Source organism: Ahaetulla prasina, chromosome 8 (genome assembly GCF_028640845.1).
Source record: "Ahaetulla prasina isolate Xishuangbanna chromosome 8, ASM2864084v1, whole genome shotgun sequence".
Classification (NCBI taxonomy): Eukaryota; Metazoa; Chordata; class Lepidosauria; order Squamata; family Colubridae; genus Ahaetulla; species Ahaetulla prasina.
This window is the reverse complement of record NC_080546.1, coordinates 81,278,484-81,406,256: the sequence shown is the minus strand read 5'-3', so window position 1 is coordinate 81,406,256 and position 127,773 is coordinate 81,278,484. Positions and strand designations below refer to the sequence as shown.

General features: G+C 42.3%; 2 protein-coding genes across 2 annotated transcripts; one reads left to right on the top strand and one right to left on the bottom strand.

Moving 5' to 3' along the window:
* Positions 1–513: 513 nt before the first annotated feature.
* CCKAR (cholecystokinin A receptor) lies at positions 514–25,803 on the top strand. The gene is made up of 5 exons (XM_058193370.1): positions 514–634; positions 4,503–4,754; positions 18,909–19,167; positions 23,940–24,067; positions 25,256–25,803. Exons 1-5 carry the CDS (start codon positions 514–516, stop codon positions 25,801–25,803), a joined length of 1,308 nt encoding a protein of 435 aa, XP_058049353.1.
* Positions 25,804–56,245: 30,442 nt separating this feature from the next.
* RBPJ (recombination signal binding protein for immunoglobulin kappa J region) lies at positions 56,246–104,787 on the bottom strand. The gene is made up of 11 exons (XM_058192751.1): positions 104,693–104,787; positions 82,707–82,745; positions 79,674–79,769; positions 77,447–77,612; positions 70,776–70,950; positions 68,594–68,731; positions 68,343–68,455; positions 63,948–64,088; positions 62,060–62,215; positions 59,813–59,916; positions 56,246–57,725 (listed from the first exon to the last, which is right to left on the bottom strand). Exons 1-11 carry the CDS (start codon positions 104,710–104,712, stop codon positions 57,410–57,412), a joined length of 1,464 nt encoding a protein of 487 aa, XP_058048734.1. The 5' UTR covers positions 104,713–104,787; the 3' UTR covers positions 56,246–57,409.
* Positions 104,788–127,773: the final 22,986 nt, after the last annotated feature.

The window sequence follows — 127,773 nt, the reverse complement described above, 5'->3', positions numbered from 1 at the left end:
CTCAAGTAACACAACTGCCTCAAAGCTGTCGTATTTCTGCAACTCCAGGGAGTACTTCTGATGAGACCCATCTTGAAAGGCTGTCAAAAAATCTGATCCGTGATAGTTCCATCTGAAATTGACGGATTGCCTCGGACAATGGAAGAGGCCGCTTGAGAAAATGCAAACCTAGTGGAAGGGGTTAATTGTGTAATCATTCTCCAGGATGGTTGTGATCCCTACAGTGGCCACAGTCAATTACAGAGAAGGGGTGTGTCTAGCAGAGAGAGGTGGGGGGAAATGACTCGTGCTGTGGACAACTCTTTCTGCAGTATCCAGCTTTCTCATGCCTCGCTAGGAACCATGCTGCTTAGACTACTATGGACTTATCATTCCGTAGAGGCGGCTGTAGGACGGCTCTCTGGGATAACTGACAGTCTGTTTGCCAAGACTCGCTTCCCTTTATCCAAGAATGGATACTTAGTGGGGAAATTATGCAGCTTGTCATAGAACCTCACTCCGGGAGAATAAAGGATGGATATCTTTAATGACAGTCTGATTGAGCTCAGCGCCAATATCTCTGCCCTCCTCTGCGAACTCGACTTGGAAAATTACACCATTTTCTGCTTGAACCACTCTCCCCGGACTTTTAAAGGTGAGTGTTATTCGAAAAATAAAAAGGAATCTACTGGAATTATTTTTTTTACTAGGAATACTCACAGGCAATCATGACCCCCCCACCCAGCAAAAAAATTGCAATATCTAACATTACATATTATAACTGCAGCTAGAATAGTGGACGCCCAAAACTGGCAGAATAATATTATACCACCAGAGCTAAATGTGATGAGAAAAATTCTAGAGATGGACAGATTTTCAACAGAAATAAAAGATAAAGGAGAAACAGAGTATTAGATGGTATGGAATGAATGTAAATAGTTAGAGGATAGATGTAAAAGTTAAGAAAAGATCAAACGAAGAAGAGTTAGGAGTTAGAAATCAGTAATAAATCTGTACAAATAGGTACGACGCAAAATGAATGATTACAATCTAGTATGTTAATATGTTAATATGTATAAAAGATAATGAAACCACATGTATAGATAAAGGAAAATTGATGTAGGGGTGGGGAGATATAGAATGATGTATACCGAAGCAGAAATGCTGTAAAGAAGAAAACTGTCAAAACATTTTAAAAACGGTTTAATAAAAATTATTTTTAAAAAAAGAAGGAGGAGGAGGAATCTACCGGTAGCTAATCTAAAGTAAACAATTTGTGAAGGTTTTCAAGTCACACCGTGTGAAAAATGACATTTGTGGATCAGGGAAAGAGGAAAAGTAGAAACAAAGTCCGTTAATGTTCAGCTTAAACTACCGGAAATATTAAAAGTTGCAAGGCAGGATCAAAAAGATCTAAGAGAATTAAGTTAAAATATTCAAATGAAAATACTCTAAAAGGTAAGTGGGGGGGAATTAACCACTCCTGTTAAAACGTGCAATTATGTATTAGTCTCCTGCTAACAGAATCATAGAAAAATGGCAAAACTTTAAAGTTTAGCTGCATCGTGGTGCAATAAGTAGAAATAACATTTTCCAAGCCTAGCAAATCAACCCCTTAAAAAAACATAGAGCGTGTTACAAAAATAACACGACAAGCAATCAAAGGAGCACATAGGCTGATAAACTATATTTACCCTCATTACCCTCTAAAATACAGAGGGTATTTTAGAGGGTAATGAAAGCAACCAGAGATAGTCTGGAGGTTGCACCGGACTCTGTATAACAGAATAACAGAGTTGGAAGGGAGCTTAGAGGTCTTCTAGTCCAACCCCCTACTCAAGCAGGAGACCCTACACCACTTCAGACAAATGGTTGTCCAATCTCTTCTTAAAAATCTCCAGCGTTGGAGCATTCACAACTTCTGAAGGCAAGCTGTTCCACTGATCGATTGTTCTAACTGTCAGGAAATTTCTTCTTAGTTGCTTCTGTCCTTGATGAGTTTCCACCCGTTGCTTCTTGTCCTGCCCTCAGGTGCTTTGGAGAATAGTTTGACTCCCTCTTCTTTGTGGTAGTCCCTTGTATAAGATTACTGCCCCTTCTTTTGTTAACTTCTGGTTCGGTTCTGCAACCCAACAAGAAAAACACAGACTTCAGAAGATAATTAGAACTGCAGAAAAAATAATTGCTACCAACCTGCCTTCCATTGAGGACCTGTATACTGCATGAATCAAGAAGAGGGCCGTGAAAATATTTACAGACCCCTCGCATCCTGGACATAAACTGTTTCAACTCCTACCCTCAAAACGATGCTATAGAGCACTGCACACCAGAACAACTAGACACAAGAACAGTTTTTTCCCAAAGGCCATCACTCTGCTAAACAAATAATTCCATCAACACTGTCAAACTATTTACTGAATCTGCACTACTATTAATCGTTTCATAGTTCCCATCACCAATCTCTTTCCATTTATGACTCTATGACTATAACTTGTTGCAGGCAATCCTTATGATTTATATTGATATATTGACCATCAATTGTGTTGTAAATGTTGTACCTTGATGAACGTATCTTTTCTTTTATGTACACTGAGAGCATATGCACCAAGACAAATTCCTTGTGTGTCCAATCACACTTGGCCAATAAAAAATTCTATTCTATTCTATTCTATTCTATTCTATTCTATTCTATTCTATTCTATTCTATTCTATTCTATTCTATTCTTCACCAGTTCCACTAACTTAGAACGTCATTGTTTCTCAATTCTTTGGGGCAGAGACAGAAAGCTGAGAGCAAATATAAAATTTGCAATCAGGCAGGCAGGCAGGCAGGTAGGTAGGTAGGCAGGCAAGACTTAGAGAGAAGTTGTAGGAGAGCAGCATCAAGCGAGATACATGATTAGCCCTTTCCTCTATTTATCATGCTCCCCTCTTTTGAGCGAACTGGTGTTGCTCAGGATCTAACTGGAGAGAAATCACTTGGAGCACGTCTACTTCATCTTTCCACCTGCTTTTGATCTCTTCTTCTCTTCAAATGTCATCCGTCCCCTTCATATCGTTTTTATTTTGAACCACTGGCAAAGCTCACGCTTGGTACTCCGTAACTGCTAACGATGGTTTCCGGACATTGCGCGTGGGTTTTGGAGTGGAGAAGACCTCTAGCTGATGCACTGCGCTGGCAATAGAAAGAAACGACGGGTGGGAGCAAAGATGTGGAAAAGACCCTTTCCTTCAATTGTAGGAGCCCCACTCTTAAGGAGGATTCAGAGCAAGCTACTCGCGGTGGAGGCATTGCTTGCCTCACTGCTTCCTTTCTACAGTGGTGGGCAAAATGGTGGGAACCTTTTTGTGAAATTGTATTTTTGAAGTGTTGTGACTCCAGCCCCCGAACCTGGCCCCATGCCCGAAAGTGACTCCGAAAGTGAGGGGGAAGGGCCGGTAAGGCTTACCTCTGGAGCACCAATTCCTTTGGCTTGGCTCCAGGAGCCAGAACCAGACCAGTCAGAGGATGTAATGAGGCCGTCATCCCCTGATTCCTCCCTTCCCCAGGCTACGCCTTCAGACCCAGCTGATAATAATAATCAAGTTTGGTTTGACCCGCGCTTCAGAAGATTAGAGGCGGCGTCATCAAAAGGAAAAGTGGGGCAGGAGCCCCACCCCACAAGATATATAAGGAGCTTTGGGACGGCTCTCACTCCACGGGAAGCAAAGTTTAGCTGATCCGTTTCAAAAAGAGCTGAAAGTCTTGCTCCGTAAGTCATTTGTTTGAACTTTGGCAGGCAGCTGTATTTCTCTGTCAGGACTGATAAGAGCCGTGAATCCACTGGCTAAAGGCCAGCTCATGGGTCTGAAGTGGGGAAGGAGACAGAACATGAGGCTTGATGGCTAATAACACCACTTTTTTAGGGAGTTTCCAGATAATCGTATTCCACTGCTGAAGTGGCCTGGGAATAGCCCAGACCTTAACCCAATTGAAAATCTATGGTGACTCTGCTAGCAAAAACAGGGCACGGGGCCCCTCCACACCACATTTTCAGCCTAGATGGCCTCCTGCAGCATCCTGCCAGCCAAAACAGGGTAAGGGGCCACCCCGTTTTGGCCGGCAGGTTGCTGCAGGAGGCATTTCACCCCCTCCCCCCTCAGCTGACCCATGAAGGAGAACTACTGAAACACTGATCTGGCCCTCGAAGAAATCCAGAGGTGTCCCTGCTGAGGGGTGAAATCCAGCAGGTTCTGAGGAACTGGTAGCGGAAATTTTGAGCAGTTTGGAAAACCGGTAGTGGAAATTTTCAATAGTTTGGAGAACCGGCTAATACCACCTCTGGCTGGCCCCAGAGTGGGGTGGGAATGGGGATTTTTGCAGTATCCTTCCCCTGCCATACCCACCAAGCCACGCCCGCAGAACTGGTAGTAAAAAAATTTGGATTTTACCACTGGCTTCTATCCCTTAGTAGGACCTTAGCATGTGATTTTTCCACACGATGCTTCTTTCAATTCTGATGATTATTCACTTTACCTTGCAGAATTGGACCAGACGGTACGGATCTTCCTCTATTCCTTTATTTTTTTACTCAGCGTCCTGGGGAATACCTTGGTGATCACGGTGCTGATCAGAAACAAAAGGATAAGGACAGTCACCAACTTATTCCTGCTGTCGCTGGCCATCAGCGACCTCATGCTCTGCTTCTTCTGCATGCCTTTCACCTTGATCCCCAACCTCCTACAGGATTTCATTTTTGGGAGCCCCCTCTGCAAAATTACCAGCTATTTCATGGGTGAGTCTGCAGAATTGTCCTTGTTTTGCTAGGGGAGGGGTGTCAAACTCAAGGCCCGGGGGATGGATCCAGCCCGGGGGTTGCTTAGACCTGGCCTGACGGGTTACTGTTGTGGCTCCAGCCCCCGAACCTGGCTCCATGCCCAAAAGTGACTCTGAGAGTTTTTTTTTTTTTTACATTTATATCCCGCACTTCTCCGAAGACTCAGGGCAGCTTACATTGTGTAAGGCAATAGTCTCATTCTATTTGTATATTTATATACAAAGTCAACTTATTGCCCCCCCCCCCAACAATCTGGGTCCTCATTTTACCTACCTTATAAAGGATGGAAGGCTGAGTCAACCTTGGGCCTGGTGGGACTAGAACCTGCAGTAATTGCAGGCAGCTGTGTTTTAATAACAGGCTTCTTACAGCCTGAGCCACACCGCGGCCACACCGCGGAGTGAGGGGGAAGGGCCAGTAAGGCTTACTTCAGAAGCACCGATTCCTTTGGCCCGGCTCCAGGAGCCAGAACCAGGCCAGTTGGAGGACGTAATGAGGCCGACATCCCCTGATTCCTCCCTTCCTCAGTCTACACCTTCAGACGCAACTGATAATAATACTAATCAAGCCTGGATCGACCCGTGCTTCAGAAGATTAGAGAGGCTGCGTCATCAAAGGGATATATAAGGAGCTTTGGGACTGCTCTCAGTTCCATGGGAAGCAAATTAGCTGAAACGTGTCGAAGTGAGCTGAAGTCTTAATCTGTTTGAATTTTCTGGCAGGCAGCTCCGTTTTCTCAGCCAGGACTGATAGGAGCCGTGAACCCACTGGCTGTAGGCCAGCTCGTTACTCCAAAGTGAGGACAGAGACAGAACAGCTACCCTGGAAACAATGTAGGCTCACCACCACCACCCCGCCAGTGCAGGGGTGGGTTTCACTTACCTTTGCTACTGGTTCGCTTGCATGCGTGCCACTTCTGTGCATGCAGAACGTCGTATTTGATGACGTCCAGATGGGTGGGTGGAGCGTCCCGCCGCCACTGCTACAGGTTTGCCTGAACCGGGGCGAACCGGTAGCAACCCACCACTGTCCCAGTGCCTCTGCCAGCGAAAATTGAGCTAGGGAGGGCTGCATGCGGAGCTCTTGAGCTCCATTTTTGCTGGCAGGGGTTGAAGGAAGCCATCACAGCTGTAAACAGAGCTCAGGAGCCCATTTTCGCTGGCAGAGCGCTCAGGCCACCACAAGCACCCTGACACAAATGATGCCAAGTTGGCCATGCCCACCCTGGCCATGCCCCCGCCGCCCTCCCGCCCCAAGGTCAAACACAACCCTGATGCAGCCCTCAATGAAATCGAGTTTTGCACCCCTGAGCTACCGAGTTATTGTCAGCTCCATAATTGTCCATCTTGAGTTGTTGGCTAAATAAACATGGCATCTTCTAATGGATTACAGGTAGTCCACATCTTACGGCCACAACTGACCCCAAATTTTCCACTGCTAAGCAAGACAGTCGTTCAAGGGAGCATTGCCCCATTTTACGGCCTTTTTTTTTTTTTGACAGAGTTGTTCAGTGATTCACTGCAGTTATTAAGTTAGCGACACGATGGTTAAGTCAATCTGGCTTCCCCATTGACTTTGCTTGTTAACTGGTCGCCGAACGTGATCACTTGAACACCGGGACATTGCAACAGTCATAAATATAGGCCGATTGCAAGCATCTGAATTTTGATCATGTGACCATTGGGAGGCAACTGTGAAAAAGAGCCATAAATCATTTTTCCCTTGCTGTCCTAACTTCAGTCATTAAACAAATGGTTGTAAGTCAAGGAGGACCTGTACTTGCATGGCCAAGAAGGACTTATCAATTCTTTGTATAACTGTTGGGCTCTTCTAGCAAATCCAAAATGCACAGCTGCTTCTGACTTACCTCCAGAACGAATAGGAGAAACAGCTACTCGAAAGAGAAATTTGTGGTTAATGTGGAATCTCGAGGTATGGATCTCGTAACCTTCTCCAACCCAAAGACACCTTTCTATGCTTCCTATATAGTTACATAACTCAGGGGTGAAATGCTCCGGGTTTGGAGCACACCCACAGAACTGGTAGTAAAAAAAAAAAAATGGATTTCACCACTGATCCAACAGTATCTAATTTGGGCTGGGCTGTGGCAAAGGGTTTTTTAGCCAATATTTAGTTTGGAAGAAAAGTTTAGTTTGGAGAAAAACGGAAGTTTGAATGACGTTTGAAGTTTGAAGAAGTCTTAGTCGAGCCATGGAAGTTTTACCTAAACGAAACATCATTTTATTTCTTCCATGAACAAAATTTATGCAATTTAAAGTGCACTTTTCTCCTACTGGATTTAAGTTTATAGGATTGCAAGGATCGTCCTAGACTTACGTATGTTTAAATTTCATGCGATTGGGACATCAAAAACAACAGAGTTAATATAAATGACAAGAGATTTTTTTGTGTGCGTTTTAAGGTTTCTTGCAGGTCCAGGTAGTCCTTGACTTAACAATTGAGCCCAATGTTTCTGTTGTTAAGTGAGACATTTGTCGAGTGACTTTGGTCTCATTTTATGACCTTTTTTGTCACAGATGTACCTGCACTGTACAGGAGGATCATCCTATTTTCCTGGAAAAAAAAAAACCTGTAATAAAAACCCAAAGGCAAAGTCCTTTTTCAGGAAAAAGGGAAACACTTTTGATGAGACAATAAATAAAGACAGTAGGGTATAAAAGTAACAACTCAACAACTCAAAGGTAATTGCAGATCTAAAACCCTCAAAAGAAAAAAAGATTCCCCCCCCGGATATATAAGGAAATATATCAAATATGACATTTATAGCATCATCAACCTTTTGGAATATATAATATAGGAGAAGACACCATTTGCAAATGACTCGTTCGCTGCCTCAACACTTCGATGGTCGTTTAAATTTTATGTCTTCAAACGGCAGTACGTCGACGTTGAAAATTATACTTTCCCCCTCATCTATGTTTTCCAAACAAAACTGCTTTTCTTTCATTCATGACGCTGGAAAGCAAAGTGGCATCTCTTATAACAGTAAATGTCATAAACCGAATGTTTGTTGTTAATCAAAACATAAATTAGGAGGCGTTTCTATCAACTTTTTTTCCTCCTCACATTTGCATGTAAGAAAAATGGTTCAGGCGTCTGTCATTGGATCCTTGACATCTGGATTGTGTAATATTAGATTTGATTATGGCTGTCTAATTTTGCGAAGCTTTTAGATAAATATTAGTCTCCTTTTGCTGATTTATTTGCTAGATAACTCATTTTAGGAGATCCCTACCTAGACAAAAAATGTGATATTATACAGAGTTGTTTCTGTCGTCAAAGAGAAGGAAGTTTTTAATTTTTTTTTAAAGGTTCTGAAAGATACCAGTCTGTCACACAGTCATTTCAGGGATGATTGCTGGTTATAAACCTGGAACAATCCTAACGACTCTCTGCAAGATTCATTTTTTAAAGGACCACATTTCAGACATCAATACAATTGAACGTGTCCAGAAATATTTTACAAGCAGAGTTCTCCACTCCTCTGAATACAACAAAATACCTTATGCCACCAGACTTGAAATCCTGGGTTTAGAAAATTTAGAACTCCGCCGCCTTCGACAGGACCTGTGTTTAACTCATAGAATCATATATTGCAATTTCCTTCCTGTTAAAGACTACTTCAGCTTTAATTGCAATAATACAAGAGCAACCAATAGATTTAAACTTAATGTTAACCGCTTCAATCTTGATTGCAGAAAACATGACATCTGTAACAGAGTTGTTAATGCTTGGAACACACTACCTGACTCTGTGGTCTCTTCTCAAACTCCCCAAAGCTTTAACCAAAAACTCTCTACTATTGACCTCACCCCATTCCTAAGAGGTCCGTAAGGGGTGTGCATAAGAGCACAAACGTGCCTACCGTTCCTGTCCTTTTGTTTTCTTTCATATCCAATTAATATAGTTATTGCATGCTTATGCTTATATATATATGCTTATATATTATATAGTTACTTTCATGCTTATGCTTATATATAATGTTGTGACAAAATAAATAAATAAAATAAATAAATAAAATGATCTTCTAGATACAGAATTTTGCAAAAAAATAATGCATCAGAAGGTGACAGTGGGCAAGCACCTGTTACGAGCATCATCAGGCAGGGGAAGTGATGCCATGCTTATAATCATGTCAATACCACACCGTTTGTGTCATTTGCATGATGAATAATGGAGTAACAGATTTGGAAGGGACCTTGGAGGTCCTTCTGTCTCGTCCAAGCCTCTGCACAAGCAGCAGATTTATTTATTTATTTATTTATTTTATTTTGTCACAACAATATATGTAGGAATCATACAAAATATTATATAGTAAATAAACACATATATGAGTAAATATAAGGAGGTATAAGCATATATATAGGAAGAAGAAAAGAAAAACAATAGGACAGGAACGGTAGGCACGTTTGTGCGCTTATGCCCCCTTACAGACCTCTTAGGAATGGGGTGAGGTCTATAGTAGAAAGTTTTTGGTTAAAGCTTTTAGGATTATGGGAAGAGACCACAGAGTCAGGTAAAGTATTCCAAGCACTGATGATTCTGTTACAGAAGTCATATTTTCTGCAATCTAGATTAAAGCGGTTGACATTAAGTTTAAATCTATTAGATCTATTAGATCTAATATATAATATAATATAATATAGATCATTAAGTTTAAATCTATTAGATCCTATACTATTTTGGACAAAGGGCCCATCCGGTTATGCAAAACTTCATGAGGCACTTTTCTTTCTTATAAAATTCATTGAATGTGGAAGGTTATTTGCTAACTTTTCCGGAGCATTCGTATGAAAGAGAGTTTAACATTTTCTATATATTGTAAATCAGGAATGATGTCATCTTTATGAAGCAGGTGATCAGAAACTGGGAACACATTTGTTGTTTGCAGTTCTCTCTGTCTCTGTCTCTGTCTCTCTCTCTTTTTTTATTATTTATTTATTTATTTATTTAGTCACACAGTATATATAAGCGTAAGCATGAAATAACTATACAATATATAAGCATATATATAAGTATGGGTATGTAATAACTATATTAATTGGATATAACGAAAGGAAACAATAGGACAGGAACGGTAGGCACGTTTGTGCTCTTATGCCCCCCCCCTTACAGACCTCTTAGGAATGGGGTGAGGTCAATAGTAGACAGTTTTTGGTTGAAGCTTTGGGGATTTTGGGAAGAGACCACAGAGTCAGGTAGTGCATTCCAGGCATTAACAATTCTGTTACTAAAGTCATATTTTCTGCAATCAAGATTGGAACGGTTCACATTAAGCTTAAATCTATTGTGTGCTCGTGTATTGCTGCAACTGAACCTGAAGTAGTCTTTGACAGAAAGGACATTCTCTCTCTCTCTCTCTCTCTCCCTCTCCCTTTGACAGTTGACTTTGAGTTTGAAAAAGGACATTCTCAAAGTCAAAGTCCCTTTGACTTTGAGAATGTCCTTTGACAGGAAGGACATTCTCTCTCTCTCTCCCTCTCCCTCCCTCCCTCCCCGCTCCCTCCCTCTCTCTCTCACACACACACACATCTGCCTAAATCTATTTATCATCTACCAATCAGCCAATCCACTTATCCATTTTTTCAGCCATGCATCCAGCCAGCCAGCTAGCCAGCTTGCCAGCTATCTAAATGGATGGAGATATTGATGAATGGAAATATTTATTAATCTATCTATCTATCTATCTATCTATCTATCTATCTATCTATCCATCCATCCATCCATCCATCCATCCATCCATCCATCCATCCACCCATCTATCTATCTATCTATCTATCATCTATCTATCTATGTATGTATCATTTATCTATCTATCTATCTATCTATCGATCTATCTAATCGATCTAATCTATCTATCTCCTAACTGTCGGGGTCTATGCTTTCACAGTTCACTTTCTTTATTCCCACAAACTACATTTTCAAAATCCTGTAACAAGTCTTGTAACTTCAGCATTCTAAGCATACCTTCTTTACCCCCATGCAACAAGAGTTAAACAACAGTTCTTGATTGTCTGAATTGGCCACATCCACTAACATGTTCATTACAAAACATTCCAGGGATGCAATCAGAGAGAATAAAAGCAAATTCTTTGATCCCGCGTGATTAAAGCCCCACACCTTTTTAACAAGCATCACATTTACATAAAAAGGGGTGTGGCTTAGTTTGCTGACTTGCATCACTATCCTTCAACAGGGTCTATGACAATTCACCGTGGCCAAGTTGCCACGGCCAATTCGCTGCAGGATAAGAGTTACACAAATATCATGCTGTTGTGAGTTTGTAGTCCCTTTCCCTTAGTTTGTCCCAATGTTCTAATTCTATGCTGTGGCCAAAATTCCTTCCCCAACTAATCATTATTTCTTTTAGAAGAATAGAATAGAAGAATAGAATAGAATTTATTGGCCAAGTGTGATTGGACACACAAGGAATTTGTTTTGGTGCATATGCTCTCAGTGTACATAAAAGAAAAAAAAATCATCAAAGGTACAACATTTACAACACAAATGATGATCATAGGTTGCAATTTAACCCTTAATGATAGCAACAAAAAGTTACAGTCATACAGTCATAAATGGAAAGAGATTGGTGATGAAAACGATAAGAAGATTAATAGTAGTGTAGATTTAGTAAATAGTTTGACAGTGTTGAGGGAATTATTTGTTTAGCAGATTGATGGCCTTCGGGAAAAAACTGTTCTTGTGTCTAGTTGTTCTGGTGTGCAATGCTCTATACCGTCGTTTTGATGGTAGGAGTTGAAACAGTTTATGTCCAGGATGCGAGGGGTCTGTAAATATTTTCACGGCCCTCTTCTTGATTCGTGCAGTATACATGTCCTCAGTGGAAGGCAGGTTGGTAGCAATTATTTTTTCTACAGTTCTAATTATCCTCTGAAGTCTGTGTCTTTCTTGTTGGGTTGCAGAACCAAACCAGACAGTTATAGAGGTGCAAATGACAGACTCAATAATTCCTCTGTAGAACTGGGTCAGCAGCTCCTTGGGCAGTTTGAGCTTTCTGAGTTGGCGCAGAAAGAACAGTCTTTGTTGTCCTTTTTTTTTAAATTTGAATTTATATCCCGTCCTTCTCTGAAGACTCAGGGCGGCTTAAATTGTGTTAAACAATAGTCTTCATCCATTTTGTATATTATATACAAAGTCAACTTTTATTGCCCCCAACAATCTTGATGATGTTTTTGATGTTAATTGTCCATTTTAGATCTTGCGATATGATAGAACCTAGAAATTTGAAGGTTTCTACTGTTGATACAGTGTTGTCAGGTATTGTGAGAGAGAGACAACTTCTTCCTCCATTTTATATCTTAGTAAAGATTTGTATAATTTTGTAATCATTTTTCCTTCTGTTCCTAATAAAATTTTATCCAACTCCAATTGTTTTTCATATATGCTGAATTGTTCTTGATCGTTTTTTTAGTCTTGTTTTGATTTGTAGTTAGGGCCACCATTCTATCCCTCCCTTCCCACCATCTTTCCCATTATTTGAGGAGATTCCTATGCACAGGCATGAGTAAATAAATCAGTTTAATTGGACCTTCACACGTGGACCTCATCTTTTGTGCCTGAAAGATCTCAAGGAACTGAAATGATTTCTTTGTTCAATAAACTACTCATCAAATGATAGCTAGTTCCTGAAAACACACAGATGAAACTTAATAGGCTTGAAGTCATAGCTCTAGCTGACCCATCAGTCTGAGGGACGCATAATCAGTCATAATTTCGCAATGGCTTAATGTTCTTAACAGCACATTGTTGTTGTTGTTAGTTGCGAAGTCATGTCCAACCCATCGCAACCCCATGGACAACGTTCCTCCAGGCCTTCCTGTCCTCTACCATCCCCCAGAATCCATTTAAGCTCAAGCGTACTGCTTCAGTGACTCCATCCAGCCACCTCATTCTCTGTCGTCCCCTTCTTCTTTTGCCCTCAATCTTTCCCAACATTAGGCTCTTCTCCAGTGAGTCCTTCCTTCTCATTAAGTGGCCAAAGTATTTCAGTTTCATCTTCAGGATCTGACCTTCTAAAGAGCAGTCAGGGTTGATCTCTTCTAGGACTGACCGGTTTGATTGCCTTGCAGTCCAAGGGACTCACAGGAGTCTTCTCCAGCACCAGAGTTCAAAGGCCTCGATTCTTTGGCGTTCAGCCTTCCTTATGGTTCAACTTTCACAGCACATTATCTTCCTATAATCATATATTCAAAGTATTAGACCAAAATATTACATGGAAAATGGAGGGCGAAGCTGAATTCAAAACCTTGAATTGAAGGACTGGGTCTTCCTTTGTTCATCCGATTTTTCATCTGCCTATACAACATCTTAACACCTTAACTATTGTTGTCTATGACCCATAATTGCAGCCCTAAATTAATCTGGTCGATATGATCCAATTCAGAGGTAGGTTTCAGAAGATTCTGACCAGTTCTGGAGAACTGGTAGCGGAAATTTTGAGTAGTTCGGAGAACCGGTAGTAAAAATTCTGACTGGCCTCACCCATATCTATTCTCTGTCTCCAGAGTCCCAGCTGATTGGGAGGAAATTGAGATTTTGCAGTATCCTTCCTCTGGGGTGGGGTGGGAATGGAGATTTTACAGCATCCTTCCCCTGACACGCCCACTAAGGCACACCCACCAAGCCATGCTACGCCCACCAAGCCACACCCACAGAACCAGTAGTAAAAAATTTTGAAACCCACCACCGATCCAATTGACATCTTTCTGATTGATTTGGGGATAGTAAAACTGTACGTTATTCTGTTTCTCCTTTGAGGTGATACCACCTGAAAATAATAATTATTATTCCTTGTCATCATGAAATAAGAAACAAGATAAAACATCTAAGTGATACATCGATTTGATTGAGACAATAGTAAAATACATAGTCAGGTTTAGTCTGATTTAGTTTAGTTTAATCTTAGTTTCCTGTTTTAACTTGGAGCCTTCTTTCTTAACCTCCATTTCTGTAAGAATCTTTCCTGTTACGCAGGGAATGTAAGAATTGTAATTATTAAAAGAATTGTAAAAATGTAAGAATGTAATTATGTAAGAATGCATACCAAACATCTCATTAAGTAGCTTTTTCCCCCTCCTGCTCTTTGCTTATTTGTTTCAGGGAAAAGATTTGCTGGAATAGACTTTGCATTAACCTTTTACTTTCAAAAGACATTATTGCTTTCTTTGACTTTTGAATTACTTTCCACAAATTCTGGAAATGTAATTTGGTATTACTTGCCAAATAGCTGATCTGTCTTACTGGGAAAGATCTGGTGAAAATTCACACTCTGCTTGCCCAAAAGAACTTGGATCCGCATAAAATAGAATAGAATAGAATAGAATAGAATAGAATAGAATAGAATAGAATAGAATAGAATAGAATAGAATAGAATAGAATTTTTTATTGGCCAAGTGTGATTGGACACACAAGGAATTTGTCTTGGTGCATATGCTCTCAGTGTACCTTCATCAAGGTACAACATTTACAACACAAATGATGGTCAATATATCAGTATAAGTCATAAGGATTACCAGCAACAAAGTTACAGTCATACAGTACATAGAATCATAAGATACAACACTTAATGATAGTCATAGGGTACAAAGAAGCAATCAGGAAACAATCAATATCAATATAAATCATAAGGATACAAGCAACAAAGTTACAGTCATGCATTCATAAGTGGAAGGAGGTGGGTGATGGGAACGATGAGAAGATTAATAGTAGTCCAGATTTAGTAAATAGTTTGACAGTGTTGACAGTGTTGAGGGAATTATTTGTTTAGCAGAGTGATGGTGTTTAGGAAAAAACTGTCCTTGTGTCTCGTTGTTCTGGTGTGCAGTGCTCTGTAGCATCGTTTTGAAGGTAAGAGTTGAAACAGTTTATGTCCAGGATGTGAGAAGTCTCTAAACATTTTCACAGCCCTCTTTTTGACTCGTGCAGTATACAGGTCCTCAATGGAAGGCAGGTTGGTAGCCATTGTTTTTTCTGCAGTTCTAATTATCCCCTGAAGTCTCTGTCTGTCTTGTTGGGTTGCAGAACCAAACCAGACAGTTATAGAGGTGCAAATGACAGACTCAGTAATTCCTCTGTAGAATTGTATCAACAGCTCCTTGGGCAGTTTGAGCTTACTGAGTTGGCGCAGAAAGAACATTTTTTGTTGTCCTTTTTAATGGAAATTATTTAAGGAAATTAAATTTATAATTTAAGAAAATTATATTGCAATAGTGAAATGACTAATCTCCATTTTGTTTCAAACGTGTTTTCACCGGGCGGTTAAAAAAGTGTTACTTAATTTGGAGAGGGGGGAAAGGAATTGCATTCTGTTATAAATTGGATTCTGTTGTAAATTGGACGTTGTATCCAACCTGTCTTTCATTGGTTTTATGTGCCACGAAGTGCATAAAACACTGATGGGAGTTGTAATCTAAAACACCGAGTTTCCAATCTCTGTTTAAGCCCTTCCTTGTCAGGTGTGAAGACATGTCAGGACCACATGTTAAGTTCCATTTAAGATGATTTATTGCTCAAGCTATACATGAGAACCTAGTCAACTAAAGGGTCAGCATAAAATTAGCGCAAGGTAAGTTAATGAAATTCAAGAGGGGCTAGACCTGGATTGCTTATGGCAGGGGTGTGTCAAACTCAAGGCCCAGGGGGCCAAATCCAGCCCATGGGGTGCTTAGACCTCTTGGAAACAGCAAAGGACCGGCCCACCGTGCCTCTGCCAGCAAAAACGGAGCTCCGGAGGGTTGCATGCAGCCCCTCCTCGGACTTGGTTTTCGCTGGCAGAGGGCTATCGAAACAAACTAAAAACAAAACGAAAGGAGAAATGTTTCCCTTTTTGCATTTGAGCATGCAAGAAGGGACAGGAAAGGAGAAAGGGAAAGAGGAAAGAAAAATAAAAGAAAAAGATGGGAAGAGAGCAAGGAAGGAAAAAGAAGGAAAGAGCGGAAGGAAGAAGAAAGGAGAATGAAGAGGGAAGGAAAAAGAAGAGAAGGAAGGAAGGAAGGAAGGAAGGAAGGAAGGAAGGAAGGAAGGAAGGAAGGAAGGAAGGAAGGAAGGAAGGAAGATTATAATGAGAGTGAGGGAGGGTCTGAGGGAAGTCCTGCCACCTCAAGTGCCCCCAACATGAATGACGTTGAGCTAGCCACGCCCACGTTGGCCATGCCTACCCCGGCCATGCCCATCCCAGACCCCTAAGGTCAAACACAACCCTGATGTGGCCCTCAATGAAATTGAGTTTGACACGCCTGGCTTATGGGAACGTAATGACTCCAAGCTAATTCCTCTCTTGACTCCACACCCAGTCTCTGCCTTTTTTTCTAACATTCCTCCACCAAATAGGTTGCCTTTCCTACAATCAGTGGTGGGTTTCAAAAATTTTTACTACCGGTTCTGTGGCCGTGGCTTGGTGGGTGTGGCATAGTTTGGTGGGCGTGGCAGGGGAAGGATACTGTAAAATCTCCATTCCCACCCCACTCCAGGAGAAGGTTACTGCAAAATCCCCATTTCCTCCCGATCAGCTGGGACTCGGGACACAGAGAATAGATGGGGGCGGGGCCAGACAGAATTTTTACTACCAGTTCTCCGAACTACTCTAAATTTCCACTACCAGTTCTCCAGAACTGGTCAGAACCTGCTGAAACCCACCTCTGCCTCCAATGTATGAGAATCCAGCTTTCTTTGGAAGAATGCCTAATTTTAGATATAATTTCCTAATTTCACTTTCAAGTGTTTATGAAACTCCCAAATCTCACACAATGGACCGGCTGAAATTGTTTTGGGAAGGCCTTTTCGTTGGCAATTACAATTTCCAATTCTCTTTTGTGTCCTAAAAACTATTGGAAGTGTAAGCCGTTCACCTCTGATCTCCTTCACATCTATAACTAGTTGTGACCAAAGTTGGTAACAAAAATGTAATGCTTTGGCCAGCATGTTATATGAATAAGCATTATTGCTTTGCCTTATAGAGCAGTGGTAGTCAACCTGGTCCCTACCGCCCACTAGTGGGCGATCCAGCTTTCATGGTGGGCGGTAAGGGTTTTGTTCAATACTGAAGCACTTTCCTTTTTAAAAAAATTTAATTGACTTTTTAAAAAAATTTCATAGCATTATTTAAAAACATTTTCATTAGGTTTTCATAAAATTCCCCGGGACAATTTAAATTTCTGAAAATATACTATTTGTATCGCCCGCGCATAAGTTTAATTCACGTTACGTAAGTGAAACTAAATGGCGCTATAGTGCGACCGCAAACAAAAGAGCCTCGTCTCAGAATAGCTCGCGCATCTCCCCACACACCACCCAGCTGTAACAGACAAGCAGAGCTGGTAGACGGCGCCACCCTCCCCAAACCCAATCCACGATGCGCGAGAGGCATGCGCAGACGACGATACACGGCGCATTACTGTGGAACCGGTGGGTGGTTAGAAAATTTTACTACTAACAGAGATACAAAAGTGGTCGATAGGTATAAAAAGGTTGACTACCCTTGTTATAGAGAAATGTTTTTTGTAGGAAAAGGGCTGAAGTCGATAAAAAAATGAAGAATGAATAAGGCTTCCATTCTTAAAATAGATTCATGGTTCAGTTGATGTTGATCACAATTCATGAAATGAATGTTCAGGTGATCCATTAGTATCTCTGCAGACATCCAAATTTTCCATGATGAAGGTTTGCTTTTGATTAATCAGAAAATCTTTGGTGTCTCTAATTAGTTCCTTCGCTTTTTTTTTTTGCGCTATTTAAAAAGTACCAAGCTTCTTGACGATACTTCAAACTTTCTCCAAATGGAAAGAATGGTGGGGGATATAATTTGGCTTCCATAGATTTACAATTATAGAAAAAACTACCGTATTTTTCTGAGTATAAGACGCACCTTTTTTCCCACAAAAAGAGGGTGAAAATCTGGGTGTGTTTTATATTCCGAATGTAGCCCCACCCAGCTTCTCAAATGGAGGTTTCAGAAGCTGAAAAAAGCATCAGAAACGAAGCTTCAGAAAAGAAGCCCCCAAAAAGAGCTTCAGAAAAAAAGCCTCCAAACAAAATTTCAGAAAAGAAGCCCCCAAACAGAGCTTCAGAGGCTTTTTTTCTGAAGCTGTTTCAGAGGTTTTCAGAGGCATTAAAAAAAGTTTTTTCTGAAACAGAGTTTCAGAAGTTTCAGAGGCGGGAAAAAAAGCAAAAAAAAGCAAGACATAGAGCTCACAACCAAGGAACATGTTGCTAAAATTCACTTCTGGAACAGCTGACTGGGGGTATTCCCGGAGGCCGATTTACCTGCCAATCAGCTTTTTTTTTTTTAGCATTGAGGTGGCCTCAATCATTCTCTAAAGGTAAAGGTTCCTCTCGCACGTATGTGATAGTTGTTCCCAACTCTAGGGGGCGGTGCTCATCTCCGTTTCAAAGCCGAAGAGCCAGCGCTGTATGAAGACGTCTCCGTGGTCATATGGCCGGCATGACTAAATGCCAAAGGCGCATGGAACTCTTGTTACCTTCCCACCAAAGGTGGTCCCTATTTTTTCTACTTGCATTTTTTACATGCTTTCGAACTGCTAGGTTGGCAGAAGCTGGGAGAAGTCACGGGAGCTCACCCCGTTACGCAGCACTAGGGATTCGAACCGCTGACTGCCGACCTTTCGATCAACAAGCTCAGCATCTTAGCCAGCAGAGCCACCGCGTCCCCTTCAATGACTCTCTAAAAGAATGCAAACGACCAGCTGCCTGCAAGGGAGTATAAATCCTTCCGTTCCCCACCATCCAGTCAGAGCTGAAGAAGCTTCTTGAATGAAAAGCGAAACATCTTCAAAGAAAAACAAAGGAAGTCCAGTTGCCTCTTGAAAAAGCACCTTTGAGACAATCGCAACCTGGATGACTGAGAAGCTCCATAGATGTTGAGAACTGTAGCACAGCAGAACCTGCAGCTCCACCAGAAGTTCCCATCGGTGGTGTAAAACCGGAGTTAGAACTTAAATTGGCTGTTACTAGACACATCAGCTGCTCCATTGCCTTCTTCTGTCTTGGTTTTAAGATTGTAAACAATGAGGCCAGTAATTTTCTTCTTCTATTTCTGCTTTCCTTCCCACCTAGGTGTCTCAGTGAGCGTATCAACTTTTAGCCTGGTGGCCATCTCTCTTGAGAGGTATAGTGCCATATGCAAACCCCTACAGTCCCGTGTCTGGCAGACCAAATCCCACGCCTTGAAGGTAATTGCGGCCACATGGTGCCTGTCTTTCGTCATCATGACGCCATACCCAATTTACAGCACGCTAGTGCCGTCAGCGCTTCCTAACAGCACCGTATCCAAGTGTCGTATTAATTGGCCAAGCACAGTGATCGAGCAATCCTGGTAAGAGTGGGCCACATAGGTCCTTGGTTTTTTTGGAAGGCATTTGTCTTAATCTGTCAAATTGTGGAAAGCGCAATGATCTGTGATTTCGGTGGAACCAAAATACCATTGCAATAACAGTTGATGTCTCGATTACAACGTTAACTGTATAACTATAGCGCAATGTTGCACATAAGTAGTAATCAATTATTATTCTCTCTCTCTCTCTCTCTCCCCCTCCCTCTCTCTCTGTTACACACACACACACTCACTCATTACCATATTCCTTGTCAAATTAGACAGCCACGTAGACAAATTATTGGGTGCCGTAGCCTTCTTTTTCAGATAAATAAATAACACAGCTGTTTTGCAGTCATGAGTATCTTTCCAGATTTACAGCAAAGTTTAGAAGCTTACTCACTGAAATCTTCAACAAATAATTTTTTAAAAAAAATAGACCCATATTTCTTCAGCAGTTTTCTATAATAACAACTCAAATGATCATCTACCCTGTTTTGGATTTTGTGTGATATTAAATCAAACCTGCGGCACGAATATTAGTCAAAAATGTGTTTATTTGTTTGAGACAATATTACTTAGTGTTTAGGACTGGTGAGCTGGCCAAAGTTGCCAGACTAAAGGTAAAGGTAAAGGTTCCCCTTGCACATATGTGCTAATCGTTCCTGACTCTAGGGGGCAGTGCTCATCTCCATTTCAAAGCCGAAGAGCCAGCGCTGTACGAAGACGTCTCCGTGGTCATGTGGCTGGCATGACTAAATGCCAAAGGTAACAGCCAGAACGCTGTTACCTTCCCACCAAAGGTGGTCCCTATTTTTCTACTTGCATTTTTTACATGCTGTCGAACTGCTAGGTTGGCAGAAGCTGGGACAAGTAACGGGAGCTCACCCTGTTAAGCTGTACTAGGGATTCGAACCGCTGAACTGTCAACCTTTCTATCAACAAGCTCAGAGTCTTAGCCAACTGAGCCACCGCATCCCTTATTTAGGACTGGTGAGCTGGCCGAAGATGCCAGACTAATCAACTATAATTGTAACTGAAGCTCAAATGAGAGGTGTTTTCTGTAATATACCTTCTTCCTTCAGATGATATCCTGATTGTTAATCATGACAGTGCTGGAAAGAAAAACAATTATGTTAAAATTATTACTTCATATGCTCTACAATAATTTCATATTTCAAGTCAGAAATAGCCCCATAATAATAAACTTTCCAAAAATTCCTCTGCTGGTTTTATTTAGAAAAACAGACATAATTATAGCAAAGAAGGAGATATTTGTTCTGGGAAAAATGTTCATGGACTAAATCCTGAGGTTTTTTTTTTTGAGGGGGGGGGCTGTCCTGTTTTTAAAATAATAGGTGCTGACTGATCCATTTATTAATACAATTTACACAGAGGTGGGTTTCAGCAGGTTCTGACCAGTTCTGGAGAATCGGTAGCGGAAATTTTGAGTTCTTTCTTATCTAAAACAACTATCATTCCAGTCATTGACAAGTAAATGTAAAAAATGTATTTATGGCATCCTTGATGCTCTCTGAGCTTAGTTGCTTTCTTGCAGGCCAGATGGGGTTGTTCCAGGGGTGAAATCCAGCAGGTTCTGGAGAACCGGTAGCGGAAATTTTGAGTAGTTCAGAGAACTGGCAAATACCACCTCTGGCTGGCCCCAGAGTGGGGTGGGAATGGAGATTTTACAGTATCGTTTCCCTGGAGTGGGGTGGGAATGGGGATTTTGCAGTATCCTTCCCCCTGGAGTGGGATGGGAATGGAGATTTCGCAATATCCTTCCCACAGGAGTGGGGTGGGAATGGGGATTTTGCAGTATCTTTCCCCCTGGAGTGGGGTGGGAATGGAGATTTTGCAATATCCTTCCCACAGGAGTGGGGAAGGAATGGGGATTTTGCAGTATCCTTCCCCTGCCATGCCCACCAAGCCACACCATGCCCACCAAGCCACACCCACAGAACCAGTAGTAAAAAAATTTCACCACTGGTTAGTTATTATTATTATTTTGTCACAACAGTATATGTAAACATCGACATAAAACAACAACACATCATAAAAGAAAAATATATGTATAAGCAAAAGTATGCAACAACTATATTAATTTGATATAATGAAAGGGAACAATAGGACAGGAACGGTAGGCACTTTTGTGCTCTTATGCATGCCCCTTATATTCCTCTTAGGAATGGGGTGAGGTCAATAGTAGACAGTTTTTGGTTGAAGTTTTTGGGATTTTGAGTAGAGACCACAGAGTCAGGTAGTGTATTCCAAGCATTAACAACTCTGTTACAAAAGTCATATTTTCTGCAATCAAGTTTGAAGCGGTTGACATTAAGTTTGAATCGATTGTTTGCTCTTGTATTATTGCGATTGAAGCTGAAATAGTCTTTTACAGGAAGGATATTGCAATAGATGATTCTGTGTGTTAAACACAGGTCATGTCGGAGTCGGCAGAGTTCTAAGTTTTCTAATCCCAGGATTTCAAGTCTGGTGGTATAAGGTATTTTATTGTTTTCAGAGGAGCGGAGAACTCTTCTAGTAAAATATTTCTGGAGGCGTTCGATTGTATTAATGTCAGAGATGTGGTAAGGGTTCCAGACAGGTGAGCTGTATTCAAGAATAGGTCTGGCAAATGTTTTGTATGCTCTGGTTAGTACAATAGTTTGCTCTGTCAGTGTTTATGGAGAAGTTTTCTCTTGGGTAGTTCCTTATTGGCTCAAGGTTGACTCTGCCTTCTATCTTCCATGGTCGGTAAAATGAGGAGCCAGACTGTTGGGGGCAATATGCTGAGTCTGGAAACTGCTTAGAGAGGGCTATGAAGCAGTATATAAGGGCTATTGCTATTGATTGGGGTGTGGTTTGCCGATTGTTTGCCTGACTTGGCTCTCCAAGTAGCTTCTTCATCTGAGCAATTTGGTTAGAGCGAACCCGAGAGATGTCTCCAGGGTGGTTGCATTTCTCGCCTAATCTGAATATGCTTGTTAGGTGAGTAGGCGGAGGACTAAGAGTTGTTGCTTCTAAATCCTTTCTCCTAGGTGGGTCATTAAATTTGGCCTCCCTGGAGAACATGTGAAGTGGTGTTGATCTTCCTGGGCATTGAGCAAGAGCAGCATTTAAAAAGCAGGGGACAGGTTCTGTTTGAGGCCTCCCTCTCTATTCACTTAAAAGAAATTGGACATTCTTTTGAGGATCACAAAGTTCAGATTTTGGATAGAGTAGATAGATGGTCCAGGGGTGAAATCTAAAAATTTTCCCTACCGGTTCTGTGGGCGTGACTTAATTGGTGGGCGTGGCTTGGGGGTCAGGTGACTGAATGGGCATGGCCAATAATAATAAATAATAAAAATAATAAAGTATACAAAACTTGGGAGCGCACCTGTCTACCTTATTTAAAAATAGAGGCACCGGTCTGCTAATTGCCTTTTTTTGGGAGGCACTGGTCTACCTTCTTTAAAAATAGAGGCACCGGTCTACTAATTGCCTTTTTTTGGGAGGTACCGGTCTACCTTCTTTAAAAATAGAAGCACCGATCTACTACGCTGCCTACAGCACTGATCAGCTGTAGTGGGGCCCTTTGAAGTGCCGCGGCAGTCATTTAAGGCCGTTTGCAGCTATATCACCACCGAGCGCTTTACGGACAGAGAAGAGGAATAGCGAGGCATGGGTGGTGGCGGGGGGAGCAGGGATTTTTGCTACCGATTCTCCAAACTACCCACCCCATTGCTACCAGATCCTGCGATCCGGTCTGAACCGGGAGCATTTCACCCCTGAGATGGTCTGAGGGAGGAGTGAAGGAATCCATTTAAGATGGAAAAGCCTTCCCTCAGTGGTGGTAGATATATCTGGAGAACCTCTAGTCAACTGGCTAAGACCAAAGAAGCTACAGTAGTGGCCAAAATTGTGGAAACCTTTTGGGAAAAGTGTATTTTTGAAGTTTGATGGCTAATAACTACTTTTGGGGGGGGGGAGTTTCAAGATAATCCTATTCCAGTGCTGGAATGGCTTGGGATAGCCCAGACCTTAACCCAATTGAAAATCTATGGAGCCAAGGTAAAGAAACTTGTTAGTCAGAAGTGACCCAGTAATAAAACCCAGTTAATAGAAGCCATCATTCAATCTTGGTTTCACATTATAACAGCTGCAGAACTAAAAGACTTGGTTCACTCCATGGGAAGACGTCATAAGGCCGTAATTCATGCTAAAGGTTACCCAACTAAGTATTAACTGACATAGTGATAATTTTTGTATATCTTGTTTTTTCTACGTTTCACTTTTCTTCTTTATACTGTAACTGCTATTCTAATAGCAAATCCTTCATAAAAGTTATTGCATTACTTTCTTGATTAAATTATCTTTCCATTGATATATAATTTTATATTTATATATAAATTTATATTAGCTAGTTTTAGAAAATACACTTTTCCCAAAAGGTTTCCACAATTTTGGCCACTACTGTACTTGGATAAGCAGCAAAAACCTTTCAAACCAAAAAAGAAAAAAAATCATGTATTTATCATTAGTTTATAATCATTTTTAAAAATCACATGTGTTCTAGTATTCATTTGACTGCATTCTGATTTATTTCTCCCTAAAATTAAGTCCACAAAGACCGCCCATCTCAAAGGGAAATATCAGCTCCTAAAATTGCTACTCTCGTTTTTAAAACAAAGTCTAGGGGTGGTAGAAGCGTGTTGGGAATCGGGTTTGCTGAGAGGCAGGGTAGGAAAATGTGATTTTTCTGGTGATCTAAATTTTGCTTGTGGCTTTCCCAGGTATATTTTCCAACTCCTCATCCTTTTCCTTATCCCGGGGATCGTAATGATGATAGCGTATGGATTAATCTCCCTGGAGCTCTATAGAGGGATAAAATTTGATGCAAGCAACAGAAAATCTTCTCGAGGTAATCCTGATGACTGAATTGGTCCATTCGCTTGCTGTCTTAATAGCTTGTCATGTACAAGCACAAACAGTGATATGTCTATGTCTATGTATCTCTATGTATCCCCCCTCTCTCTCATCTATCTATCTATCTATCTATCTATCTATCTATCTATCTATCTATCTATCTATCTATCTATCTATCTATCTATCATCTATCTAATATCTGCTGTCTATCTACCTATCTATCTATCTGCTATCTATCTATCTATCTATCTATCTATCTATCTATCTATCTATCTATCTATCATCTATCTATCTATCTATCTTCTATCTTTATCTATCTTTATCTATGTATCATCTCTCTATCTATCATCTATCTCTCTATCTCTCTATCAGCTATCTAATATCTGCTTGCTAGCTAGCTATCTACCTATCTATCTATCTGCTATCTATCTATTTATCTATCAATCTATCTATCTGTCTATCTATCTATCTATCTATCTATCTATCTATCTATCTATCTATCTATCTATCTATCTATCTATCTATCTACCTACCTACCTATCAGCTCGCTCTCTCTCTGTCTCTCTCTGTCTATCTATCTATCCTCTATCTATCTATCTACTATCTGTCTAGCTGTTTATCTAGCTAGCTCTCTATCATCTGTCTATCTATCTATCTAGCTATCTTCTATCTTCTATCTATCTATGTATCATCTCTCTATGTATCATCTATATCTATCAGCTATATCTCTATCTCTCTACCTATACATCTCTCTCTCTCTCTCTCTCTCTCTCTCTGTCTGTCTGTGTGTGTGTGTGTGTGTGTGTGTGTGTGTGTGACTTTGGGCCAATCACCAGGAGACTGGGAGTTCTAGTCCAGCCTTAGGCATGAAAGCCAGCTGGGCCAGTCACTCACTCTCAGCCGAACCTCACAGGATTGTCGTGGTGGGAGAAAATAGGAGGAGGAAGGAATATTGTGTACCTTCGCCACCTTGAGTGATTTGTAAAAAATAATGAAGGTGGGATGCAAATAAGTCAAAATAAAATAAAGTTTAAGTTTACCCCAGGAGAACGACATTTTAAGGAAACCCCCCGACTGTGAAGGAATCAGGGGAGACGCTATGGGAAGGATTAGGGTTGGAAGCCAAGAGGCCAAATTGTTTTGAACGCTTAATGATCTCATTGATCCTGTTTTCCACCTGCAGAAAGGAAAGCTAGTGAGAGCAGCAGAGGCAGGTACGACGATGGGGATGGTTGCTATTTGAAGAAGAACAAGAAGCAGCAGCAGCAGCAGATCCCCCTTCGTCAACTTTCGTCCATCAGCTCCTGCAGCAACAACCAGAAGATTGACCGTCCGAGGAGCAGCTCTTCCTCAGCTAACCTGATGGCCAAGAAGCTAGTGATCCGGATGCTGATCGTGATTGTGATCTTATTCTTCATCTGTTGGACGCCCATCTTCAGCGTCAACACCTGGAGGGCCTTTGATTCCACTTCTGCTCAGCTCCTCCTCTCGGGAGCTCCCATCTCGTTCATCCATTTGCTCTCCTACACCTCCGCCTGCGTGAATCCCATCGTCTATTGCTTCATGAATAAGCGTTTCCGCCTGGGTTTTCTCGCCACCTTCACTTGCTGCGCCAAGCCACGCCTCCCAGCGGCCCGAGCGGAGATGGGAGAGGACGAGGAAGGAAAGACAACCAGAGCATCCCTTTCCAGATATTCTTACACCCACATGAACATGGCTGCCCCTCCATGATTGGAAGACCAGGAGAAGAACATTGTAAGCATCGCAACTCCTGCCTTCACCCGCGTGCATCAAGCCCTCCCATCATCTAAAAATAGTTTGGTACTTTAGGATTTCTTGCTTGAGCAGGGGGTTGGACTAGAAGACCTTTAAGGTCTCTTCCAACTCTGTTATTCTGTTATTACTGTGTTCCCCCGAAAATAAGACCCTGTCTTATATTTTTTTGAACCCCAAAATAAGCGCTTGGTCTTATTTTTGGGGAGATCTTATTATTTTGAGGCATGTAGAGCAAGACGGGGCTCCTCTTGCCATCTTACCTGATTTCCAGCTCTGTCTCCCTAACCCTAACCAGAGGAAATGGCAGGGACTGGCTGGACATGTGTTTAAATATTTTCAGGGAGGGCTTATTTTCAGGGGACGGCGTATTTTAGCACATGCACTCAAAAGCGCGATTGGGCTTATTATCAGGGGATGCCTTATTTTCAGGGAAACAGGGTATTTCAAAGACAATTGGGAAAGATAGGAGTGGGAGATGAATGGCATACTCATTGATCAAAGATCTCCTCCCCACCCCTCCCCGGTAGGATTCTTGAAAGGCCAGTTCAATAAATCCAGTGTCATAGTGCCATAATCTGTGGCAAAATACTCCATCAGAGGAAGGGTAAAATTCATTCATACTTTTCTTTCCTAATTCATTTTGCAGCTGGGCTTGAGTGCCTCCAAATTAACTGCCTGAAGATAATGGAACGACAGAGATTTTTTAAAAAATGCCATAGCTATTTGGGAAAGTAGAGAGTTTCATGTTTTGGGAATAAACAATGAAGTCCCCAAGTGCCTCACCATAGCTCCATTTTTGTCAGAGTTTCTTGCAAAAATCAAATCCAGAATGACTGATTCAAGCAGGATTCATTCAATAAGAAGCTTCTTTATATACAAGAATATATATACAAGACCAATTGCATTGAAGAAGAAGATTCTTCTTCAACGTAGTAGCAGTTACAGCACAAGGCAGGAAAGAACAGTTAGTTTCATTTCAGCAGAGCAGACAAGTTCACACTCTGTTTTCAGTTTCAATTCTCAGTACAGACTCAGAAGCTGCAGACTAAGACACGCCCTGGCTCCAATCTGTCTCAGCTCCCAATTGGCTGACTTAGTTGCTATGCCAATTCATTGGCTGACCTTGTTACCATGTCTCCATTCAGTCTCCATTGGCTGATCTATTCCAGGCCATGAAGATTCATACTCTGACAATTTTTCGATGACAATTTAATGTAGCTTCGATTCAGAGCAGGGGTGGAACAAGGAACTGGTTTGATTGTAATGTTTTTATTCTTCTCTAGCCAACACCACCACGCAAGATCTTCTAGATCAGTTCAAGAGAACCCACCATCAATACACAAGAATAACCCCCTCACCTTTGGTATTGATGCAGCAAGAACCAGTGTTCATACATACAGGTAGTCTTTGACTTACGACCATAATGGAGCCCAGCATTTCAGTTTTTTAGGTGAGACGTTTGTTAAGTGAGTTTTGCCTCATTTTATGACCTATCTTGCCACACTCGTTAAGTGAATCAATGCACTGGATAAGTTAGTAACCTGGTTGTTAAGTGAACTGGCTTCACCATTGACTTCGCTTGTCACAAGGTTGCACAAGGGGATCGCATGACCCCCCCCCCAAGACACAGCAACGGTCATAAATATGAACCAATTGCCAAGCATCTGAATTTTGATCACATGGCCATGGGGGATGCTGCTAAGGTTGTAACTGTGAAAAACGGTCACAAGTCACTTTTCCGGTAGCGTTGTAGCTTGGACAGTCACTAAACAAACCCATTGTAAATCAAGGACTACCTGTATTCCCTATTGATAGGAAAGCTTTATTAGCTAGCCTAGCTGAGAGCTGTTGATATTCCTTTCTTCTGATACATGGTAGATTGCAACTTTCATGGCTTTTCCGCCTACATCAGCGGTTCTCAACCTGTGGGTCGCGACCCCGTTGGGGGTCAAATGACAATTTGCCAGGGGTCGCCTAAGACCATCGGAAATATGGGAAGTATACTTGCGAGTCGAAGAATTGCGCTCCAATGGTTGACTCTATAAGCCAGCTGCAGGCTCTTCAAATCGCTAGCCGAATTCGGCTTCAGGCGCGATGAATTAAAAAAGAGAGAAATCTTTGCTCTGATGTCTCCCTCTCAAGCCAGCTGCAATCACTCCCAATCGCTAGCCTAATCTGGCTTCAGGCGCCATAAACTTAATAGGGGAGGAGTCTCCGCTTTAATGCCTCCGTCCTCAAGGCAATCGCAAGCAGTTCAGGTTGCTAGCCAAGACGGCTTCAGGCGCAATAAATTCAAAATGAAAATAATTTTACGGTTGGGGTCGCCACATCGTGGGGAATTGTATTAAAGGGGTCGCCACATCGTGGGGAATTGTATTAAAGGGGTCGCAGCACTATAAAGATTGAGAACCACTGGCCTACATGGAGGATGGAGAGAGAAACTAAACTTGCTTGATACCTACAGTTTTAGATTCCAGAATTGGGATCTTCTCAATCAGGTCTTTGTGAGATTCACTGGTGTTTTTATTCGCCCAAAAGTGTTTTTTTCCAACAAGCAACTGGACTTTCTTGGGTTTTTTTCCCTGGAAACATTTTGCTTCCTATCCAAGAAGTGTCTTCAAGTCCTGAAGAAGTGAAGAAGCTTCTTGGATAAGAAGTGAAACATTTTCAAGGAAACCCCCCCCCCAAAAAAAAACTCCAGTTCCCTTTTGGAAAAGCACCTTTGGGACAATCATGATTATCATGATTGATAATCTCCATAGACATAGAAGAATGAGGGGTGGCATGATAGCAGCATTTCAGTGTTTGAGGGGCTGCCCCAAAGAAGAGGGGGTCAACTTATTCTCCAAAGCACCAGAAGGAAGAACAAGAAACAAATGGATGGAAACTGATCAAAGAGAGAAGCAACCTGGAATTAAGGAGAAACTTCCTAACAGTGAGGACAATTAACCAGTGGAACAGCTCGCCTCTAGAAATCGTGGGAGCTCCATCACTGGAGGTTTTTAAGAAGAGACTGGACAGCCACTTGCCTGAGATTGTACAGATTCTCCTGCTTGAGTGGGGGGCTGGACTAGAAGACCTCCAAGGTCCCCTCCAGCTCTATTCTATTCTATCTAATATTCTTATCATTTATTGGTTTTATTGTCCAAGTTGTATTCTATTTTTTTTACCCTTGTGGAGACGTGTGCCTGTGATAATTATGGTTATTGTTTTATTTTTATTCCATAATTTATCTGGCAAAAAACTCATGATGGCAAGGAGGTAAATTGCTGGGAGGTAGAGGCCAAAGGATGAGGGCCGGCAGGTGGGTAGGGCTCCATTCAGTGTATTTCTCACCCTTTACTTCTGGGGATCAGATTGGCAACAGGGTAACATCATATTAAATGCAGAATTTAAAAAAAAACCAAGAGAGAAAGATGAGGAGGGGAATAATTATAGATGAGATGCCAGAGAAGGACATGTGAGAAATTTCAGGACCCAGCTGGCTGTTGAGGAGATCTGATGGGAACTGAGCAAATTCAGGCCATTATAAATTGAAGGCACGACTTAGGCAGTTGATGAAGGAAAAGAAGAATAATTAGGGGAGGGGGGGGGGAAGAATGGCAGTGGAGGGATATCTGAGAACATCTAACTTAGCTGGAGAAAATTATTCCCTCGGGGCTTTTGATGATTTGAGAATTCATTCCAGAAAAACATGAAACCCAGGCGAAAATTCATCTTGCTTCTTGAATTAAGGACAGGTGCTACAAAAAATCAATAAGAATCAAAGGTGGATTTTTTTTAAGTGCTTAAAAATAAACGACAGCCATTTTGGTTCCCTGAGCGGTGGGGGGGGGGGAATCTGTACCTTTATTAGCAATGTAAAGTATTCCATTGAGTTCGACCTTTGGCAAAGTGATCGATGTCTAATTAGAATGATGGAGAACATCTTTGTGAGATCTATCTCGCCTTCCCGGCTCATCAGATTTCCAACTCGTCTTTCATCTACGGATATACCAGGTCTGGCCCTGCTTACTTTGGATGTCTTCTAGGCTAACCCCCTGTTCAAGCAGGAGATCCTATACCATTTCAGACCAGTGACTGTCCACTCTCTTCTTAGAAACCTCTAGTGATGATGAGGCACCCACAATTTCTGGTGGCAGGCTGTTCCACTGGTTAACTGTCCTCGCTGATAGGAAGTTTCCTCTCACATCCAGGTTGCTTCTCTCCTTTCTTAGTTTCCATCCATTGTTTCTTGTCCTGCCTGTCGTGTCCCACTCCTCCGCTGACGGCCGGGTCAGGGAAATCCGAATCAGGCGTGCCTCTGCAGCTCTGCCAAAGTCCTAGCAAAGTCCTCAGGGCAGGCAGGAGACCAGAAAGTGACTTCAGCAAGATATGTTTAGACTTTGCCTGACTCAGGAATGCCAGAAAGCAGGTCCTTTATATAGGCCATGGGGTGCGGCTCCATGACTCAGCACTTATCCAGGCCTGCCCCTCCCTTCCTTCTGTTGCCTCCGTCTATCAAGTCTTCTGACGCGAGGGTCACTCCAGTCTGCAGCTGTTGGCAATTGACCTCCCTCAGGCTCACATGCTGTGGAGAAGGGGGAGGGGTCTAGTTGCTCCGTTTGCCTGGGCATGGAGCCAGAGCTGGGGGCTGGAGATACTTCCTCCTCTTCAGCCTGTCTGGGCATGGAGCCAGGGCTGGGGCCGGGAGGCATGCTAGGACATTCCTCCGTGTTCGGAAGCAGATAAGAAGGCCCCAGCTGTGGTGAGATCGGACAAGACACAACACTGCCCTCTGGTGCTTTGGAAAATAAGTTGAGCCCCTCCTCTTTACGTCAGTCCCTCAAATACTGGAATACTGCTATCATGTCCCCCATAGTCCTTCTTTTCTCTAGACTAGCCGTACCCAGTTCCTGCAACAAAAATAAAAGCATTAACTGAAATAGCCACTGTTAGCCATTCAGCAAATTGGTTCAGATAAGCCATAGCCCTAAGGTTTCTGGGAACATCTAAATCTAAAATGTTGGAAGGAAGGAAGGTATGCTAGGCCGCCGAGAGGTGAAGAAATAAGCTAGCTTCCTTAATTAGACCAAAGAAAACATACCGTATTTTTCAGAGTATAAGACGCACTTTTTCCCCCCTAAAAGAGGGTGCAAATTTGGGTGTGTCTTATACACCGAACGTAGCCCCACCCATCCACCGGCCCCCACCCTTTTTTAAAATTTGCATTTATATCCCGCCCTTCTCCGAAGACTCAGGGCGGCTTACACTATGTCAAGCAATAGTCTTCATCCATTTGTATATTATATACAAAGTCAACTTGTATTGCCCTCCCAACAATCTGGGTCCTCATTTTACCTACCTTATAAAGGATGGAAGGCTGAGTCAACCTTGGGCCTGGTGGGACTTGAACCTGCAGTAATTGCAAGCAGCTGCTGTTAATAACAGACTGTCTTACCAGTCTGAGCCACCAGAGGCCCTTTGCCTCCCAGCAATTTACCTCCTTGCAGCAAACAACACGTTTCAGCTTCAGCACAGCCTGATTAACACAAGCAGTTGATGGTCGGTTGGATCGGCCACCCGACCCTCCGTTGTTTCAGGCTGCGGGGATTGCCATTGCCTATTGCCGGGCGGGCTTCTGCTGTTTGCTGCAAGGAGGCAAATTGTTGGGAGGCAGATTGTTTTTCTTGTGCTAATCAGGCTGTGCTGAAAATGAAACTAAAGCAGGCTGTTTGCTGCAAGGAGGCAAATTGCTGGGAGGCAGAGGCAGATATTTTGTTTTCTTGATTCCCTCCCCAAAAAATGGTAGCTTATACCGAAAAATATGGTAGCTTAGATTATAGTCCGAAAAATATGGTAGCTTAGATTATGTGAAGGAACTCGAATAAGGGTTACACAACAGAGGCTGTGAAAAGTTGAAACTAAGATCTGGAAAGAAATGGATATCACGGAAATTTCAGGATAACCACTACTGAAGTTGATTGACGCATATCAATATGCATGTAAAGCAGACCATGTTTTCCATTCTCTTACATGATTATTTTCATTTATACTCCATCTCCAGTGCTGTCTCGGGACACTTAGATCATTTTCTTTCTTTTTGTGAGCAAGATGAAAAGGGCATTAAGTGATTTACACTAAATTTGTGTGTGCATTTGTCCTGTGTGTTTCTGCTATTGAACATCCCACGTATAACTGTATATTTTTAATGTGGACCTTTCATATGGTATGATATGCTACAACTACATTTATTAAAAAGATATTTTACCTCGCAGTCTTATCTCCTGTTTTCGGTATCGAAGCGGAAATCCTTGTCAATGTTTTTCATGACTATGTTAAAAAAAAAAAGGGGGGGTAAAGAGAGTAGGATCGGGCCTTCTTAAAAACCATTCACTTCCACTTCTCCTGCCCTTGAGATCATTCAAGGTGAAGTTTTATTCAGGATGAACTCAACTCTTGGTGATGTAACAGATGTATCACGCTTATACATCACGCCAGTGGCGAAATCTAAATTTCTTTCCTACCGGCTCCATGGGCGTGGCTTGGTGGGCGTGGCTTGGTGGGTGGGGTCATGTGACTGGGTGGGCGTGGCTATGTGACTGGGGGATCAAAAGACAGATACTCATTGACAATGTCCTGCTAGAGCAGGGTTGGATTAGATGACCTCAAGGCCCCTTCCAGCCCTGGATTATCCTCTGAAGGTTTGTAGTCCTTCCTTCCTCTCATTTTTCCTCCCTCCCTCCTTTCTTTCTTTCTTTCTTCCTTCCTTCCTTCCTTTCTTCCTTCCTTTCTCTCTCTCTCTCACAAACCCCCCACAACCCCATTTTTTGCCTAGCAGGTAAAAGCTTTTTTACCTTTTAAAAAATGTTTTTAAAAGTTAAAAAAAAAGCCTCTGACAATCAAGCACCCCAGCTGGGATTGTCAGAGCCTTTTTTTAACCCTTTAAAAGCATTTTTTTAGAATAGAATAGAATAGAATAGAATAGAATAGAATAGAATAGAATAGAATAGAATTTTTATCGGCCAAGTGTGATTGGACACACAAGGAATTTGTCTTGGTGAATATGCTCTCAGTGTACATAAAAGAAAAGATACGTTCATCAAGGTACAACATTTACAACACAATTGAAGGTCAATATATCAATATAAATCATAAGGATTGCCAGCAACAAGTTATAGTCATACAGTCATAAATGGAAAGAGATTGGTGATGGGAATGATGAGAAGATTAATAGTAGTGTAGATTTAGTCAATAGTTTGACAGTGTTGAGGGAATTATTTGTTTAGCAGAGTGATGGCCTTCGGGAAAAAACTGTTCTTGTGTCTAGTTGTTCTGTTGTGCAGTGCTCTATAGCGTCGTTTTGAGGGTAGGAGTTGAAACAGTTTATGTTCAGGATGCGAGGGGTCTGTAAACCTCTTCGGCCAAAAAGGTTGTTAAAAAATGCTTTTAAAAGTAAAAATAAATAAATAAAAGGCTCTGACGATCACGTGGCTCAGCTGGGCATGGGGGTGAGGGCAGGGATTTTTGCTACCGGTTCTCCAAACCACCCACCACCATTGCTACCGGATCAACCGATCCGGTCTGAACCTGGAGCATTTCACCCCTGCATCACACTTACCATTATTTCTTTGGGTGAGTTTTTCTAGTTCCTCAAGCTTTGGATGGGAAGTGAAACATCTTCAACAAAGGAAGTCCAGTTGCCTCTTGGAAAAGCTCCTTTGGGATTATCTAGTAGTTTCCCATTCAAGTATTAATCAGGCCTGAAGCTCCTTAGCTTTCAAGGAGCGTGAATGTCGGGTCAAGGGTAGCTACAATAACTAACAACCAAGCTACAATTTGGTACAACAACAGCTACAATTTATGAGGAGGAATATTGAATTTTACAATAATTGTGTTTACACGGGAAGCATAGTTAATACCAATCCTCCTCCTCCTCTTTTAACAACCCCATATTCCCTTGCCGGGTGGAATCTGGGCAACTGAATGGAGCTGAGTGTTTATTGGCCGGATGCCTTTCTTGTCGCCAATGCGGAGTTTTGTTCAGCAGATAAATCCTCATTGTGCCCAGAGAGAGAAATATCTGCCTCTACCTAGGATTGAACTCACAGCCTCCTGATTGTGAGGTGAGAGCTCTACCTCTAGGCCACCGCGCCACTCAAACTACCGGTAGATAATATCAATCCCAAAACAAGCTGACATTCAGTACACTCATTCCCTAGTCAACCAACCCAGTCAGAATACTCTGCTTACGGGAGCCTTATTTTCTGAACTAGGGTTCCTGAGACAGTTAAAAAGCACACAATTAGTCCCCAAAACCCTCTTTTTATTTCAACGGCTGTGAATTCTGTTCATTCACAGCCCGTAATGAGTCACAAATAGTTTGTAAAGAGTCCGACAGAAGTCGGCCACAGTCCTTTGGGATAAGGCTGATAAACACCCACCTTTATCTCCCTTGACACGCTGCCAAAGACCTAATTGGCAATTAGCTTTGCAAGGCCACATGGAGCACAGAGTCAAAGCGGAGCTTCAGAATTTAAACCAACCAGCACGAACAAAGTTGCTCCTCCTTTTTCTCTCATGGGAGGGGCCAATCATCTCCAAGCCTTACTCCGGAGTCGCCCTTTTTGTCTTAACTCTTTCTGTTGTCTGGAAGCTCTGTGCATGCACGCACTGGGAACAGGCTCACCCTGTTCCTCTGCCTCACTGACGTCAGACTCTGGAGGCTCCGGAGGCAGCCTCCAGAATCTCACCAGGCTGGCCACCGGCAAAGAGCCACGCGGCCGATGGCCACTCAATGCTCTGCACGCAGCATTGCCCAGCCGCTGGTGGGGACAGAGCATCCAGCCCAGGGGCAGGAATGATTCCCGTGGACCCCGCCGCTGCTTGAGAAGTGCGGCGCGTGCACTTCTGAGCTGGTAAGGAAGGTAAGTAGATTTCACCCCAGCTGTGAAGTGGTATATAAGTCTAAGTGCTATTGCTATCTTACCTAGTCGCGAGCTTAAAACGCACTTATTCATCTGCGCGGGACTGGATTAGATTTTAAAGTTATTGGTTTTAAGGGTTTTTTTATTATTTATATTGTTTTTAAATTCGGCAATAGAATAAGTTTTTTAATTGTTGTTTTTTAATTTGTATTTATATGTATTTTAACTGCCTGTGAACCGCCCTGAGTCCTTAGGGAGATAGGGCGGTATATAAATTTGAAAAATAAATAAATAAATAAATAAAATAAATAGTTTGAGTAATGAAAAGTCTGCAAGAGGACAACCAAGCTCAGAGAGCGCCAAGGACCCCTCATTTTCAACTCCGAGCTACAAATATTCTCCTTTATTGATACAACTATGAATAAATGACTTGAAGTTAGAAAACCAACCATAACCGTGCTTGCATTTAGACAGAACTCTTTGATCCATGCCAGGCAAGCTCCGCCAAGGCCCCCTTCAAGAATGTGGACTTCAGTTCCCAGAATTCCCCAGCCAACGAGGCATTTCAGAGAATTCTGGATGTTAAATACATCAGGGATTCAGGAAAATCATCTATGCAAAAACAGTCCGGTTCTGGCTGATTGACGAGTATAAGTGAAGCTATTTATCATGTTGTCTATAGACTCATTTTCGCAGGCTTGATATTTCCTTGATGTTTGCATAATTAGACAATGTTATTGTCAACTCGCAAAGCATCCTTGGGGGTCGTAAGGGTGAAAAACAGGTCCTAAGTCACATTTTTCAGTGCTGTTGTTGTTGTTTGGACAGTGACTAAATGAACTATTGTAAATCAAGGACTACCTGTAACTAATAAATTAAATAAACAGCTATCATCAGGAGTCCGAAATTAGAGTCTGCTACATGTGGAAAACTACCCTGGCCCTTATAAATACAAGAAAATGATGCCAGAAAGTGTAGACAGATCTAACAATATTCGTTTCTCCCACACGTCGATGCCAATTGCCTGCTTTCTTCCTACAATCTAATCAGTTACCTGCGCTTGGAAAGGTTGTGAAATAACCCCTTTATATCTCTTTGGAGAAACATAACAAGCTAAACTCAAAAAATACACGAATCGAGATTTAGCTGACTCTTTATGCAACCTGGAATCACCCTCCTCAACCACTCCCACCACCCTCCAAAAATACCCAACCCTGTCTCAAACAGAAAATGGTACTTGCCCTCTTCAGATAATAATGCCTTGCTCTCTTTCGCTCCAGTCTTTCATTCTAAGCCAAGAATTCGTAATGTTTGTTTTTAGTTGTCCTTGGCATCTGGCACTGGGGGAGGCTGCCTTTCAGTTTTATTCTCAGGAGATGTGAGATCTTTTCCACCTGGGCTTGCTTTAATCTTTTGATAGCGGCTGAAAAGTCCTTTGAAACGAGAAGGAGGACTGTCAAATCGATAATGCATTCCTTTAACTTTTGGATGGGCACGCACCTGTTTCCAAGCAATGCAATGATGAAACCAATATCTACTTTTGGTCTTGTTTCTTGCAAACATGGTTAGGGAATAAACCATTCTTAAAAGTTCCAGAGAATTCTTAGATACAGATTAACAGAATTGGAAGGAAGTTTGTAGATCATCTAGTCCAACCACCCACCCCCCGTCCAAGCAGACCCTACACCCAGGGGTGAAATGCTCCCGGTTCTGACCGGATCTGGCAATCCGTTAGCAGCCGTGGTCGGTAGTTTGGCGATCCGGTAGTGATGGTGGAGCGAAACTCCGCCCACCCACCCAGATGTGTTTTGTGCATGCACAGAAGGTCTGCGCATGCATGTGACACACCCACATGCATGTGCACTTTCAAACCAGTAAGGAAGGTAAGTAGATTTCACCCATGCTTACAACATTTCTGACAGATGGCAGTCCAGTCTCTTCTTGAAAACTCCCAGCGATGAAGCTCCCACAACTTCCGAAGGCAACTTCTGTTCCGTTGGTTGATTGCTCTCGCTGTCAGAAAATTTCTCCTTATTTCCAAGTTGAATCTCTCCTTGTTCAGTTTTCATATGGCCTTCAGGTGCCTTGGAAAATAGCTTGACCCCCTCCTCTCTGTGGCAACTCCTTAAATATTGGAAGACTGCTACCATGTCTCCCCTGGTCCTTCTCTTCAGTAGATTAGCCGTGCCCAGTTCCTGCAACCATTCATTGTATGTTTTAGCCTCCAGTCCCTTAATTGGTTGCTCTTCTCTGCACTCTTTCTAAAGTCTAAACATCTTTCTTATAGTATGGTGACCAAATTCCTAAGGATATCTCCCTGGCTTTTTCTTTACTTTTTCCATTTCATCTCCCCTTTTTTTTCTCTCCAAGTACAAATCAACTCTTTCTTAATAATGTAACGTAAGGAAGTTATAGAAAATACAGACAGCTGTTTATTGAAGGGCTAATTGTACTTAAAGCAGCAGTGATACTAAAGACTGTATAGATTTTCCAAGCATTTTTTTCTTCCTATACTGTATTGAAAATTCATCTCTCAAATGAGTTTGACCAGCCCTTGTGCATGAGATAAGTTTCATTGCACTGCGTTTTCTGTATTGTCGTGCCTCTGCGGCCTCTGACCCGGCGCAGATCCCAACCGGCTCCATGGTTCTCCGAGGAGCTGAGGGGGATGAAACGCCGGAGAAGACGCCTAGAGAGCTCCTGGAGGTCTAGCCATTTAGAGGCTGATCGGACACTAGTTAGGTCCTATACTAGGACCTACCTAGTGGCACTGAGGGAAGCGAGGCATTGCTACGCCTCCTCCCTCATTGCGTCGGCAGATAACCGCCCAGCCGCCCTGTTTCGGGTGACCCGTTCCCTCCTTCACCAGGGGGAGCGGGATGACCCGTTGCAGGGACGTGCTGAGGAGTTTAACGGTTATCTATACGATAAAATCGTTCAGCTTCGAGACGGTTTAGACCAAACTTGCGGTGATTCAGATGGGGCGTCTGAGGGTGGTCTTGGTGATATTTTTTGGGATGAGTTTGACCCTGTGGCTCCGAGGACATGGACAGGTTGTTGGGTAGGCTGAATGCCACCACGTGTTTATTGGACCCGTGCCCCTCCTGGCTGGTGCTGGCCACCAGGAGGTGACACGAGGCTGGCTCCAGGCGACACGAGTGCCTCCTTGTTGGGGGGAGTCTTTCCGGCCGCCTTGAAAGAGGCGGTGGTGAGGCCCCTCCTCAAGAAGCCCTCCCTGGACCCGGCTGTTTTAGGTAATTATTGTCCGGTCTCCAACTTCGCGGCGAAGGTTGTTGAGAGTATGGTGGCATATCAGGTTCCCCTACACCTGGATGAAACTGTCTATCTAGACCCGTTCCAGTCCGGTTTCCGGCCCGGTTACAGCACGGAGACGGCTTTGGTCGCGTTGGTGGATGATCTCTGGAGGGCCAGGGATAGGGGTTGCTCCTCTGTCCTGGTCCTATTAGACCTCTCAGCGGCTTTCGATACCATCGACCATGGTATCCTGCTGCGCCGGTTGGAGGGATTGGGAGTGGGAGGCACCGTTTATCGGTGGTTCTCCTCCTATCTCTCCGACCGGTCGCAGACGGTGTTGACAGGGGGGCAGAGGTCGGCCCCGAGGCGCCTCACTTGTGGGGTGCCGCAGGGGTCGATCCTCTCGCCCCTTCTGTTCAACATCTATATGAAGCCGCTGGGTGAGATCATCAGTGGCTTCGGTGTGAGGTACCAGCTGTACGCTGACGACACCCAGCTGTACTTTTCCACACCGGGCCACCCCAATGAAGCTATCGAAGTGCTGTCCCGGTGTTTGGAAGCCGTACGGGTCTGGATGGGGAGAAACAGGCTCAAGCTCAATCCCTCCAAGACAGAGTGGCTGTGGATGCTGGCATCCCGGTACAGTCAGCTGAGTCCTCGGCTGACTGTTGGGGGCGAGTCATTGGCCCCGATGGAGAGGGTGCGCAACTTGGGCGTTCTCCTGGATGAACGGCTGTCTTTTGAAGACCATTTGACGGCCGTCTCCAGGAGAGCTTTCCACCAGGTTCGCCTGGTGCGCCAGTTGCGCCCCTTTCTAGACCGGGATGCCTTATGCACGGTCACCACGCCTCGTGACGTCTCGCCTGGATTACTGCAATGCTCTCTACATGGGGCTCCCCTTGAGGGGCATCCGGAGGCTTCAGTTAGTCCAGAATGCGGCTGCGCGGGTGATAGAGGGAGCCCCTCGTGGCTCCCGTGTGACACCTATCCTGCGCAGACTGCACTGGCTACCTGTGGCCTTCCGGGTGCGCTTCAAGGTGCTGGTGACAATCTTTAAAGCGCTCCATGGCATAGGGCCGGGCTATTTACGGGACCGCCTACTGCTACCAAATACCTCTCACCGACCCGTGCGCTCTCACAGGGAGGGACTCCTCAGGGTGCCGTCAGCTAGGCAGTGCCGTCTGGCGACACCCAGGGGAAGGGCCTTCTGTGGGGCTCCCACCTCTGAACGAACTCCTCCAGGACTCCGTCAACTTCCGGACCTCCGAACCTTTCGACGCAAGCTTAAAACACACCTATTCATCTGCGCGGGACTGGATTAGATTTTTAAAAAATTGGTTTTAAGGGGTTTTTATTATTTATATTGTTTTAAAAATTAGGCTATAGAATAAGTTTTTTAATTGTTGTTTTTAATCTGTATTTTTATGTGTTTTAACTGCCTGTGAACTGCCCTGAGTCCTTAGGGAGATAGGGCGGTATATAAATATAAATAAATAAATAAATAAATAAATAAATTTGCATTTAGATCTGTTTTTCACAGATGCAAAATACAACCTGTTTGCTATTTGGATATTTAACTAGAAATTGGGGGACAAAAAGTGAAAAATGAAAAGACAGATTATTGTCTGGAAGCTGAAGTTACAGCAATCCTTCGGAAAGGTCACCCTTAAATTTATACACCCTTAAATGTATCAGTATTGATGTTGATTGTTTCCTGATTGCTTATTTGTACCCTATGACTATTCTTAAGTGTTGTACCTTAGGATCCTTGATGAAGGTATCTTTTCTTTTATGTACACTGAGAGCATATGCACCAAAGACAAATTCCTTGTGTGTCCAATCACACTTGGCCAATAAAAAAAATTCAATTCAATTCTATTCAATTCAATTCTATTCTATTCTATTCTATTCTATTCTATTCTATTCTATTCTATTCTAACTCTACTCTACTCTACTCTACTCTACTCTACTCTATTCTATTCCATTCCATTCCATTCCATTCCATTCTATCTTTTATGTATTCCATGCACCAAGACAAATTCCTTGTGTGTCCAATCACACTTGGCCAATAAAAAAAATTCTATTCTATTCTATTCTATTCTATTCTATTCTATTCTATTCTATTCTATTCTATTCTATTCTATCACAAAGACAAAAGAGGAACTAACATTTGCCAGGAGTGCTGCTAGAAAATGTCTATGGAGCTTCTTAGTCATCCAGGTCATGGTTGTCCCAAAGGTGCTTTTAGTTTTCAAAGACTTTCTTCTTTATCCTTGACGACATTTTGCTTCTCATCCAAGAAGCTTCAGAACTGAAGAATCTTCAGAATTAGATCAGATGTTAACAGAGATGGATGAAAAAGTAATAAAGATAATATATAGCTATCTATTAAGTATTGAAACGGAAAGTGAGCAAGTAAAGGAGACAACGGTAGTATGGGCTAAAAATTTTGGTTACACAATAGAGGAAGATAAATGGCAGAAATTGTGGGATACGAATTATGAATTAACAATGTCAACTGCATATAAAGAAAATCTTTATGAAATGTTTTATGGATGGCGTTTTTCACGCACAAGGCTGGCAAAGATGTTTAAGGACACGTCCACTAAATGTTGGAAATGTCATCAGATACCTGGTTTGTACTATCATATTTATTTATTTATTTGATTTGATTTTTATACCGCCCTTCTCCCGAAGGACTCAGGGCAGTGTACAGGCAATATATGGTGTACATGTCCAAAGGCAGAGAAATATTGGACAAAAATGCATACAAGGTTGGAGAAAATGATAAAGCAACATATAGATTTGAAACCAGAAATATTCTTGTTGGGCATTTTACCGGATTAAGTATAACAAGGGGAACACATATTTGATTCTACATGTATTAACTGCAGCTAGAATTGTATTTGCACAGGAATGGAAAAGTGAAGAGATCCCTACAGATCAAAATGTGATTTAAAAAATATTAGAACGTACAGAAATGGATAGACTACCTAACACTTAACAATTAAGGAAAAGGAAGAAATGGAATATTTTTTGACATGTGATTTATTTTACCAATGGAGGCCAATAAAAACAGAAGTTAGAAACATATAGATGAAAGAAAAGGACTAATCATATAAGGGATGTTTGTTAAAATGAATAAGCAATTATTATTATTATTGTTATTATTACTATTATAGAACTAAAACCAATGTAATGAATATTGTTGTAAACACTTTGATTATTACTTCCTAAAAACATTTGTATCCAGACAACACACTCTTTAATTACAAATGGAATTTTTATATGTTATAAAATAAATTTTCAAAAAATTATATTTATATAAAAAAGAACTGAAGAAGCTTCTTGGATGAGAGGCGAAACTTCTTCAAATGAAATACTTATAGAAAATATTGTGGGTTTTGTTTTTGGTTTTTTTTTAATTTGCATTTATATCTTGCCCTTCTCCGAAGACTCAGGGCGGCTTACACAGTGTTAAGCAATAGTCTTCATCCATTTGTATATTATATACAAAGTCAACTTTTATTGCCCTCAACAATCTGGGTCCTCATTTTACCTACCTTATAAAGGATGGAAGGCTGAGTCAACCTTGGGCCTGGTGGGACTTGAACTTGCAGTAATTTCAAGCAGCTGTGTTAATAACAGACCGACTTAGTCTGCTGAGCCACCAGAGGCCCTTAGATACATATCACTGGCATTTCTGTGATATTCCCATGATGGTTAACTTGATGCTTTTCATAACCAACTAAGACTAACTCTAGACTAACCATACCCAATTCATATCCTTTTAGCTAATAAAGTCAGTAATAGGGTAATCACCTTTGACTAGCTCCCATTATTCATAATGTATACATTAACAACAAAAACAGGTGTGTTTTTATAATCACGCTTCGATTTACACCACCACAATTTGAGTGCCTCCAATGCGGGGAAAAATTACTTGCAGACTTCCGTATTCAGCACACTTTTGTAAACATCCACACCCACACATACACAAAACCCTACAGTATTCTGCCATCCATCTAAATGGAAAACAGCGCATTATCCATTTAGTTGTGCTCAAGAAAAGTATCACTAATTGTAAAAGCTTGCAATGTTAATACATTGGAACAGCCAAAACCACTCAGCTTCTCTGAATGAATAAATGAAATTATTCCCATGTCCATTAAACATCTGGTTTAATGGGAGGAAAGTAGCTTTTTCTCCTCAGCTACTATTAAATAAGAAATACGAAAACATTGATAGTACTGGAAAAACGCACTGAAATATGAAGCGCTACATAAATGCTGATTTTCACCACGTCTGATCTTTGTTAATGATTTGCACACACTTAGAAATACACCAGGGACGTGGTGGCTCAGGGGTAAGACAGCTGAGCTTGTCGATCAAAAGTTCGGCAGTTCGAATCCCTAGTGCTGTCGTGTAACGGAGTGAGCTCCCATTACTAGTCCCAGCTTCTGCCAACCTAGCAATTTCGAAAGCACATAAAAATGCAAGTAGAAAAAATAGGGACCACCTTTGATGGGAAGGTAACAGCGTTCCGTGCGCCTTTGGCATTGAGTCATGCCGGCCACATGACCACGGAGACGTCTTCGGACAGCGCTGGCTCTTCGGCTTTGAAACGAAGATGAGCACCGCCCCCTAGAGTCGGCAACGACTAGCACGTATGTGCGAGGGGAACCTTTATCTTTACCTTTAGAAATACACCTAGATTTAACATCTAATGTTTAGAATCTGTTTTGCAACAAAAGGTAAGAACAAGCAGAAGACATGGAAATATTAGCATTTAAGAAGTGGAAGGGTACCTACCGAGGGTCTAAGGACCAAACATTTGTTGTTTGATTGTAACTAATCACAATCAATATATGTAATAATAATTATTAATAATATATGTAATAATATTCTATTATGTAATAATATTCTATTCTATTCTATTCTATTCTAATAATGGGCGTTTCTATTCTAATAATGGGCGTGCATAAGAGCACAAAAGTGCCTACTATTCCTGTCCTATTGTTCCCTTCATTATAGTATTATATGCATACTTTTATTTATACTTTTACTTATATATACTTTTTTCTCTCATGATGGGTTATTGTTTATGTTGATGATTGTATATACTGTTGTGACAAAATGAAATAAATAATAATAATAATAATTGTGTGCCTGAAACCTTATAAGATTAGACAAGGGAGTTAAGATATGGGTCTGGCAAGAAATTTTTAAAAGATTGGTTTAATTTGGCACACACAATTTTTTTGTTGTAACTGATGTGTTGGGCTCCAAAAAAATATTTTAGTGTTGAGGTAGTACAGGTCAAACAGATGTCCAAATTTGGCAACTTTTAAAATCTGTGGGCTTCCGGTCCCAGAATTCCCCAGCCAGCCATACTGGCTGGGGAATTCTGGGAGTTTAAGTCCACAAGTCTTAAAGTTGCCAAGGTTGGTGACTCTTGATGTAGTGTTTCATCTGTTGAAAAAGGTTGAGGTAATGATGGCGTATATGATTACCGACATTGTCTTTTCGTACTGTACACTTACTGTAGCTTTATGCACGGAACATCGAAAATATAATTTAAAAGCCCAACCTCTAAAAATAAATATGGAATGGTCATTGTGTCATAATGGACAGGAAATTGGAAAATCTGCAAAGGAACTTCGAGGGGCCCAAGGGCAGAATTTTGGAAAACGATCATCTGACAATGCTACCTTACTAGGGTGAAGACAAGAGACGGACTAAGCTGTGGAAAATGCTTTGTGATAAATCTAGAGCATTAGAATTGGATCAATGTTTAGGTCGGGGTGTCAAACTCGATTTCATGGAGGGCCGCATCAAGGTTGTGTTTGACTTTTTGGGGGGCAGGGGGGCGTGGCCGGGGTGGGGATGGGTGGGGACTCATGTCGGGAGTGCCTATGGTGGCCCAAGCGCTCTTGAAAGCGCAGTGAAAACGGACTCGGGAGCTCCCTTTTTGGCTGCAATGGCCTCCTGCAACCCTCTGCCAGCAAATACAGAGCTCGGGATGGCAGCACGCAGCCCTCATGAGCTCTGTTTTCACTGGCGGAGGAACCACGGGCCAGTCCTTCACTATTTTCAGAGCGGCCCTGTGGGCAGACCTAAGCACCCCCTGGGCTGGATCCGGTCCCCAGGCCTGGAGTTTGACACCCCTGGTTTAGATTGTAAAGCAGGGGTCTCCAACCTTGGTCCCTTTAACACTTGTGGACTTCAACTCCCAGAGTTCCTCAGCCAGCTTTGCTGGCTGAGGGACTCTGGGAGTTGAAGTCCACAAGTTTTAATGGGACCAAGGTTGGAGACCCCTGCTTTACAATCTACAAGGTTGGAGACCCCTGCTTTACAATGGGACTCTGGGAGTTGAAGTCCACAAGTTTTAATGGGACCAAGGTTGGAGACCCCTGTTGTAAAATAAAATCCCACCTTTATTGATTTGTGAATAATTCAATGTGCCCCAACATACATCGTACTCCTTCCTCTTCCTATTTTCCCTGTAGCAACAACACCGTAAGGTGAGTTGGGCTGAGGGAAGAAGATTGGCAGCAAAGTCATCCAACCAGCTTCCATGCTTAAGGCAGAGGTAGAATTCACAGCCTCTGGGTGATTAGCCGAAAGTCACCCAATTGCTTTCATACTTAAGGTGTCTCTTGCCTTCACTACCAGACCAAGCTGACATTAGAAGGAAATTCAGCAAGAAGATTCGAAATTAACTTGGTTTGTTAAGCACATCATGCTGTAGCACAACATGTGTTTGTGTGTATATATATATGTATGTATGTATGTATATGTGTAAGTATATATATATATGTAACAATTCCCCTCGCACATATCTGCTAGTCATTTCCGACTCTAGGGGGCGGTGCTCATCTCCATTTCAAAGCCGAAGAGCCAGCACTGGCCAAAGACATCTCCGTGGTCATGTGGCCTGCATGACTCAATGCCAAAAGCACAAGAAACGCTGTTACCTTCCCACCAAAGGTGGTCCCTATTTTTCTACTTGCATTTTTTTAATGTGCTTTCGAACTGCTAGGTTGGCAGAAGTTGGGACAAGTCACGGGAGCTCACCTAGGTGGCACTAGGGATTCGAACCGCTGAACTGCCGACCTTTCGATCAACAAGCTCAGCGTCTTATCTACTGAGCCACCGTGTCCCTACACAGGGTGTGTGTACATGTATGTATAATTGTACCCTATGACTATCATTAAGTGTTGTACCTTATGATTCTTGATGAAGGGATCTTTTCTTTTATGTACACTGAAAGCATATGCACCAAGACAAATTCCTTGCGTGTCCAATCACACTTGGTCAATAAAAAATTCTGTTCTATTCTATATATATATATATATATATTGTGCTAATATATTACTATTATATATAGTAAGTCAAGGATTACCCGTATTTGGTCTTTTGAAACATTCTCTGAGCAAAAGCATGCTTTGCATAAAATGTGTGAATTCCCGCAATGTGCCAAGCCAGAATTAAGAAAATACACGCTGCCACCTTGTGGTTAAGCATAGCTTTACATTAGTGATGCTTCTAGCTAGTATACTAAAATAGGACCAGTTTTGTACTTGTAATCGACTCTCAACATACTCCTAAGAATCAGAACCAAATCTTAGTTAATTTTGAAGTGTACTTAAGCAACCTCAGTTACTTCTCAAAAGTCTGTGTCATCCCCAACTTCAGTGATGGAGAGACCTGATTAAACGGTTTTCTAACTTTTCTGAAATTCAGGTCAATTCAATTCAAACCTTTATTGTCAATGCACAATAAAGATTGGCTGAGCCTCCCTTAGTGCTCAGTACTATAGCAGAACATTACGTTGTAGTCCACCAGCAACCTGCGGAGCTGGCAGCGGAATCGGACAGTGAGGAGGCTGGGGAAGACAATGTCCTGGAGTCAGAGGAAGGCCCGGATGAGGGCTCTGGGTCGGAGGCAGAAATGGGGCCAGGGCCATCTGGGAGCAATGTGCGGACTCCGAACCCTCCGGAGGCGGACAGCAGAGAGGCAGAGGAACAGGAGGAGCCTGTTCCTAATGCACGCATGAGAAGAGCTGCCAGAAGGCAAGAGCAGCTAAAGCAGCGGTTCTCAAACTATGGGTCGCGACCCCGTTGGGGGTCGAATGACGATTTGCCAGGGGTCACCTAAGACCATCGGAAATATGGGAAGTATACTTGCGAGTCAAAGAATCGCGAATTCGGCGTCAGGCGCGATGAATTAAAAAAGAGAGAAATCGTTGCTCTGACGGCTCCCTCTCAAGCCAGCTGCAATCACTCCCAATCGCTAGCCTAATCTGGCTTCAGGCGCGATAAACTTAATAGGGGAGGAGTCTCCGCTTTAATGCCTCCGTCCTCAAGGCAATCGCAAGCAGTTCAGATCGCTAGCCAATACGGCTTCAGGCGCGATAAATTCAAAAAAACAGTTTGCCGCTTTTCCCCCCCTTCTGCGGCTGCTGAGGCGTGCTGAGATCGCTGCCTAAAAAAAAAAAAATTTTACGGTTGGGGTCACCACATTGTGGGGAATTGTATTAAAGGGGTCGCAGCACTATAAAGGTTGAGAACCACTGAGCTAAAGCAAAGAAGGGGGTCAGCTTATTTCCCAAAACACTAGAAGGCAAGACAAGAAAAGATAGATGGACGTACCTGTCTGGGAATCTGCCTCAGAATGGCTATCTCCCTGCCCCTGTAAATCAGTGCCCCACTCCTATGTTTTCTAAGAATTTCATCTCTCGTCTCTCTTCTCACAAATTTGACATGAACCTCTCTAGGAACTGCATGCGTGCGTGCATATTGCGAATTAACTCTATAAACTCGATCCACATCCCAATTCATGAAATCAACACCTCTCCCAAGAAATTCTCCCAACAATTTAGTCACAACATCTCTCAAGTCTTCTTGGTCCACTTCTTCCAAATTTTGAAACCTAAGGAAATAAGACATTTTATCCATCTGTAGTCCAAGCACAGCATTGCCTGTCGTCTCCTCTCTTTTCTGCACTGCCCGCATCTCACCCTCCAAACCTTCCACTTTCTGCTTGTTTTCTGCTGAAACTTGTTGAGTATCCTTTAAATCCTTTTGGATAGTCACAATTTCTGCTCTTATTTCATCCAATTTCTTGTCCATATTAGATAACTTTTCCAAAATTCTCTCCATCTCTCCAGTAGTTGGTCTCTGACCTTTTGCCATTAAGGAAAAAAAAAATACAAAATCCTCAGGCAGGCACAGTATCCTTGTAATTTCCTCCGGATCCACCAGGGGGCACTCACAGGAGCAACGAGTCCAGAGTACAGTTAGTCAACCAGGAAGCCGAAGGGAAGTGATGTCATCAAAATTCTCATAGTGAAGGCGGAAGCTGGACGCCACCACTGTTCCCCAGAAGGAGGGGGGGCCTCAAACCTTCCCTCCTAAATTTCTCCATCACCTCTTCTCTCCAGAGCTCCACAAAACCGGTAATCTTCTTATTTTAAGTTCTCCTCTCTCCCGAATAACTCGTGCTCCTTCCAACCGCAGGGGAGAAAAAACCCCCCCGCACTCCGGAGCACTCCACTCACATTTACCGATATTCCCTTCCCTTCTCCTCCTCAATTCTTCTCCGTGCCCTGTTCACCACCAGGCTGCTGCAGTTATAAATCCAATGCCCCGGTGTCACTGGGCACAGCGGCCCAGGCGACGACCAAAATAATGGCCGCGGCCTGTGGCCTCCAAACCCCGCCAAGCCTAGGACGCGCCAGCATCGGTCCCCACAGTCCTGTATGTCGGCTGGGAGACCCCTGGCGAGCCGTCCGTGCGGCAGGTGTCCTTTTCGGAACACCTGGCCCCTGAGGGCCTCGGCGGCGGCCGGATTCGGGCGCTGGAGGCAGGAGAAGCCTTCCAGACGTCCGTTGCCGCTGGATACCGGAAGTCAAGCAAATTGTACCAGAAGGGAGTGGGCTTCAGATGGCTGATGCCAGAGGGATTGATGATTTTCCGGGAGGGCATTACGAAAAAAATCAGTACAATTGCGGAGGCTACGGCCTATGTGGAGGAACACAAAGCCCTCCTGGAATCAGATGACCCAGGAATTGAAGAAGGGGAGGTTATAGATCATGGGGAGGAAGCGGCTGCCGCTGTTGCGGCCCTGGAGTTGGGTCAGGCTGAACCCAGAGTTCTGAGATCTAAAACTAGGAAGTGATAAAGATATTTGGGATTGTGTTGGTTTTCCTTACTCTCCTTTGTACGATATTCTGTTTATTCTTGACTCTTCTTTATTACGTATTTAAAATTTGTAAACTTAGCTACTTCGTGTCACCTGCTTGCCATATGGCTGTTGTATGTGTTAAAAAATTTGAGTAAAATTCTTATTTTAGATAAGAAAAATGAAAATTTACCATACCTGAAATGTATTTGTATAAACCTTTTTTGACTAATAAAAACTTTTTGAATATAAAGAAAAGATAGATGGAAACTGACCAAGGAGAGAAGCAACCTGGAATTAAGGAGGAATTTCCTGACAGTGAGAACGCTGGAAAGACTTGCCTCCAGAAGTTATGGGTGCTCCAGCACTGAAAGTTTTTAAGAAGAGACTGGACAGCCAATTGTCTGATATGGTAGAATCTCCTGCTTGAACTGGGGGGGCTTGACTAGAAGGCCTCCAAGGTCCCTTCTGGCTATGTTCTAAGATTCTAAGCAACAGCAAAATGACTTTTTTAGACAAAGGAGCGTGGAGGCAATGATTCCAATCTCATAAAGAAAAGAAAAGAAAAGCAGATGTGGATATAACTAGTACCTGGATGGGAGACCACAAGGAAATCTTGGGGGTACACATTAAAGTGAAATAAAAATAAAAATATCTGAGGCAATGATAAATAATTCACTTCTACTGTGATTTGAAAAAAAACGACACGGACAAGCCCAGAAAAATACTAAGACTTACTTGTGAACAACTTTCCTTTCCGGGGGAATTCCGTGCCTAATCCAGAAACTAAAAATGTAGACCTAGTATAATAAAAATGTCTATTGAGAATAAACCACATTAGTATAGAAATGTGTTGGCGAATCTTTTTGGCACTGAGTGCCAAAATGGGAGTGCGCACGCACACGCGGGCGAGCACCGGAAATCAAAGTTCCCTGGTGTGCATGCGCGTGCTAGGAAGCTGAACTTCCGGTTTCCAGCATTCGCATGCACGCCAGTCACCTGGTCTTCCAGGTCCTGGCGCGCATGCGTGCACGAAGACCAGCTGGCCGGCACAAATGTGCGCACAGGAACCCGTAAGAGCAACGGGCAATGGCTGGCGTGCCTAGAGAGATAGCTCTGTGCGCCACTTCCGGCATGCGTGCTATAGGTTCGCCATCGTGGGCATAGAACAAGTGAAAGGAAACTACGTAACAGAATCAGAAGCAAGCAAATCGAAGCAGTAACTGATATAAAATAAAAAGGCCAAGTCGAATGAAATGGGAGGAAAAGGCCGGACTCTATCCAATATTCCCAGTTCTGCAGAAGCAATTTATATCAATATGTTTTTGCATAAACGTACGAACGCTTTAATTGCAGACAGTCCACAATTTATAACCATTGACCCCCAAAATTCCCAGTGCTAATCGAGGCAATCGAGTCGTGCCTCATTTTACGCCGTCTTCAGCCACGGTTAAGTGAATCGCGGAAAGTTGTCGCGAATTACGTCGCCGTGAAGTCAGCTTGGCTTCCCCCCGCCCCCCGTTGACTTTGTCGGAAGCCGCCTGGGAAGGTTACAAATGGTGATCATGTGATCCTAAGACAGGACAACTGTCGTTAAGTACATGCCAGTTGCCAACGGCCCAAATTCTGATCACATGACCATGGGGATACCAAAACGGCTGCATGAAAGCCGGTTATAAGTCGTGTTTCCGCCCCCCCAGTGCCACTGTAAATTTGAACAGTCATTAAACAAGTGGTTATAAGCCGAGGACTCCCTGCATATCTTTACAACTGCTAATGGTTCGGTTGCATCGTTTACTGAAATGCAGAATCCTTCCATTCACGGAAGTCCTTTAAGATTATCAGGTCTCCTGGAATCTCATGTAATAATAATAACAGAGTTGGAAGGGACCTTAGAGGCCTTCTAGTCCAACCTCCTGCCCAGGCAGGAAACCCTACACCATTTCAGACAAATGGTTATCCAACATTTTCTTAAAAATTTCCAGCGTTGGAGCATTCACAACTTCTGCAGGCAAGTTGCTCCACTGATTAATTGTTCTAACTGTCAGGAAATTTCTCCTTAGTTCCAAGTTGCTTCTCTCCTTGATTAGTTTCCACCCGTTGCTTCTTGTCCTGCCTTCAGGTGCTTTGGAGAATAATTTGACTCCCACTTCTTTGTGGTAACCCTTGAGATATTGGAACACTGCTATCATGTCTCCCTAGTCCTTCTTTTCAATAAGGTAAAGGTAAAGGTTCCCCTCGCACATACGTGCTAGTCGTTGCCAACTCTAGGGGGTGGTGCTCATCTCCGTTTCAAAGCCGAAGAGCCAACGCTGTCCGAAGACGTCTCTGTGGTCATGTGGCCGGCATGGCTCAACGCCAAAGGCGCACGGAACACTGTTACCTTCCCACCAAAGGTGGTCCCTATTTTTTCTACTTGCATTTTTACGTGCTTTCGAGACTGCTAGGTTGGCAGAGGCTAGGACAAGTAACAGGAGCTCACCCCGTTACACGGCAGCACTAGGGATTCGAACCACCGAGCTGCTGACCTTTCGATCAACAAGCTCAACATCCTAGCCCGAGCCACTGCGTCCCTTTTATTATTTTTATTATTTATTTAGTATGTCTTTTCATTAGACATACCCAATTCCTGCAACTGTTCTTCATAGGTTTTAGCCTCCAGTCCCCTAATCATCTTGGTTACTCTTTGCACTCTTTTTAGAATCTCAACATTTTTTTTTTACATCGTGGCAACCAAAACTGAATGCAATATTCCAAGTGTGGCCTTACCAAGGCATTATAAAGTGGTATTAACACATCACATGATCTTGATTCTTTCCCTCTGTTTATGCAGCCCAGAACTGTGTTGGCTTTTTTGGCAGCTGCTGCACACTGCTGGCTCATATCTAAATGGTTGTCCACTAGGACAGGGGTCTCCAACCTTGGTCCCTTTAAGACTTGTGGACAATTCCCAGAGTCCCTCAGCCAGCAAAGCTCTGGGAGTTGAAGTCCACAAGTCTTCTTTTTTTTATTGAAAAAGTTTTTAAAAACAAAAATATTTTCCCCCCTTTTTTCCCCCCTCCCTCCCAGAAAACCCCCTTCCCTTCCCCCCCCCCCCGCCCCGGCTTCCGGGGTCAATCACAAGGTATTGTTATACATAAACCAAACATAGAGTAAAATTTTCCCTTCCAATCCAATTAACCTCATCCAAATCTTTTCATCTCCCAACCCCTTCCCCATTACATAAAATAATACTTCCTAATTATTCAAAGGCAATCTGATATTTCTTAATCTGATATCTGTTTTGTAGATAATCAATCCATTTTTTCCATTCAGTCCACAAGTCTTAAAGGGACCAAGGTTGGAGACCCCTGCACTGGGACTCCAAGATCCCTGTCACAGTTTCTCACATGTAGGTTTCCCCAAATTAAATGTCCATCGTATTCATTCTCTAAAAACTGCAAGAACTGATGGAATTATTTTTTTTTAAATAATAACAATAATAAATATCTGAACTAGGCTGCCAATTCAAAGTTCGGCCCACCCTATTTCACACCAAGCTAACTGCACTGGATTTAAATGAGATTAAAAGCAATTCTTTTTTTTTTTCCTTATTTAATAAATAATATCAAAAAAGTGAACTAGTTCATATTTACAATATAGGAATTAAAAACAATTTTGTCTAACGTCTGCATTTTTTTTTTTTCCTTTACAAGCGGGAGTTTTCAGGTCCAGTTTACGGAAGTCCAGATCTTCAATGGCCGTTCTTGAATTCTGGCATGGATTTGTCTTTGTTCTGCTTTGCACCTGGATTGGCTTGTTCCCTGTCAGGAAAACGCAACTCGCTCCTTATAAGGAGAAATACATCAACATTTCAGCAAGTCGTCGATCATTTCAAAACCACTTTTTTTTTTTTTATGACAAATTAAGTCACCGGAAAGAGTAACAGAACATTTAATTCATTCTTAACAAACTTCAGCGAATCTTTTTTTTTTTTTGTCCTTTAAAAACAATCAAGTATTCAATGTGCTAATTACACACCGTACACATGGCAACACGCATCCTGCCAACATTTCATTTTTATCCATTCCTGCAAACGGCTCACGGCACAGACTTTTTAATATATATATATATATATATTTTGATGAAACAGGTCCGCCGAGCAGATTGAGTTTTCGTGTTTTTCGTTTTGTATAAAAATGACTGCGAAGACTTCTTCGGCCTTCTTATTGCTACTAAACTTTACAGGTGTGTCGTTTGCAAAAATATTAGAAAAAAAATTTAAAAATTTTAAATTTTAAAGGACTGAATGACACAGACAAACAACCAGAAATATGTTAATAACTAGAGCCTGCGAACCAAAGCAAACGGTTCGGCGATTTCCTAACTGTCCCCGTTACATTAAGATTGCTTGGAAGTAAATCTTACAGAGTGTCATTTATACTGCAGCCTATTTACCTATGCAAGCACACGCTCGGGACTATCCATTACTATCCATACGGAAAAACTTTCGTGTCTAGAGCTCTACGGAGCAGCTGTATGCCCACCAAATCAGACAGAAGCCAACTGGGAAGTTTTGCACGAATTACTGATCGCTAGCATCACTGGGATGAAAAATGGAGGGCTATCGGCAATTTTTTTTTCTTTGCTTCCAAGAGCGCACGTGGAAGTTGTAATAAAACCACTGTGCATACATCCCTTCACACTGCATGTGAATACTTCCAAGTTATAGCACGCAAGAGAGAGGGCTACAGGTGTTTCTCTCTTCCTCCTTCTCTAGACCCAGACCCATGCATGAAATATTACTGGATACACGTTGAGGGGGGGGAGCTCCCAAACGCCACATTGAAGCAGTTGTGCCTATTGCAGTTTTCAATGGAACGGAAGAAAAACATGTTCCAAAGAAGAAGAAGAAAAAAAAACTAAAACACACACAAAAAAAACCCCTGAACCTTATTTCTAGGAAAACAAAAGCTGCCACTACATTTACAGTGTTTGCAGAAGAAAAGGTTAAAAAAAAAAAAGTTTGGGACGCGAAGAAGTACACAGTTCTGATATTCCATCGTATACACACTTTCCAAAAAAAAAAATGGAAGTGAACAGCAAAGATCGAATCGGTGAAAATGGGGTTATTTCATTCTGCGGTGAAAAGCCACCTTAAAGCTCTTTGGTCCAAATTGGACTGCACTGCATTAAAAGGACGCTTAGTTTGAAACCTTGACAAGTAGAGGCCGTCAACTGAAAAACAGAGACCTTTCTTAAAATGCAGCTGCGACGCTCACAATTTAGCCGTTCCAAGGCAGAACAAAGAAGCAAACTTGCTTTTTTTTTTTTTTTTAGGTTATGAAGAAAAACATGTTGTCGAACAATGACAATCCAAATTCAATTCTCTGCCCCTTAAACAATGGAAGCCTCTGGATTGCAATTAGGATTTATTCAAGACTGGGCAGGATCTGTTTAAAAGGGTGGGGGGTGGGGGGAAAGAGAGGAGATTCTTGAGCCAATGTAGGAATTGATGGATTTAATAATATTCACAAATGGACTCCCCCCTCCCCACTCCCCACCTAGTAGCTACCAGGAAGGAAAGCAGGAACTGAATGGGTGCTGTAAAATAGACCCGCCGATTCCAAGCAGGAAGTTGTAGTTCCGTCTTTGTTCCGAGATAGCTCGCAGGTTAGCCAGCTGACTCGTAAGAGGATGGCAGTTTTATTTCTTGTACAAATAAAGGGTGAGAAACAAATGCAACATGCTGTTCTAAGAACTGAACAAATACTCCAATGACGTAAAAAATGCAGCCGATAAGAGATAAGAAGACTGACTCAGAAAGTAAAAACTAGGCCATGTCAGTTCTTCTCAGGGCAACGTGGCTCCGGAAGACCCGTCCCCAAATCTACGGCTACACAGACAATTATTCCTCCACCCGGCACCTCTAATAAATCTGTAAAAGCTAAGGTTAAAAGATGCTGGGGAAAATATACTAATCCTACCCGCCCACACCCCCAGATCTGCAATGCTCTCGTAGTTGTTACAGGTAGATTAAAAAAAAGAGAGAGAACATTTTGTTTTGTCTTCTACCAGAGTCCTTCAAAGATGCAAAATACTGAATATATTCTGTATTTCTGAGCATAGAATAGAGCTAAACAGATTAGCTGGCAAACGATTTGGAAAGAGGTTAATGCTGAACTATGGTAAAGAGGTCTAAGGGTTTGCCAAGATTTGCAGTCTGTGAAGGCCAGAAAGGCTTATAACAGTTTTAATCAATTCTCTACGAGACCATTTAAGTGATCGAAGATGAAGGAAAACCTAGGAATCCATCCGTTTTTGACCCTCAAGAGAGTCTGCTAAAGGTTGTAGCCTATTCTATGAAAAGTGCAGCATTATGCTCTGTAGAACCCTTTTAACATATACTACACAGGGGTTTCCTGCGTACAACACAACAAGGAACAACGAAAACAGGAAAAATATGAAGGCTCCTGAGAGGAGGATCAAGCAAGTGATAAGGCCACCATAAATCCTTGCCTTCTGGTCATTGCAGAGAATGAGATGAGGCAAGGTAGAAATTGGTTGTTACTATTAAGAACATTAACAAGCATGTTATTCGGAGATGATTACAATGGCATGGAAAAAAAACCCAGCATGCCAGAGAAGTCTGGGTTGGAAATAAAAGCCTATTATTATTTTGTCGATAGTGGCATTGAATTGATCAACTGTGCTTAGCAGCTGCAGTCTTGAACTAAACAGCCTTCAGCCTTTAAATGGAAGAAGCAGCAAAGTTAACAGCAGTAAACTAAAACTGTAGATTATGTGTGGAAATCGTTCATGTTGTTTGCATACCAAGGCTGCTCTTTAAGAAGTTCCAACATTCGGCTACTGTACTTAAAATTCTTCCGTTTATGGAACAATGAAGATTTATAATGAATAAAGGGTATCGCCTTTTATGACAGGGCGAAAAAAATGGGACTGAACTCTGATGATCCCAATTCTTTGCTTGCAAATAAAATTTATAAGTTATTTAAAATCAATTATCCAAAGGAGAGAAGGATAAAGACAGCATGTGGCAAATTCCTAATGAAGAACCAAAACTGATGCCTCTAAGTGTAAGTCAAGGCCCAATTAATGAATTCCCCACACAAGTTACGGCGCGTGAGAATCTGCCAATGTATTATATAAGATCCACGTAACTAGGCTCAAGCACGTGAACTTCTGGATCATCTGCTTACCCATCAAGCCAACAAGCCACTAGATTTCTAAAAACACATCGTTTCAAGGAGACTCCACTCCATGGAACTTAAAACTCATGGGATCTTTGATCCACTTTTTGAAATTCTTCAGATACTTCCTACAAACAGCTTCGGTCAGAGGGGGGGGGGAAAACCATTTGAATACCAAGGAATCTTTTCCTTAAGCGTATTCCGAAATGCTACAAAGCAATTACACCGATGCTGGAAATGAACTGGCTCCCCCATTAAATGCACAGGTTTTAAATATGGCGGTCGTACTGGGCTCATTCGCAGCAGGCCTCTCTGCTGTTTCAACCTCAATGACTGTCGAAGAGAACGGCGATGTAATTTTGGCGCTTATTTAAACATGCAACGGAGAGACGATTTGAATGTTGCTATACGTAACTGGGAAGGAAAAAGGGAAGAACAGCCCACATCAGTGCTTCTGCAATCAGAAATTACGGCAAGCTCGGAGACAATCGCTTCACGTCAGGGGTCTCCGGCCTTGTCAACTTTAAGACATATGGACTTCACTTCCCAGAATTCCTCAGCTAGCAAAGCTGGCTGAGGAATTCTGGGAATTGAAGTCCACAAGTCTTAAAAGTTGACAAGGTTGGAGACCCCTGCTTTACATGACAGGAAGGGGTTAAAAATATATGGACATTAGTTCATTAAAATGATGGGAGGAGAGCGAGAGTAATTTCTCACAATTCCCAATATAAAATAAAGGGCAGCATCCAACAATTGCGACCCATGTTTGAAGTGAATGGTGACGATTGCCTGTGAGAGAAAACATGCAGCCAGATAATGTTATTGGGAGCAGACTAGGTTTTCTTATTTTTTTTTTAAAAAAAATCAAATTATGCACACACACACATACACACACACTTAACTTACAATTAATAGCAAATTATGTACAGGGGTAGCCAAAAAGAAGAAAAAAAATAACAAAAACAAAGCCACCCTGACAAAAATCCTGAAAATATTTTTTTTTTTCTGAGGCATGTATTGATGGTTAAAAGGGAAGGACAGATCCTTTTTAAAAACACTCACGTACATTAAACACAAGGGCAGTTCGAATAACTGCACAAGAGGCCACATTTCTAATGTTAAAAACCTCAGGAATCAACATTATAAATACATTTTTTTTTTTAAAAAAAAAAGAGAGAAACACAAAATAAAAACGATGCACAACGATGGGGAACGACAGGAGCTCTAGTCAACATACGTTGCATGTATGTATTGCAGGCAAGGCAGAGGCAATTTTTTTAAAGCTTTTCGCACAAACTTCATATAACTCTTAAAAAAAATATGCTGGCCTTTACAAGGTTCTACTTGCTGGAGGAAAAAAAAATTCAGAATTCAGTTCATTAAAAAGTCACAAGACTTCAGTTTAAAAAAATGCAACGGTTCCAGCCACAGACCGCGCAAATATATGGAAGAATATGATAATTAGATTATACAAGCATGGTCAGGCTTGGAACCTGAATATACTTCAGAGCAAATGCTCAAGAGGAGGAAAAAATAATAATAATAATAATATATAAACTATTTGGTAACAAAAGCGTACTATATGTTGTGATACAAAAGGCATGGTGAAAATGTACCTTTTTCTCTACTAAAGTGTTCCTTGGTCCATAAAAACCATGTTTTGTCCATGTTTACTAGTTCAATTTGAATCTCAGCCACTTTCGTTGAACTGTAGTTACGTGTCCATTTTTAAAGAGACAATTAAAAATAGATATATATATATTTTTCCCATAAAAGGGGGTGCTGGCCCCCCAAAATGCATTTCATTTTTATTGTGGCTTCGAATTGAGATCAGCACTTGTAGGTGATAAAAGTTCATACGGCGGCGTACGGAGGGGGTTTTATTATTTTTTTTCCTTTTCTTTTCTTTTCTTTCGCCTTCCCCTCGGGAAACCACAAAAAGTTGTTCGGTTTCATTGTTTGAAGCACTTAAAAAAAGTTTTTTTTGTTTTTTTTTAAAAAGAAGTTCCGCCCAAAGAGCGGTGGTTAGGAAACCACGGTGGCCGTTGATGATGTGACGCTGCTGGGGTTTGTGCTGACGGTTGTGTAACTTCCCTCACTGTTTGTGTTCGATTCGCTGGAGGCCAGGAGGCTTGAGTTGGCTCGGAGGATGGCCCCAGCGGCACTGCAGTGCGGTCGGGGGCCGGGCTCTGGGGTGTAGGTGAAGGTAAGGCTGGTGGAGTAAATGATGCCATCGTTGCGCACTAACGTGACCGGAACCTGGACGGGCTGACGCACCCATCGCCATCCTTCCCGGAAGGCAGAGATATCCGGGACGACACACAACATGCTTTCGGCACATCTAGGAAAGAAGCGGAAGAAGATGTGAATTTCCACCAGGAAAACCATCTGCCGTAACATTTCAAATTCGTATTATATTAATATATATATATATACCTATATATATATAGGTCTTTGGTTATTCGGGTTTTCTCCCGCGTAAAATTGGAAGTGTCTTGGCGACGTTTCGACGAAGTCTCATTCGTCATCTTCAGGCTTCAGCTTCGTGCTTCTGGGACCAATGTGTGATCGCAGCTGTTTCTTCCTTTTTAACTGCTAGTGGAGGTTTGAACTGATTGGGTGGGAGCTTGGCTGTGCTCTGATTGGATGGGGTTTTTTTTGTGCTCTGATTGGCTGGGGGTGTGTCCTGTTTGGGTGAAGCACGACCGACCAGAAGCCAAACCGCAGCTGCAACATTAGCCATTTCAAACCCCTCCAATCCATACATGCAGCAGACTGACACCCACTATGAAGATGTAGCACAACCACAAACACGAAGCCAAACAACAGCAATGCAGCTCACCAGCTCAAATCCCCCTGCAACTCAGACTAATCTGAGCACAACCAAGCCCCCACCCAAACAGGACACACCCCCAGCCAATCAGAGCACAAAAAAAACCCCATCCAATCAGAGCACAGCCAAGCTCCCACCCAATCAGTTGAAACCTCCACTAGCAGTTAAAAAGGAAGAAACAGCTGCGATCACACATTGCTCCCAGAAGCACGAAGCTGAAGCCTGAAGATGACGAATGAGACTTCATCGAAACGTCACCAAGACACTTCCAATGTTTTTATATTCCTATAAGCTGCCTTGAGTGGCCGCGGGCAAATAGGCAGCAAGATAAATTTTCGAAATAAAGAAATGAATTTGACCCGCAAGATAATCAAAAATTTTCTCCCCCCCATCAGCATGAACTGCACAATAAATTTGCAGCATTTTAGCACTTGAGACTTATGTACCGCTTCATGGTGCTTCACGGCACTCTCTAAGCGGTTTACAGAGTCAGCCTCTTGCCGCCAACAATCTGGGTCCTCATTTTACCGACCTCGGAAGGATAGAAGGCTGAGTCAACCTTGAGCCCTGTAAGGATCGAAGTCTAGGCTGTGGGCAGAGTCAGCCTGCAGTACTGCATTCTAACTACCATGCCACTAGGGCTCCTTGGTAAAGGAATTGTCTTGTTTACAATCTCTAGCTATGTAGAAACTGAAGAATTATTTTGCACGATTGCCCTGCGTTTTGCTGCAATGAGGACAGAGATTTAGCTTTCTTGTGGAAAACTGTTTTACTTTCTGCAAAAAAAAAATGGTTATTGCAGACAACTGAGTTGCTTAACCACTATGGCAGTGATGGCTAACCTTTTTGCCATCATGTGCCAGGAGGGGGGTGGGCGGGTGGGGGGGTCACACACGTGTGTGCCCGCACCCATAATTCTATGTGCCCTGCCCCCACGACCCCCCCCTCCGCCCACCGCTACTGGCACGTAGAGAAGTTTTGGAGGCTGGGGACAGCAAAAACGTCACTTCCTGTCCGACCGGAAGTTAGGAAATGGGCCGTTTCTGGCCTCTGAAAGGCCTCTGAGGGCGTGGGGAAGGCCATTTTTGCCCTCCCCAGACTCATAGAAAGGCTCTGGAGCCAGGTGAGAGAGAAAAACGGGCCTTCCTCACCACCACCCAGGCCCTCTGCAGGCAGGAGACAGCTTATTTCTCTACTTTTAGTGGGCCCAGAAGGCCCAAAAATCAGCTGGTTGGCGCGGGCATGCACGCCAAGCTGAGCTCGGCTGCCCACTGATATGGCTACGCGTGCTACAGATGGCACGCGTGCCATAGGTTCGCCATCACGGCACTATGGCATTTGCTTAATGAGCACTGGGGGGGGGGGAAGGAAAGGCTGTAAAATTGGGTGCAAAAATCTGCTTCATGACCAAAACAACTGACTACCATAATTCCAGGCTCAACTGTGGCCATAGGTTGAGGATTACTTGTGTGGCACATTCATGTAAATTTATTATTTTAAGTTAGGTGAATGGATGATTGATGAATGCCTTCCCTTTACAGAGTCCCAAACAAGCATCCTGGAGTTACAGTAACACTGCCAAGGTTATACAACACCTGTACATCGTTTCAGCTTCCACATCCCCAAACCAGACACGCAAATTTGGAGTGAAGTTCTGCCCGGTTAGTTCCAGCATTGCTACATCTCCGCCACCATTGAGCTTGTGAAAATAAAAGGGAAAGATAAGGAATTATGTTTATCATGGGAGACAAGCACAAAAATGCAGTGATTTTATGATTTAAAATACTTAAGAACAAGAAGAAATTTAATTGTTATTTAAAATGTCTAACTCATTATTTGTGTTTTGCAATCGTATTAAAGAATGATTTCTAGAGGCAGAGGAAGAATGTAAGAATGGAATAGTGGACTAGTCCCATGAAGATGATGTTGGTGTGATCGCATAACATTTTTAAGAAAGGATCTTAAGTGGCTGCTCTCAGATTTATATTAAAGAATTAAGTAGAGAATTTTAACATTTATACAAGAATACAAGTGACAATTATAGAATAATTATTAATGATGTTTTAGGGAATGGAGGAAAAGATTGTAGAATAAATTGGGGGGAGAGGGAAATGAGCGTTATTATATACAGGAAAAAGGTTATTTCTTTTGCTTTTAAGAATATGTAAGGGAACTAAAATGATTAGTGATAAAAACTTCCAAGGGAACAGTTGAATACAATGAAGGAATTATTAGGGAAAATAAGAAGCAACTACCCTTTTTAATCTTAAATTTTTTGGGTTTTTTTTACTGAGAATTGATTATATGGAAACTTTTTAAATATATGTTATTTAGATGCAGAGGAAGATGGTAAGATGTGAGTTCAGGACTATTCCTAAGTAAGATGGAAATTGTCTATGTGATTGCTATTTTCTATGTGAAGAAAATATATTGTATTAGACCACAATGGGAGGTGAAATTTGAAATACGTTTAAAGATGTACCTGACTGATAATCTGTTCACAATGATTTTTTTTATTATTATGCTTATAAAAAAAAATTCCAAAACAAAACAAAACAAAATGCAGTGTTTTCAGGGAACCCTATTTTTTTATATTTTTTTTGAATTTATATCCCGCCCTTCTCCGAAGACTCAGGGCGGCTTACACTATGTCAGGCAATAGTCTTCATCCATTTGTATATTATATACAAAGTCAACTTATTGCCCCCAACAATCTGGGTCCTCATTTTACCTACCTTATAAAGGATGGAAGGCTGAGTCAACCTTGGGCCTGGTGGGAATTGAACCTGAAGGAATTGCAAGCAGCTGCTGTTAATAACAGACTGTCTTACCAGTCTGAGCCACAGAGGCCCTATTTGAATTAATGAAGCTTTTTTTGGGGGGGGGGAGGGACCTTTAGAAGGGAAATTTTCATCCTTATTAGTTGAATATGTAAAAAGGCTATCAGTCATCTTAGGTAGACCAGGCAGGAAACACAACCAAATGAGCTAACTGTACTTTTTTTTTATAAGGCCACATTAATAGAGGGTGGCAGGATGGCTCAGCGGTTAAGGCGCTGGGCTTGTCAGCTGGAAAGGTGGCAGCCCGGGTTTGAGACCCGAGCACCACATGACGGGTAAGCTCCCGTCCTCGCCTCAGCTCTGCAAAACCCAGCAGTTTGAAAGCAGGCAAAAGCGAGCAGATAAATAGGTACCACTTTGGTGGGAACGCAACAGCGCTTTACGACATCCTGCTGGCCACATGACTGCGGAAATCTCTTCAGACGGCGCTTGCTCGATAGCCTTGAAACGAAGATGAGCGCCACCCCTGAGAATCGGCAACAACGAGCGGAGTAAAACCCACAGAGACTCCTTTACCTTTTTACTTTTACATTAATAGAATCTTGTTAAGTCTGATAGCACAAAATCTCCTGCTATCTTTTTCACAGCTTGAATACTGGAAGTTTCCTTTCTGAGTCTCTTTCTCTGCCCATTATTTAGCTGAAGGCTAAACCCTCTTTAATCTGACTGTTCTCTAGCCAGCATCTCTTCCCTATCCACGCTTCATTTCCAAGACACTCTCATGTACTAGTATATCTTTGAAACAAGAAATAAGATTATTTCTTTCTTTAACGGGAATGCCCAAATAAAACTTTGCAAAAGAGAGAGGAAACTTTTCCTTATGTTTAGTAAATACAAACATCATGTCATAGATTTGGTCTCCCTACGTATATTTCTGAATGTCACTAAATATTTTCAGAGCGTAGGTGACCACCAATCAATCAAATAAATGGCTAGTTCTCTGTAATCTGTATTAAAAACTGTGTTCAAGCAGGAATAGCTAGAAAGAAAATTCTGGCTTACCTGAAGACTTTCTACAACAGGCACAGGTGTTACAGGAGCATGGACGGGACCCATGCCCTCATAAAATGTATATTCTGCTTTATCTGTGCTAATGATTGTCCATGAAGCTCCATCATTAATCATCTCTTTATTTGGTTCTTTGGGGCATGGAGTGGCCTTTAAAAAAAAAAAAATTGCCAGACACTTGAGAGAGCATAAATAATACAACAACAGAGGCTTTCAATAAGACATCAGGTCCAAAATGCAGACCACAGCCCTATATACTGTATTTTTCAGAGTATAAGACGCTCTGGAGTATAAGATGCACCTGAGTTTTTGGGGAGGAAAATAAGAAAAAAAAATCTGCCTCTGCCTACCAGTATACATCGGTATTCATCTGGCTAGCATCCTGTCAGTGTGTGAGAGAGTTGAGGGCTGTTTGGAAACTGAAACAGTATTTGCTGTCTGCGTAACGAGGAAGGAGACAGCAAGGAGCCTGGGTGTGGCTTAGCTCACTAAAGCTGTATGCTGTGCTGATCTCTGACACTGAAACTGAAACGCCTCTCCTCTGCTTGTGTTTTGCTTGTATTTACTACCACATCGAAAACCTGCTTTTGGTATTGTAGATTTACTTCATGTGTTATATTATATATAAAGAGAAGTTATTGAATCCTGCTGAATCAGTTACGTGTGTGTGCTTTCTGGATGTGATTGACACATCTTTGCAGCAAATAGCGAACAGCCAGGTCAGCTTCAGCACATTATTGCAGCCTGATTCAGCATGAGCAGCTGATTGGCGGGTGGATCAGCCAATACCCCCAATCAGCTGTTCCAGGCTGTAGGGATCGCCACAGGCCATCGCATCCTCCATGCCTTGCGTTTTTGGCTACATTCGGTATATAAGTAGCACCCAAATTTTCACCCTCTTTTAGGGGAGGGGAAAGTGTGCCTTATACTCTGAAAAATACGGTATTCTCTTCAGACTTGCCTTTTTCTGAACAAATTCCCTTGGTGGTCTTGTCTCTTCCTATCAAAACTCTGCAACTTCCTTTCCAAGACTTCCCTTTACCCAACTTGCAGTTTTCAACTGCAATGCTAAAATATATGGCAGGGAATAAGGAGGAGTGGCCCTCTCTTACCTTAAGGTGCCACCTGCAAGTAAAATATGCAGGACTACAGTATTGCAAATATAAACCCTATTGCCATGCCATGTGTGGTGACCCAGGCCCAAGTAGGTAGTAGGAAACTCATTCAATGAAAAAACAAACTTTATTCAAACAGCTGAGAATTACTTCATTCCCAGCGTAGTTCAATTAAATTAAAGCAAATTCCTCCCAACACAAATTCCTCAGTCCTATCGCAAACCTTGGTCCAATTAGGCAAACTGCCAAAGGCCTTTCTTGGCAAACGTTCAGAAGTCACTGATACAAAAATGAATGCAAGACGTAGACGAAGAAGACGACGAAGCTACCAACGTTGTTTTCCGGCAAAGCCCAAATGCCGTTGCTGGTCTGTTTTAAGCCTTGTGGGAGGGGCCAATAATCTCTTAGCCCTGCTCCTGAGTTGTCCTCTCTGCTTGAGCTGCTCTTGCCTTCTGGCAGTTCTTCTCATGAGTGCATTAGGAACAGGCTCCTCCTGTTCCTCTGCCTCACTACTGTCAGCCTCTGGAGGCTCTGGAGTCTGCACCTCACTCCCCGATGGCCCTGGCCCCACCTCAGCCTCATCTCTATCCGACTCCGTTGCCAGCTCCGCAGGCTGCTGGTGGACCACAACACCATGCCATTTTAAGAGGAGGTTACCAAAAGGCTGGAGTAGATGCTACAGTCCTCCTGGTGCTAGTTTTTAAACATGCCCACTGTCAAAAGATCACAAGATAACGTATACAATACTAGTATGTCAAACAACTTACTTGAAATTGGATAATTCGCTCTTGGGAAAGGCACAAGTACATTCGTTCAGTATCTTTAAGGTAGAACGCACATTTATGGAGCTGGGATACTGGATCATCTGCATCTAACAAAGCGGTTTGTTTGTCCACTTTCCGTATTATCTGTCAATAAATACAGTTCAATATTTAGAAAGTTTTTTTAAAACAACAACATCATGAATGTATCACTTTGGGTGGCTATTTCCTCATGTGTTATCAGTTGGCAATGGATTTCAAAACTGTTGCTAAGGAGGTGTAGTTATTTATTATTATTATCTCTTTTATTCATTAAACATGAAACTCAAGTCAACTGAACATTTAAAAATGTATCACAAATATCATTGACTGGGGCTGATGGTTGATACGGGTTGCTGCCAGCATCCTAGGTATCAACCAAGTATCATCTTAAAATGTACAATGTTCCGAATAGCACAGTTTTTTGCAGTTCCAGTGGTGTTATTGCAGGAAGCTCCAATTTCTTTATGTATTCTATAAAATTCTTGGACATGGTACCAAGTACCCGCTGACAATGGGTATCACTGTTACATGTTTCATCCATAACACCATAGTTTCGATGACCAGGTCACGATATTTCGTGATTTTTTTCCAGTTCTTTTTTTTTTCCGACTCTGGCATCTCCTGGTACAGCGATATCAATAAATTGTTAAGCTTCGGTTTTCGGCAACTGCGATATCTGGCGTGTTGTGTTCTGAATGACGATCTGTCTGTATTCGAAAGTCCAGCAAGATCTCCCCCTTCTCATTTTCGACAACTTTTTCCACTTTATGTTCCCATGGCTTTTCAGATACAGGTTTGTTGTATCTTTTACATAATGACCAGAGGATTAATTTAGCAACTTGGTCATGTCTAGCTTTGTAATCGATTTGCACGATTTTGCTGTACTCACATTTTAAATGTGAAACAGTTTCAACTTTGTTGTTGCAAAGTCGGCAGTTTGGATTGTCGGTGGATTTTTGTATCTTTGCTTTCATGGCATTAGTTTGTAGTGCTTGTTCTTGAGCAGCGAGTATTAAACCTTCCGTTTCTTTCTTGATGGTTCCCATCTTAAGCCATGCCCATGTCAAGTTGTCATCACATTTTCCTTCAACGTTTTTCAAGTGCTGTCCGTGCAAAGCTTTGGTTTTCCATCTATTTAATCTGTCATCCAGCTGTCTTTCCTTATATTCTGCCTTTGTTTCTGTTGTTTTTATTAATGTTCTCTGTTTTTACAGCCTGCAGCAATTTTTCTGTATGTCAGAACGAAAGACAAGTGGTTCTTCTTGCAGCAACATCCGAGGCCCCACCCTCTTTTCCTCGGAGCCATCTCTCAAATGGCTGATACAACTGGGAAGGTTCAGAACCGGCAGGAATCTGACTGCCTGCACGGAGCACCAACTTGTATCCCCACCAAATTGATACCTATTTACCTACTCACATAGAACATGCTTTAAACGGCTTTAAACATGCAAGTGACGGGAGCTCACCCAGCCATGCAGTTCACAACAAAAATATGCTGCGTACAATAAAAAATAAAATGAAATGAAATGAAATGAAATGAAATGAAATGAAATGAAATGAAATACACACGTGGCTGGAGAATCATAAAAATGCAGGCAAGAAATAGGCTCTGTCTCATAATTGGGATCCAGACTTTGGGACAGAGCCAGGTTTTCAAAGCTTAATGAAAAACCTGCAGGATGTGGGCCAAAATAATCTCAAAATGGATGATGTTGCAAGAGTGGGCAGCATAGTACCCTGTTTCCACCAAAACAAGACATCCCCTGATAATAAGCCCAGTCGGGCTTTTGAGCGTGTAGCAATAAGGCCAAGCGCTTATTTCAGGGTTCAAAAAAATATAAGACAGGGCCTTATTTTCAGGAAACACGGTTGTTCTGTCCACCTTCGCCTCCGTCCGAATGATGGCTTAATTAGCCGGCACTATCAGCTCTGGCAGCAGAATAGCCAGCGTATGCCAAGAGCCTCCGTTATCTTCCACGACACTGGTGAGTCACCCAGAAACAAACTTCAGCTCTTAGTCAATCAGTGGATTTGCCTGTTACAAAGAGACACAGCAGCTCTTGTTGCCTTTTATATCCTGTGGGGTGTGGCTCCATGACTCAGCACTTCCTAGGCCTGCCCCACCCCTGCTTCTGTTATTCCCTCCTCTCCTGCCTACAAAACCTAGGATCCAACCAAGCCTGAATGCCATCAGCTGGGTCTGAAGGCATGGCCTGGAGCGGGGAAGAGTCAGGGGACGGAGGCTTCGTTATTTCTTCCACCTGGCCTGCTTCTGGCTCCTGGAGCTGAGCCAGGGAAGCCGGTGCTCCCGAGGTAAGTCCTGATGGCCCTTCCCCCTCACTTTCCAAGTCACTTTCTGGCAGCAGGCCCAGCTCAGGGGGCGTAGACATGGTATTATCCCTCAAACACTATTCCAAAACCTCTACATTTTAACTATATATATATATTTATTTTTTTTTAAAAAATGATCCAGGAGCAGATACACAGAAAATGTAAAACATACCAATCTTGGGAGCGCCATGCCAGTAACTGAACAAACGAGTTTGACCGTCTGGCCATAATGGATATAGCCATCTCGGACTGTGAACTCCTCTCCTTCGGATTCATCATCGTCCACTGCGGAGGAAAGAGATATATCAGCATGCCAGGCAAACCTGAGTCCGTTCCAAAAGAAAAGCATAACGCTACCAGTTTCCCAAACTCAGGAAAGATTACACAAAACACACACACACACAGGGGTTTCAGTTTTACTCACAGAGATGAATGTAAAATGCTCCCCATTGTTGTGAGCTGGCATGGAAGTTCCCTCCTTCTACGTGCAAATATCTGGTGCTAACTGTTTGGGACCGAAGTCTATTAAACAATGCTACTTTTGTCCCTGATGCAATGCATACTGTAGGAGAAAAAAACACAAACAGAGCCTTTTTTTAGCCTTAAGACAGGAAAGATGTGCTGGCAATAAAATCAGCACTTCTACTAATCTGAAAATGCCAGGTTTCTTCCAGCTTTTTTTTTTTTACACCCAGCATCTTTTCTTTGGTTTCTTTTTTTTAAAGGGAATCTCCTGTCCTACTCATAGTCGACAGATAAATCAATAAAAATAGAATAAACTAAGACAACTTGAAGATGCCACTTATTACCATATATGGTGGACTTGTAAAAAAGTTAAAGCATTTTGGATTAAAGTATGGTGGATCATGCAGAATATTTTGAAAAAGAAGATTAAGTTTACCCCGCAGTTCTTTTTACTAGGAATAATTATGGATTGTACAGCTATAGAGACTAAATTGATTTTGAACTTAATAAGAGCAGCAAGACTTTTGATTTCTCAATATTGGAAGAAAGAAGAATTACCTACAATTGAAGAATGGACACTTAAAGTATCAAATCTGGCAGAAATGGCAAAAATCTCTGCTTACTTGAAAGACTATACACAAGAAAAATATATTTTAGAATGGAAAATGTGGATTGATTATATTCAAAATAAGTATCAGATAAAAAAATATCGAATAGCATATGAGTAAATTTAGGAAATATTTTGTATTAGATATATTTCTGAAGGAGAGGGGAATTGAGAGTGTGATTAAGTGTGGAGAGACTAGAGATTATAATTTAGGAATTATTTTGGATTATGATTGTTAGTTTTGATACCCTGCATTTTGTTCTGGGAAGTCGGGAGGGGTGGGGGTAAGGGGAGGGAATTGGGGGTTGAGGCTAGAGATGGAGTGATGGTTAATGTACAGGGATTATTGAAGATGTATAAATATAATTAATGTAGGGTCGGGTCTGCCCAGTTACCATTTTAGAACGGTGGGGAGGGAGAAAAGAGAGAGTAGGAGGTAGGAAAGAGGAGAAGAGGAAGGAAGAGGGTAGAAGAGGAGAAGGAAGGTGTAGGGTGGAGGGAGGAGAGGATGTAGATAAGAGAAGGAGAGGAAGGTCTGGAAAGTAAAAGAAGGTAGAAGAGGGAAGAGTATTAAAAAGAGGGGTGGTGACTGGGCAAGCCCGACTAATTGTATATAACTGTACATTGAATGAGTTATTTGACATGATTGTAAAAATAAAACTTTAAAAAAAAAATAGAATAAACTAGTCTATAATGTTATAAGGGGACGTGGTGGCTCAGTGGATAAGACGCTGAACTTGTTGATCGAAAGGTGCTCCCGAGGTAAGTCCTGATGGCCCTTCCCCCTCACTTTCCAAGTCACTTTCTGGCAGCAGGCCCAGCTCAGGGGGCGTAGACATGGTATTATCCCTCAAACACTATTCCAAAACCTCTACATTTTAACTATATATATATATATATATATATATATTTAAAAAATGATCCAGGAGCAGATACACAGAAAATGTAAAACATACCAATCTTGGGAGCGCCATGCCAGTAACTGAACAAACGAGTTTGACCGTCTGGCCATAATGGATATAGCCATCTCGGACTGTGAACTCCTCTCCTTCGGATTCATCATCGTCCACTGCGGAGGAAAGAGATATATCAGCATGCCAGGCAAACCTGAGTCCGTTCCAAAAGAAAAGCATAACGCTACCAGTTTCCCAAACTCAGGAAAGATTACACAAACACACACCCACACAGGGGTTCCAGTTTTACTCACAGAGATGAATGTAAAATGCTCCCCATTGTTGTGAGCTGGCATGGAAGTTCCCTCCTTCTACGTGCAAATATCTGGTGCTAACTGTTTGGGACCGAAGTCTATTAAACAATGCTACTTTTGTCCCTGATGCAATGCATACTGTAGGAGAAAAAAACACAAACAGAGCCTTTTTTTAGCCTTAAGACAGGAAAGATGTGCTGGCAATAAAATCAGCACTTCTACTAATCTGAAAATGCCAGGTTTCTTCCAGCTTTTTTTTTTTTACACCCAGCATCTTTTCTTTGGTTTCTTTTTTTTAAAGGGAATCTCCTGTCCTACTCATAGTCGACAGATAAATCAATAAAAATAGAATAAACTAAGACAACTTGAAGATGCCACTTATTACCATATATGGTGGACTTGTAAAAAAGTTAAAGCATTTTGGATTAAAGTATGGTGGATCATGCAGAATATTTTGAAAAAGAAGATTAAGTTTACCCCGCAGTTCTTTTTACTAGGAATAATTATGGATTGTACAGCTATAGAGACTAAATTGATTTTGAACTTAATAACAGCCGCAAGACTTTTGATTGCTCAATATTGGAAGAAAGAAGAATTACCTACAATTGAAGAATGGACACTTAAAGTATCAAATCTGGCAGAAATGGCAAAAATCTCTGCTTACTTGAAAGACTATACACAAGAAAAATATATTTTAGAATGGAAAATGTGGATTGATTATATTCAAAATAAGTATCAGATAAAAAAATATCAAATAGCATATGAGTAAATTTAGGAAATATTTTGTATTAGATATATTTCTGAAGGAGAGGGAATTGAGAGTGTGATTAAGTGTGGAGACTAGAGATTATAATTTAGGAATTATTTTGGATTATGATTGTTAGTTTTGATACCCTGCATTTTGTTCTGGGAAGTCGGGAGGGGTGGGGGTAAGGGGAGGGAATTGGGGGTGGAGGCTAGAGATGGAGTGATGGTTAATGTACAGGGATTATTGAAGATGTATAAATATAATTAATGTAGGGTCGGGTCTGCCCAGTTACCATTTTAGAACGGTGGGGAGGGAGAAAAGAGAGAGTAGGAGGTAGGAAAGAGGAGAAGTGGAAGGAAGAGGGGTAGAAGAGGAAGGAAGAGGGGTAGAAGAGGGAGAAGGAAGGTGGAGGGTGGAGGGAGGAGAGGATGTAGATAAGAGAAGGAGAGGAAGATCTGGAAAGTAAAAGAAGGTAGAAGAGGGAAGAGTGTTAAAAAGAGGGGTGGTGACTGGGCAAGCCCGACTAATTGTATATAACTGTACATTGAATGAGTTATTTGACATGATTGTAAAAATAAAACTTTAAAAAAAAAATAGAATAAACTAGTCTATAATGTTATAAGGGGACGTGGTGGCTCAGTGGATAAGACGCTGAACTTGTTGATCGAAAGGTCGGCAGTTCAGCGGTTCGAATCCCGAGTGCCACATAATGGGGTGAGCACCTGTTCCTTGTCCCAGCTTCTGCCAATCTAGCAGTTCGAAACCACGTTAAAAATGCAGATAGAAAAATAGGGACCGCCTTTGGTGGGAAGATAACAGCGTTCCGTGCACCTTTGGTGTTTAGTCATGCCGCCACATGACCACAGAGACGTCTTCAGACAGTGCTGTCTCTTCGGCTTTGAAATTGAGATGAGCACCGCCCCCTAGAGTCAGGAACGACTAGCACATGGGTGTGAGAGGAACCTTTACCTTTGAGAATGTTATCTTTAGAGACTCTTTTAAATTTGAAGCATGCTTTAAAACAGGGGTGTCCAATCTTGACAAATTTACAACCTAGACTTCAATTCCCAGAAGTCGCCTCTGGGATTTCAACTTCCAGAATTCCTTGTACTGGCTGGGGAATTCTCGGACTTGAAATCCACAGATCTTAAAAAGTTGCTAAGGTTGGACAATCTTGTTTTAAAATATCGTTACCACAAAAATTTTAATCGGGTAATCTCAAAAACACAACACATACAATTGTTGCCCCTTCTCTCTCTCTCACTATTGAGATTGTTGGAAGCTGAAATCAAATACATTCTTTGTTGTAATGCCTGGAAGTTATTTTATAATGGGATTTACTCTACCAAAGGCCACACTTTTAAGCGACGAATGGAAAACTTCCATATGTGAAACACAGACCACAGTCAATGAAGCTGGCCGGCCAATACTTACAGTCTGCATTTTTCAGCGATTGTTTCTTTTTCGAAGGCTTGGAGATGACTTTGATCCGTTTACTAAGGAAAACACCAATATCGTCACTATTGCCATAGAACATTTTTACGGATAACATGAAGTGCTTTCGCTTGTCAGAATCTGATATGTACAAAGTTTTAGCTGTGCAATAGTTCTGTGGATAAAAAGAGACAGTAATTTAGTATTTTCCAACGAAGGTAATTATGCATAGATAAACCAATTGGACGTTTTCAGTAGTATTGTTAAGTTAACAAATTTGAAAATTGAAACAATATATGGCTCCAGTTTATTGCATTTCAGGAAAAAAAGTTAACAGCATGGTGAGAATTGCAAGTACCATATTTTTTGGACTATAAGACGTACCTAAATTTAGAAGAAGAAAACAACAAAGAAAAGTTTTAGGCCTCCGTGAGATCCATTATTACACTTTTTACTGCCCGTTTTCAAGGCTTTTTTTGGTCCATTTTCGAGGATTTTTTCTGCCCATTTTCAAGGCTTTTTTTCACCCTTTTTTTCCAGAAAAATGAGCCAAAAAACCCCCTCAAAAACAGGCTGAAAAAAAGCCTGAAAAAGGCCCAATAACAGGGCATGCGGAGGCCAAAAAATGGCCGACAGGTAGGGTGGCTTCAGCAATATTCGGTCTGTAAGACGCACAGACGTTTTCACTCCCTTTTGGGAGTCAAAAAGGTGTGTCTTATAGTCTGAAAAATACGGACGTGTGTTCCCAACTAAACAAAAAGAAAGTGAATGAGCTAGATCAGCATCAAGTATTTGTAAGATAAATGAGTTTGTTATAAGTACTCGGTACACATATTCCCGTTTTATTCTTTTCCTGTAAAACGGAAGTTTGAGGGCCAGCTGTAGAGTCCCTGCTGATACTTTGCCCCACTTTGCCCCCCTGCCCGCTGGCAGCCACAGCAGGCAAGCACCTCCTCCCTAGGCTCCTGTCAGCCAGGAAATGCCAGCCACACAAGGAGTGGCTGGGAGGAGAGAGGCAAAGCCAGGGCAAGGCTGAATCCCACCACTGCACGGGCCAGATACATTGCATCGGCAGACCGTATCTGGCCCGCAAGCCGTAGTTTGAGGACCCCTGGTGTAATGCTTAAAAACTCCTGCAAAAGAAGGAACACTCCCTCGCCGCCAGACTATTTTACTTTTTCATTTTCTCTGGTAAACAGGCAAGAAAATTTCCTTTTGCTGACAGATACGAAGCCGACGATTTTGGAAAATGATTTCGAACAGGATGTTTAGAAATAAAAGTAATCTAACTCTCTTTCAGTGAGTGAAAGCAAGGAAAGTAGTATTTTCTTTTATTAGAATGTTTGCAGATTTAGCAACATCACAATGACGTATGTATTTTGTTCAATAAAGTGATGGTGATGAAAAAGTAAACTGTACCGAATGTCCATATTTACGACCTTGGCAACGTCTCTGTCTGGCACACGTTCACCTACAATCAGTTAATACACCCGGTCCCACTTTAACCTATTTATCCCAAATTGCCAAAACAAGCTATCACTTTCCAGGCTCCTTTTATCCACAGCGCAGAATTGCCAACTGCAAGTTAACAAGCTCAGCTGATTAATTAGCTGATTAGAACCCTCCAGCTGATAAACTTTGCCTGACACTGACAAGACCCTAATCGGTTTCATGGTAAAACTTTTGTCTGTAGTTCACAGGGATCCTGCCAGGAAAACATCTGGCACTACTTTGTTCCTTGGATGTGTGTTGTGTACTATGTGTACACAGGCACACAATGTGTCGTGTGTACTCTACTGTAATTCCTTTCTCTGAATAGAATAGAATAGAATAGAATAGAATAGAATAGAATAGAATAGAATAGAATAGAATAGAATAGAATAGAATAGAACAGAATAAATTTTCTTATTGGCCAAGTGTGATTGGACACACAAGGAATTTGTTTTGGTGCATACATTCTCAGCGTACATAAAAGAAAAGATATGTTCATCAAGAAGGGACGTTGATCTTACCGTGATACGTCCTTTCTCATAGGGTGAGATGGGAGGTGCCAGGCTGGGTTATTCTAGGCTCTAGCTCTATGAACTGAGTTGAAAAAGTTCTGAGGATCCGCCTCCCTGGTGACGTTCCCCAGTTTTGACAACGAAGCCGAAGCGAATGGAAATCCAACTGAAAATAGAAAAACAGGAAACACACCCCACCCACGGGAGTCGGACCAGACAGAAACAGGGTGGAGCTGGCACCTCCCATCGCACCCTATGAGAAAGGACGTATCACGGTAAGACCAACGTCCCTCCTCTATAGTGTGGCGATGGGAGGTGCCAGGCTGGGATATACCAAAGACTGGCCAGCACTACGGGCGGGAACTAGGCTGGGCCGACGACCCTGACCCTTCGTGGACCCTCTGCAAAACCCACCGCCCAAATGCAGCCTCTTGCCGAGGCATATGAATCCAGTCTGTAGTGGCGTATAAAAGGAGATGGAGAACTCCATGTAGCCGCCCCTACAGATCTTCTCTACGGAAGCCTGAGTGGCCCAGGCTGCCGTTGTAGCTGCACTGCGTGTAGAGTGGGCCATTATCCCCTGAGGCACTGGGAGAGCGTGAAGCTTGTAAGCACGTGCTATACACGACCTAAGCTAACGCCCCACCGTGGAAGATGTCACCCTGTGGCCAAGAGTTGACGGTTGAAAGGAGACGAACAGGGATTCAGTCTTCCGAAAGGAAGAGGTCTGTGACATATAAATACGGAGGCCCGCCTAACATCCAACGTGTGCCAGGTCTGTTCCAAGACGTGTTTATGCCCTGGATAGAAGTCCGGCAGGACCAACTCCTGTTCTCGGAGAAACAAGGAGTTGACCTTTGGCAGAAAGGCAAGGTCCAGCCGCAGGACCACCCTGTGGGAGTGAAAGATACACAGGTCTTTCCTCACCGATAATGCCACCAACTCCGATATCCGTCGGCAGACATGATGGCCACAAGGAAAGCAATCTTACACGACAGAAGCCGAAGACTGGCCTCCCTCAATGGTTCAAAAGGAGCCTTGTCAATGCCTGCGAAACCTTAGTGAGGTCCCAAGTTGGATAACGGTGCAGCGTAGGTGGCCTAAGATTAGAAGCCCCACGCAGAAAGGCACGCACCCTCGGATGGTGAGTGAGGGAACCCCAGTCCCCAAATGACAAAATGGAACCCAGTGCAGCCACCTGCCTCCTCAAGGTATTAGGGGAAAGCCCCCGCTCAAGGCCCTCCTGTAAAAACTCGAGCACCTCCGCACTGAGGCCAAAGTAGGGTCCCAACGTCTTGAACCACTTCGTGAAGGTGGTCCATGTGGCGCTGTAAATGCGCGTGGTTGAAGGCCGCCTGGCCGCCTGAATCGTCCGGATGACCCTGGAAGAAAACCACTCCCATTTCAGGAGCCTCCGCTCAACTGCCAAACGGTCAACTGGAGCCACTGGGGCTCGGGATGAAGAACTGGCCCCTGGCTGAGGGAGACAATATCCGGGGGAATCCTCCAGGGCTTGGCAACAGACAGGCCAACCAGGTCAGCGAACCACGGCCTCCTGGGCCAATGGGAAGCTACCAATAGTATCTCTGCCCTCTCCAACAGCACCTTCCTGATGACAGCTGGGATTAAGGGGAGAGGAGGGAAGGCATATAAGAGGTCCTCAGAGCGTCCACCCCCTCCGCTCCTGGGGTTGGGAATCGTGACAGGAACCGGGGAAGGCGAGTGTTTGTTGGAGATGCAAAGAGATCAACCACCGGCCGGCCGAACCGATCGGCGAGGGCTGCAAAGAGACAGGGATGGAGCCTCCACTCCGATGGATCCATGGTGGCCCGACTCAGCCAGTCTGCCCAGATGTTGTCCGTCCTGGCAATATGGTCCGCCGTCAGGGACAACAGATGAGTCTCTGCCCATTGGCAAAGGGCTTCCGCCTCCAGCATCAGGGAATGTGAGCAAGTCCCACCTTGCCTGTTGATATGGGCCTTCGTTGTTGTATTGTCTGTGAGAAGAAGAACATGTCTCCCCTTCACCAGTGGCAGAAAGGTCTGAAGGGTCAGACGGGCAGCTCCAGCTGTTCGAGCTCCAGCCGAGTCCAGCGTCCCTGGGCAACCTGTGATCCACAATGCCCACCCCAGCCAAAGAGGCTGGCATCCGACGTTACTGTCACTCTGTAAGGCTCCCTGAAAAAACAACCCTTCCTGATGGCCCCTGACTCTCACCGAGAGAGAGACAGTAGCACTCATGGCGGCACCCTGACCCAAGTCTTCGAGGAACTGGTGCCTGCCCTCTGGAAAGGAAGCAAGAACCACTGGAGTGGTCGAGCGTGGAACCTTGCCCAAGGGACTATGGCCAGGCAGGAGATCATTTTCCCTAGTAGTTGGGACAACAGGGCCACCTGCACCCTCTGGTCCTGCCGGATTAGCTGAATTAAGGCCCGTATGCTCTCCTGCCGCTCCTGGGACACGAACACCTGACCCGCCCGAGTGTCTATCAAGGCCCCCAGGTGCACTAGCCTCGTAGAAGGTATGACGTGACATTTCTCCAAATTCACGGGAAACCCGTGATCCCTCAGAGCACCTATGGTCATAGCTAGGTCACGTTCTGCTAGCTTCTGGGACGATGCCTGGATGAGTAGGTCGTCCAGGTAACACTGGATCCTGATGGGGATCGACCTGAGGTATGCCGCCAGGACGGATAAAATCTTGGTAAACGTTCAGGGGGCTGAAGCCAGTCCGAACGGAAGGGCCATATATTGAAAATGCTGGCCGGCATAACAAAACCTGACGATGGCCTGGACTGATAGGGACATGGAGGTATGCTTCTGTGAGATCTATGGAAGCTAAGAAGTCCCCCTCCCTGAAAAACCATGGCATATCTTGTTCCCCCACATCACCTTGGCGGAGCCCCGCTGCATTGAGAGTCCACGTTGCCTCAGGGACCCTAAGCGGTGCCCCAGAAGGCCCAGGCCGAGGTTGAGGGTCACTGAGGGTATCAGGTGACCAGAATCTGGCAGCTGCAGGTTGAGAAGGCACATTCAGATTCTGCTGAGGAGGCAAATCTGGGGGCGGAGAAGCCATCTGACGTTCAGAAATGGCAGAATCCGATGGGGACTGAGGCAGAACCCCTGCTGAAGCCTTGGCAAACTGCCTATCAATGGACTTCTGTCGTGCCTGCTCAGTCTTTTCATCAGCCTTGGATGTGCCAGGATGGGCATTGGCCCTGGCACAAATCTTAGCAGCCGCAGCAAGGCTGGCTGTTCTAGGCTTGACTGGCGCTCTGCCCCCTCTATCTGGCTGAGGTGACCAAGAACCCTCTGCAGAAAATGCAGCCTGCCTGTCAGAGTCTTCCATGGTAAGCAGGTGTTAGGCCAGAAGCCCCTGTAATCCACAAAAGCAGGGCAAGCTATTTGCCAACTGTCCAACTCCACTTAAGGAAGTAAAGGTCCCAAGTCCAATTACTTTTTTTTTTTTTGGTAAAACAGTCAGAAAAATTCAAATAGAGCAGAAAAAGAAAATATACAGGCCTGATCCCACGATGCAGACAAACTGGCCGCAGGGATCCTCAAATTTGTGACTCCAACTTTTGCAGATCATTGTAGATATCAGGCTCAGGTCCTCCAGATCAGCCAGATCAGGCTGCAAAGCTAGCCTGCAGGCACAAAAATGGCTGGAAAATGACCAGGGCTCCCATCCGCCGATGCGGAAAGCCCTACCAGCCCTGTGGCCACAAATCGATGCCGGGGGAGCAAAGCCGCCCGGACCTCAAGCTGCAATTGTAAAGCGCGGGGGGGGGGAGCACGCAATTAACCCCCGCCTTCTAGGGACTAGCGCCAGGCTAAGGAAGGCTAGCGTAACCCAGCAGTTCTGCCACAGTTCCTTCCTGGTGCCAGGAATCCAGGAAACAATAAACTGGCCCACGCCCAGGCTGCAAGAGGCTGGCGTGGCCGAAAGGCTCCAAAACCCACCCCCAGCTGCAAGCAAACAAGCCCGCTCCACAGCTGACCGGCGCAGAAACTCCGGAGCAAAGGGAAACCGTGCCAAGGCTCCTAGAGGCTAGCACGGCTCCAGTGGCTTCTATCACGGCGCTCCGACACCACGGAGGCCAGCCACAACCACTGGGGTGAAGGCAAACCCCGCAGCATCCCCAAAGCTACCAGCCAGGTACCTGAGAAGAAGGGGGAGGGTGGGGGGCACCAGAAAGGGCGACCTCCCAGCTCCAATCCGCAGCAATCGAGAGCCCTCCCCAGTTGCAAGCAAGATCCACGAAAAGGAAAAAACAAGACAAATAAATAAATCCACTTTAAAAGAAAAGAAAGAGAACAAAAAATCCAAAACTAAGAAAAAAATATCCAGGGAATAATCTAGCTCAGCTCTAAAGCTCTGGAGCTAAAAATTAAGCGTCCATAGCTGAGGCTGAGTTGAAAAAAGCTAGGGAACGTCACCAGGGAGGCGGATCCTCAGAAGTTTTTCAACTCAGTCCATAGGGCTAGAGCCTAGAATAACCCAGCCTGGCACCTCCCATCGCCACACTATGGAGAAACAAAAGATACTCAGTGGCTACGAATGAACAGATAAGATCCAAATTTAATGCATCCGCGCCTTGAACCAATCTCACACCGACTGTGATATATCTGTAAACAGGTTCTCAAACTATATGTTGCATTCAACCCACCTTTCCTTCCAAGTTTAACTGCTGCATCTCTTGGTCGCTATTTCCAATCCCAATAAAGGCGCATGGTTGAGAGTCTTGCTCAGAACAGCCATCTCGCTCCATTTGTTCTTTTTTTTTCTTCCATCCACTACCCATAAGGTAGACACACGGAGGAGGACAAAAAAATCTGAAGACAAAAGAGCAGAAAGTTAGGTTCACCGGGAACATGCATTCCCTTTCGGTGCCAGGTCATTTGTGCCCAGTGCAAAATGTCATTTTCGAAGGAAATGGCACCAAGGGGGGGAAATTATACATAATCTGAGCAAGGGATAATTTTTTTAAAAAAAATTTAAAAGATTTTTTAAAAAATATTTTTTTAAAAAAAACAACTCAAGGTAGTGAACGTACTTAATATTCCTTACTCCTATTTTCCCCACAACCCTGCGAGGTTAGTTAGATGAGACAAAATGATTGGCTCAAAGTCATTCAATTGGCTTTCATGCCAAAGGCGGGACTGGAACTCATGATCTGATGGTTTCCAGCCTGGTGCCTTAACCAGTAGCTCTATTTTGTTGCTGAGCTATTTAAATCCAGAAGGGGGGAAATGGAACTTTTTTTTATTAAAGTTTTTTATTTTTTTCAAACACACATACAAACAAACAAACAGTACATTTTTTTCTGAACAGCATATTGGCCGAGTCAAAACTTGTACCGCTTTTAGTTTTCTCCAACACCATTTTATACATTTCACTTTTCGCCATAAAATTCTTTCTCTCAATTTTTTATTTTCCTTCTATTTCTTCTAATATATAAACAATATTAACATTTGGCCTAATTCTAATCTTAATCAATTTTTCTTTTTCCACTTCTCTTTACGTTTTTCAAATTGAAACCCTTTAAATTGAAATCAATCATTTTTCTAAAATCTAAACCTAACTCTAAATTATCTTATTCAAATGTTCTCCCATTATTCCCTTTTCACAATATAATATAATTTCAAATATTTCCCCTATATTCCATCATTCCAATTATAAATATTTAATATTTAGTAGTTTTACATATATCCCTCTTTTCCATTTCTTTTTTTATCAGTTTAGCCAAATGGTACAATACTACAATTCACTTATATATATAAATCCAGTTTTCCATTCCTTTTTTATATAATTCCACATATTTTCCCTAGAAGATGGAAATTTAATGGGCTTCCCAAAGTCAGAAATATACTTACAACTTCTCCAAATCCTAGTTTTGCCCCTAAATCCAATCAGATGTAGGATTTGGTTTTGTTTGTTATTTCTGCTGGCTTTTCTAATAAATGAAAAGATTTCTCTTGTGATCTAACTTGGAATTAGTGGGAAAGTAATGCCTTTAACTCCACATAAATCTTTACCAAATAGGCCTTCAAGGGTAGAAATGTGTTATTTTAAAAACTAAAATATTTAATGATGGCTCACATCTAATAGCTGCATTTAGAACATGTATTTCTCCAAGAATATTTGTACTGCCTTTTGAAAAATTAGATGATTATTATCTTTTGATTTACAGATTTTTTTAAACTACAAAAATGAGGGGAGACAATTTGAAAGAACGTCAGGAAGAATTTAATCTGAAGTACTACAACTGAAGCAGTTTCCCTAGTTCCTGTAACACAGTTTTGCTTAGGGAGACGAAACCAAGAAAAGACGAAGGCAAGACCTGTATTGTCATTTTTTTTCTGTGAATACACTAGCATACATTCAAAAATGAAATTCTGATGAAATTCTGGTTTTTTTAAATCTAATTTGCTGTTATTTATTTGGTTGACAGAAAGGTACACTTGTTAAGAACTTATTTTAAATAGTCACTAGATGGTGCTCCACACAAGAGGTGAATGTAACAAAGACCATTTAAAATAATTCAGAGCATCCTTTGCGTTGCAAAATCTTAAGGATTCTCAATGGATACTTTTCAGGATTTATTTATATTTTTAGCTACAGTTTGTCAACCAATACTTCAAAAATGTAAGAGAAACCCCCAAAACATAGTATGTTTTAAATTTCTATAACACAAAATCCAGAAATTTTGCACCATTCTTTCTGCACCTCCTTATCTAAAACTTCCCCTGCAGGATTCCGAGCCAGGAATTCTAAGAATTACAATCCATGACATCCAAATAGCAAGCGGTTGTTAAAAGTTGCATATATTTTTTTTAAAAAAAAATTTCAATTGCAATATAGCACAGTACATCATACAAGATACCCGCCATTACCTTTTTTCATTTCCGTAGGATTTCTGAGCCACTTTTGCATGAAGTATTAAAACTGTTTGATCGCCGCGCTCCTTTAAATAATTCCTCATAGCTTCCCTAAGAATTGAAAAACGAAGGCAATCAAGTTCATAGAAAACCAATTTATACCTGTGTTTCTAAAGGCTGACTTTGCCTGCTTGCAGCTGCATCTCTTTTATGGGGTCTGCCAAAGCTATTAGGGGCTGCCTTTGTTCCAAATTCTCATGGCCACCTTGTTATCCCACCCCATCTGACCACAGTTTTGGGCTCAATTACAATTGTCAGCAAGTCAAGAGATCTTGAAACAATCAGGTTGATTCCCACCAGTGTCAGTGAGCTTGGGTACAATTAGAATAGAAACAGAATAAAAGAGTTGGAAGGGACCTTGGAGGTCTTCCAGTCCAACCCCCTGCCCAGGCAGGAAACCCTACACCACTTCAGACAAATGGTTATCCAACATCTTCTTAAAAACTTCCAGTGTTGGAGCATTCACAACTTCTGGAGGCAGATTGTTCCACTGATTCATTGTTCTAACTGTCAAGAAATTTCTCCTTAGGTCTAAGTTGTTTCTCTCCTTAATTAGTTTCCATCCATTGCTTCTTGTCCTGACCTCAGAGGCTTTGGAGAATAACTTGACTCCCTCTTCTTTATGGCAGCTCCTGAGATATCTGAACACTACTATCACTACCCTAGTCCTTCTTTTCATTAAACTAGACATACCCAGTTCCTGCAACCGTTCTTCGTATGTTTTAGCCTCTAGTCCCCTAATCATCTTGGTTGCTCTTCTCTGCACTCTTTCTAGAGTCTCAACATCTTTTTTACATTGTGGCGACCAAAACTGGATGCAATATTCCAAGTGTGGCCTTACTAAGGCATTATAAAGTGGCATTAACAGTTCATGTGATCTTTTATTTTTATTTATTTATTTATTAAATTTTTATACCGCCCTTCTCCCGAAGGACTCAGGGCGGTGTACAGCCAGAATAAAAACAAAATATATACAATTTAAAACAACATTTAAAAAGAGCAAATTTTAAAGGCTGATTATTAAAATTTAGATTTAAAAATTTGAAAATATTAAGAATACCCAATTAAAATTCAACACTAATTATGCCAGTCCCGCTTTAATAAATAAATATGTTTTGAGCTCACGACGGAAGGTCCAAAGATCAGGCACTTGACGCAGGCCAGGGGGAAGTTCGTTCCAGAGTGTCACTGCCCCCACAGAGAAGGCCCTACTCCTGGGGGCCGCCAGCCGACACTGTTTGGCGGACGGCACCCTGAGGAGACCCTCTCTGTGAGAGCGTACGGGTCGGTGGGAGGCAAAGGGTAACAGCAGGCGGTCTCGTAAGTACCCGGGTCCTAAGCCATGATCTTGATTCTATCCCTCTGTTTATGCAGCCTAGAACTGTGTTGGCTTTTTTGGCAGCTGCTGCATACTGCTGGCTGATATTTAAACGATTGTCCACTAGGACTCCAAGAGCCCTCTCACAGTTACTACTACTGAGAAAGGTATCGCCTATACTGTACCTGTGCTTTTTGTTTTTCTTGCCTAAATGTAGAACCTTACTTTGTGAGGGATGTAATATTAAGGAAGAGGTGCTCCACACCTATGTATTTCTGGGGGGAAGAGAACTCTTTCTCTTTGTAGTAACAGACAGGCTGGTCTCTACATTTTCCTTAAAGGATCAAAATAAGGATTAATATTATTAGCTCTATGAGGGCACAGGTGCAGCTGCCTACTCTTGACAAAACTGAGCTTAGAGGCCAACAGAACAGACTGGCTGCTGTCATAGCTCTGACGGCTTCAATTATCCCTCTTGCCCAGTGGGCCTCAAACTTTTTAAACAGGGGGCCAATTCACAGTCCCTCAGACTGTTTGGGGGGGGGCAGACCGGCTGGATAGGCGTGGCTAGGTGGTCATGTGACTGGGTGGGCATGGCTAATTTAGCAGTCCACTAAAAAATACACACAAATTAAACTTTAGTTTACTATGCTACTGGGGGTGGAAAGCAGGTTAGTGAAGGGATGTGGCTGCCTTGAAGGGGGAGGGGGAGGACTTGTGTGTGTGTGTGTGTGTGTGTGTGTGTGTGTGTGTGAGAGAGAGAGAGAGAGAGAGAGAGAGAGAGAGAGAGAGAGATCACGTGATTTTTCACTCAGCAACCACTCTGCTTAAAGATTGAGATGCCAGTATAATTGTAGTTGCTAAAGAAGTATGAAAACAAGATAATAAAACAACAACTACTATGAGACCATCTAATTACAGTATTTTTCGGAGTATAAGACACACCTTCCCTCGCAAAAAAAGAGAGTGAAAACCTGGGTGTGTTTTATACTCTGAATGTAGCCCTGCTCAGCTTCTCAAACGGAGGTTTCAGAGGCTGAAAAAAGCATCAGAAACGAAGCTTCAGAAAAAAAGCCTCCAAACAGAGCTTCAGAAAAGAAGCCCCCACAAAAGAAATGTGTCTTTCTCTATCCCCCTCCTTTCCTCTCCCTCTTTTTCTGGAGGCTGGGGAGGCAAAAATCAGAGCTGTTTTTGGCCTCCTCAGTCTCCATGTCCCATTTTTGGCCTCCTCGCCTTCCAGAACTACTTTGCCGCCCAAATCGGGCCCATTTTTGGCCTCCTAAGGCCTCTGTGCATCCCATTTTTGGCCTCCTTGCCCTCCAGAAGGCGGGTGGAGGCTAGCGGGTAGGTGGGGCAAGTTGGGTGGGGCAGCTTTGTGGTCCTGCACGGGCCAGATTAATGGCTTCGGCAGGCCCATTTTTGGCCTCTGTGTATCCCGTTTTTGACCTCCTCAGCCTCCGTGTGTCCCGTTTTTGGCCTCCTCGCCCTCCAGAAGGTGGGTGGAGGCTGGCGGGTAGGTGAAGCAATGTGGGTGGGGTAGCCCTCATGGTCCCGCTGGCCGTAATTTGTGGACCCCTGCTCTTGCCTTTCCAGAGAGGCAACGGATATTATAACACGCACCACTGGGGAACAGCCCCGCTCTAGGCCTGAACACAAGGCCTGAACCTTACCTGGTGAGCCGCTTAGGTGGAGGTCGCTCACCGAATTTCCTGCAGGGGAAAGAAAAAAAAACAAGTCACGAATTACAAAATGGGCATGAGATCCAAGCAAAATGGTGCCAGCACATGCCAGCTTGACTGCGGGCTCTCTCTTTTCTCCATTCCTGACCTGTTTTGCCTAAGACAAAGTCAGGAGGATGGAAGCTGAAATGTTTTTCAAAAATCGTTCTTTCTGAGCGACCAATTATCTGATAATAATAATAGTAATAAAAGCAAAGATAGTAGCAATAGGAATAGGCGCCCTTGGGAGCAATCACAAAAGATCTAGAGCAGGGGGAATGGCCAGGGGGCATGGCAAGTTTGATGTCATTCATATTGAGGGCGCCTATGGTGACCAGACCGCTCCGCCAGCAAAAACAGGTTCATGAGCTGTTTTCGGCTGGGATGGCCTCCTCCAACTGTCTGCCAGTGTAAACGGAGCTCGGGACGGCTACCCGCGGCCCACCCGAGCCCCGTTTTTCAATGGCAAAGGCACCACAGGCTGGTCCTTCACTGTTTCCAGAGGGCCCCGTGGGCCAGATCTAAGCACCCTGCTGGCCGGATGGGACCTGCGGGCCAAATGATCAAATGATAAGAGCACCATTCAAAAACCATTACCATTGACAAATTACGAAGTCCAGTTCTTTATTTGTTTACACCTCATAGACAGAATCTTGACAGACTACAGCTATAACAATTAACTAAATAGATATATCCTGGGAGAATCCTAGGGTGGGGCTATCCTGAATCTTTTCCACATTTCCTCATCCAGTTCAGGACTGTGCAGCCAGTTCTTTTGGGCCCTCTCTTGGTACTGCTTCCTCCCTTGGAAGCCAAAGAGCTATGGTTGACATTAAACACACACACTCCTTCTCCACCCGCATAACTTCCATCCTGCATCATTTAATATTATTGAGCAACATCATCTGCCTATCCCAGGTACATAGGAATAACTCGACTAAACGCCAAATCTAAACATCTGGATGATTGTGTGAGCAACCATAACAGAATAACAGAGTTGGAAAGGATCTTAAGGGTCTTCAAAATCCTGTTCAGGCAGGAAACCCTACACCACTTCAGACAAACGGTTATCCAACATCTTCTTAAAAACTTCCAGCATTGGAGCATTCACAACTTCTGGAGGCAAGTTGTTCCACTGGTTAATTGTTCCAACTGTCAGGAAATTTCTCCTAGATTGCTTCCCTCCTTGATTAGATAATAATGAGCTACTATGGTATAGAGGTTAATGTGTTGGCCTAGAAACCAGGAGACTGTAGTCCCATTTTAGGCATGAAAAACCAGCTTGGTGATTTTGGGCCAGTCCAACCCACCTCACAGGATTGTTGTGGGGAAAAACAGGAGGAAGGATTATGAAAAAGGAACTTTATGAAAAAAAAAGTGCGATAAAAATAATCTTTTTTTAAAAAAAAAAGAGAACTGAATTAAATCACAATTGGACTTGATTATTTTTAAAACGGGTACAGATTAAAAGAAACGGAAGTTTCCAGCTGCCCATCCCTGTTAGAACTCAAACTGTATTGGGTAGTTTCACACCAAAAGTTACAAAAACTTACAGATGACCCTACCCTGTTAAAGACCTTGGAGTTTTCATATCCAATGATCTAAGTGCCAAAGCCCACTGCAACTACATCGCAAAAAAGGCTTTAAGAGTTGTAAACCTAATCTTACGTAGCTTACTAACCAGAGCTTATAAAACATTTGCTAGACCAATTCTTGAATACAGCTCGCCTGTCTGGAACCCATATCACATTTCAGACATCAATACAATTGAACGTGTCCAGAAATATTTTACAAGAAGAGTTCTCCACTCCTCTGAATACAACAAAATACCTTATGCCACCAGACTTGAAATCTTGGGTTTAGAAAATTTAGAACTCCGCCGCCTTCAACAGGACCTGTGTTTAACTCATAGAATCATCTATTGCAATGTCCTTCCTGTTGAAGACTACTTCAGCTTCAATCACAACAATACAAGAGCAAACAATAGATTTAAACTCAATGTTAACCGCTTCAATCTTGATTGCAGAAAATATGACTTCTGTAACAGAGTTGTTAATGCCTGGAATGCACTACCTGACTCTGTGGTCTCTTCCCAAAATCCCCAAAGCTTTAACCAGAAACTGTCTACTATTGACCTCACCCTAAGAGGTCTTTAAGGGGCGTGCGTAAGAGCACAAACGTGCCTATCGTTCCTGTCCTATTGATTCCTTTCATTATATCCAATTAATATAGTTATTACATTCTCATACTTATATATATACTTATATATTATATAGTTACTTTCATGCTTATGCTTATATATACTGTTGTGACAAAATAAATAAATAAAATAAAATAAAAAAAGTTCAGCCAAAACACATTAGAGCTTCGCATAACATACAACCTTCTGTATGGTTTGCCGATGTCTGAAATACATTATTATGGTATTGAAGAGTAGAATATTATGTAGATGCCATTGCTAAAGGTAACTTGCAAGGAAACATAATCCATTTATTATGCTTAAATAACAGAAGATGATCAAAGAAGAAAATCAATCATTACTTCTACAGAAATAACACTCCAGATTTATGTTACAAATATGATGTCTCATTGCCTGATGTCACATAAATACAAAATGGGAAAATGACTGCAAGGTAGTCCTTGGCTTACAACCAGACATTTAGTAACCATTAGAGAGCCACTTATGTGACTTCTGAAAAAGTGACTTATGACCGTTTTCCACCCTTACGACCGTTGCAGCATCCTCACAATCGTGCTTGGCTCATATTTATGACCATTGTAATGTCCTGGGATTATGTGATCACCTTTTGTGGTCTTCTGACAAGCCAAATCAATTGGGGAAGCCAGATTCACTTAACAACCGGGTTACTAACTTAATAACTGCACTGATTCACTTAACAACCGTGGCAAGAAAGGCTGTAAAATGGGGCAAAACTCATTTAACAATTGTTTTGCTTTGCAACAGAAATTTTGGCTTCAATTCTGGTCGTAAGTCAAGGACTACCTTATTCCATGAAAATTCTGGAGTTATCCTCCCAATCTGTAAATTTTCAATAAACCTACAACAATACCATACCATGTAAAATATTTTGGTTAACTCAGCATCTCAATGTGGCGTTTTGATGTCAAATGGATATAGTAGTTCCTTCTGTCGAAAAGGCTTCCCTACCATGCAGGAATTCAAATAAGCAACCATGTGGAAGAAAACTATAACCTCTTTAGCATACCTATCTATATATTAATAAAATTTAATTTATTAAAAATCTAATAAATAAATAAAATAAATAAAATTTATATGCTTCAAATTTAACTCAAGTTTGGGGGGGGAAAGTTTGGTAGATGTTTAAAAAGTAATCAAAATGTGTTTTATTAATTATTGATTTATTCTGAATAAACCACAGCTGGATGGTAGAAAACCAAGAAGAAAAATACAAGGTAATCCTCACTTAGCAACTAAACTGTTGGTGACTGTTCAGTTACGATGGTGATGAACAAGTAACTCTGTGACCAGTCCTCATGCATACGACCTTAGCAGGTCTGTAAAGCAAAGGAAAACTGAAGTAAGAACATAAAGTTAGCGACTGGTTCGCTTATCGACTGAACTGCCCAGTCCTAATAGTGGTCTTTAAACAAGGAGTATCTGTAATGGCTTTCCAAAAAGTATTTTAATGAGAATTCATAAACTAGGAACAGAAATTAATGTACATTCCTTCTTAATTCTATGTCCAAATAGCACATAGTACTGTATTTCCCCGAAAATAAGACCCTGTCTTATATATTTTTTGGAACCCCGAAATAAATGCTTGGCCTTATTTTCGTGGAGGTCTTATTATTTTGGGGCGCGCGGAGCAAGACGGGGCTCCTTTTGCCGTCTTACCTGATTTCCAGCTCTTTCTCCCTAACCCTTACCAGAGGAAATGGAGGGGACTGGCTGCCCATGCGTTTAAATATTTTCGGGGAGGTCTTATTTTTTTGGGAAACATGGTACTTATTAACACCACTATATTTCAGTAATATCTGCAGATAAATTCATTCATACAAAGCTATAAAATGTATACTACATATGTACAGGAGGTGGTTTTCATAACTATTTTTTTTCACTTGTGTAATAGCCTTATAGAAAAGAACTGGGCATTCGAAAACAATGAGCACACTTGGAATTTTACTAGAAGGAAAGGAAATATTTAACAGAAGTAGAAATAAGAATGCACGTTTTATATAAAGCAATAGTTAGATGGAAAGATTGGAGGTTGAAAGATGGTATTATTATGTAGGTTTAAACAATGATGATGATTAGTCCTAGAATGGCTTACTAAATGAATTATATCCAAAGGCCACACTGTTCATCTATTGATATTGATGTATATTTAAAAATAAAAATACAATAAAACTTTTTAAAAAAGGAATTTTGAATAGAATAGAACAGAACAGAACAGAACAGAATAGAACAGAATAGAATAGTTGGAAGAGACCTTGGAGGTCTTCTAGTCCAACCCTCTGCTCAGGCAGGAAATCCTATACCAGTGATGGCTAACATTTTCCAGACCGAGTGCCCGAAGCGAGCACGCCCAAACCCCCAAAATGCAAGGCACGTGCCCCCATGTGCCCCCACCCCCGCACATGCACTCACGGGGCCTCACGTTTCACCCCTGTGCATGTGTGTGCGCCCACCCCCACACGTGTGCGTGCCCCCCGCATGTGCCCCACCTCTTGCGCAGGTGCACGCGGAACCCCGCATATGCCCTGCTCCCCCACGCATGCGTGTGGACCCACCCACACACACACATGCATGCGCAGCAGAGACCCACGCATGCGCAGCAGAGACCGAAAGACCAGCTGGCCGGCAGGAGGCACGCGCACATGCATGGTGCAGCTGATCTGGGGTGACGGCTTGCATTCCCAGAGGGCGCTGTGTGCCACCTCTGGCATTCCTGCCATAGGTCCACCATCATGGCCCTATACCATTTCAAATTGTTGTCCAATCGCTTCTTAAAAACTTCTAGTGTTGAAGAATTCACAACTTCTGGAGGCAAGTTATTCCACTGGTTCATTGTTCTAACTGTCAGGAAATTTCTTCTTAGGTCTAGGTTACCTCTCCTTGATTAGTTTCTATCCATTGTTTCTTGTCCTGCCGTCAGGTGCTTTGGAGAATAGTTTGACTCCCTCTTCTTTGTGGCAGCTTCTGAGATTCAGAACACTGCTATCATGTCACCTCTAGTCCCTCTTTTCATTAAACTAGACACACCCAATTCTAGCAACCGCTCTCTGTATGTTTTAGCCTTCAGTCCCCTAATCATCTTTGTTGCTCTTCTCTGCACTCTTTCAAGAGTCTCAACATCTTTCTTTACATGGTGGTGACCAAAACTGAATGTATTATTCCAAATGTGGCCTTACCAAGGCATGATAAAGTGGTATTAACATTTCAAGTGATCTTGATTCTATCCCTCTATTAATGCAGCTGTGTTGGCTGTTTCGGCAGTGCAGCACACTGCTGGCTCATATCTAAATGGTTGTCCACTAAGACTCCAAGATCCCTCTCACAGTTACTACTATTGAGCAAGGTACCACATATACTTTACTTATGCATTTTGTTTTTCTTGTCTAAATGTAGAACCTTACTTTTTTCACCATTGAATTTCATTTTGTTAGATAGCGCCCAATGTTCAAGTTTGTAAAGATCCTTCTGTATCTTAAGCCTATCTTCTGCCAGCTTGGTATCGTCTGCAAATCTGATGAGTTCCCCATCTATCCCCTTGTCTAAATCATTGATGAAGATGTTGAAGAGTACTGGGCCTAAAACAGAGGCTTGGGGTACTCCACTTCATATCTCCCTCCATGTAGATGCAGTTCCATTGAGGGCTACACATTGAGTGCAGTTAGTCGGCCAGTTTTAAAGTATTTTCTTTTTAACTGGAGGTCTCATCCAGTATCCAATGCAGTACTGTTATTCTTACAGCCTTCTAAATAATACTTCGTAATTAGTTCAGAAACTAATCAGAGATTAACCCATCTTGGGTGAAGTCTGTTGAGCAACACAGGAAAGCGCCTCAGATAATCGTCAAATAGGAACTTCTGAGACAGTAGCACATAATATTACTAATCCTAATTGAAGATTAAAAGGTAAAGACACTTCTGTGCAAGTTTATCTAGTGATTGCATTTATTTAGTGTCCAGCCTTATAGAAACTGTCTCCCCCTCCCACACACACTCCAGTTTAGTATTCTAAGTAACAATCTGGAACGTATCAGGCATTACCTCATTCAAAAATTAATCGGGGGTCAAGATTAGCTCTAATTAGCATCCAGGTTTTGTCAAGATAAATTAGATGCTTGCATGTACTGAGCCTATTAGAGAGTACTAGATATCTAAAAACCAGCAGAGATTTTACTATCATTTTTAAGGTACCAGCCAGTTTAAAAAAAAAAAAAGTGTAGTTACCAAGAGCAGGGGTCTCCAACCTTGGCAATTTTAAGCCTTGTGGACTTCAACTCCCAGAATTCCTCAGCCAGCTAGAGAAACCAAAGGAATAGTTTATCCCCTTCAGCTCAGAATGCAAGGGACTTTTAGATTGCTATAGTTCAGAGAGGCACCTTGGATGCCCAGCCAGATAGAAACTGATGCATCTGAGTATACAGCAGAGCAAAATGGTACTCAATGCGAACAGGTAGTCCTTGACTTATGACCACAGCTGAGGCCAAAATTTATGCTGCTAAGTGAGACGTTTGTTAAGGGAGTTTTGCCACATTTTACGACCTTTTTTGCCACAACTGTTAAGTGAATCACTGCAGAATATCCATCCACTATATGGGTGTCTTTCCTTTCCTTTCCTTTCCTTTCCTTTCCTTTCCTTTCCTTTTTCCTCCCTTTCCTTTCCTTCCCTTCCCTTCTTTCCTTTCCCCCTTTTTCCTTTTCCTTTCCCCTTTTTTCCTTTCCTTTCCCTCCTTTCCCTCTTCCTTCCTTCCTTTCTCTCTCTCTTCCTTCCTTCCTTCCTTCCTTTTCTTTCTTCCTTTCTTTCTTTTCCCTCTCTCCCTCCTCCCTCCCTCCCTCCCTCCCTTCTCTTTCTTTTCTTTTCTTTCTTTCTCAAATTTAAGAACTGCCAACCCCCTTCAGCATAGGAAAAAGAATGATTCCTGCTCAAGGAGCAGGTAACAGTCATGTCAGGTAGGCCTCCATCTTCAATGGAAGTTACTCCTGGACATAAAAGCACTGAAGGACAGCAAACAGAATACTTAACATGTAGTGGGAAGATCAGGTTTCCGTTTCTCTTAAATCACAAGGAAACTTAGTAATCTGGGATCAGTCACTCATTTTCAGATGAAAAGACATCACATTAGCATTAGTCTTATAGTGGGGAAGAACCTATAAATCTAACACATTCTCCCCTGAAACCTTTAGGAAGTTTAGCAATTAAAAAAATGTCCTTGCATCATTTTTCTATTAGCATTCATCTGACACAAATGTAGTAAAAATCCTACAATTTTTGCAAGGTGTAGGTGAGAAAAGAATAAGGGTGCAAAAATTTCAGTATGTATTTCTATGTGCGTGTGTGTGTATGAAAAAACTACATATATATCTATAGATCTACCTGCACACATACACACACAAGCTACAGTCTGGTATTTTGTCCACTGAACTATGCTAACCTTGTATGACCATGTCAACTCAGTCATTCCATGTAAATTCAGGGACAGGCCAAACTGCACTTCACAGAAAGGATGGTCCAGCAAACTCCACCTCTTTTTTTTTTTTAACTACAAACAATTTAAAAGGTTCAAGGTTCCGTTTATGACAATGGCTTTAGATCATTAACACAATATTACTAACTTTAGCTGATTTTTTTTTTAAAAAAAAAGCTTACTTCATGGTAGGAAAGCTTTTAGGCATTCCCTCCCCAAAGTCCAATATTTTCCAGTGCTATGTTATCAAAAGTAACCGTATCTTCTGTGCAATTAATATGAACTGCTTATTCCTTAGTATTCATGGCTCAAACGCACAGGCTAGAATTAAGCATACCGTAATAAATGTACAAGTTTACTGGCTAGAATGAGAGTCACAATGCATGATGGAACATTGCAAAAGGAGCTGAGGTTGCACCAAAATTATTTTAGGAAAAAAATAAAATGTTTCGGTAGAAATCATCCCAAGATAGAAAAGATGCTCCCCCACCCCCAAACTAAAGAAGTATGCAACCATCAACTGCAAGTCCTTTGAACTTCAAGTGTTTTTTGGAAACTCTTTCACCCAGCATGGTGAAGTAGAGCAGAAAGGGGCATCAACAATCAATAAAACCATATCAGACTAAGTGTTATCAGACTGCTTTTGAATGATTAGGATGTATTATTTTTGATTGTTTTTGGGGGAAGTTAGGAACTGATGAGAATTGTAGGAGTGTAACTTGTTGCTGGCAATCCTTATGATTTATATTGCTATATTGATCATCAATTGTGTTGTAAATGTTGTACCTTGATGAACGTATCTTTTCTTTTATGTACACTGAGAGCATATGCACCAAGACAAATTCCTTGTGTGTCCAATCACACTTGGCCAATAAAAATTCTATTCTATTCTATTCTATTCTAATTGAGTTGGGAGGGAAAATTTTTTAGCATATGTTTGTTTTATTTTTAACTATACCTTGTGTTTGTTCCAGGAAGTCGGGAGGGGGTTGTGAAGGGAGGGAGGAGGGGGGGTGGCGGGAAAGGGGGGAAATTTGTAAAACTTTTTCAATTAAAAAAAAAATCAATAAAACCATGCAAGCATATTTGTCAGCATATGAATATTCATAGACTGGAATAGACATGGGAACAGGTCAGCCAATGAGGACTGTTTGGAAAATGAAACAGCTTAGAGGCTGGGCATGGCTCAGATCTGAGTCTGTACAAAAAGCTGCAAACTAGTCTGCTCTCTGAACTCTGAACTAAACTGATCTCTCCTCTAACATGTTGGAAGAGCCATTCTTGGTACTGTATATATGACTCATGTGTTATTATGTATACAAAGAGAAGTTAATGAATCCTACTGAATCAGTCACCTGTGTGTGCTTTCTGGATTTGATTGCTGCAACAACTCTGACAATATTTGTTTAGATGTGCAGCCTTCCTTTCCATACATACTGATATAGCAAATAAATATTAAAAGTATCCTTTTATTTCAACATGCGGATACAATTTTTTTCTGTTTCTGCATGTGCGAGACAGACCTGCTAGCACAGGCAGAGTGGGAGGATCAATTTTAGAAATGTGACTTTCTTTTTCAGGAATCTTTAATCAGTAGTTATGAATTCAGTTAAAGTACCTTTTCCTTTATCTTGGCTCTACGCTATTTTGAAGGATGGCTTTTCAGGATAATACCCACTCCCAAACCGGAAGGGGCAACTCTACTTTGACAAAATGAGACACTGAGGTCTGCATAAAAGTTTGATCTACCTTCACTTTTTCTACCTCCTGCCTATCTTCTCTTTCAAAGGAAGAAGAAGAGAAAGATAATATTCAGAACTAATTTCCTCTCAGGTAAATACAGTAGATTTGGTAAAGATGTTGGTGAACATTTAACTCAATGGTCAAAGCAGCTTGTAGAATGCAAGGGGCAACTGTAACAGAGTCTTCCAGCATTTGGGACCACTCTTAAGTATCAGGTGAATAAAAAAGACAAGCACTACACTCAATAAAGCAAGTGGTTGACTCTCAGATCCAAATACACAATGACTAAATTTTATAGCTGGAAACTGTAACAGAAGTTTTGCAATGCTCACAGAAATCTCTTAATACAATCTCACCAAAAAACACTACAAAAATTCCAATGCCGCCAACAACAAATATTTAATGAACACTCCACCCCCACTTATTGTCTCCCCTCTCTTAATCAACTTTAAATTTTTTAGCAAAGAATAGTCTATCGTGCATTCCATTCAAGAGGAATGGAAGCTTCTATGGATCTATTGCTAAAACAACTTCCTTGAAATTCCATCCATTGGTTCAAGGCCTTCCCTGTGCATTAAAAGCAAAGCCTTCTAGTATTTGAAGACAGTTATTTTTCCCTCCCTTTGTGCTTCCGCTCAAAGCTAAATAAACCGAATTATTTCAAACATTTCTCCAAACGCTTGCTTAGAAGACTTTCAGGTTTCATTAGCTTCTCTTCTCTATGTACTGTACATTTCGATTTCTCAGTATCGTTCTCAAAGAACAGTGCCAGTTTCAAATATAGGTTAAGACAGAAAACAATGGTACTATGATGCTATGATGCTATGTAATGGGACATTTCTTCTAATCAACTTAAAATGTGCAACTAAGCTCACTTCTCTATGTCCAAATTTCAGAAGAGGGAGAAGCTAATCACTCCTAATGAATCTGGCTCATTACAAGGAGTCTAGAGAACACATCAAAGTAAGCAAATCTACAGTTAAATGTGAGCTATAGTTCACATCTGGACAACTACTAATTTACTTTTACGTTTTAAGAAGAGATTGAACAACCATTTGTCTGAAATGGTATAAGGTTTCCTGCTTGACCAGGGGGTTAGAAGACCTCCAAGATTCCTTTACAACTCTGCAATTCTGTTATTTAATTTGTACCACACCTTTTTACTTTGGTGAACTGCAATTTCTTCCTCTGTTTAAAACCCTGGTCTCAGTAGGTAGTAGCTGTTTAGTTGATTTTAAGTCAGGTCTCATAAGCAAAACATTGCCTGGCCTGGGCACTATTTGCTTAAGAATGTCAAGGCTTTAGGCTGAATGGAAAGTTGAAAAACATCCCGGAAGAAGACAATGCCAGACCACTGTTTGTACCACAACCACAAAAATTACACAACTGGATCCATTAGTCACCAGGAATCAAGCACCATTCGAGGACTTTTCAATTTTTAAAAATCCATGACATTAATTTCTAATACCACTTTTATCATTATTACTGATAGCAAAAGCTCTAGTACATTCTAAGAACTTGCTAACTAATCCTGCTATAATCTAGTTCTCCAACCAGAAACTAGTATTCTACTTCATGAAGTACAGGTAGCCCTCGATTTTCAACAGTATGTTTAGTGACTGTTCGAAGTTACAACAGCATTGAAAAAAGTGACTTACGACCATTTTTTTCACACTTATGGCGTCTGCAGCATTCCCATGATCACGTGATCAAAATCCAGACTCTTGGCAACTGGCTCATATTTATGGCGGTTGCAATATCCGGGGGTCATGTGATCACCTTTTGTAACCTTCTGACAAGCAAAAGGAAGCCAGGTTCATTGATAGCGGCTGCGTTACTAACTTAACAATTGCAGCGATTCACTTAACAACTGGCAAGAAGGGTCATAAAATGGGGAAAAAAACCTCACTTAAAAATGTCTCATTTAACAACAGAAATTTTGGGCTCAATTGTGGTCGTAAGTCGAGGACCACTTGTACAAAGCAACATGCCAACCACTGATTCAACCCATCTGCACCTTTGCTTTGACAGAAACAGAGGCTGAAAAAGAAACTGTAGAATTGCCTGGAAATCAGAAAGAATCCAAGGCTATATTTCCTCAGCTATGCTGTGCTATTGAATAGACCATTCGTTCTCAACCTTGCATTTTTTATGTGCTTTCGAACTGCTAGGTTGGCAGAAGCTCGGACAAGTAACAGAAGCTCACCCCCGTTACGCGGCACTAGGGACTCTAAAACAGAATTCTTTTGAAAACTTCAATGGTTTTATTGCATGCTTTGAATAATATTAAACATAATCACTTATCGGGGTTTTGGCTAATATCAAGTGTAGTAATCATATCATAATACAAAGCATGGTTGAACGCAAAACGTTAATTAGAAATTCACACTGTGCAACACAGTTCCTCTTGTGGTTGCTGTACAGTAATCATAATCTCTACAACTGACTCAAAGATAGCATCCCCCCAAGATAATTGATGGGGGAAGTTGCAGTTTACTCAACTAAATACTCATAACTTACAACAGGCTAGGCAGAAATGATTTGACCTTGCTTTATTAAAATGAAAAAAACAATCAATATTAATGCCATTATTAGAACAAATCCTACAAATTAAATCTGCAAAATATTAACATTTATTGTAGAAAGTTTCCCTTTAAAAACTGAATTACAGAGTCATCAGCTTGTGGACATAAAACAAGAGATACATGGCATTATACATTCCGTTTAAATCCCAGTGAACATTTCAGACAGATTTCTGCCTTTATTTATTTTTCCCCATCCATACAGGTCTCTCACTCCCATTCTTAAAAAACTTAAAAATATGTACTGGACAGATTAATGTTGTCTCTGGCAAAGGTACCAAATGAGATCGTCCCATAAAAAGGAATTTCCTACCAAACAAATGTTGTCTTGGAAGAAGAAAACCAGGAAAAATGCAGAACGGAGTTTCTAGTGCTTTTTGAGTTTGGCTGTTTGCTGACATAGGTTTTGTTGCTGGATTACGGTAAGTAACGTCTCCAGCGCACAGTGCAAAATGTAGTGTATTGCCACATGGGGGAGCTTATACACTAAAGGAAAAGAGCAGGCCAACAAAGCCAACTCTTTCGACATATAAAACAGAAATGCAAATATGTTCTTAACTGCAGAAAATCTCACTAAGCTCAACTAGGTGTCCAGGGCTCTCAGGATAGGGATGATAAAAATCTTATTTTTATGATTTCAAATGTGCATTTTGGTGATATGGTTTGGTGGTATGGAATAGGCTGGTTTGTTTCTGGAAGCTTCCTGTTGCACGTATCTAGCAGCAAGTTCTTCAAAATGATATATGATTCACTGGTATATTACTGACGTGCAATTATTTAATCTGCAGTCCAACATTCGGAAATTATGTATTATTTTTCAACACTTGAGTTATTTGTTACACTGATGCCTCACCATCCTATCCGAAATAAAGACAAGTTTACAGAAATTTAAAACTTACAAGATACAGAACAATTCATCTGTCCTTTAGTGACCAAAGTTACAACAGCACTGAAAAAAGTGACTTATGACCGTTTTTCACATTTATGCGACAAACCCATGGTCACATTTGGATGCTTGACAACTGGTTCGTATTTATGACGGTTGCACTGTCCCAGGGTCATGTGATCCAACTTTTGTGACCATCTGACAAGCAAAGTCAATAGGGAAGCCAGATTCACTTAACAACCATGTTATTGATTTAACAACGGCAGCGATTCACTTAATAACAGTGGCAAGAAAAGTTGTAAAATGGGGCAAAACTCACTTAACAACTGTCTTGCTTAGCTACCGGAAATTTTGGGGCTCCATTGTGGTCGTAAGGTGAGGACTACCTGTACATTGAAATAGTTTCTTCCTGAGTGTAATAATATACTTATAAGGAGAAATATGACTGCTCCTGTTATAGGACTTTTTGTACGTAAATATAACATTGTATGAAGTAGAGTACAATACTAGGAAACGTAAAAGCAGATCGTGACCTAATGTTTCATCATATTCGCAAATTCAACAGATTCAAGTATCCACTTTAATGAATAAAGAAGGGTGACATTTCTCTCAGCCATGGAAATTTGAGGGTTACTTTGGGCGATCATTCTCTCCCAGTGTAACCCTTCACCACAAAGATTATAGTGGGAGAAAAGATATTAGATATGCTGTCCTGAGTTTCTACTAATATACTATAATGTAATTGTTACAATATAACACTTAAGAATAAATACATAATTAAATAACCTCATAGTACCATTTATTTTCTTTATAAATAACTCAAGGTGGCAAACATGCCTAATACTACTTCGTTCTGTTTTTCTCACAACAATCCTGTGAGGTGCATTGGGCTGATAGAGACCAAAGTCACCCAGCTGACTTTTATGCCTCTGGCAGGACTCACCATCTCCTGGTTTCTAGCCTGATGCATTAGCCATTACGCATAAACAAACTGACTGTCCAATATAAATAGGTAAAGGTAAAGGTTCCCCTCGCACATACGTGATAGTCGTTGCTGACTCTAGAGGGTGGTGCTCATCTCCGTTTCAAAGCCGAAGAGCCAGCGCTGTCCGAAGACGTCTCCGTGGTCATGTGGCCGGCAAGACTCAACGCCAAAGGCGCACGGAACGCTGTTACCTTCCCACCAAAGGTAGTCCCTATTTTTTCTACTTGCATTTTTTTACATGCTTTCGAAACTGCTAGGTTGGCAGAAGCTGGGACAAGTAACAGGAGCTCACCCCGTTACACGGCAGCACTAGGGATTCGAACCGCCGAGCTGCCGACCTTTTGATTGACAAGCTCAATGTCCTAGCCCCTGAGCCACCGCGTCCCCTCCAATATAAATAATATATCTTAAATATTGAACTAAGCTCCCTGCGTTCACTTAACTTTCTTTTTTCAGCACTGATTTTAAGTTGCCTTCTTCTATGTTTTTTTCCCACTTGTCAGTCTAGCTTTTCACCCTGGGAATAAATATCATTCACGTCCTAATCATAATGGACCCTGCTTAGCTTCAGAGATTCAGACCAGGTCTTCAAGATGTCTTCACAGCTTAAATCCCTGTAGCCAATCAGAGAGATTTTTAATGATTTAATGAGAGCTATTAGAATGAGCTTTTAACAAGCATAATAAATGATACACAGAAACTATTATATAATTTCAAACTTTGAAGAGAATATATTTCTTGTTTTGGATCTCTAGCCTCTTGAACCCTTGAGTTTCTATCTAAGTAGCACTAAAATATCCACAAATCAATGCGCCCACCAAAACATTATAGTAAAATTGACAAAGTGATAAGAGCCAGATTAGTCTAGTAGTTAAAGCAGGGAGTACCAGGGAGGTATTTATTTATTGATTAGAATTGTGTGCTGCATATCTCTCTAGGCGACTCTGGGCAGCTTAACAAACATTAAAAGTTGGTAAACATCAAAACAATAAAATATATAATAATAATAATAACAAAAGAACTTTAAGTCCACTCTCCATTATGGAAGCTCATTCGACCACTTTCACTTTCTTAGCCCCACTTACTTCACAGAGTTGTTATTGGAAGCAGAGTGGGGACACTATGTAAGCTGAATTGTAAATAAAGAAATCATATTTATGGAATATTACACTCTGTCAAAGTGTCCAATAGAGCAACATTTCACTGACAAAATATCAGTGAAGTATCAAAGCCCATACTCGTCAAAAATCAAAATAAGTCTTAAATAAATGTTTGTCCTTTTCATTCTGCTTTCTTCAGTGAAGTTATCTAGGAGGTTACCTTCTTAAAAAGCCATTGTTAAAATAAGTCCTTCAAGGTCTTTGTAGCATTCATTAACAGCAACATACTGAAAATTCATGTAAGAAAACATGTAAGAGTTACTGAACTTTTTCATCCAAGTTTAATCTGCAATTATCTTTAAAGTGCAGCTGTATCACACCATTACAAGTTTAAAGAACATTACAAAAATGGCACTGAATATTTTTTTTTCTTTAAGCTGAATATGCTTGTTTTAGAAAATGTTCTACCAAAAAAAAATAGATGTTTGGTTTGTCCCATTAAAAGGTCAACGAGTAACCAGTACAATTCACATACAATCGTTACTGACATGCAAATACAACTATTTATTTTTATTTATTTTTGTCAAGCATGTATTTTATGACAGATACAAGTGTAAACGTAATTATAAACACATTTAAATGAATAAAAGAAAACATTCGTAGGAAAACTCAGCTTGAATGCTAGTACTTTCTAGAAAGACATGCACAATGACAATCAGGATATCTACGGTACTCTTGATACCCAAGACAAGAACGAATCTCAATTTTTGGAGCAAGGGAAGACTCTAAAGTAAGGAAAGTTTTTGCTATGCTACACAATCCCAGGCAATTCCAACTCTCATGAAATTCCCTTTGGAGGAATTCATCTGCAAAATCATCTCTAACATCACTGCATATTATGGCATAAATTCTTTTCAATTGTTTTTTTTTGGGGTAAATAATGAAAATGCTGCCTGATAAACCCTAGATTTTCTTTTCTAAGTGCAACCTCTTCTCATAAAAACACAGACCCCAGCTGTTAACAAAATTACCTCATTTCTTTGCTGCTACATCCCTGGAAACAGCAAAGCTGCCTACCCCTGCAATAAAATATTGCAAAAAAAAATTCAGAGAGATTTGTAAGCTCTTTTGTTAGCTTGTACAACCCTGTTTACGTAGTATCTAGGATGACTACCAAAATAAGCTTATCTATGTATTTTTAAAAAAGCTTTCTTGGTTGTTCACTTGAGGGAAACTGATATAAGGCTCATGTAAGCAATTACTTCCATCTATGGATTAATACTTAGAGACTAAAATGTTTTAAAACAAGGAGAGCAGTTTTTAAAAATGCTACATTTAATGAAACCTGCTTCAATTATTTCTCAGAAAAGTGCAAGGAACCTCTGTCTGGAGAAACAATTTATTTTTCAGATTTAATCTGACAGGCACATACCGTATATACTCGAGTATAAGCCGAGTTTTTCAGCACGTTTTTTGTGCTGAAAAACGTCCCCTCGGCTTATACTCGGGTCTATACGGCTTATACTCGAGTTTTGTTTTTAAGCACTGGCTTATACTCGAGTATATACGCTTATACTCGAGTTTTTTTTTTCTTTTTTCACATTTTACCGGACGGCTGGGAAGCCCTGCCGGTGCAGTGAGAGGCGGGCGGGGGCGCCAGCCTTCTCAGCTGAGGGAGGAGGGTTTCCCAACCGTAGGTGCCTCATTTCCCACCCTCGGCTTATACTCGAGTCCCCAGTTTACCCCAGTTTTTGGGGTAAAATTGGGGACCTCGGCTTATACTCGGATCGGCTTATATTCGAGTATATACGGTACCTTTTTTGTTTACAAATGTGAAGTTACAACACACTGGCTGAAAGTAATTAATAGTTAGCTTTGCATTTCAACATAAGGGAACGTAGCAGAAAATACGCATCCTTTTTGTTTTCCTTGAAACTTACTAATAAAACTAGAGGATGTAAACACTCGCTGCAGGGCCCCCCCCCGCCCTCCCCTGGGTGTGGGTGGGTATGTCACTGTACCATAATGCCTTGAATGCTAGATAGAGAAATCTCACATTAAAATCTGAGTTCAGCTAAAGGCTTAGGCTCTGAGCAAACTCAGCTCACGTCATTAGACTGCCGTGATGCTGAACTGTTTTGCAGAAAGGTTAGATAGAAAGATAATACCTTGAATTTATAATTCACATGGCACTTTAAGGTTAACCCTTTCCTACACTATTTCTATACTATTCTGCCTAGAATGTTTCTAGCATAATGAAATCATTAGTGTAAACTGCTTAATAAAATGGGTGCAGGTGTTTAATGCTGTCCCTCAATACACAGCAAATTCCACAACTTATTACAAGTTTGGCAAAGTCACTAAACTAATTGTGACATGTTATAAGCCTGGCTTTGAATCAGAATCCTGAAGATTCTGAGCTTTAAAAAAAACCCATATAACTGAGCGGTGTGGCTCAGGCTGTAAGAAGCCTGTTATTAAACACAGCTGCCTGCAATTACTGCAGGTTCTAGTCCCACCAGGCCCAAGGTTGACTCAGCCTTCCATCCTTTATAAGGTAGGTAAATTGAGGACCCAGATTGTTGGGGGCAATAAGTTGACTTTGTAAATATACAAATAGAATGAAACTATTGCCTTACACAATGTAAGCCGCCCTGAGTCTTCGGAGAAGGGCGGGATATAAATGTAAAAAAAAAAAACTTTACAATTAGGAAAAACAACTCATTTCTTATCATGCGCATCCCACTCAAGTTTCTGAGTTAATCTGTTGTGGTGTGTGTGGCAAGGTTTCATAGGCATGATGTTTGGTGTTTCTTCTTTTAAAAAACCTCTCAAAATATAGGCAGTTCAAATCACACAAATTATTTGGTAAACTGCCTGATTTGTTTTGCAAGCGGACATAATACATCAGTTTATATCTGTTGTGTGATCTGGGTCCACAGTAATTCAAACTACTGGCATTAAAACCAGACACTCTTAAATTATTTGGATTCAGGAAACATGACAGAATGTCTGCGCTATTAAGAAACGCTCCTTGTGATCAGATAGACCAGGATTTGTCAACCTTGGTCACTTTAAACTGCGTGGACTTCAACTCCCAGCATTCTCCAGTTAGCCATAGCTAAAAGAGGCCAAATTTTAAGAAACACTGAGACAGACTACTTCTTGGCCATCTAAGAACACTGACATTTTTGAATAGTAAAGGGGGGCTTTACTGATGGTCCTTGAGCTGTGGAATTATGAAAGAGATATAGCTATGTAAGTTATTTATGAATATATTTCTTGGACTTTGAAAGATTTCAGAAAGCCATTTATTTGGGTTTTTTAAACTTTGTCCTGATATAGGATATTTTTCATTATAAGCTACTCTTATAAAAGGTTGCCATTTTGAAGGCGTATAAGAAAAGAAAATGTATCATGATAGGCTTTGAGGCTCAGCATACTTAGATATGTTCAAGTATTTTAAAGATCAGATTAGGAAACTGCCACAGAAACACTATGAGCTGCTTTATTCTACTATGAGGAAGTTTTCTAAATTCTCTAGTCTTCTCTGCAAAACTATCTAAGCTTTTCACCATGATCCCTGCAAATGTTCAGGAGTAGCAACATCCAAAGATGAGAAGTGGCATCAAATGATTTTTATCTTTCTTAATCTCGCTTCCTAAACATCACACAGTATTTGTAATGTTCATGCTTTCATCCTTCCTCAAGTGCTGAGATTTCATAAGCTCTAACTGCCAGTCTATTTTTCAATCCTTTTCCTTTTTTGAAATGTTTTTTTAATTGACTGTTTAATACCGTATATACTCGAATATAAGCCGATCCGAGTATAAGCCGAGGTCCCCAATTTTACCCCAAAAACTGGGGTAAACTGGGGACTCGAGTATAAGCCGAGGGTGGGAAATGAGGCACCTACCGGTTGGGGAAACCCTCCCTCCCTCAGCTGAGAAGGCTGGCTCCCCGCCCGCCTCTCACTGCACCGGCAGGGCTTCCAGCGCCGTCCGGTAAAATGTGAAAAAGAAAAAAAACTCGAGTATAAGCCGATATACTGAGTATAAGCCGAGGGCTTAAAAAAACAAAAACTCGAGTATAAGCCGTATAGACCCGAGTATAAGCCGAGGGGACGTTTTTCAGCACAAAAAACGTGCTGAAAAACTCGGCTTATACTCGAGTATATACGGTAAAATATTCAGATTTTCTATGAAATTGGCAATATGTAGATTTTCTATGACTTATTGGCAATGTGTGTTCTAATATCTCATTTGCAGAATAAAAGATGTACTTAAAGAATTAAAAGATGCCAAAAGCATTGTGTTTTGAAATCAGCTAATGAAGTCCAACCCACAACTGAAAAAACAAGGAAAGGAACAATTATTAATGTAGTATAATTGTGTTTGCAAAGATGACTTTTTTCAAATGGGCAAATTCTGTAAATTTATCTTAAAATGCTTAATTTGGAAAGCACTATGAACTGCTTTATTCTACCATCAGGCAGTATTCTAAACTCCCAACTTTTCTGCAAAGCTAAGCTTTTCTCCACAATCCCTGCAAATGTTCAGGAATAACATCCAAACAACCATTTCATAAGAACCTTAGAAACCACTAGAACAAACAAAACTTCAGCCAGCAATAGGTTTAATTTAACCGTCATGTTTATGGCAACAAATATGGGATTTCCCCAACCCCTACACATAATCTATTTGAAGTGTTGATAAGTATCCATTTGGTTGCGATATAAGTAATTAACAAAACAGCAAACAGTTATTTTATTTACATCCCAGAAAAGTTGAAACATAACTTCAAAGTCTGTTTTATTTGGTTATCTTAACTTTTGGTACCCAAGGACATGATTTCAAATTAAAAAAAAAAATCCTGGCTTTTTTTTTAAAGAGGAAAGTACAAGACCAATGGACAACCATAAATAAAAGAGATAGGAATTCCTTTTAACAAAAGTGTTACAAGTAACAAAACTGAGCAAGCAACTATTACTACAGTGGACATCAAGTGATGACAGTCCTAATAAGCAACCACAGCATACAAATTTTTACAGAAGTTAATATTTATATCACAGAGACTTCACATATTTTGAATAGGTTTGCGAGGAAGACAACTACTATAAGCAGCAAATCATGCTCTCCATCAATTAAGTACTTTCAGGTGATAGATGCTGATTAAACCACCCTTTATTTATAACAAGTATTGAGATCTCTAAATAGGAAAACAAAAATCGAGGCCCAATCCCCAACCCTCATCTCAATATATTTTAAGGCTCCAAAGGTTATATACTACTGGTATTTGCAGAAGCAATAATATTTATAGAGAACAAATTGGGGAAGAAATACAAAACAAGAGGCAGCAGCCATTTCTGCTTGATATAAAAGAGAACCCCTACATTTCACAGTGGAACATGTATGTGACCCCCCCAAACTGTCCTTGCGGAGTAATTTCCCATTATTACTACATCTGTCAAACTTGTCTGAAACCCAATGTCAGGGAAGCAGCTCATCCCTTAAACAGGTTACCAACCTGCTGCAAGAAAGATGGGGAAACTAACCACGTTACGCAACCGATGTGACCCATTACAGCCAGATAATTATAGGGCTGAAATGACAGCTCTCTCTTCAGAAAAGCCAAGGCTTCCTATAGAAACTCACACCATCCGAAGTGAGTCACGCCTCCCCTAAACTTTCATTGTTGATGGTTAATAAACTTTACCATGGTCTGCATACTCATTATAGAACAGGACAGAATAACAGAGTTGGGAAGGGACCCTGTAGGTCATCTAGTCCAACCCCACTCCACCTGCCCAAGCAGGAGACCCTACACACCATTCAAAGTGAGTCACGCCTCCCCTAAACTTTCATTACTGATGGTTAATAAAGTTTACCATGGTCTCATGTTCATTATAGAACAGGACAAAATAAAGAGTGTTGGGAAGGGACCCTGTAGGTCATCTAGTCCAACCCCACCTGCCCAAGCAGGAAACCCTACACACCATCCGAAGTGAGTCAAGTCTGCCCTAAACTTTCATTGTTGATGGTTAATAAAGTTTACCATGGTCTCATGCTCATTATAGAACAGGACAAAATAAAGAGTGTTGGGAAGGGACCCTGTAGGTCATCTAGTCCAGCCCCCTCCACCGCCCAAGCAGGAGACCCTACGTCATTTCTGACAGATGGCAGTCCAGTCTCTTCTTGAAAAGCAGGGAAATCGAGGCACCCAGCTGTCCGAAAACAACAAACGAGCAGAGGAGGAGCTAAAGAAACTTCCCAAAGGGGGGGGGGAGAGAGAAGAAACGTTGTAGGACACACACACACCGCTTTTTGAGTGTAAAAGCAAATAAAAATAAAACTAGGCGGCACAAGCCGGGACTCCGAAAAAGCGGAGGTTTTTGACACGGATGTTCCAAGTCTAAGCCTCCCTGACTGGGGGAAGACAGACCACCCGCCGTCTCTCTCGCAAGCCGGCCTCCCTCACAGGGTTGGCGTTCTGAAGGAGGGAAGGAGCTGCCTCTAAAGCCCAGGGATGAACCCTCCCCCCCCTCAGCAAAACAAATAAAAACAATACCAAAATTTTAAAAAAAAGGCGGTTTCACGTGTCTACGCCTTCACACGTCCTCGCCCTCGCGCAGGCTTGCGGGCGCGCGAGGAGAAGCTCCGGCCGCCCAAAACACCCGCGGGGCCCGGTGGTCAGGAAATGACCTCCCCCTGAACTCCTCAGCCTCAACGAGCCCGAGACGCGGCCGCCCGGCCGCCCGGCCGGTCCTCTAAGGGAAGGAACCCCCACCGGGGGAAGAGGAGGAAAGCGGGGTGTCCCGTAACAGGGAGGGCCTCGCGCGTCCCACGCCGCCGCCGGACGAGGAGAGGCCGGCGGGAGGCCCAAGTCCGGGGGTCTCGCGTGAGGGCAGGACGAGGCGGCTCCGGAGGAACCGTCCCGCGCAGCCACCACTCCCCCCCCCGTACTTACCCTGTCACAACAGGCGCCATCTTCCACAAACTCTCGCCAAAACTCCTACTCTCGCGAGAGGCGGCCCAGGGGGCCTGCCGCGCGCGCGCCTGCGTGAGGGCATACGAGTGCGCGAGTTGCCGCGCGAGCGGGTGCATCCTCCCTGCCTTCCCTCCCGCTCGACCCAAGTGGCCGGGAGGCAATGCGCACGCGCGAGCTTTATTATTATTATTACTTTTTTTTAAAAAAAGAAGGGCGGGGCTAAGAGGTGGGGGGGGAAGAGGAGAACGCGGCATTCGGTCCCGCCCACTCCTTTACTTACTGGGCTTTGCTCCGCGGCTGTCTCTCTCTATGCTTTCCCTTCAGGCTGAGGCGCAACAGGCGTGGGAACTGGGCTCCCATGTCTCGCGAGACGAAGGGACCAGCCGGGAGGGAGAGCCAAAGGGATTCCCCTGCTCGCCGACCCGGCGTAGTTAGACCGGTGGGGGGGGGGCAGGGGGTAGCGGGACGAACCATTTGCCCGCGATTGGAGGGGAGAGGCCTGCCGGAGGAATTTGTGCCGAAAGAAAACGGAGCGCTGCGGGGCGGGACCATTTCGGAGAGAGCAAGGGGGGGGGAAGGACAGCTCTTGACTGAATGGGATTTGAAAAAAATAAAAATAGAGAAGTTGAAAAATAAAAATAGGGAATATATAAAATAAAATATTTTTTTTTATTTTTATGGAATAAAATTATTTTTATGAAATAAAGGAATATATAAAATAAAAACAGAACAACGATGAAAAGTTTCCACAAACGAATGAAATACCAAGGCAAAAATAATTACTGAATAATAATAATAATAATAATAATAATAATTTATTTTTTATTTTTTTATTTGTATTTTTCAATGTTCAGTTGACTGAGTTTCATGTTTAATGAATAAAAGTATAATAATAAAATAATTAAAATTATTTTTATGAAATAAAGGAATATAGAAAATAAAAACGATGATGAAAAGTTTCCACCAATGAATGAAATACCAAGGCAAAAATAATAATAATAATAATAATTTAAAAAAATAAAATAAACCAGAATAGAAAAATTTGCTGATGAGCCTAAATGCAGACTCTGCAAAAAAGCAGATGAAACCATTGATCACATACTGAGCTGAAGACAATAGCTCAGATCAACTACAAACAATGTCACAACACAGTCGCTCAGATGGTCCACTGGTGGGATCATAAGCCTGAAAAAGTGATTGAAAATGAGCATGCAAAACTACTGTGGGATTTCCGAATACAGACTGATAAAATTTTGGAACACAATACCCTGGATATCACGATTGTAGAAAAGAAAAAAGTGTGGATAGTCGACATTGCTATACCTGGTGACAGCAGAATTGATGAGAAACAACTTGAAAAAGTCACCAGATATCAAGATTTGAGAATCGAATTGCAGAGACTCTGGCATAAACCAGTGCAGGTGGTTCCAGTGGTACTCGGCACACTGGGAGCTGTGCCTAAAGACCTAGGCAAGCACTTAAAAGCAATTGGTACTGACAAGATCACCATTGGTCAGCTGCAGAAGGCCACCTTACTGGGATCTGCTCGCATAATTTGTCGATACATCACGCAGTCCTAAACGCTTGGGAAGTGTTTGACTAGTGATCTGTGATACGAAATCCAGCATCCACAAGGGCCATGGTGGCTCAGGCTGTAAGATAGCCTGTTATTAAAACACAGCAGCCTGCAATTACTGCAGGCTCGAATCCCACCAGGCCCAAGGTTGACTCAGCCTTCCATCCTTTATAAGGTAGGTAAAATGAGGACCCAGATTGTTGGGGGGGCAATAAGTTGACTTTGTAAATATACAAATAGAATGAGACTATTGCCTTACACACTGTAAGCCGCCCTGAGTCTTCGGAGAAGGGCGGGATATAAATGTATAAAAAAAAAAAATTATCTCGTTTGCTGTGTATACTGTCATTTTGTGTAAATAAAATAATATTTTATTTCTTTATTTGTATTTTTGAATGTTCAGTTGACTGAGTTTCATGTTTAATGAATAAAAGTGTAATAATAAAATAATAAAAATAATAATATCAAGACAAAAATTAAAAAAATGAACAAGTCTCTTCAAAAGTCAGATCGGAAAGGAAAAAAGAAAAATAAAAACAACCAATGAATAAACAATATAAAAGTGAACGCAGAGCAACATTTTAAAAACAATATGAACGCAAAGTGAGGAAAATGATTAAAAATGAAGGGAAAGTGCAGAGTAGAGGGTTAAAAAAAAATAAATCCCAACCAAGTTAGCAAAATGAGCCATCCTCTCTTCAACCTGGCATTTTTGCATCCAAAATTAAATTGGGGACATCCCCGAGATGCAGACTTGTTAATTGCTGGCTTTCAAAAGCATCAAAATACAAATCTCTGAATTGAGTGTTCCCTCTTATAAAAAAGGGGTTCCCCCCCCCCGCCCCTCCGCTTTCTGTTTCATCTTCAATTCGTGCATTTCTTGGTGGTCTCCTTGTAGTTCACCTCAGGCTCTGTCTGGCTTTTTGGAGACCAGCCGACATTAGCTCTGGACAGGGAAATTAGCGCATCATATTTCTTAGATATAAGGTGGTCCTCCACTTACGAGAGTTCCTTTAATGGCTATCTGAAGTTACAATGGCACTGAAAAAATGTGATTTATGACCCAGTGATGGTATTCAGCTGGTTTGGACCGGTTCGGGCGAATCAGTAGCAGAGATCGTGGCTGGCCCCGCCCACCCACCCTGTCACTATGCTGTCCTATTTAGCCACGTTTTCGAGGCCCGGCGCAAGCGCGGAAGGTGTGCACATAAGCAAAGCACATCCGTGGAAGGCCGGGCACAGGTGCGGAAGGCACATGCAGCAAACCGGTGGTAAAAATATGTGAAATCCACCTCTGCTTATGTCCGGTTTTCACACTTAACAACTGTTGCACTATCCCCAGGGTCACATGATCAAAATTCAGATGCTTGGCAATCGGCATGTATTGATGACCGTTGCAGTGACCTTTTGTGACCTTCTGACAAGCAAAGCCACTCCTAGAAGAATGAAATATTTTGGGGAATATTAAGAAACAGAATATTATATTTCCCCAAAGGAGAAATGGAGGAACACGTTTTTAGAGGCAGAAAGCAGCCCCCAGCCTTTCTTGATAGCCCACAGCAGATGCCAGCACTTAAGGCGATAACGAGCTTATTGAAAGAGGAAGCCGACTATCTAGAAGGCTCCATTCATAAGCAAAGCAAATACTGCCTGCAGCAGTCCATTCAAGACAGCAATTTCGAAAGCTAACAAAAACAGAGTAATAGGATTACAGCAAGCAGCCCCTCACCCAAAAATATAACACAGGACATAGCCATCAGCAACGAAAAGAATTACCCACCACCATTTAGCAAAATGCATTCTATTGGCTGTTGTTGTTCTTATGGGGCCATGTGGGGTCAAATTTGTCTGAGATAGGTTTGGTTGAAGTTTGCTGATGCAATGTCCTTAGGAGATTTTATAATGGAGTGAACCCCTTCACTGAACAGCCCCCAACACCGTTCAAAATTCAAAGTCAGAGAAACCTATAAAGATCCATCCACTCATTCAACCATTTGGTCAGCTGTCCCAGAACCACATGATGCTTCCTCAATCAACCAACTTTCTTTCCAATCAGCCTCCATGTTATTTCCAGCGTCTTTCTCTCAGCTTGGAACTGAATCGGATGGATTTTCTTTCCAACACAGCTTACTAACTTAACAACCGCAGGGATTCCCTTAACCAAAGGTCATAGAACGGGGCAAAAACTCCCTTAACAAATGTCTTGCTTAGCCACGGAAATTTTGAGCCCAGTTTTGGTTGTAAGAAAGACTGGGACATCCTATGTACAAGACAAAAGCTCTAGGGTGATGGGATTAAGACATAATCCTCCAGGATATAATAGGATTAACCCACCTAGCAGCAGGACTCACTCCATTACAAAATCTCCTAAGGGCATTGCATCAGCAAGCTTCAACCAAACCTATCTCAGACAAATTTGACCCCACATGGCCCCATGAGAGTCTGACAACAGCCAATAGAATGCATGTTCTTGCACAGGAAAAGGAAGCTCAAGTTCAAAGCCTAAGAGAAGGTATAAATACCCCTCATTCTCAACTCCATGTGGTCAGCTATACCAGGACCATGTGCTTGGTGGTCCTATGCACCATTAAACCCTCTTTCCAATCAGCCTCCATGTTTCCAGTGTCTTTCTCCCTGCTTGGAACTGAACCAGACGGATATTTTTTCCAACACCTTCATTCGTGGAAAAACAGTTTTATTCATTTCTCCTAACTTTGCATTCATTAGTACAGTACATGGTAGAATCTTCCCTATAATACTTATGCACGAATTCCTTAAAGCAAAGTCATTCTTGGCAAATGATAGTACATAAGCTATTTCAACTCAGCGAAGTATGAATGATGTCTGGATATCTGCCACCATCTGTTGCTAGATGATAATTCCAATGTACTTCAAATCCTGCGGTTGCAGTTCTAATTATTATTATTTTTTTAAGATGGAACAGCCCCCTTCTTGAACTTTCAAATAATTGCAATGCAGTTCCATGTTCAAAACAGGATTTTATTAGTTTCAACAGGTGTGTCAAACTTATTTTTAAATCAGCATGAGATATTTCATAGTAGAATTAGTAGAATTATATTTACAAAACTATACATAGGATGTCCACTGATATTGCCCTTATGTTAAAAAAAAAATGAACATCTTGGCCCAGTGGGGAAATTCAATTTTTTTTACTACCGGTTCTGTGGGCGTGGTTTGGTGGGTGTGATGTGGCTTGGTGGGTGTGGCTTGGTGGGTGTGGCAGGGAAAGGATACTGCAAAATCTCCATTCGCACCCCACTCTGGGACCAGCCAGAGGTGGTATTTGCTGGTTCTGCAAACTACTCAAAATTTCCGCTACTGTTTCTCTGAACTATTCAAAATTTCCACTACCAATTCTCCAGAACCTGCTGGTTTTCACCCCTGTCTTGGCCTGTTTACCCATTATAAGCCAGAGTATGTTTTTTTTCCTTAAATGGTGTTTTTAAAAAGAGAAAGACACAAATAATATGAAAGATAAATTACACCAGCATTTGTTAAAAATGGGCACCACCAAGGATGGTCATTAGTGGTGGTGTTCAGCCGGTTCAGACCGATTTGGGCGAACCGATAGTGGCGACCTGCAGGTGGGCCAGCCCACCCGCCCCAGCACTATACCATCCTATTTAGCTGTTGTGACCTAGGCCTAAGTAGGTAGTAGGAAACTCAGTCCATGAAAAAACAAACAAACTTTATTTGAACAGCTGAGAATCACTTCATTCTCAACGTAGCTCACCTAAATTAAAGCAAATACCTCCCAACACAAATTCCTCAGTCCTATCGCAAACTTGGTCCAATTAGGCAAACTGCCAAAGGCCTTTCTTGGCAAACGTTCAGAAGTCACAAAAATAAATGCAAGACATAGATGAAGCAGAAGACGAAGCTACCAATGTTGTTTTCCGGCAAAGCCCAAACGCCGTTGCTGGTCTGTTTTAAGCCTTATGGGAGGGGCCAATCCAATCATCTCTTGGCCCTACTCCTGAGTTGTCCTCTCTGCTTGAGCTGCTCTTGCCTTCTGGCAGCTCTTCTCATGCGTGCATTAGGAACAGGTTCCTCCTGTTTCTCTGCCTCACTACTATCAGGCTCTGGAGGCTCTGGAGTCCGTACCTCACTTCCCGATGGCCCTGGCCTCACCTCAGCCTCATCGCTGTCCGATTCCATTGCCAGCTCCGCAGGCTGCTGACGGACACAACATTAGCCACATTTTCTAAGCCACATACATGGGTGCAAGCTTTGTGCCCAATCCAAGTGCATCTGCCGAAGGCTGCACACATGTGTGGGAGGCATGCACACGAGTGAAGCATGTGCGCGCATTCACATTTTTGGTGCGCGGCGAACCGGTGGTAAAATTATGTGAAACCCACTTCTGATGATCATCCCAGGACATTCTCAATTTACCTTGCTACCTCGACTTCTCCTACAGATAGTTGAGAGTCAGGAGAAAGGGGTTTGTGGATGGGGGAGAACTATTAGGAAAAAAAACACTTTTTAATGAACTCAGAACAATTGTAACTCTGTGGAAGGTGAAACCAATGGGGGAAAAAGCTCACAGTGTATCTTATCTTTAACTTTTATGAATTTGTAAATTACAGACTACTCTAAGGAGTATACAAAATCAGCATCCGTTGGCCAACATAATAAGAAAATGGGCTCAAATGCCTAAGAAAAAGATATTTTAAAAAAACAATGGCAAACAACTCTGCCAAGGGAAAAGTGGAAGGCAAAAGAGAAACTACCATCTTCAGATATGTTCAAGACAGTAAAATGCTAACAAGATGACAAAGGAACCTGCAAAAGAAATAATCTCTTGCATTAACTCGATGTTCTGTCCCAGTTAAATATTGATGCTTGAGATGAAATTGGAAGACGATCAGGAAATAAAAATTGAAACTAAATTAGAGAAATAAGCCAACAGGAGTAAGAATAATATTTTGCACTTAAAAACAAACATCTTTTTCTGTCCAGAGAGAAGATTGCTTCTTTCACTTCTATCGTTAATTGTGGATTGGCAGAGATTTCACATTTACCTGCTACCTGTAATTTGCTAAATGTTCCGTGTCGTGATTAAAATGTCAATCCTATTGTTAGTGTTGGAAGAAAAACTCCTGGGTTCGTTCTCCAGCTGGGACACACAACTGACGCTGAGAAGAAATGGATTCAGAAGCCAGCTGCCAGAAAGCGGGATTCTTTTAATGTAGGAAGGCAAGAAGCAAAAAGTGACACAGCTCGAGCGTTCCTGGCTTGCAAGCAGATTGAGGGAAGGCAAACCCATGCCTTCTTATACTTGCTTTTCCTTTAAAGCTCCTACAGTTTGATGGGTTTTGATGTGTGCTTTTGGTTGAAGCCATTGCCCTGGATCCTGTCTTCCTGGCTTAATGGGTTAATCCTGTCCCATGCACCAGGGGTGAAATCCAGCAGGTTCTGACAGGTTCTGGAGAACTGATAGCGGAAATTTTGAGTAGTTCGGCAAACCAGTAGCAGAAATGTTGAGTAGTTCAGAGGACCGGCAAATACCACCTCTGGCTGGCCCCAAAATGGGGTGGGAATGGGGATTTTGCAGTATCCTTCCCCTGGAGTGCGGTGGGACTGGGGATTTTGCAATATCCTTACCCTGCCACGCCCACCAAGCCATGCCCACAGAACCGGTAGTAAAAAAAAAATGGATTTCACTACTGATCCTTTGTCTTTCCTATCCTGGGGGTTAATCCTGTCAGAGGGCAGGAAAAAGGGAGTTCTGGTTTTGCCTTGGTGAGTTATTTTTACCTTGGGTTTGAGTATTTTCCGGATCTGCTTTATTTCTAGTAATAGATTTTGGCAGTCTGCCCAGACTTTCAATTATCTCCTGAGCGCTTTCCTCAGGGTCTTTACTTTGCTAAGGGAAAAGGCTGTTTTTATTTTCTGCACTGTTTCAGGGGTTCTTTGGGGGTGCACTTCCCACATTAGTTTCCTTGGAGTAAAGTTCTCCAGATAGAAGGAGACTTATTTCTGAACGACTGTCTCTAGATTTACAATAGACACCAACAGTTCAGAGGTGGGTTTCAGCAAGTTCTGACCAGTTCTGGAGAACCGGTAGTAGAAATTTTGAGTAGTTCGGAGAACCGGTAGTAAAACTTCTGACTGGCCCCACCCCCATCTATTCTCTGCCTCCCAAGTCCCAGATGATTGGGAGGGAATGGAGATTTTAAAGTATCCTTCCCCTGGAGTGGGGTGGGAATGGAGATTTTACAGTATTCTTCCCCTGCCACGCCCACCAAGCCACGCCCACCAAGCCATGCCCATCAAACCGGTAGTAAAAAAATTTGAAACCCATTACTGCAACAGTTTCTGGAGGTTAGGGTTAGGGTTAGGCTTGGAATCAGAAGGAAATCCAGGTTGAGATAGAATAACTCTCGCACAGAGAGACTGACAGAATGCAAATTCACAAAGCCATCCTTGCTTATCTCTCTGGGGAAAAGAAGCGATACGTCCAGTGGTGGGTTGCTCCCGATTCTGTCTGGTTCTTGCGAACCCATAGTGAAAACGGCAGGAGGCTCCACCCACCCACCCAAATGTCATAATTGACGATCTGCGCTCCCGTTGCGAACCGGTAGTAAAGGTAAATAGAACCCACCCCTGGATTCATCAAAGGAAGGAGATTTAAACCAGTGCCAGTAACTGGACCATCTAATTCTCTATTTGAGGCAGGGGTGAAATGCTCCCGGTTCTGACTGGATCTCGCGATCCGGTAGCGATCATGGCCGCCGCCTGGGTGTCATTATTTCCTGGTTTTAACACCCCGCCTGCGGGCCGTGAGGACTTCCAAGCCGGTAACAGAGGTAAGTCGATTTCACCCCTGATTTGAGGTAATAAAGTGGTAAACTGGATGTAACTGGGAAGCCCATAAGCCTGGGCTGAAAGGCAAGAGCCACTTTCTATCACTGTAAGTAATTACTGATAGGTTAATCCTTCGTAAATCTGTTTTTTAACACCATCAAACTTGGCTGCTATGGTATCACCACAATTGCTGGCAGTGAATTCCAGCCTTTAATTATGCAAAAAAAAAGAAGAAAAAAAGGAGGTTACGGCTTAGTAAGCAACAGGAGTTCAAAGATCAAGAATTAAAAATACCTAGGGGTTTCTTTGCCCTATACAAGGGGGAAAAACCTTCCCTTTAAAGGCTAAAAATATATCGCTGTTCTGAAAGAAACAGAGGTTTGGGCGGGGTGGCGGAAACGTCAAAGCCCTCTCTAAAAACTCCCTAAAATGTTTCACAATCCAAGAGAGGAAAAATAGGAAACATTATTTGTGCTGAAGTTTGAGTGGTGGGTGCAGTTAGGAGGGCATCGAATCTGCCCTGCCAAAGGTTTAGAAACAGGCTACCAGATTTAGGTTGCAAAAATACCGAAGGCCACTAGATGGGAGCAGAGAGTTAGTGGTTCCTCTGTTTCTTTCTTGGTCCTTTAAATTTAGCCAGCCCTTATCTTTAAAGGAAGGGATGCGGTGGCTCAGTGGCAACGACGCTGAGCTTGTCGATTGAAAGGTCGGCAGTTCAGCGGTTCGAATCCCTAGGGCCGCGGAACGGGGTGAGCTCCCGTGACTTGTCCCAGCTTCTGCCAGCTTGGCAGTTCGAAAGCAGGTAAAAAATGCAAGTAGGAAAATAGGGATCGCCTTTGGTGGGAAGGTAACAGCGTTCTGTGTGCCTTTGGCATTGAGTCATGACCACGGAGAAGTCTTCGGACAGCACTGGCTCTTCGGCTTTGAAACGGAGCAATTGCAGTTTGGGCACCTGGCAACTAGCCCACATTTATTGCCATTGGCAGCGTCCCACCACAATTTATGTTTTTTTTTGCCGGAAACAGGCATTTTGTTTCCAGTGGAAAAATTGCACATTGACCTGAAGAAACCCATAGAACCCTGCTCACAGCCGCTTTGCAGCAGCCCTTTTCCTTAAAGCCATATGTGTTTGAAAATTTCTCAGATATCCCTTCAATTCACCAGAACGTGGTGATATACCTATCTCTATGCCAATATGCCCCTTCCTTACCTGACAAACAGGTAGTCCTCAACTTACGACCACAACTGAACTCAAAATTTATGTTACTAAGCAAGGCATTTGTTGAGTGAGGTTTGCCCCATTTTACGGCCTTTCTGTTGTGGCCTAGGCCCAAGTAATTCTTACTAGACACAATCAGTCCTAAACAAACATATTTTATTAGAACAGCTGAGAATTTACTTCATTCTCAGCTTAGTCCGAATTAATTCCAAAACAAATCCTTCAGAAAAAATCCTTTGGCCTTATCACAAACCTTTGTCTTCTTTGGCAACCTGCCAAAGGCTTTTCTTGGCAAGAACCCCACAAAGTTCAGAAACAGGAGACGAGCAAAGTTGCTTTCCTACAAAGAACCCAAGAGCCGTTGCTGCTCGTTTAAGCCTTGTCATCATCTCCTGGCTTTACTCCTGAGTTGTCCTTTTTGCTTTAGCTGCTCTTGCCTTCTGGCAGCTCTTTGCATGCGTGCACTAGGAACAGGCTCCTCCTGTTCCTCTTCCTCTCTGCTGTCCGGCTCTGGAGGCTCCGGAGTCCGCACATCACTCTCAGATGACCCTGGCCCCATCTCTGCCTCTGACGCAGAGCCCTCATCTGGTCCTTCCCCTGACTCCAGGACTAACCCATTGTCCTCCCCAGGACCACAACACTTTCTTGCCACAGCTGTTAAGTGAATCACCGCAATTCTTAAGTTAGTCAAACGGTTGTTAAGCGAATCTGGCTTCCCCATTGACTTCGCTCGTCAGAAGGTCGCGTGGTCGCGTGGGCCATGGTAGCTCAGGCTGGAAGAAGCCTGTTATTAGAACACAGCAGCCTGCAATTACTGCAGGTTCAAGCCCGGCCCAAGGTTGACTCAGCCTTCCATCCTTTATAAGGTAGGTAAAATGAGGACCCAGATTGTTGGGGGGGCAATAAGTTGACTTTGTAAATATACAAATAGAATGAGACTATTGCCTTACACACTGTAAGCCGCCCTGAGTCTTCGGAGAAGGGCGGGATATAAATATAAATAAATAAAAGGGGGGGATCACGTGACCCCGGGACACTGCAACCATCATACGTATGAGCCAATTGCCAAGTGTCTGAATTTTGATCACATGACCATGGGGATGCTGCAATGGTCATAGCTGTGAAACATGGTCGTAAGTCACTTTTTACTATGCTGTTGTAATTTCCTGTATTCCTTTAGGATAGGGGTCCTAAACCCGCGGCTCTGGAGCCATCTGTGGCTCTTTCATCCCTCTGCTGCAGCTCCCTGTCACTCAAAATATGAGTCACAACCACCAACAGTCACTGGCACATCATTTATTGAGCTTTTTGACCCATCTTTTTTTTTTTTGGAGTTCAAAATGTTTTTGTTGCACGGAGAAATTAAAATTTGTTTTCTCTGTAGCAGTTCATTGATTTCATAAATGCAACACACTACCGTTATTTTATACATGGCATAAAGATTAAAAAAAATGATATATGCAGTGTTATCTTCATTTTAGTTGTCAAAAGGGTTTTGTGGCTCCCGGTGTTTTCTTTTCTGTGGGTAACGGGTCCAAATGGATTGGCGAGGGAATGGAGATTTTACAGTATCCTTCCCCTGCCACGCCCACCAAGCCACACCCACAGAACCAGTAGTAAAAAAATTTGAAACTCACCGCTGCACAAGATGGCTGCAAAGGTGGTTTTTTTTTTTCTTTGTAGCCCTCTAGAGATGGTCTAGATTTTTGCAGGTAGCCCTAAAAACGCAGCAGTTGTCAGGCACGGAAGACCAGGCCCACACGTGAAGGTTTAATTCAACTGATTGATTGCTAAAAACCTACGCACAGGAATCTTCTCAACTCTAACGCACCTGCTTGGAATTAAGAGAAGGGTCAATGGAATTCAAAGCCGGTTAGACTTAGTTTGCTCGTGACTACGTAGGGATTCTAGGCCAGGGGTCGGCAACCTGCGGCTCTGGAGCCACATGTGGCTCTTTCATCCCTCTGCTGCAGCTCCCTGTTGGTGGTCGGCTCTACAATCGAGAGGGCTTTCAGTTAGGACAGGTAGAAGAAAAAATGTGCTGTGCTAGGAGGAGACTCTATGGTGGGGGAACCGACTTTCTGTTTTCAGAGGAAAAAGGACGCCATGTTAGGAGGAGACTATGATGGGGGAACCAGACTTCCGGTCAGCTCCAGAATTGGAACGGGGGGCTTCCGGTTAGGACATTTGTGGCTCTTTGAGTGTTTTAAGGTTGCCGACCCCTGTTCTAGGCTGATCCCTCTTTTGACTCCACCTCCGGGTTCTGCCGTCCTTTCTCTTACAGCAACTATTTAAAAATGCAAATGAAGAACGGTCCTAGAGGGCTCCACATAGCACCGCTCGACTTTTTCGCTTTTCTTTCCCCACAGTGTAGCTGACCCAAAGACTGCTGAGCACACAAGATCATGCCTGAAAAACAAATCTGAGCTAAAGGTCTGCGAGGAATTATATCACTTCCTCGTATTTTCTCTAAGGGCAAAAGATTAGAGAATATGAGTCAGTCAGCCTGGGGCGGGAGAACATAAAAGCTGAACCGTGAAAGAATGGAGTCACTTTTTCTCTGTACACTGAAGAAAAGGCTGGTAGCTGAATCTGTACAGAAGAGCGAAGGCATACTCTTTCTGACCTTATTTTTTTTTCCCCCCAAACCCCTCTTCGTGTATTTCTATTACTTGTTGCTATTAATTGTGAACAAGTCTAATAATTAACCCCTGATGCAATGATGTATAAAAATGTGGCGGAGGATTTTAAGTGGAAAAGGTGTAAATACAATGGAGCGTTTTTATCGCTTGAGCTTGGTTGAAACAGTGGACAATCCAAAAGAAGGAGGGAGGGAGGGAGGAGGGAGGAGGAGGAAGAAGAAGAGGAAGAAGAAGAGGAGAGGAAGAAGAGGAGGAGAAGAAGAAGAGGAGGAGAGGAAGAAGAGGAGGAGGAGAGGAAGAAGAAGAGAAGGAAGAGGAGGAAGAAGAGGAGAAGAAGAGGAGGAGGAGGAGAGGAAGAAGAAGAGAGGAAGAAGAGGAGGAGAGGAAGAAGAGGAGGGGAAGAAGAGGAGGAGAGGAAGAAGAGGAGGAGGAGAGGAAGAAGAAGAGGAGAAGGAGAAGAAGAGAAGGAAGAGGAGGAAGAAGAAGAGAGAAGGAGGAGGAGGAGAGGAAGAAGAAGAGGAGGAGAGGAAGAAGAGGAGGAGGAGAGGAAGAGGAGGAGGAGGAGAAGGAGAGAAAGAAGAAGAGAAGGAGGAGAGGAAGAAGAAGAGGTGGAGGAGGAGGAGGAGGAGGAGGAGAAGAAGAAGAAGAAGAAGAAGAAGAAGAAGAAGAAGAAGAAGAAGAAGAAGAAGAAGAAGAAGAAGAAGAAGAAGAAGAAGAAGAAGAAGATGATTGTTTTAGGAGGCCATCCAAAATCTTGTGTAGTTGCAGGAAATTCCAGCTGGGAAGCATTAGATCAGAAGGATGTTACAGTGGACAGCTCTAGTGATCTGGAATATTCCCATCATAGTTTGTTCAGTTCTCCTCTATTTGAAAGGGGAGAATGAAGAGGATGTACCCAACAGCAGAGGATAGATACTGTACAGTAATTCCTAACTATTTATTTATTTATTTAATCAAATTTTTATACCGCCGTATCTCCCGAAGGACTCAGCTAGGACAACCAGACTTCGACTGCAAATCCCATTCGATCACTAAGGTGACCCAGAGGTCCCCCTGATCTGGTGGTCCTACCACAACTTCAACGTCAATGCTTTCATCCCCAAAAGAGGAATGGAAGTTGTGAGCTGGCGTTTGGGTAGGATCTTCAGAGAACCATCTCAAGTGCTGTTCCCACCAGCAGGACAACTGAACTGCTAAGGCCAATCAACATTGGGATTAAAACTCGCTGCCTGATTGACCCAGGCAGAAACAAACCGCCACAAGCCACGATTAGAGAAGGAGGAAGGAATGTTAGAGTTAAACCCTGGGATTTAGTTTAATGCAGAGGTCTGGATTCCGGGATAGTGCTCCCTTATCTGGTGGAGCAAAGTATTAGAGATATATTTGAAAGGTCCCTGAATAAAATATGTCAATTGGTTGACCAGTTGTTCTCTGATGATAAAAAAAAAATTCCTCTCGAAGTACTTCTGAGATGCAAAAATGTGGAGAATGCTACCAAACTGCCAAGTCTACTTCACAAGTAGCTGCAAATGCTATATCGCAGTTTTGGAAGAACCGGATATTAACTTTCACTTTTGTCCTCATTACAATGGTTCAAATGTAAACCTCTTGAAGGGACGTATTACTCTCTCAACCAGGGGTGAAATGCTCCCGGTGCGGACCAGATCGCCCGATCCGGTAGCGATGGTGGCAGGTGGTTCGGAGAACTGGTAGCAAAAATCCCTGTCCCCCCCACCCCCACTGCTCATGCCCAGCTGAGCCACATGATCATCAGAGGTTTTTCTTTTTTTTACTTTTAAAAGTATTTTTTCTTCGGCCGAAAAAAATGCTTTTAAAAGGAAAAAAAAGCTTCTGATGATTGCGCGGCTCAGCTGGGATTGTCAGAACCTTTTAAAAGCATTTTTTCTACAACCTCTTCAGCCGAAAAAATGCTTTTAAAAGATTCTGTCGATCAGGCAACTCAGCTGATTTTTTCTCAGTTTTGCAGTTGCCTCTCGTGGACTAAATTTCTTGGCAAATTCAGACTTGCTATCACCACTTGCGCTCACATGCGCCATCGTCCACAGGAACATAAAGCTGGTCCATGACAGTAATTCATGGCAGGATTTATTTCCAGATGTTTATTAATCCAGAAAAAACGGGAAAGGTTTTCTTGATAGTTTCGCTGTGCTGCTTTGAAAAGAGAGGGGGGAAAAGGCGAATAATAGAATTTCTAAAATATGTACAGCCTATATTTTATGTGTCCTTTAATTTGGGAGTAATCAAGGGACCACTTTACTCAGGGACCACTAAATTCATAATTTTAATTCCTGCGGACCACCAATATGATCTGCCTAATGACCGGCTGGGTGGGCGTGGCTAGGTGGTCATGTGACTGGGTGGGCATGGCCAATTTGATGTCACTCGCGTCGAGGGACGCCTCGCTGGCCTCTTCTCGTCCCTCCCCTCCCAGCCACTCCTCGCCTCCCCGCTCAGGCTCCTTAGGGCCCCAATAGGAAGCAGTTGTTGGAGCTAAGCAGCCACCACATGAAAGAGTTGGCAAAACAGCTCAGTTCAAATTGGATCTGACCGAGAAGGAGGCTCAGCAGAAGCACCTCACTGTGGACTAGGAGCATACGCTTTCCAAGCAGAGGGAAGACCTGCGGGAGTGCAAGGCCAGGTACAGGTGCCTGGAGGCTCAGCGGGCTGAGATGGTCAGCCAGTTCCTGGCTATGATGCAGTCCCACTGGAACAAGGCCCTCCGGCTCTTTGCCACCAACGGCGCTTCCCTCCAGCCTTCGCCCAAAGCCCCACACCAGGAGACTGAAGCAGACCCCGAGTCAGAATTTCTGCCCCCCTCCAACCCACACAAAAAGACCCCGAAATGGGAGACTGTGTGCAGCAACACAAATGTTCATTGCACCTATCTGTCCCAGGGGCCGTAGTTTGAGGACCCCTGATTTAGTGCAATATAAAAAAAGCAAATAATTTTTCTGCGACCACCAAAATGTTCTCACGGACCACCAGTGGTCCACGGACCACCGGTTGGTGACCGCTGCTTTAATTCACAGTTCGACTGGCATTAAGCATGATTTTAACTGCTCAAGAAGTTGGCAATATGATGTCCTCAATTATATTTTCCAGTAAGATGTTGTTGAATTGGGTTGTTTTTATTTTCCATGATTTTACGAATTTTCAGTGCACAGCCAGAAATGTGGATGTTCACATATCTGCAATTTTCACTGTTTCTGTTCTACTTTCTCCTGCTCTTTCTTGTAGTTAAGTATAGCCGGGGGGCGGGGAGAGGGTGGGTGGGTAGGAGATTGCTCAATTGAGATCTCCAGCCTGTGACTCAAAAATGCTCTCTTTTTTTTCTGGCTGAAACTGGTTTTCTTGCAAGCGTGATTCTGAAGAAAGATAATCTAGTCACCCTTCCGGGATGATGGGCTCCATCAAGCAAGCTCTGAAAACTGGAAATGTGATAGGTCGCGCAGTGTGAGTTCAGTTGGGGAGTGAAGGGAGTGGGTTGCATGAACATCAGAAACCTAACTGGCTCCCAATCAGAATGTAGGCATAAGTCCAAAACCTGATTTTTTTTAGGCGGAGGAATTGATTTTCCCTTAAGAGAATTGTTGTGATCCGCCAGCAGCCTGCGGAGCTGGCAACGGAGTCAGACAGCGATGAGGCTGAGGAAGAACATGGGCCAGTCCTGGAGGCTGAGGAAGGCCCGGATGAAGGCTCTGCGTCGGAGGCTGAGGTGGGGCCAGGGCCATCGGGGAAGGAGGTACGGACTCCAGAGCCTCCAGAGGCTGACAGTAGTGAGGCAGAGGAACAGGAGGAACCTGTTCCTAATGCACTCATGAAAAGAGCTGCCAGAAGGCAAGAGCAGCTAAAGCAAAGAGGACGACTCGGGAGTAGGGCCAAGAGATGATTGGCCCCTCCCATAAGGCTTAAAAGACCAACAACAGCGTTTGGGCTCTTTGCCGGAAAACAACATTGATAGCTTTCTCTTGTTGCATTTGTTTCATATCGGTGTCTTCTGAACTTTTGCCAAGAAAGGCCTTTGGCAGTTTGCCTAATTGGACCAAGGTTGGTGATAGGACTGAGGATTTGTGTTGGGAGGAATTTGCTTTAATTTAGTTGGACTACGCTGAGAATGAGTTAATTCTCAGCTGTTCTAATAAAGTTTGTTTGTTTTTTCACTGACTGAGTTTCCTACTACCTACTTGGGCCTGGGTCACAACAAGAATCTCTTTAAACCAGGGGTAAGCAACCAGCTGCATGTGGCTCTTTCATCCCTCTTCTGCATCTCCCTGTCGCTCAAAATATGCGTCACAACCGCCAATGTGCGACACCCGCCAGCATGCGGTTTATTGAGCTTTTCGACCTTTTTTTTTTTTCAGAGTTCAAACTGTTTTTGTTGCATGCGGATATAAAAATTCGTTTTCTCTGTAGCAGTTCATTGATTTCATAAATGCAACACATTATAGTTTTTTTATACGTAGCATAAAGGTAAAAAATGATATAGGCAGTGTAATCTTCATTTTAGATGTCAGAAGGGTTTTGTGGCTCCCGGTGTTTTGTTTTCTGTGGGAAACGGGTCCAAATGGCTCTTTGAGTGTTTAAGGTTGCCGACTCCTGCTTTAAACCAAAGGCTATAAACTACTGTCTACGTATAAGTTCAAAAAGATGATAAGGGAAAATTAGGGTTGCAACTCCAATATACTAAGAGAACATTTGTGGTCTCTTCCTGTTATCAAGATTTATCAATTATCAATTATGAGGTGCAAAATCCTGGCTAGATGGCCCTGAAGAATACTAAAAAAAAACCTCTATGTGTTTGCTGCCACCTAGTGCCTGGTTTGATTTTTGCAGGGGCAACTTACTCAAGCCTAATTAAGCATTCCACATCTCTTCCCCTCAGTTTATTTATTTATTTATTTATTTATTTATTTATTTATTTATTTTGTCACAACAATATATGTAGGTATCATACAAAAAGATTATATAGCATATAAACACATATATGAGTAAATATTAGGAGGTATAAGCATATATATATATATAGGAAGAAGAAAAGAAAACAATAGGACAGGAACGGTAGGCACGTTTGTGCTCTTATGCACGCCCCTTATGGTCCTCTTAGGAATGGGGTGAGGTCAATAGTAGAAAGTTTTTGGTTAAAGCTTTTAGGATTATGAGAAGAGACCACAGAGTCAGGTAAAGTATTCCAAGCACTGATGATTCTGTTACAGAAGTCATATTTTCTGCAATCTAGATTAAAGCGGTTGACATTTAGTTTAAATCTATTAGTTGCTCTAGTATTATTGCAATTAAAGCTGAAGTAGTCTTTAACAGGAAGGACATTACAATAGATGATTCTGTGAGTTAAACTTAGGTCTTGTCGGAGGCGACGGAGTTCCAAGTTTTCTAAGCCTAGGATTTCAAGTCTGGTGGGATAAGGTATTTTGTTGTTTTCAGAGGAATGGAGAACTCTTCTTGTAAAATATTTCTGGACACGTTCAATTGTATTGATGTCAGAGATGTGGTGAGGGTTCCAAACAGGTGAGCTGTATTCTAGAATTGGTCTAGCAAATGTTTTATATGCTCTGGTTAGTAGTGTGGTGTTTTTGGAAAAGAAGCTACGTAAGATTAGGTTTACAACTTTTAGAGCTTTTTTTGCTATGTAGTTGCAGTGGGCTTTGGCACTTAGATCATTTGACATGAAAACTCCAAGGTCTTTAACGGGATGGGGGTCATCAGTAAGGTAATGTCCATCTAGTATGTACTTAGTGTTTGGGTTCTTTTTTCCTATATGTAAGGCTGAGCATTTGCTGGATGAAATTTGGAGCTGCCAATTTTTAGACCAAGCAGTTAGATGATCAAGGTCATTTTGAATGATAGAAGTGTTGTCTGTGGTATTAAATAGTTGCTGTATGCTGCAGAAGCTTACTTTTATTTCTTCCTAAAAGAGGGGAATTTTAGTATCGCTGACATAAAGGAAAGTTTAATTCCCCTTTGTGTTGGAAAGTAGTAGGCTGGATTCCCAGGAGAAAGGATGTGCATTTCAGAGGTGTAAGTCCAAGCTCAGTCCAGGTATTTTATGTGAGAGAAAGAGGGTAAAGAAAGATCCTTCCTAATAGTTCATAGAGAATAGGTAGTTCTCGATTTACAACAGTTCGTTTAAAGATACAACAGCACTGAAAAAGTGACTTGTGACCATGTTTCACACTTATGACCATTGCAGCATCTCCATGGATCACGTGATTTAAATTCAGACGCTGGACGGTTCATATTTACGACGGGTGCAGTATCCTGGGCTCAGGTGGCTCTCTTTTGCGACCTTCTGACAAGATGTCGTGTCCCACTCCTCCGCTGACGGCCGGGTCAGGGAAATCCGAATCAGGCTTGCCTCTGCAGCTCTGCCCAAAGTCCTAGCAAAGTCCTCAGAGCAGGCAGGAGACCAGTAAGTGACTTCAGCAAGATAAGTTCGACTTTTGCCTGACTCAGAGACTGCCAGAAAGCAGATCCTTTATATAGGCCATGGGGTGTGGCTCCATGACTCAGCACTCATTAAGGCCTGCCCCTCCCTTCCTTCTGTTGCCTCCGCCTATCCAGCCTTCTGATGCGAGGGTCACACCAATCAGCAGCTGTTGGGAATAAGCCCTCCTCAGGCTCACATGCTGTGGAGGAGGGGGAGGGGTCTAGCTGCTCCGTTTGCCTGGGCATGGAGTCAGGGCTGGGGCCGGGAGATGCTCCTTCTTCTGCAGTTTGTGTGGGCATGGAGCCAGGACTGGGGCCGGGAGGCATACATTCCTCAGTGTTCGGGAGCAGGTAAGAAGGCCCCGGCTGCTCTGAGGGCGGGCAAGACACAACACAAGCAAAGTCAATGAGGAAGCCAGACTCATCTAACAACCATGTTACTATGAGCTGCGGTGGTGCAGTGGTTAGAGTGCAGTACTGCAGGCAACTTCTCCTGCTTGACGGCTGCCTGCAATTTGGCAGTTCAAATCTCACCAGGCTCAAGGTTGACTCAGCCTCCCATCCTTCCGAGGTGGGTAAAATGAGGAGCCAGATTGTTGGTGGGGGGGGGGGGCAATAGGCTGACTGTGTAAAACCGCTTAGAGAGGGCTGTGAAGCGGTATATAAGTCTAAGTGCTACTGCTATTGCTACAACAAGCCAGATTCACTTAACAAATGTGATAAGAAAAGTCATAAGCTGGGACAAAACTGATGTTGTGTCTGCGCCTCCCAAGCCGGCCCTCCTGCCAGAAAGTGACTTGAAGCAGGGCCTGCTGCCAGAAAGTGACTTGGACAGTGAGGGGGAAGGGCCGTCAGGACTTACCTCGGGAGCACCGGCTTCCCTGGCTCAGCTCCAGGAGCCAGAAGCAGGCCAGGTGGAAGAGATAATGAGGTCTCCGTCCACTGACTCTTTCCCCCCCCCCAGGCCACGCCTTCAGACCCAGCTGATAGCAATCAGGCTTGGTTGGATCCTAGGTTTCGTAGGCAGGAGAGGAGGGAACAACAGAAGCAGGGGTGGGGCAGGCCTAGGAAGTGCTGAGTCATGGAACCACACCCCACAGGATATAAAGGCAGCAAGAGCTGCTGTGCCTCTTAGTAGCAGGCAAATCAACTGATTAACTAAGAGCTGAAGTTTGTTCCTGGGTGACTCACCAGCATTGTGGAAGATAACGGAGGCTCTTGGGAGACGCCGGCTATTCCGCTGCCAGAGCTGATAGTGCCGGCTAATTAAGCCATCACTCGGACAGAGGCGAGGAAGGACAGAACAACTGACTTAACAATTTTCTCACTTAGCAACATAAATTTTGGGCTCAGTTGTGGCTGTAGGTTGAGGGCCACCTGTATATTGTAGATGCAGATAGTAGAGTGCTTCAGTTTGGCAAGATTCTGTCTATAGATGTGGAACAATAGATAATTCAGTGTGGAAGATTTATCGCATATCTTGGTTTAGTTTTGGGGCCTTCCGATTAGGGAGAGTGCATCTGCCAGTGTTTTGCGAAACTCAGCTTAAATAAATTTAAGGTACATTTCAGTTGTGATATAGCACATGCTTCTACAAGAATTTATCCATGCACGAGAGATAAATAAGGAGCAATGCCTGCACAGCTCAAACCGTGTTTGCTTACGCATATTTTTCCTAAGTTTCAATGTTATAGGAATAAATGGCTTATGGGGAAAAAACAGGATCCTAACTTATCACTTTAGTTTTGTTTAGTGGCCGTTTGAAGTTACCACGTCACTGAAAAACAGTGACGTAAGACCGTTTGTTTTTTTTCAAATACCTCTTCCAAATTTCTGAGTTTATGGAAAAAATGGTAATGGTGATGTTTTATTCTTTATCCATTTATTTATTTATTTATTTATTTATTTATTTATTTATTTATTTATTTATTTGTTTGTTTATTTATTTATTTATTTATTTATTCTTTATCCTTTATCCATTTATTTATTTATTTATTTATTTATTTATTTATTTATTTATTTATTTATTTATTTATTTATTTATTTATTTATTTATTTATTTATTTACTCTTTATCCTTCTATTGAGTACCTGTATACTGCACGAATCAAGAAGAGGGCCGTGAAAAAATTTACAGATCCCTCACATCCAGGACATAAACTGTTTCAACTCCTACCCTAAAAACGACGCTATAGAGCACTGCACACCAGAACAACTAGACACAAGAACAGTTTTTTCCCGAAGGCCATCACTCTGCTAAACAAATAATTCCCTCAACACTGTCAGACTATTGACTAAATCTGCACTACTATTAATCTTCTCATAGTTCCCATCACCAATCTCTTTCCACTTATGACTGTATGACTATAACTTTGTTGCCGGCAATCCTTATGAGTTATATTGATATATTGACCATCAATTGTGTTGTAAATGTTGTACCTTGATGAACGTATCTTTTCTTTTATGTACACTGAGAGCATATGCACCAAGACAAATTCCTTGTGTGTCCAATCCCACTTGGCCAATAAAAAATTCTATTCTATTCTATTCTATTCTATTTTATTCTATTTACGAGTTCTGTTCCTTACAGTTGCAACAGTCCTTAAAGCATCTGCACATTCCTTCAGGCTGCTTTGAAAGAAAGAAAATTTGATATATATATATTTTAATGAGTAGCAGAGACTGCTGAACTCCTGTGAGGTCTGAAGCTTTCTTTAGAAGTGGGCACAGCCCTATCAAGTAATTTCATGCGATAGGCAGAGTAATCTTGGCCTTAAATTGAAAGGAGAAAACATTCCTTATCATTCTTCTCTCTCTCTCTCTCTCTCTCTGGAACTATGACTGGTAAGGATAAAAGCCAAACTCTTGTGTTACTTTTACATTTCTGTAAAAGGTTACTTTTGGGCAGGGGTGAAATTCAAAAAATTTTCCCTACTGGTTCTGTGGGTGTGGCTTGGTGGGCATGGCAGGGGAAGGATACTGCAAAATCCCCATTTATTTATTTATTTATTTGTCACAGCAGTATATATATATATATATATCTATATATATATATATATATATATATATATATATATATATATATATATAAGCATAAGCATGAAATAACTATACGATATATAAGCATATATATAAGCATAATTATGTAAAAACTACATTAATTGGATATAACGAAAGGAAACAATAGGACAGGAACGGTAGGCACGTTTGTGCTCTTATGCACGCCCCTTACAGACCTCTTAGGAATGGGGTGAGGTCAATAGTAGATAGTCTTTGGTTGAAGCTTTGGGGATTTTGGGAAGAGACCACAGAGTCTGGTAGTTTATTCCAAGTATTAACAACTCTGTTACTGAAGTCATATTTTCTGCAATCAAGATTGGAGCGGTTAACATTAAGCTTAAATCTATTGTGTGCTTGTATATTGTTGCAATTGAAGCTGAAGTAGTCTTCAGTAGTAGTAGACATTGTAATAGATGATTCTATGAGTTAAGCTCAGGTCATGTCGAAGGCGGCGGAGTTCCCACTCCTCTCTCTGGGGCCAGCCAGAGGTGATATTTGCCAGTTCTCCAAACTACTCAAAATTTCCGCTACCGGTTCTCCAGAACCTGTTAGAACCTGCTGAGTTTCACCCCTGCTTTGGGGGCCACCCTTTTCAAAATGGAAGCCAGCCTGGTGTAGTAGATAAAGGTACCAGGTTGGATAACAGGGGACTGTGAGTTCTTTTTGGTGCGAAGCCATCTGGTGACCTTAGGGTTGTGTTTGACCTGGGAAGGGGGACGGGTGTGTGTTGTGTGGCCAGCTCAATGTCACTCATCAAGACTGTTTTCAGCTGCAATAGCCTCCTGCAGTCCTCTGCCAACAAAAACGGAGCCTGGTGGGTGCACGCAGGCCCCATAAACTCCGTTTTTGTCTATGACGGCCTCTGCGCATGAAACCAGAGCTTGGGGCGGCTGGCAGAAGACTGCAGGAGGCTGTTGCGGCCAAAAACAGAGCCTTGGAAGGCCGTATACACTACTACTGAGCTTCGTTTTTGCTGCCAGAGGCACCGCATGGCAGTCATTGTTACTAGAGCGGGCTCACGGGCCAGATCTAAGCAGCCCATGGGCCGGATCTGGTCCGTGGGCCTTGAGTTTGACATCCCTGATCTATGTTGGAGATCAAGAACTGACTTGAAAGCATAGCCTGCCCCTCACTTCAAAATGGCTGAGAAAATGGACAATTGGAGCAAAACTATATGTAAAAAGATGGAAAGATTCACTTGGAGGAATGGACCGTGAAGGCGAGGGAACTTGGTGAGGCGGCCCAGTTGACACGGAAAAGACATGGTCTAA

Coding starts and splice junctions, on each gene's coding strand:
- CCKAR (XM_058193370.1), top strand. CDS start 514: ATGGATATCTTTAATGACAGTCTGATTGAGCTCAGCGCCAATATCTCT. Junction 4,755..18,908: donor AATTACCAGCTATTTCATGG/GTGAGTCTGCAG, acceptor CTTCCCACCTAG/GTGTCTCAGTGAGCGTATCA. Junction 19,168..23,939: donor ACAGTGATCGAGCAATCCTG/GTAAGAGTGGGC, acceptor TGGCTTTCCCAG/GTATATTTTCCAACTCCTCA.
- RBPJ (XM_058192751.1), bottom strand. CDS start 104,712: ATGGCGCCTGTTGTGACAGG. Junction 59,917..62,059: donor CTGTTGTAGAAAGTCTTCAG/GTAAGCCAGAAT, acceptor TATTTTCACAAG/CTCAATGGTGGCGGAGATGT. Junction 57,726..59,812: donor GAAGCTGAAACGATGTACAG/GTGTTGTATAAC, acceptor CTTCTTTCCTAG/ATGTGCCGAAAGCATGTTGT.